Source organism: Chlorocebus sabaeus, chromosome 8 (genome assembly GCF_047675955.1).
Source record: "Chlorocebus sabaeus isolate Y175 chromosome 8, mChlSab1.0.hap1, whole genome shotgun sequence".
NCBI lineage: Eukaryota > Metazoa > Chordata > Mammalia > Primates > Cercopithecidae > Chlorocebus > Chlorocebus sabaeus.
Genome location: NC_132911.1, coordinates 15,569,195 through 15,713,373, shown reverse-complemented (window position 1 = coordinate 15,713,373; position 144,179 = coordinate 15,569,195). Strand labels below are relative to the sequence as shown.

Below are 144,179 nucleotides of genomic sequence, written 5' to 3'. Positions count from 1 at the left end.
ATTAATTACTAAGATCATACTTACTGGAAAACTGGTTCTCAATTGTCATTGAAAAGAAGTCCTTGTTATTTTAAATGCTTCTGTATCTTCTGTTGAATTTAGTGAGACTTATCTTCTCATTTCTTCTACATTAATATAACCTAAAATAGTCCCTGATCTTGATTTCGAGTCAGTTGAAATTCAGCATTCTATAGGCAGGAAATGTGGATTGATTGCCTGGCCTCATTTAATGTGGGAAACATATCGATTTGCTTAGATTTACTCATTTATTCTTAACATACACTATATTTTCTTAAAACTAAAAAAATTACTGAATACCAATTTTGACTCAATTGAGAAAATAACAGAGTAAATCATGCTGCAAAATTCCATTTTAATAAAAGTCTGAAGGAGAAAATCAGCATTCTTCTCCCCCCTCAGATGACTTCATTCTTTCAGATCAGTTCTTTCAATCACCAACTATTTGTTATTAATGATAATGGGAAGGGAATGCATATAAAATATACAATTCTATACAAGATTGTTGTTTTCTGTGAACATGAATTAATATTACATCATTTATTTTTATTTGATTCTTCATATTTAGACCATCACACTAATGGTTTTCATGCAGAATCAATCAAACAGGCAATAGGCACTCCAGTCTAATAACTACATTTAGGTGTACTTTGGTCTGAATAACATGTTTATGAAATTCTTAAGAGATTTCTCTAGATTCTTTTTTTAAAGAAATCTTTACAAAACTATAGAAGCACACACAAAATAGGGAAAGGTACTATTGTAAAAAGGTTGAGGGCAGGATTGTGCAATTCTAGAATAAGGATTTTTTTTTTTTTTTTTTTTTTTGAGACGGAGTCTTGTTCTGTTGCCCAGGCTGAAGTGCTATGGTGTTATCCCAGCTCACTTCAACCTCCACTTCCTGGGTTCAAGTGATTCTCCTGCCTCAGCCTCCCAAGTAGTTGGGATTACAGGTACATGCCACCACGCCCTGCTAATTTTTGTATTTTTAGTAGAGATGGGATTTCACCATGTTGGCCAGACTGGTCTCGAATTCCTGACCTCGAGTGATCTGCCCGCCTCGGCCTCCCGAATTGTTAGGATTATAGGCGTCAGCCCCCACAACCAGCCAGGACATTTTAAAAGAGGTGATTATTAGTGGGTAAAAGATCTGGTGTTAAACAGCAGTTCTCAGCCACAACATTTGAAAACAGAACAAAGAATATACAGCATTAACAACGGCCTTTCCTCCCCACCATATCCCAGTTTCTCCCACTATCTGCCGAGTTACTTGCGGGTTCCACGATACTCTCTGCTTTAACCACCCATGCTTCTCCCTGCACTTCAGGCTGAAAATTCTCTTAAGACAGTAAGTAGAGGCAAACCTGGGGCTCATCTTCTAGGTTCCCCTCTCTGAGGAATCACTGTCTTGTGCCGCCTTGTGTCAGATGTTTGAAAATCATTGTCATATATTTTACCAAGTTATATGGTTGTTTCAGGCAAGAGGGCAAATTCAGTCTCTATTACCCCATCATAACTATAAATCAAAGTTGTATTTGTTTTTATTAAAACTCTAATTTTAAAAACAGACAAAATTTAAATTTCTATTGATAGTTTATATGCAGATCAAAATTGGCCATCTCCATTGCTCCTTACATCCTACGCTGTGTCAGGAGTTATCTTGAGATAAAAGCCTAAGTTTCTTAATGCAAGAGATTTGGCAATGACATCATTTCCCTTTCAGTATATAAAGTTAACATAACTGGCCACGCACAGTGGCTTATGCTTGTAATCCCAGCACTGTGGGAGTCTGAGGTGGAGGAATCACCTGAGGTCAGGAGTTCGAGACCAGCCCGGCCAACATGGTGAAACTCTGTCTCTATTAAAAATACAAAATTAGCTTTGTGTGGTGGCAGTCGCCTGTAATCCCAGCTACTCAGAAGGCTGAGGCAGGAGAATGGCTTGAACCCAGGAGGCAGAGGTTGCAGTGAGTTGAGATCATGCCATTGTATTCCAGTCTGGGCAACAAGAGTGAAACTCTATCTCAAAAAAAAGAAAGAAAGAAAGAAAAAAAAGTAACAGGTAATGTAACATTTCTAAATAAGGAGATCTACAGTTTCTATTATCTAGAGTTAAGCACATTGAATGGTCAAATATTCAAAAAACATTTACCAAGATAAGTCACATGTTGAAGATAACTAAGAATAAGAGAATAATGAGTAAATTATTTAGCTGTCATGTGATAAAGACTGTGAATTCTTCATCAGCCACATTATCAGGCAATAATGATGATCTAATTGAATATGAGATGTTGCAAAAAAATTTAATGATTGAGTATCCTGAAATATACATTTACATTTATTATTATGAAAAATGAATTGCATTATAAATGGGTTCCTTGAGATATTAGAAATAGTACTTTGAAAAATCATAATTAGCATGACATTTTAACAAATACAACAGAAAGTCTGGTAAAACAGAACAAGAGCCCAGAGAAAGACCCATGTGTAGAGGGTCATTTGATTTTTTGACACAGATTACACTGCAATGCTGTTGAGATGGGAATGTCTTTTTAGTAAGTGGTGCAAGGTTAATTAGATATCTACATAGGAAAGACCAAAGCAAACCTCTGTGGTACAATACACAAAAGTCAGTTCTAGCAATGTTGTAGATCTAACATTAAAGTGAAAAATAAAGCTTTTGGAGGAAAACATAAAAGAATACCCTCAAGACCTTGGTGGAAGCAAAGATTTCTTCAAAAGGGATAAACTTAAAGAGAGTTGAGAGATAAAAGCCAACTACCATCTTAAAAGAAGATATTTACTATCTATTTTTGAGAAAGGATTCATACAGAATATAGAATCATCTCCTATAAATGCAAAAGATAAAGTGTCAACCCAGTAGAAAAATGGACAAAAAACCCAAACAGCATTTTATAAATTATGATATTCAAAAGCCAAAAAACATATAAAATGATTCTAAAATGTATTAGTCATCAGGGAAATGTGAATTAAAGCCTCATACGTAACATATTGACTAAAATGAAACAGACAGGAAACACCAAGTTAGTAAGAACGAGGAGTACCTAAAAAAAAAAAAAAAAAATTTCCCTGCTAGTGTGAGTATAACTTGGTATCAACATTTTGGAAGGGAGATTATTATCTAAAACCTGAAAATGTGCGTGCCTTATTATCTATTAATTCACTCTTTCATAATCACCTTAAAAATGTGAATATTAATATGCATCTGTACATAGTGGGAACACACTAAAACAAATATGCAAGAATGTTCATAGAAACATCTTTTAAATTAACCCAATGTGAAAAGCAACCTAGAAGTTAATTTACAGTGAAATGGACAAATTAACTTGTATTAATACAATGGAATACTACATAGCAATTGCTATTGTTGAATGAACTACAACAGAATGTCTCAGTAATTCAACTAACTCACCATAGGTTCTTCAAGAAAATTCAAAAAGTAAATGAATGAATGAATGAATAATTCATTCATAACTCATTCATAATTACTCAAATAGAATGAGTAGTCAGAATTGTGTTTTGTGGTACTTATTTTTATAGAGTATTTTTTTATTCTCGAACTTTGATATTAACGTGCTGCAAACAATGTTTTCTCATGCTTGCTCACTTTTCAAAAAATTACACCCTTTATAAAACATAGAATCTGTTGTGCACGTATGTGAACCTTGAAAACATCATCTTTATTAAGGAATTCTTCAAGCATTTTGAATGCATTCTTTTATGCAACAAGTTGATTGTTCCCTAAGGCCACATGATATGCCACATAAGTAGCATATAAGAATAATTCTCGGCTGGGCATGGTGGCTCACATCTATAATCCTAGCACTTTGGGAGGCTGAGGTGGGTGGATCACTTGAGGCCAGGAGTTCAATACCAGCCTGGCCAACATGGTGAAACCCCATCTTTACTACAAATGCAAAAATTAGCCAGGCATGGTAGTGCATGCCTGTAATCCCAGTTACTTGGGAGGCTGAGGCAGGAGAATCGCTTGAACCCAGGAGGCAGAGGTTTCAGTGAGCCATGATCGCGCCACTGCACTCTAGCCTGAGTGAGACTCCATCTCAAAAAATCATAATTCTTAGAAACTTTTATTTTTGTGATATGCATTCAGAAAGAAAATGCAATGACCCACTAGGGCTTTAGTCAAACATTTTCTAGAATGAAGAATTTTTTTTTTTCTTATGGACTTAACCAAAAATTCAACTAGAATTTCTCAAAAACTTACTTATACTTGTGTATGTAGACACAATTCAGGATGGTCCTAAAATCATCTAATTAAACACCTGCAAAGTGTATTTTCTATTAATATTTCCTGGTACTAAGGGATGATGTTGTATGACACATAAAGCCAAAGGTAAATATCTGGAGTCTTACATTCACTTCAGAAACACATGTAAATATATAGAATCTACACTGTATTCACCACTTTTGGGGGTATGAAAAGAGGAAGAAAAGAAGGAAGAAATGGAGACACTGTAGAGTCCACCGGTTTAAGGGGTTGTTTTAAGATCCTATTTTAAAGTACTGCATAAAAGGGAGATTAAAGTTCAGGATAGATTCATTTCCTACTAATATGGACAGGCCCACATAAAACTTCACAAATAGGTTAGGGCCTAGGAAAAATGTTATAATAAAATTTGCCTTTGCTATCTATATATGACCTTGTAAAATTACTTCTCCCTTCTTCCCTCAGGTACCTGACATCCTCTTGCTATCTAACTCATCTATCCCGTCCTCACAGAAGCCGTGTAGGGGAGAGTTAAGGTCTCTCTTGCCTAAGGTCCTGAATTTCTGCTGATGCCTCACATGGATGGCTGCTGCCTTATCCAGTCATCCTATAGCTTGCCCCAAACACCCTCCTGTGCCCCATACTGTTGGTGACGGAGAATCATTTACGATGCTTCTACCATTTAGCAATACTCTGCAGAATGTCTTCTGGGCTCTGATGTCAGTCTGGAATGGAGCTCCATCTGTTTTCCAGTATTCAAGGTATCCTCTCAGTTTTTCATGTTCCAAGTTCTTAGCTCTCTTACAGCGGTCATTGATTTTTTTTTCCCCACTTCTGTTTGCACTTATTTGTATCTGGTGTCAGAGGGGGAGACTTCAGCAGTGATCCGTCTGCTATCTTGAATTCAAAGTGTTGTCTGTGCTCCTTGAAAAAGACACAACTAAAACAGTGGCAAGGTGTAGTGGTTGTGAAAACACCCCTCTCAGATCTGTGACTACAAGAAGTGGAATGACTGAGGCCCAAATTCTCTGTCAGTCACATTCACCTGCATTCACGCAGCCTATGGGCTCCCAGCCAATGACAGTGACATGGAGGCTTGCTGCTCCAGAAAGATACAGGGCACCTCTGACCTGCAATTATTGCCTGATGTTTTCCACAATGGCTTTGCTGAACTTTATTTACAATATCACTAATATCTAAGATGCTCCCATACAGCCTTCCTTTTCTGTCTCCTTCTCTGGGATCCCTCCTCCAGCCTCTTCTGGCTCCCTTTCCACTTTTTCTCACTGGCATTTTCCTACTACATTTCTTGTGTAATTTATCCTGTTTCTGTATCTGCTTATCAAGAACTTGGAGAAACACACAAAGACATGAATACATATATACACATATGTTATGTATGAAAACTGAGAGGAATCTAACATGGAAGTTTGCTGTATTTTGAGCACAGGAACAGGCTGAGGAGTTGGGTAGGGAGTAGTGGGGACCAAAGGTTCACCTACATAGTGGACAGACAAGCCAGGCTTCTCTACGGCATAAAACTGAAGGCTGAGGAAGAACTCAACTTACGTGAAATCTAAAACACATGGGAACTACTGCCCAGCGTGTAGCTCCATAGAAATGCTTAGCTACAGTGGATGGGAGAGCAATCACAATACCTCAAACAGAAGCAAAGTCAAATCCCACCCTGGCTTGGTGGCGAATGAATCCATTGTCATTGCAGTTGGGATTCTGTGACTACCAGGATAGGATCTGAGTTTAGACTGTACTTCTTGATGACTTGGAGGGAACCACAAGATTTCTAGACAAAAGAAATCAGTAGAAAAAGACAGAGGAATAACATTTCTATTAAAATATGCTTTTAAGGTAAAGTTACAAATCATATTAGGAAAACTGACAGCAAGGAAGACACGATATCAAAAATAAGACGGTAAGTTTATTCAAAATGAATTTTTTTCTGAAAGCACAATGCCAAATAACTTTAAAATAAATATGCTTTGCATTTTTAGAAAGAAAAGAAAAACATCTGTAAAAATTTAAAAAATGAAAAAATTATACTAAATACAGGTGTTATATATTTACTCTATAATTTTTAAGGAGATAGGTAAATTTAAAAAGCATTAAGATTGTACAGAAGATAGACATAGCAGTTCCAATATACATCTAAGAATAGTTTCAGGAGTGGAGAACAGTATTTGAAGAGCTAATGTTAAAGATTTCCAGAATGATAGGAGTCTTGGAGGAACTCACCAAGGAATGAGAAGGATTAAAAAAAATCACGCTGAGACATATCATAGTCTATGAAACATCAAGAATAAAGAGAGACTGTTAAAAGCTCTCAAGGACAAGTGAGATTACCAAAAAAAAAAAAAAAAAAAAGCTCAATTATTAAAAGATATCTTATTACTATGACACAATCTTCTAGAATACAAGAGATTAGCTTATTCTATGAAGTAACAGAATATAAGTTAGAATGTTTCCATAAAAATTATAATTCAAGAGTCATTATGAGTAAAGCATTTATGAATATTTAAGAAAAACTAAAGTATTCGAACACTTAGAGAATGTGCTTTCAGCAATAAGAAAAGTAAGTCCGGAGGGAAGGAGTAAAATGCAAGAAGCAAGTATGAGGGATAATACCATATAAAATATAAATCAGATGGTACAAAATATAGAGTATGTAAAATTTCATATAAACTATATTTATATTTATTCTGCTTATTTTTATATTAAAAATGATATGACTTCAAATTTTATACAGCCATTACAAGAAGGGAATGGCAAATAGATAACTAAAGAAAATCCATGTATTTTCTTGTGTAGCAATATAGTAGTGATACCAAAAATAGAAAATTTTCTTTAAAAATACAGTATTAAGCATTATGAGTTACTGCTAGATGAAGAAAAATGCAATATAAAACTTCCAAATCAAGAAAGTGCAAAAAGGGACAATTTAGAAAAAACTGCTTACCTTCTTTCTTTTGTGATTTTTTCCTTTCCTTGAGTCAAACTCTTCACTTCCCATCACTTTAAAGGCTCCCAGAACTGGGGATGAGTGGAGAAGTGTTACGGTCTCAATGTTGGCATATCCCCTCGAAATTCATATGTTAAAACCCACTCTAAGGTTGTGGTATGAAGAGGTGGGGCTTTGGGAGGTGGTCAGGTTATGAGGCTAGAGCCCTCATGAATGGGATTAGCACCTTTAGATCTGAAAGAGATTGGCCGTCCCTTCTACCATGTTGAGGACGCAGCTAGAAGGCTCTGTCTCTGAAGCAGAGAGCTCTCACCAAACACTGAATCTTCGGGCACTTTAATCTTCCTAGCCTCCAGACCTGTGAACAATAAATTTCCACTGTTTACAAATTACCCAATCAAAGGTATTTTGTTATAACAACCTGAATGAACTAAGACCTAAGATGGGGAGGGTGGCAGAATCCATTCCTATCGTTGCAATTTTACTAATATTTGGGTTTTAAAACCAGAAATAAAAATAAAATAAATTTAAAAGATTTGATGTGAAATTCTAGAGTCCACTTTAAGTGTTTACCTAGCAAGGGGATTGATTTTATAAAGGAGTGGACACAATGTAAGACATCCTTAGAAAGGAAGGAAAAGTCTGTAGTAAACAGATAGCTGAGCAGAAATCAGAGCTTGACAATTGTATGACATCATGGTAGACTGGGGACAATGCAACTTCAGAAGCTAGGGAATTGAAACCTGACTTTTGTCTTTTAACCTATGTGCACACATCTGCAAAATGTTGAGCAAATGCTATAGTGGTACCATGGGAAACTGTCAATATTGATATAGCCTATGGATAAAGGGAACTCACAATTTAAAAACAGACTAAGCAAACCAACTTCACTATGTCAAAGAATTCCAATTACAATCATTTTTAAGAACTGCCCCATGTGAATATCTATTTGTCATGCCTCTCACTAAGATTATCATCAGATCTACATCTTTTAATTTAATTATAATTTGTTTGATTTTTTTAAAATCATGTGGTCTTTTTTAGTTTCTTGGTCATGCTATCTCAGATCATAACTTATAAAATGATACCATCTTGCTGGAGAGTTCAATCAGAGCAATGTGTTTAATTAAAGTTTTCTTTCTATTTTTCTGTCTTGCTTTAGAGGAAAATTGTCTATAGATGTTTTTTCTTCATGTAGATTTTCATTATTATACCTTAATTACTGCTATATTTTCAGAGCATGTACAGCCTGTTACCTGGATAAAAAAGCAATTCACTGTCTTCTAGACTCACCTACTTTAAATATAGACAGTCCTTGCTTTGCATGGTAGTATGGGACAATAAAATAATGGAAGTTAAACATGTGATAAGTAAACTTGATCATTAAAAAAATGGCGATTGTCTCATTAACTTTAAAATGTTTTTTACAAACATTAAAAATCCTTTTCCTCTCCACTATAAATGTATACAAAAGTTAAAAAATAGTAGTTTAATACACTGTAATTTAAAACATTAGAAACTGAGGACTTAAATGTTTTACTTGCTCGTAAAAAAAGTTAGGAGTAATTTGAAAGTGTTTTCATTGTATAATATATAGTATAGAGAAAGACTTTTATCATGTTTTAGCAATTTGTCATACTCTTTTCTAAGTCTACTTTAAACAGTGCATCTTTTTGCCTTCCAGTTGTGAAATATCCCTCAGTTTCTTTAATGTGAAGTTTTTGTCAGCATCAGTTCCTCTCGAATGTCTTAATTCTTTTTGTTACAACCACTTTGCTAATTTTTGTTATATTTGACTTCACTGTGGTCCTCTAGCCACATATCTATAGTCTCTTGAAATATGACAGTTTTTATGTTCCCATTGTCAGTTACTTCTCCTAGAACTTCGTTTGCATTTTGTCTGAACTTTGCTTCTAGCATTATCACTTTTTGTTTCCTTGCTACATTTTTATCTTTCTTGGGCAGGTTCCTCTCTCGGTATTCATTTTAGTAAAATGTCATGTGGGTTTTTCACTGGACAGCAAGGAGGAAATATAACTACATGATTTGCTGTCTGTACATGAAATTAACAACATATGTTCTGTGACCAATCAACAAAATACTTTGAGAGAAGTGAACATATGTTATTTAATATAGTGACTGTGGACTAAAGAGTTTCTATCAAAGTTGTGCCTTATGAAATTACTCACAGTTGAATACACCATGGTAACTGAAATTTGAACCATGCTGTTAAGGAAGTAATATTTAACTAAATGGTGATACATGAAAGTCATTCATACGAGAATCGTTCAAAGTGAAGATTACTGGCACAAGAACATTATTAGGTTACAAGTTTAAGGATAGAAAACAATTTTCCATATCAGGACACACACAAATGCACATTGGCTAATATCAAAAAAGATTTCACAAAATATTAAGAATAAGAGAGCTCTTTCACAATAATATGATAAATTCAGGACATAATAAATACATAAAAACCTAAAATGAGAGATACAAAGTACATGAAGCAAACCTGTTATAGTTGGAAGAAGAAATACTGAAATCCAATATTGATGGAGATTTCAATATCCTCTTTCAATGATTACAGAATGAAATAGATAGAAAATTGTTAGGAACACTCAAACTATGAAGCTAGACCTAGTTGATATCTATAGAGCACTTTCACCCAATGACAGCAGAATATACATTTTTTAAAAATTTGCGCACAACACATATCAAATGTGGGGCCATAAAAGAAGTCTCAATACCTTTAAATTTGAAAGTATTGAAATCATAAAAATATGTTTTCTAATAACAATAAGATTGAATTTAAAAACAAAAATGAAAGGTATCACTAAAATTCCCAAATATTTACAAATTAAATAGCATAACTTTGCATAATCCATAGGTTAAAGAGAATATTATGTCTAAAATTTGAAAATATATTGAATTTAATAAAAATAATAACACAAACATCAAAAAAATTGAAGAATGAAGCTAAATTACCCTTAGAAATAAATGTGTAGCATTAAACATCAGAAAGGAAGAAGAAACTTATTCCAAAATAATGTAGAAAAAAGTAATAATACAGATAGGACTAGAAATCAATGAAACTGGAAACAGAAAAAAATAGAGGTGCCTTTGTTTTGTGCTGCTATAATGGGATTCCTGACACTGGGTAATTTATAATGAACACAAATTTACTGGGTCACAGTTTTGAAGTCTGGGAAGTTCAAGATCAAGGGGCCAGAAGCCGGCACAGACTTCTTGTTGTATTATCCCATGATATCCCGTCCTATGTCTGTTTTGTGCTGCTAGAACAGAGTACCTGAGACTGAGTAATTTAGAAAGAACCGAATTTCATTCTTACAGTTTTGGAGGCTGGGAAACCCAAGGTCAAAAGCCACACCTAGTGGGGGCCTTCTTGCTGTGTCATCCTATGGTGGAAAGCAAAAGGGCAAAATACCATGTGCAAGAGGGAACAAGAGAGGGCTGAACTCGCTTTTATAACAAGCCCACTCTTGCAATGAACCCACTTGCACAGTAACAACATTAATCCATCCATGAGGGTAGAATCCTCATGACATGATAACCTCTTAAAGGTCCTACCTGTCAACACTATAGCATTAAGGATTAAGTTTTCAATACCGAAATCTTCCAGAACACATTCAAGCCATAGCAAGAGGAAATCAATAAAACCAAAAGCTTGTTTGAATACTCTAGCCAAATTAATCTGTATAAAAAGTGGAAACATAAAATATCAATGAGAGAGAAGACATCACTCAATATTCTAAAGGCTTTAAAAAATAATTAGAGAATATCATACCAATATATTTGAATGCTTAGAAAACAATAAATTTCATGGAAGACACAAACTAACAAGATTCATACCACTAAAACCATATAACCTGAAAGGCTCTATTTCTATCATAAATATTTAATTTCCAGTTAAAGCTTTTCCACAAAGTAAATTCATTACAGGTATCTACACCATTGAATTCTACCAAACATTTTAGGAGGAAATATACCAATAGATGTCAAACTATGTCCGAAAATACAAATGGAGAAGACAATTGCCACCTCATTCAATGAAGTCAACATTATTCTGATACCAGAACCAGACAAATACATTACAAAAAAAGGTAAACTACAGGTTAATAGTCATCATAAAACTTATTACAAAAATTCTCAACAAAACATTAGCAAATTTAATCTAGACATAAAAATAACATCATGACTCAATGGAATTTTTCTATGAGTGCATGCTTGATTTAAATTTCAAAATTAGACAATATGATTAACAGATTAAAGGTGAAAACCATATTTTCATTTCAATAAGTGTGAAAAAAAGCTAAACAGATTTATGATAAGAATTCTATGCAAAATTGGAATGCACAGGAAAAATTTCCTTGTTTATAAAAGGTAATTACAAAAAAGAAAGAAACCTATAGCTAAGGCCAGATTTAATAGTGGAACACTTAATTCTTTACCCCTAAGTTTGTTAGCAAAGCTAAATTTTTCATTCTCACAACTTCTATTAAATACCACACTATAGATCATATGTAACAAGTAGAAAAGTAAAGTGATAAAATGGATATTAGAAAGAAGAAGTATGATTATATATAGAATACATGACTTCTTATAGAAAAACTTAGGAAATCTGTGCAAAAATCAGTGAACTTTTATGTCAGTAAGGTTATAAGAGTCAAGGTCAATATACAAATATCAAATGTATTTCTATATACTAGCAATGAATGATGTGAAACTAATGAGAAAAAACACTTTTTACAGTACATCAAAAACAAAAAATTAAAGGAAAATGTTAAAACATTTAAAAGAGGAAAAATTAAACAAAGGCTGCACCAAACCTTTCAACTGAAAACTGTAAAGCATTGCTGAGAGAAACTTCAAAAGACCTATATAATGTGTGAGCTATACCATGCTCATCGAGCAGGACACTTAATATTGTTAAGATGCTATTTCCCCCAATAAGTCTATAGATTTTACAAAATCTAAATAAAAGTTCCAGTAAGCATTTTATAAAATTGGCAAGTTTATTCTAAAATGTATATGAAAAAGCAAAGTATTAATAACTAAAATATGCAATTCATGCTTAAAAACCAACAACAAATTTTACAGAAAACATAACTGTTATAATAAGATTTAAAAAATGAGTGTCATAGTCTGCTCAGGCCAACATAACAAATTACCATAGGTTCAATATCTTAACCAAGAGAAAGTTACACCTCACGTTTTTGGAGGCTAGAAATCCAAGACCAGGATACCAGCATGGTTAGGTTCTAATGACAACTTTCTTCCTGGCTTACACACAACTATATTCTCGCTGTATTCTCACATGGCAGAGAAAGAGAGATGAAGAGAGATCTCTGATCTCTCTTCTTATAAGGTTATCAGTCCCAACATGAGGGCCCCATCCCCTGACCCCATCTAAACCTATTACCTTGCAAAGTCTCCATCTCCAGATACTGTCATATTGAGGATGAGAGTTAGGGCTATAACACATAAACTTTGGGGGAGACATAATTTAGTCCATAGCAGTAAGCTAAAGTTAATCATAATTTGTATATTAGAAATGTGTACATTAGAAACTTCATTAGCAAAAGTGAATGGTGTCTATTGCATCATTGTTTTAAACAATATTTTCATGATCTATGAAAAGGATATTTTGCAGCCTAGTTATTTTGAGAGGCATATGTCTTAATATTCATTTGTTCATTTATTTATCTATTTAAACATGTATTCAACATCACTAAGAGATGCTATGGTGTTGATTTAAGGGCCCAGTCTCTGGAGGTGAGCACACAGGGCCTGAATCCCGTATCTGCCACCTAATAGCTGAGTGACCTTGAATAAGCTTTATTAATCTCTCTCTGCCTCAGTTTACTAATTTATACAATGAAAGTGATAATAGCACCTATCTCAAAACTGTTATGAGTATTACATCAATTGCCACAGAGTGTCAGATATGTATTAGATTAACTAAAAAAATTAATTCATATTATTAAGTAGCTATGAGCATATACTATAGGCCAGTAATACTATGTGACTGCACATAAACAAAAACACAACTTGAAGCAAAAAAAATTTTGATGACAATTCCTTATCCAAGTTTTTCTCTTCATCATTTTTTACCACTTGAGTTGCTCATTTATATCTAGATGTTTTTAATATCTTGTGACTGTCAAATATGGACCAGATTTTTAAAACTTTTATAATACGTGGCAGGATGTATTGCAAGTAGTTTCCAGAATTGGTAAGAGAAAACAAACATATCAAATTTCCTTATGTTTTAAATATGCATTTGAAAAACATGTAGCAGATATTTACTGACTTCATATATTTTGGTCCTAAAATTTTTATCGTAATGTCATTGAGTATTTTTCTTTTTCTTTTGAGGTTTCTTGATTGTATTTTTTTGTTGTGGAAAAAAAGGCACTGTGGTTCATGTCTGTAATCCCAGCACTTTGGGAGTCCGAGGCAGGCGGATCACTTGAGGCTAGGAGTTTGAGACCAGCCTTGTCAACATGGGAAAACTTCGTGTCTATTAAAAATACAAAAATTAGCTGGGCATGGTAGCAGGCACCTGTAATCCAACCTACTTGGGAGGCTGAGGCAGGAGAATTAGGAGAATTGCTTGAACCTGGGAGGCGGAGGTTGCAGTGAGCCAGATTGTGCCATTACACTTTAGCATGGGTGACAAGAGCAAAACTCTGTCTCACACACACACACACAAAAGCGTTCCGTGATGCATACATGCTGACATTTCCTTCCACCACATTTTGTTGACGTTTTTTACTTTACATTTTAATTCATCTAAAATTTGTTTTGATTTAAGTGGTGAGGTATGGTTTTGACTTTGCTATTTTCAATATATGGCTAGCTATTTGTTATCATGTTACTAAAACATCAATATTTCTTCTTTCTTTCTGAAATGGAAAGATGTTTCCAATGTTTAACTATAACAAATGGAGAAGAATGACAACATTTACTGAGATGGGAAAATGCAAAAGAATAAGAATATTTTGGAAGAAGGAGTAGAAATGATATATTTTGAAAATGTTGTATTAAATATACTATTAATCACACAAGTAAAGTTGTCCAGTTAAATGTTCTGGAGGTTACATTAAAATTTTAAAACTTTGTCAATGAGAAAAGATGAATTGGATTAAAAAGTGATTAATTAGACTGGGTGTGGTGGCTTACGTGTGTAATCCCAGCACTTTGGGAGGCTGAGGCGGGCAGATCATGAGGTAAGGAGATGGAGACTATTCTGGCTAACACGATGAAACTTTGTGAAACCCCGTCTCCACTAAAAATACCAAAAAAAAAAAAAAAAAAAAAAAATTAGCTGGGCATGGTGGCAGGCACCTGTAGTCCCAGCTACTTGGGAGGCTGAGGCAGGAGAATGGCGTGAACTCGGAACCCAGGAGGCAGAGCTTGTAGTGAGCCAAGATCGCGCCACTGTACTCCAGCCTGGGCAACAGAGCGAGGCTGTGTCTCAAAAAAAGAAAAAAAAAAAGTGATAATTAGTCACTGGACTTTGTTATAAGGGTAAGAGTAATTTCAGTGCAGTTTTAAGAACAAAAGTCTGTTTAGGAAACAACTCAATGCCCATAACTGGTAAATGGATAAGCAAGATTTAGTGCATTTGATGCAGGAGAGGCAAACCCGCACATTGGGCCTTAGCTTGAGAGGGTTCCTGGCTTCACCCAGGAAAGAATTAAAGGGCAGGTCAGTGTTAAACGGCAACTGTTATTGAAGTAGCAGTATACAGCATCAGCAGAGGCATTGCTCCTTGCAGAGTAGGGCTGCCCCATAGGCAATGTGCCCAGAGCAGAATCTTAGAGGCAATTCTGCAGTCATATTTATACCCACTTTTAATTATAAGCAAATTAAGGTGTAGATTATGCAGAGACTTCTAGAAAAAGTATGGTAACTTCCTAGTCATTGGGTTATTGATATGGAAAGGGACAGTAACTTTCAGGTGTTGCCATGGCAATTGCAAACTGACATGACACACTGGTAGGCATGTCTTATGGAAAGCTGTTCCTTCCCTGGCCCTGTTTCAGCTAGTACTCAATCTGGTCCAGTGTCCAAACCTCATCTCTGGAGTCAGGTCCCACCTCCTGAGTAGAGTTCTGCTTTCTCTCTCATTTTCATACACTGGAACACTATATAACCATAAAAAGGAGTGTATTACGGATATTTATTTCAACATGAATAATTTATTTTTAGTTTTGCTAAGTGAAAAAGAAAGATGAAAAAATATTACATAGTTTATAATTTGTTTATATAAAACACCCAGAGAGGGACTTCCTGATCGGAGCTTCCAGCCACTCCGGTCGATGCTCTGTGGCCAATAGAGATTTTAAAACTTCCTGGGACAGAGTTCCTAGAGGGAGGAGTGGGCCACCATCTTTGCTGTTTTGGCAATTTAGCCATACCAGCTTCTTGGCTTTGGAGAGCCCAATCTGACCAAAGCAGAGCAGTACACAGTACAACAGAGTTGCTCTATGAAATTATGGCTAGACTGCTGCTTTCAGCTGAACCCTAATCCCATTTCTTCTAACTAGGTGAGACCTCCCAACTGGGCTCTCCATCCACCTCCTACAGGTGTGTTTGGGCTGGCAACAGGTCCATTCCTTGGTGGGATGGAGTTCCCAAAGAAGGAGGCAGGCTGCCATCTTTGCTGTTTCACAGGCTTCATTGGTGATACCTGTAGGTACTGGAAAATCCAAGGCAAATTGTGTCTGGAGCTCACCACTAGCAAACCACAGTAGCCCTATGGTAAAGTGGCCTGACTGTTAAAAGAAATAAAAATGCTATCCAAAGGAAAGCAACCTCAAAGATTGAAGGTAGATAAGTTCACAAAGATGAGAAAGAATGAGCACAAAAATGCCAAAAACTCAAAAAGGCAGAGTGCCCTCTTTCCTCCAAATGACTGCAACACCTCCCCAGCAAGGGTTTGAAACTGGACTGAGGCTGAGATGGCTGTAATGACAGAAATAGACTTCAGAATGTGGATAAAAATGAACTTTGCTGAGCTAAAGGAGCACAATGATTTAAACCCAATGAAAGGAAGCTAAAAACTATGATAAAACAATGCAGAAGCTGACAGCCAAAATAGCCAATATAGAGAAGAACATAACTGACCTGATGGAACTTAAAAACACACTATAAGAACTTCATAATGCAATCACAAGTATCAACAACAGAATAGACCAAGCAGAGGAAAGAATCTCAGAACTTGAAGACTTTCTGAAATAAGACAGGCAGACAAGAATAGAGACAAGAATAGAGAAAAAAGAATGAAAAGAAATGAACAAAACCTCCAAGAAATATGAAATTATGTAAAGAGACTGACTCTACAACAGACTGGGATACCTGGAAGAAATGAGGAGAATGGAATCAATTTGGAAAACATATTTCAAGATATCATCAAGAACTTCCCTAACCTAGCTGTACAGGTCAACATTCAAATTCAGGAAATGTGGAGAACCCCAGTAAAATACTCCATGAGAAGATCATCCCCAAGACACATAATCATCAAATTCTTCAGGATCAAAATGAAAGAAAAAATGTTAAGGGCAGTCAGAGAGAAAGGCCAGGTCACCTATGAAAGGAAGCCCATAAGCAAAGGAAAAATAAGATCTTTTTCAGACAAGCAAATGCTGAGGGAATTTGTCACTACCAGACCTGCCTTACAAAAGCTCCTGAAGGAAGCACTAAATATGGAAGGGAAAAAGTATTACTAGCCACTACAAAAACACTCTGAAGTACACAGACCAGTGATACTATAGAGAAACCACATGAACAAGTCTACCAAATAGCCAACTAGCATCATGATGACAGGATCAAATCCACACATATCAATACTAACCTTAAATGTAAATGAGCTAAAAGTCCCAATTAAAATATAGTGTTGCAAGCTGGATAAAAAATCAAGACCCAGGCCAGGCATGGTGGCTCACGCCTGTAATCCCAGCACTTTGGGAGGCTGAGGTGGGCAGATTACAAGGTCAGGAGATCGAGACCATCCTGGCTAACACAGTGAAACCCCACCTCTATTAAAAATACAAAAAACTTAGTCGGGCCTGGTGGCGGGTGCCAGTAGTCCCAGCTACTCGGGAGGCTGAGGCAGGAGAATAGTGTGAACCCATAACCTAGGAGGCAGAGCTTACAGTGAGTCGCAATGGCGCCACTGCACTCCAGCCTGGGCAACAGAGCGAGACTCTGTCTCAAAAAAAAAAAAAAAAAGCATCAAGATCCATTGGTATTCTGTCTTCAGGAGACCCATCTCACATGCAGAGATACATATAGACTCAAAATAAAGGGATGGAGGAAAATTTACCAAGCAAATGGCAAACAGAAAAAAAAAGGATTGCAATCCTAATTTCTGACAAAACAGACATTAAGCCAACAAAGATTAAGAAAGACAAAGAAGGGCATTACAAAATGGTAAAGGGGTCAATTCAACAAGAAGACCTAACTATACTAAATATATATGCACTCAACACAGGGAGATCTTCAAAGAGACGTAGACTGCCACATAATAACGGTGGAGGACTTTAATATCCCACTGACAATATTAGACCAATCATCAAGATAGAAGATTTCCAATGATATTCAGGACCTGAATTCAGCTCTAGAGCATATGGACCTAATAAATATTAACATAATTCTCCACCCAAAACAACAAAATATACATTCTTCTCATTGCCACATGGACATACTCTGAAACTGATCACATAATTGGAGGTAGAATACTCCTCAGCAAATGCAAAAGAACTGAAATTATAACAGTCTCTCAGACCACAGCACAATCAAAATAGAACTGAAGAATAAGAAATTCACTCAAAACCATAAAACCACATGGAAATTGAACAACCCACTCCTAAATGACTTTTGGGTAAATAATGAAATTAAGGCAGAAATCAAGAAGTTATTTGAAACTAATGAGAGCAAAGAAACCTAGTTGCAGTGGATTTTTCAGTACCTAGAAGTATTACCAATGAAGCCTGTGAAACAGCAAACATGGCAGCCTGCCCTTTCCTCTGGGAACTCCATCTTAGCAGGGTATGGACCTGTTGCCAGCCTGAACATACCTGTAGGAGGTGGCTGGAGACCCAAATTGGAAGGTCACACACAGTCAGGAGGAACGGAATTGGGGGCCTGCTGAAACAAGCAGTCTAGCCACAATTTCATAGAGCAACCGTGCTGTGCTGGGTACCATTCTGCTCCTGGTCAGCTTGGGTGCTCTGATGCCTGGATGCTGGCATGTACCAGAATCTCTGGGACACAGCTAGGGCAGGGTGAAGATAAAAATTTACAGTACTAAATGCCGACATCAAAAAGCTAGAAAGATGTCAAGTTAACAATCTAACTTCACAACTAAAAGAACTAGAGAACCAAGAGCAAACAAAACCTAAAGCTTTCGGAAGACAACAAATAACCAAAATCAGAGCTGAAGTGAAGGAGATGGAGACATAAAACATGATTCCAAAGATCAACGAATTCAGGAGCTGATTTTTTTTAAGAAAATAATAACAAAATATATTGCTAGCTAGCCTAAGAAAAAGAGAGAAGATTAAAATAAACACAATCAGAAATGATAAAGGGGATATTACCACTCACCCTACAGAAATACAAACAACAATCAGAAAATACTTGAAACACTTCCTATGCACATAAACTAGAAAACCTAGAAGAAATGGATAAATTCCTGGACACATATATCCTCCCAAGGCAAAACCAGGAAGAAATGGAAACCCTGAACAGACCAATAATGAGTTCTGAAATTAAGGCAGTAATAAATAGGCTATCAGCCAATAAAAGTCCATGGCCAGATGGATTCCCAGCTGAATTCTACCATACATACAAAGAAGAACTGGTACTATTCCTACTGAAACTATTCCAAAAAGTTGAAAAGGAGGGATTCCTCCCTAACTCATTCTATGAGGCCTGCATCATCTTAAATGCCAAAACCTGGTAGAGATACAACAAAAAAGACAATTTCAGAGATACAGCAAGAAGAGTCAACTTCAGAGATCCAGCAAAAAAAGACAACCTCAGGCTAATATCCTTACTGAATATGAATGCAAAAATCCTCAACAAAGTACTGGCAACCCAAGCCAAAAGCACACTAAAAAGCTTATCCACCATGAACAAGTAGGCTTCATCTCTGGGATGCAAGGTTGGTTTGACATACAGAAATCAATAAAAGTGATCCATCACATAACAGAAGTAATGACAAAAAGCACTTGTCATCTCAATGGATGCAAAAAAAAAAGGGCTTTTGATAAAATTCATTGCTTCATGTTAAAAACTTTCAATAAACTAGGTATCAAAGGAACATACCTCAAAATAATAAGAGCCATATATGAAAAACCAACAGCCAATATCATACTGAATAGGCAAAAGCTGGAAGCATTCCCGTTGAAAACAGGCATGAGACAAAGATGCCGTTTCTCACCAGTTCTTTCAACACAGTATCAGAAGTTCTGACCAGGGCAATCAAGCAAGAGAAAGAAATAAAGGTATTCAAATAGGAAGAGAGGAAGTCAAACTATCCTTGTTTGCAGATGACATGATCCTATATCTAGAAAACCCTATCATCTCATCTCAGCCCCAAAGCTGCTTAAGCTGATAAGCAACTTCAGCAAAGTCTCAGAATACAAAATCAATATAAGAAACTCGCTAGCATTCCTATACATCAACAATAGTCAAACTCAGAACCAAATCATGAATTAACTCACATTTACAATTGCCACAAAAAGAATAAAATACCTAGGAACACAGCTAACAAGGGAAGTGAAGGACTTCTACAAGGAGAACTACAAATCACTACTCAAATAAATCATAGATGATACAAACAAATAGAAAAACATTCCATGCTCATGTATAGGAAAAATCAATATTGTGAAAATGGCCATATTACCCAAAGCAATTTATAGATTCAAGTTATTCCCTTTAAACTACCATTGACATTCTTCACAGAAGTAGAAAAAAATCATTTTAAAATTTATTTAAAATTTATTCAAGGTAATTCTAAGCAAAAAGAACAAAGCTAGAGACATCACAATACCTGACCTAAACTATTCAACAGGACTACAGTAACCAAAACAGCATGGTACTGGTATAAGAACAAACACATAAACCAATGGAACAGAATAGAGAACACAGAAATACAACTACACACCTACAACTATCTGGTTTTCAAGAAAACTGACAAAAATAAGCAATGGGAAAATAAATGGTGCTATGATAACTGGCAAGTCATGTGCAGAAAATTGAAACTGGACCCCTTTCTTACATTATGTACAAAAATTACATGAAGATGGATTAAAGACTTAAATGTAAAACTCAAAACTATAAAAAACCCTAGAAACAAACCTAGGCAATACCATTTAGGACATAGATATGGTCAAAGATTTCATGAGGAAGATTCCAAAACCAATTGCGAAAAAAGCAAAAATTGACAAATGGGATCTAATTAAACTAAGGAGCTTCTGCACAGCAAAATAAACTATCATCAGAGTGAACAGACAACCTACAGAATGGGAAAAAAATTTTGCAAACTATGCGTCTGACAAAGGTCTAATATCCAGCATCTATGGGGAACTTAAGAAAAAAAAAAAAAAAGCAAGAAAAAAACCAAACAACCCCATTAAGGAGTGCATAAAGGAAATGAACAGACACTTCTCAAAAGAAGACATGTGTGTAGCCAACATCATACAAAAAAACAGATCAACATCACTGATTATTTGAAATACAAATAAAAACCACAATGAGATACCATCTCACACCAGTCAGAATGACTACTACTAAAAAGTAAAAAAAATAACAGATGCTGGCAAGGTTTTAGAGAAAAAGGAACACTTTTACACTGTTGGTGGGAGTATAAATTAAACTATTGTAGAAGACACTGTGGCAATTCCTCAAAGACCTAGAGACAGAAATAGCATTCAACCCAAAGATTCCATTACTGAGTATATACTGAAAGGAATATAAATTGTTCAGTTATAAAGACATATGCACACGTATGTTCATTGCAACACTATTCCCAGAGGACATTATCCTTAACTAATGCAGGAACAGAAAACCAAATACTGCATGGTCTCACTTATAAGTGGGAGCTAAATGATGAGAACACGTGGACACATAGAGGGAAACAACACACACTGGGGCCCACTGGAGAGTGGAGGATAAGACGAGAGAGAGGATCAGGAAAGATAAATAGGAGGTATTAGGCTTACTACATGAATGATGAAATGATCTGTACAACTGACCACCAGGACACAAGTTTACCTATGTAACAAACTTGCACATGTATCCCTGAACTTAAAATAAAGCTTAAAAAAAAAAACCCAGAAAGGACAAATCTATAGAGACAGAAAATTGATTATCGGTTGCTGGGAATGAGTGGGAATGAGAATTAACTGTAAACCAGCAGTTAGAGTTACAGAGAGGTAACAGAAATGTTCTAAAATTAGATTGTGGTGATGGTTACACAATACAGTAAATTTATTAAAAATCAGATAAATATTTAAAATGGGAATTTTCTAGTATGTAATTTATATATAATAAGTATGGGTTTTTAAAAAGTATATGATTACAGAAACTGGAGTATGACTATAAAGACTGCTTTTAAAGAATTATTATGGTTGTAGGTTGGGTGTGGTGGCTCATACCTGTAATCCTAGCACTTTGGGAGGCAGAGGCGGGCAGATCACGAGGTCAGGAGACCGAGACCTTCTGGCTAACATAGTGAAACCCTGTCTCTACTGGAAATACAGAAATCTAGCCGGGCGTGGTGGCGGTGCCTGTAGTCCCAGCTACACGGGAAGCTGAGGCAGGAGAATGGCGGGAACCCGGGAGGCGGAGCTGGCAGTGAGCTGAGATCACGCCGCTGCACTCCAGCCTGGGCAACAGAGGGAGACTCCATTTCAAAATAAATAAATAAATAAAAGAATTATTATGGTTGTAAAGGCAAATAGAGAAATAAGGGATTTGTAGAATTTATGTTCTTAGTGGTATAGATTTTTGTTTTGTTTTAGTTATGAGAAGTTTTACAACTTTTACCTTATGTCCCCTTCAGTTAGGGCATTTTGTAGGGGCACAGGTATTTTTCTAATTATACATATCTCAGGGTTCTTGAATTTCTGCCTTTGTGAAAATATCTGGCCGGGTGCGGTGGCTCAAGCCTGTAATCCCAGCACTTTGGGAGGCCGAGGCGGGTGGATCACGAGGTCAGGAGATCGAGACCATCCTGGCTAACACAGTGAAACCCCGTCTCTACTAAAAATACAAAAAACTAGCCGGGCGAGGTGGCGGGCGCCTGTAGTCCCAGCTACTCGGAGGCTGAGGCAGGAGAATGGCGTAAAAAACCCGGGAGGCGGAGCTTGCAGTGAGCCGAGATCGCGCCACTGCACTCCAGCCTGGGTGACACCGCGAGACTCTGTCTCAAAAAAAAAAAAAAAAAAAAAAAAAAAAAAAAAAAAAAAAGAAAATATCTGTCTCCTTTACAACTAGTAACAACTAGGAAAAGTAAAAAAATCATTGAGTCACAGTAATTTCACTGGGGACTCTGAAGACATTACTGTTATTTTAGCGTTAAAGGGGAAGTGGAAAATTTGCTTTTTACCTCTTTAATACGTGACTTGATTTTTCAACTGGGTATCCTATAGGATTGCTACTTTTATAGTTAATTACCATTATCAGTAATTAACTATGTTGATCTTCATTGACATTCATTTTTTATTCAATACTTCCTCTGGAAATGAACATTACAAACTATAGATTTCTATTTTTAATTTCAAAAGACTGAAAGTTTTGGCCATTTGATTTGTTCTATTGTTTTACTTGTTAGGATACTAATTATGTGTATGTTGTATATAGTTTTAACTCCTTGCTCTTCACTCATTTATTTTGACCAAATTCTTCTTCCTGTGATTAACTGTGCTATTTGTGGAATGTGTTCATATTTCTCCTCTTTTCTAGAATAGCCTTGACTTTTAAATCATTTTCTCACTGATTTGTGGCAGATTACTATTTGTTGTTTAAAATAACTCTCCTCTTTGAGGTTTTGTGTCTCTTGTTTGAGCTTTTGTTTCAGCTAACAGGTTTTCTTTAATTTATTTGATTTGTTGGAGTAATGCTTATTCATAATATTCACCCATTTTCTCATGAATTTTTTACATATTCATTTGCCATTCGTTTCCATGGTTCTATCAGTGCTTTTTCTTGTAGTCCTCACGAGCATCCATGTTGAATGCCTTCCAGATATAAGTTATCATTGAATGGGGGATTTTTATATTAAATATTTATTAAAAGATGGAATGAAGCAGGGGTCAGGAGAGTGAAGTGCCCTTTATATCTCACATGCTTCATTCTGTGTTCTCTAAATTTAACAACAATCAGTTTAGGTATCACTTTGCAATAGTTTAGTTTTACTAAACCTCCCTGGCTTTAACTAAAGCTCTGTCTTTCCATGTGTCTTAGTACAATTATTATTATTATTTTTTTTTGGCTATAAGAGAATATCACAAATTGGGTAATTTATAAACAATAGGAGTTTATTTGTTCACAGTTCTGGAGCTGGGAAGTCCAAGACTATGGTACTGACATCTGGCAAGGGTCATTCCACAGCAGAATATCGCATGGCAAGAAAACATGTGAGAGACAAAGAGAAAAGTGGGGCTAAACTTCCATGGTACCAGCATTAATTCATTCATGGGGATAGAGCCTTCGTGACCTAATCACTTCTGAAAGGCTCCACCTGTTAACAGTGGTACACTGGCAATTAAATTCTAACATGAGATCTGAAGGAGACATTCAAATCATAGCACTATATTTATTCTTTTTATTTTGCAGGGTATCTTCCACAGACCCTGGTCGATGAATGACATGAGTACTCAGATATAGGTATGCAGTGTAAGAGCAACTAGGTGACTGCCGAGCTCCAGCGACCAGAGAGCAGCAGCCCCAATAGCAGCAACCAGGAGAGCTTGCTTTTTATTCAGTGCAGGCACAATGCGGAAAACCTGGAGCCCACACAACCTGTAGGTAATTAACATTCATCGTTCCCCTTTCAGGGAATGTCATGCCCTCGGGATGATCAAAGGTCAGTTCCTGGTCAACATAAGTTAAGAAGCCTGTTTAAGATAAATCCCCACAATACTCCCTTGTACCTACTCCTTGCCCTCTGCCTCAGGGTTATAGAACAGCTGCCTTCAATTATTCTTCCCCGGGGCTTTGCAGAACGTTCCCACCTTTAGCAGGTTTGCATCCTCTCTCTGTAGTTTTTCCCACCACTCTAACTGATCCCTCACATTATTTTTTATTTATTTTATTCTTTTAATTGAGAAAGTCTCTGTCACCTAGGCTGGAGTGCAGTGGCATGATCATGCCTCACTGCAGCCTTCCACTCCTGGGCTCAAGCAATCCTCCTGCCTCAGGCTCCCAAGTAGGTGGAACTGTAGGTGTACATCACCACACCTGGCAATTTTTTTTTTTTTCCAGTAGAAATCAGGACTTGCTTTGTTACTCAGGTTATTGTTTATTATTTTTATTCCTTGCAAGATCGAGGAGACTGTGTTGTTTGTATTATAGTTTTGGTCCCATAGTCTCCACTATCCTATTCCAGCAGCCTGCTTTACATAAAAATTATTCCTCTTTGTTTCTCACGTTTCAAGCTAGTAATACGAAATAACGATCTAACGTGTGGCAAGCAGCACAACTACTCAGTCAGATTCTTTTTTCCAAGTGAGGGAATTCTGATGGAGCTCACGATACGATGTCTATTTTGGGGTAACTTTCTGAGCTAATAATTGTGTGTGCCTTCTCTCCATCAAGGAAAAATTTTACTAAAATTCACAATTTTATCTTTAGAGATTGTAATTAGGAGCTATGATTGTTTTCTTATTTTGTCAAAGGTGCAGTCATCATTTTATGAAGTTGTTTTCCCTTCATTTTTGGAAGGAGAGAGATTACCTTTTCCACCATTTTATATTTGAATTACTTAAACTAAGTTTCATAAATGTTAAATTTAAAATACTTTCAGGAAATTGAAAGGTGAAAATATCCAGGAAAAATGTGTATGTGAATTTTGACTTATACGGTCGAAGGAGTGTGTGAACTCTGGACCCAGAGACATGAAGTGGGGCCTCTTTTATAGAAGTGCTTTTAAGAATCACAAAATCCCTGAACTTGCATAGGTAGAGAGCATTTTGTGAAAAGTAAAGCAAAAAATAAACCAAAAAATAGTTAATGAAATTGGCTGAGAAAGAAGATTCAGTGGTATGGGAGAGAAACAAGTTAAAGGAGGAGAAATTTTTAATAAGTGATTTTAGACTCAGTGGTGACTTTAGAACGTTTTCTCTGATGATGAGGATGAAGGCACATTGCAATTGATTGGGAAATCATGTGGTAGTAAGAATGAAAAAGAAAAGGAATGAAATAGATTGAGGAGAGTGTCAACTAAAGAAATTTTAATTTTAAAATATTTATTTGCTTTTATGAAGACATTTTCATAAACCAAGGAGAAGGTGCTGGAAGAAGTAGAAAACAGAAAAAAAAATCAAATGAAAGCACAGTTGATTGAAAAGACTTATGAGGCTACAGAAAGAGGTAGAATTCAGGTCAGAAGGGAATATGTTTTTATCTCTGAACAGCAGGGGTTGTAGGGATAAAGTCACCCTCTGGCATTAGTGGCAAGCCTGACGAAAGCATATCTAGGGAAGTGTGCATGTTTGAGTCCGTATCTGGAGGAAAGTCAAGTTTCTTCATCTCATTTTTCTCAGGAAGGCATGAAATTTGATATTTTGCTGAGTGTAAAGGAAAAGGGAAGTTCGATTGGAGCTTGAAAAGATTACCAAATAGCTTAGATTAGATACCGAAGGGATTAATAACAAGTAAAGATATTGGCCTGTTAAGGGGCCTTAATCACATTGGAAATAATAAATTTGTAGTGCAGACCCTGTAGCATCTCACATGTCCTTCACTGGCAGCTCTGGAGTAGAAACCAAAAGGTTACATCACAGGTTTGATGAAAATTGGAGATTTGAAGGACAGCACACTCAAAAGATAATGGAAAGTTTGGTGAACCGTGATCAAGTAGTTCTAAGTGTTAAACTTTGTCTCCTGGATTGTCAGGAAGAAGAGGAACCAACACTTGGAGAAAATTTAAAGACCAAGTGGTGGATTGCCTACAAGGTAAAATAATTTATAATTGGTCTTAGGTAAACTTCTGACAAATTCTTTCATTCTCAATTCCAACTACTGAATCTTAATCTGTGCCCCATGTTGTCTGTCAAACATTTTAAAATGAAGATACACCCTCTGAAATATTATAGGACCACATTTCAAAACTTTATGCATTTATGTCTAGAATGTGTACACCTGAGTGGTTGTTTTTTAAAATGACAGCATGACAATTATTTATGAATAGCATTCCGAAATCAGAGGAATTCATATGCAAATATAGTTAAGTTGCACATAGGTGTCCCAGATTTTTGAAAGGCATCAGTGAAATGTGAAAGAAGCAATTTAGCTCTTTCCAACCCTTTAAGACTTAAATGACTACTTGAAATGTGATATTGAAACAAGAGGACAGCTGGATTACTTAGGTTTAAGAGTATATGAGCCAGGTGCAGTGGCTCAAACTTCTAATCCCAGGACTTTGGGAGGCCAAGGTGGGTGGAAAGCTTGAGCCCCAGGGTTTGAGACCATGCTGGGCAATATACGGAGATCATATCTCTACAAATTACAAAAATTAGCTGGACTGAGTGGAACACGCCTGTGGTCCCAGCTATTTAGGAGGCTGAGGCAGGAGAATCACTTGAGCCCAGGAGGATGAGGCTGCAGCGAGCAGAAATAGCACTACTGCACTCCAGACTGAAATACAGTAAGATCATGTTTAAAAAATGCATATATAAAAGAATAGTTGAGGGTAAAGATAACTAATCATGAGAAGGACCATTTATTTTATGTCGAATAATGAAAAGTTTTCACTCTTTTCATTCCAAAGTTGAAATTTCTATATCTTAATGCTGATAATCATGCTACTGTATTTAAAATCATTGTTAAACAGTTCTTATTCCATCTGGAAAGACCATAAAATGTGTATGTTATAATGTCAGTATTATATATATTTTTTGTTTATGGATGCTACAATTGTGTTCTTCCCTTGTCTGTGACTCTGCTTAGATTGGTGTGCATGCCAAATCTGGTTACTTCTTACGCTCTGATTTAAGAAACTTTGTATTTATTTCTGAGAGTGACGCACATCATTATGTCAAATTTAGAATACACGGCTATTAACTTTATTGCTCCCTAGCTCAAAGTCAGCCGTTTTTCCGTTTGTTGGATTTACAACCCACCCTTGTAAGACTTGAGATGACTACATTCATCAGACAACAGAAGGAATCAATATTATTAAAAAATGGATGGCAGGAAAAGAAAATTCACCTCTAGAACAGAGGTTGGGTTAACCGTTAAAATACTTTCCTTAAATATCTTATTTCTCTCTTTTAAATTCTAACAAGAATACAAAGTATATTCTTATGCTTCTAAGCTACATTCATGGCTTATGATAGGAGTTAAAATTGGTTACAGTTTGATTCTATTTGTGCTCCACTCAGAAAAATTTTCAAAAATTATGTGTCTGATAGCTCAACAGAAACTTAAAATACTGAGAATATTCTATTTTTGGAAAGACTAAGAGTTATAACCACTTTGCTTACCTCATGATTTATTAACATTGACATTTTCTCAGTTTGGAGACTCTGTAGTTCTAGCTGAGCTTATTCTCAGCATCATCTAAAATTTTTGTGTCAAAAGATTATCAAATGATTATTTAGTCAGAATCTATTTCAAAATTGTGTAATTTTAAACAAGATAATTCACTTTTTTTGTTTAGAATGTATTTTTTCACATGTACTATAGATCCTATGGTGACAAACTATTAAATAATTTAGTGACTTTTTTATATATCCAGAAAGTATTGGGTTTTTTTTTTTGTTTTTTGTTTTTTTGAAGAAAATGTTTTGAGTGAATATCAGAGACCCACATTTACGTGGCTTACTCCAGAACCACAATATGTGACTTTTTCACAGCAAACGCTACATTTCTGAAAACTTTTATTTTCCTCCTAATATTTTAATGATTCCTTTCCTGAATCCTCATAGTAGCCTTCTCAGATTTAATTATTGCATTCTTTTCACAGCCTTATTTCTAAATCAAATGTTCTCCAACTCGCTGTCTTTATATGCTTACTTCCTGGCTTTCATTCTGTCCTTCTCAGCTACAGCAATTCTGCCTGTGATGTAAGCATCCATAACTAGCCATGTTTGCTCTGACCAAATTATCAGTCACCTCTTCATAGCATTTCCTGTGTCACCTAACCTGGCATTAACCATATAGGTATTAATTATGTAGAAATAGATATAATAATAGCATACATATTTGTGTACTATTTTAGTTTGCTAAGGGCCTTTATATGTTTTCTAATTTGATTGTCACAAATGAATGAACACAGTCAGGGCTGCATGCATGAACAAATTAACTAATGAATGTCATTAATATCTGGAAAGCAATAAATATATGATAATCATTTAGGAAACTTTTTTTTTAACATAAGCTCTAATCATGTATAGTTCAACCTAATACATTCTGAATCTATTACTGTTCAAAAGGAAAACAGTGTTAGGAAAATTACAAGGTCCAGTCTCTACCCTCAATTTCTAAATGAGAGGAAAAGTCGTGGTGTTAGACTTGGATTTAAACTTACCAAGTCACCTAGGAAGTCTCATAATTAGGGAAATAGATTGTTTTTCTTCTCTGAAATGAAATTTCCCTTTCTAGCAGTAATGCCCACATGGATTTTTACCAAAAATCATAAGGTTTAAAAATCTATACCAAAAACAGTCTGTACTATCTTTTTCCTTTTTTTAAGATTGAGTTTCAATCTTGTCGCCCAGGCTAGAATGCAGTGGCTCAATCTCGGCTCACTGCAACCTCCACAATTCTCCTGCCTCATCCTCCCATGTAACTGGGATTACAGGTACTCATCACCACGCCTGGCTAATTTTTGTATTTTAAGTAGAGATGGGGTTTCGCCATGTTGGCCAGGCTGGTCTCGAACTCCTGACCTCAGGTGATCTACCCACCTTCACCTCCCAAAGTGTGTACTACCTTTTATCTTTAATTAACACTTGTAATTTAACATTTGTTAAAATAATTTTTGTGCTATTATCTAAGTTTTTAATTGTATGTGTCCTGAGTCCCTTTTCCTTATCAGCTCCTGAGGATTACATTCTTTTCAGAGTTCCTGTTCAATAAAATGGAGAAAATATTTAGAAGTTTCTCTGTGTATGGCTGAATAATAGAGTCTCATTGATGATGGTGCAATGATGATGGTGTGTGGTCCGTTAGGTTCTCTCTAGCTAAGTGATGTTCCTATACACCAACTTCACAGCATGTGTCATCTAAATTTCTTTCTCAGCTAAATTGCAAATTAGTACATATTCTGAACTTTCAGGTCATTTTTTCAAGTAGTCAAGCCTCAAATACCAACAGTGTATAGTACCTTTTCTTGAACTGATGTGCCTTCTCATGATCTTTGGATTCTGTCACTAGAGAAGGGTTTAAAAGTAAGCTTCTTTCTCAGGCATGCAAATTACAGGGCAGATGGTTAAGGGCACCTCATTATGCTATCTTTGGAAAAGACAAGGAGAATGGTGACCCATAGAATTCATAATAGGTGAAACAAATTAAGCAATAACTTGCCAGGCAAAAAAAAAAAAAAAAAAAATCAAATAAAGTGAGTGTCATAAGTAGAAGCAATTTTATTCCACACACAGTGAGGGTTGAACATGGATATAGAAAAGAGAAGAGTTATAAAAAACATAAACATTGTCTTCTCATGTGTCTTTTCAAATCTCTAGGGAAAAAATAAAACATTTAATAAGGGATGGGGGAGAATCTGACTATCATTTGTGGAAGAAAAACTAGACCCTTCCTCTGCACTAACCAAGATAAGAAAAGAAATACAAATGCACTAGAATAAATGTTAATTAAATTTTGTTACCTAATTTTGACATGTAATATCAATACAGAAAGGTAAATGAAGTGGTATGTACAGTTTAAGAAATTATTGTGAAATAAACAACTGTGGAACCACTCAGATCCAGAAATAGGTCAGCAGAAATAGTTGTGCTCCCAGAAGCCCATCATCTACTCCTCCCCAGTTACAGAACCCTCCCTTCGCAGGAGGTAACCACTGGTATGACTTTTGTGATAAGCATGTACTTCAGTGTTTCTTTGGCTTTATCACATCTATGCATCCCTAAACAGTTCTATTTTCAACGGTATGTGTTTTGTAAGCATTGCTTCTTTTTTTTTTTTTTCAAAATTATAGCCAGGAGATTGAGTTACACTGTTTTTTACATCTTTATTTTGCACATTTTCATTGCTGAGTAATATCCCATTAAAACAGTACACTAAGGCCGGGCACGGTAGCTCAAGCCTGTAATCCCAGCACAGTGGGAGGCTGAGACGGGCGGATCACGAGGTCAGGAGATCAAGACCATCCTGGCTAACCTGGTGAAACCCCGCCTCTACTAAAAAAAATACAAAAAACTAGCCGGGCGAGGTGGCGGGCGCCTGTAGTCCCAGCTACTCGGGAGGCTGAGGCAGGAGAATGGCGTGAACCCGGGAGGCGGAGCTTGCAGTGAGCTGAGATCCGGCCACTGCGCTGCAGCCTGGGCGATAGAGACTCCGTCTCAAAAAAAAAAAAAAAAAAAGTTCACTAAAAAAGTAATCCTCAAAGTGTGGTCTGCTGATCTCTTGTGTTCTCAAATCTTTTTCAGGGGGTCCACAAGGTCAGAACTATTTTTATTATAATACTATAATGCTATTTGACTTTTTTGTTTCATTTGTATGGATGTTGCAAAGAAAGAAGCAGGTAACACTGCTTGTGACTTAACATGAATTGATGCAGTGGCAACGAACTGTCACAGTAGCCACTGTGCAATAGTTTAAATTGTGAACTAAACTCATGACTTTTTCATGAAACACTATTTTTACTAAAATAATTGCTCACAGTTGCCTGTAATCCCAACACTTTAGGAGGTCAAGGCAGTTGGATAACTTAAGCCCAGGAGTTCAAGACCAGTTTAGGTAACATGGCAAAACTCTGTCTCTACAAACAAAGAAAACAAAAATTAACCAGGCACGGTGGTGCATACCCATAGTTCCAGCTACTTGAGAGGCCGTGGCAGAAGGATCCCCTGAGTCCAGGGAGGTTGAGGCCACAGTGAGCCATGGTCATACCACTGCACTCCAGTCTGGGTGTTAGAGTAAGACCGCAACTCAAACAAAACAAAAACGATAGATAGATAGATAGATAGATAGATAGATAGATACACACATGCACACACACACATATGTTCTCAAGTCTAAACAACCATATATAGCATATATATATAATATATATAATTCCTAATGAGATCAATCATTGTATGAATCAGTGTACTACAATATATTTTAATTCTATTCTTAAGTGGTACTTGGGTTGTTTCCAATAGGGTTGTAATGAACATTTCTTTGAAGATTAGGGTACATGTTTCTTGGTGCATATGTGCAAAAATTTCTCTGAGGTACTTACCTAGAAGCAAAATTACTGAATTACTGTATCTTCTATTACTAGGTAATTATTTTTATAAATATTTTATATAGTCTGGATACTAGGCCTTTTCACATTAGGCATATTACAAGTATTTTCTGTCACTCTGTTTTTTTCTTTTATATTTTCTTACTAAAACATTGTTTATATGATACTGAGTTAGAAAAGATCCTTTCCAAAAAAGAAAAAAAAAAATGAAATAAAACCATAGAAGATTGATAGATCTGAGTTCAAGGATTTTTTTAAAAATCCTATTATTAAAATACCACAATAGACATAACCAAATGCAAAAAAAAAAAAAAAAAAAAAAAAAAAAAAAAAAAAAAAAAAAGGAAATAACAGTCAAAATCTTTGGTGTAAAAATGCTCATAAAATTAATGAGGAAAAAGAAAAATTAGCCTGATTGATGAGATTATACAATGGGAAAGCTATTCACAAAATAAACATAGATGACAAATACACTAAGAAAATAAGATTAACTGTACTTACAATCAGATGAATGTGTAAAACATATCAAAAAGAAAAGAAAATTAACCGCCCTGATGACTCACACCTGTAATCCCAGCACTTTGGGAGGCCAAGGCAGGAGGGTTTCTTGAGGCTAGGAGTTTGAGACTAGCCTAGGCAAAATAGCAAGATCCTATCACTACAAAAAATTTTTTAAAAAAATTAGTTAGGTGTGGTGGCATTTGCCTGTAGTACCAGCCACCCACGTGGCTGAGGCAGGAGGATTGCTTGAGGCCAGGAGTTTGAGGCTGCAGTGAGCCAAGATCTTGCCACAGCACTCCATCCAAGACAACAGAGTGAGACCCTGTCTCAAAAAAAAAAAAAAAAAAAAAAAAAAAAAAATTTAAAACTTTTAAAGAAACAAAAGAAAAATGAAGAAAGAAATCTCATTAATTTGACAATGTTAAAAATAACAGACCAGACTTGAGAACAATAAAGGTTTAAGGAACCAGCTATTTACTTCTATGAATTGCTGATGAAAGGGCAAATTGGCATAATTTTTCTAGAATGGTTCTTATCACCATTTGATTCAGGTGTTTTGAGAAGCTTAAATGTATTTTTAGAATAAAATTATTTTATTCAGTCCTATGATAGATGCACCAATAACATTTCCACAACTTTGTTTTACTAAATAACAAAAAAAGTGACTTGAGTTCCTGTGATTTATGAACAAAAGGGTATTCTTTTTCACAAAGTCTATGAATCTCATAAAGTTGATTTCATTTTAAAGACATTTCAAAAACATTTCTGAGAGTTCCTTAAAACTCATTTATTTTTTAACACTACTGAAGAGAAGTAAATGTTGGTGTTATAATTTCAAATTTCAATACCTTAATTTACTGTTTACAATTTTACAATACATTTAGGGAATACTAAAGGTCAAGCATGATTTATATATATATATTTTAATGAACTGAATTCTAAGAGGTTCTTTTCCAATCCTGATTTTACTTTTCAGATGTCACACAATTAGTAAATTCCAGGGGCAAGATTCTTCATTGTTATTCATGTAAAAACTTTGTGTATAAAAATGAATGAATTATAAAATATAAAAATGTTTGGTTCCTGGAAAATACTGAAATGCTGCAATGCGTTTCTTATGTAAATAACACTGTTTCTTTATTGAAATACTTTTTTACTAGCTGATTGTAGAGGCCCTACCTTGCTCATGTTTCATGTTATATGAATATAACAAGGGATTTGGATGCAAGGAGTTTCTTTACAGATGTAAATATAATCATGTCAGTAACCAGTTTTCTAACAATTCTCCTTAATCTGCCTTAGCTAGTAGTTATTTTACAAATTTAAGAAATGCAGTGTTTTTGTTATAGATTTTAAAGTCAGCCTGGAATATTTGATACACTAGTCTCCACTACTGTAAAACAAAATAAAATGAACAAATAAACAAAAATCTCTTCCATATGCTGTAAAAACAGCCAGAGAAGACTCTTAGATCGTTTCATGTGAAGTGCTGTGTAAATTCGCTGTAAGCATTATGACAGACAGGAAAGAACTAATTTACATTTTGAGAACGCTTCTGCCTTGCAAAGGAATTTTCTTAAGATAATTTGTATTCATATCTAAATCATAAAAGGCTCAAGATTAAGCACTTTAATTGCCGTTTATAGTGCAAAGAAAAATGCAATCGAGCCATTTATGTTCCATTTTCTTTTATTTTTCTGAGTCATCATCTTCTTTGAACAATTATTCCAAAGGTAGTGTTTTCTTTCTGTCCTTTGTGGGGGTATCCTGCACTTTGGCTGATGATTAAAAACTTGCCATTTCCCTTCATCCTCATTACCATACTCATTGTTCTCTTTAGTTGGGTGCTTTTTGGATGTCATCCTTGTCCTGCAGAGAGCTGCAGGATTCCATCAGAGCTGTTCGGGCACCTGAGCCTAATTAAGGAAGTTCTAGCTTCTCTTTTTATCATAGCTTTGGTAAATGAGAATGTTTACAGCTAAGTGTCTTAGGATTGAGTGAATACTTTAAAATGGATCAGTGCTAAAGATCTTAAAGCATATCACGTATCCACATTACATATCTGATAAAGAGAAACAGAGCATGACACATTTTCATGTAAGAATCTGTTTCTTCGTAGCGCCCATGATGTGGTAGAGATTGCATGCCATTTATAAGGTTACCGTTGGAATAGTGTAAACTGCTATGTTGTGAACTATAACAACTGAATTGAAAAAGGAAACAAAGACAGACAGAAACAGTGCTGGACAATGGAAATTAATGAAGAGTGATTGGTATTCTTTTGATCCTCTGGTTTCTCTATGTCGGCTTCTCTTTGGTGACATTAAGTATGATTAGTATTATAGTTGTAAGAACTCTGGCTAATGTAAGCAGCAAAGAAATGTGCTGGAAGAATATCTGATCCCTTAGAGAATCGCTTGGGAGGCTGAAGAGCCCAGCGAGAGAAAAGGGCATGCAGGAAGCAAAGGATGAGCCTCCTCCAGTTAAGGAGGCTGCTAATAGCACGAGTAACACAGGATGTGTGATAATCAATCTTCTGCTGGACTCTCATTCTGGTCTTTGCTATAAGTTGTTATTATTATTTTAACATCTTCGTATTATTTTTTTCAAGACTCAAAATCCAAGCAGGATTATGTAATTGACTTGACCTAGGTCACAGCCTACACTGCAGTTATGGAGGAACAGAGAGAGAGTCCCTGGTGCTGTCAGCCTTGTGATGGAGAAATGGACCCTGTTCTCCAAAAGGCATTTGCAAGGAGGGATTAAAACTAGAAGGATCTCAAATGGATTTTGTTTGTTGATTTGTCTGTTTTGTTTGCTTGTTTTTTTTTTTTTTTTGAGACGGAGTCTCGCTCTGTCGCCCAGGCTGGAGTGCAGTGGTGCGATCTCAGCTCACTACAAGCTCTACTTCCCGGGTTCCCGCCATTCTCCTGCCTCAGCCTCCCGAGTAGCTGGGATTACAGGTGCCCGCCACTGTGCTTGGCTAATTTCTTTTTTGTTTGTTTGTTTTATTAGAGACTGGGGGGTGGGGGGTCTCACCATGTTAGCCAGGATGGTCTCGATCTCCTGACCTCGTGATCTGCCCGCCTCAGCTTCCCAAAGTGCTGGGATTACAGATGTGAGCCACCGCGCCTGGCCAAACGTTGTTTAGTCGAAAGACCATGGCCCACATCAGTCATCACTGTCATATCCACAGATAATAGAATGCTGGAAAGAAGCTAACTGAAAAACAACCTGGGTTCTATTGAAATTCAGTTCTTAGCGTTGTGTGACTTTCTCTAAGCCTGGGTGTCCTCAGTTTTAAACAGGGATGATATTATTTTGCCCAGAATATCTCATTGCATTGTAAAGAGTGAAATGAGATAATTTATGCAAAGTTTCTTTCCATTTCTTTTCATTCAAAAAATGTGGTAATAGTCTACCTGTGTGAGCAAAATACAAAAAAAAAAAAAAAAAAAGGAAGAAAGAAGTTAATAGTAACTATTTATTTGCTAAGAAATATATAAATGTGAGGTATGAGTTATTAGCAACATTTTTATTTACAAATATATTGAAAATATACATATTTATTTTTCATTGTTTGAAAATTAAGACAAATGGATAAAAAAAACAGTGCTATGATAAATATGAAACAATTAGGAGAGCAGCAAATTAATGTTGAGGTACTCCCCTGCATTGGGGATCTTTCTCCCAATCCAGCCATCCATTTGTGTGTGTGAGGGAGTTGACATTCTTATAAAACCCCAACTGTAGAAAGAAGTGACTGGTCTAACGATGGATCTTTCATGGAATGTGACCCATCAGAAGTAATTCCTAAAACTTTTAAACTTGGAACCATCTATAAAATGTGTTCCTGGTCAGAAGCAATACTGCGTGATATGCATCATTGTTGAATATACATTCAGTGTGTCTGCTCATTGTGGTGCTGGGGGCATCACTGAAGCAGGAAAGGAAAGTCCACCTCTTTAGCCAGTGCTTTTTCCATAGAGGATTAAACATGCCTCCCTGGAAAAGATCAGGTGTAATCAATGTGCTGCCAGATGACTGGCTGGGCCATCTCAGGAGTTTTCAGTATTTGTCTCTGCTATTTGCATATTAGAAACTCAGGAGTACCAGTATCCAGACTAGCTTACTGAGTTTTCAGCCTCTGCTCTTTGCATATTGGAAACTCAGGAGCACCAGTATCCAGATTGGCTTGTTGAGAAAAGCTTACGTCATTCAGCCCATGAACCACTTCAGTCTTCTCTGCGTGGCCATTTCCCATATGCGATGGCTACGGCAAAAGCTGACTGACTTTACCAGATAGGTCACCTTGTCAACTACATTATTGACTCTACATAGTGGATGCTCTCTCATGGACATTGGCACAGAAAATGGATGTTTTCACATTGTTGCCCATTTTAAGAGTTTCAACCACATATCATTCCCCCAGAAACACAATTTTGCATCATTAACATTTGATGGTGACCCTGATGTCACCAGTTCTCCCGGAGATGCAATATTGTTTTTGGATTACCATCCTGGTGGGGAGGGGTCATTTCAGTGGCTTCCATTTGGCCCTTCTACCATAAGAGTTTTCACTCCATAGATCAGGAAATGAATATGGATGCTGCCAATAATTAAATATATATCTTCTTAGTTCGCAGTTTGTGTCTGTAGAAATAACCGCCAGTTGGGTCTACAGTTCTGTTGAACTTCCTAGGAGATGCAGTTGGGTCAAGACTTTCCATAGTGCTCAGGATGATCAGAGTTCTGAGCCTCTATTAGTAAGCCCCAGTATGTAGCTTTGTTTTATCCCCAAGGGGCCCTCTAGACATGGCTTCAAGGAAGGTTTTATAATATAGGCCTTGTTATGAACTGAAACATGGCCCCCAAATCCTAGCCCTGAACAGCTCAGGATGTGACTGACTGTATTTAGAGATGATACCTTTAATGAATTAATTAAGGTAAAATGAGGCCATTGTTGCGGAGGGGGGGATCATAATCCAATCTGACTAGTGTCCTTATAAGAAGAGGAAATTTGAACACATTAAAAAAACACACCGGGGACACTCATGAAGCACAGAGTGACAACCACATGAAGAAACAGAAAGAATGCAGAAATTTGCAAGCCAAGGAGAGGGGTCTCAGGAGAAGCCAGAGCTGCTGACATCTTGCTCTCGGTCTTTGAGACTCCAGAATTGTGAGATATAGATTTCTGATTTTTAAGCCACTCAGCCTGAGGTATTTTGTTGTGGCACCCAAGCAAATTAATACAATTCTGCTGCTATAACAAAGCAGCACTGACTTGGTGGCTTAAAATCACACAAATGAATTATGTTATATTTCTACAGGTTAGGTGTCCAAATGTGTCACCCTGGGCTAAAATCAAGTTGTCAGTGTGGCTGCATTCCTTTCTGGGTACTCTAGGAGAAAATCTATTCCTCTGCCTTTTCCTGCTTCTAGAGGCCACCCACATCCTTTGGTCTGTGGTCTTCTTTCTTCCATCATCAAAGTCCACAAACCTTGCATCTTTCTGGTCATTCTTCCATCATCACATTATTTTCTCTGAATCTCCTCTGCCTCCCTCTGCTGCTCTTAAAGATCCTTGTGGCTGAATTGGACTCACTTATATAATCCAGAATAACATCCTTATTTTGATGTCATCTGAATGAGCCCATTGTAACCATAATTCCACGTGTAATCTTAATTTTCCTTTGCCCTATAATATAATATTATTCTGGGAGTTCAGATATGGACACCTTTGTGAGGAGGGCATTAGTCTCTGTACCCCAGTCCTAATAGCCAAATTGCTGGGCTGCTTCTCTAGGGGCCGATCATTGAAGAAGTAGTGGATTTTTGAACTGATATAGTTTTCAAAATAAGATGTTATGAATCTCCACAATAATGACAATTGGGTTTCTACTCAGCAGACTTGAAAATTTTTGGATTACATAAGCTAAGTAACTCATTAAGAGGTCACCCAACATTCCTAGACCATAAATATTTATTTCATGTTTAGATAATTAATATGGAGGATTCACTCTCCTCCGCCTCACAAATCTCCCGCTAGCCTGCCAGTCTGCCAAACCTAATCAAGAACCAGAGGTCAGGAGAGTCATTTGATTCTGTCCAAAAAGATCATCCTTTTGGAGGAAACAGGAGGGTGAAGAGTGGATCTGGAGTGATAAATGAGAAAGGTTCTATCCCTCAACAGAGACCAGGAGACAGAAATCTTATCCTTCCTAATGACTACTTTTCAAAGGAATGGCTTTCAGGTCCTTACAAAAAAATACTCCCAAGTCATTGAAGAAGACACTTCTAGGTGATAGGAAACATATATACATCTGAAAAGGACAGAGAAACAATTCAACATTGTAAGCCCTTTTTTAGAAAATGTTCTATTAAAGGAGACCAGGGACTTATTGTCAGGTATTGGGTAGAACAAACAGTAAAATCAGTGACAGTCCTGAGCTATCCTAGGCAGGAACTCAAAAGGGAGTTGGGTGGTCCCAGAGATATGACCTTGAGCTGCTGGAAGCCATGTTCAAGTTTGATGATTGCTTTTTGAAGAGTAGATAATAGAAAACAAAACAAGTTTGGTGACACCTCTCAGTGCAGGCATTTGAGTGGAGTGTCCCTATCAATAATTCTTACGGTTCTCATCACCAGGTTAGAATTTGCCAATGAGTAGTGCTCCCAAGTGATTTGGGGAGCAAAAGAGAAAAACATATGTATTCTCTGATCGCAGGAAGATCAAACAGCAAATGACAGGTTTGAGCTTTGGAGGTGCAAACCAAAAAGTATCAGAGACTGGTCTCAATTAATTTAGATGTTTATTTTGCCAAGGTTAAGGACATTCCTGGAAAAAAATAACACAGAGTCACAGAAACCATCTCTAGTCTGTGACTTTCCCCATAGATGATTTTGAGGGCTTCCATATTTAAAGGGGAAAAGCTGGCTGGAGGAGAAAGAGGGAGGGTATGGCAATCCACATCTTGCAAGAGAAATGGAGCAGGTAGGGGAATAATCAATCATATATATTTCTCTCTTGCTCAGTAAATCTATAGTTTGCATAAGATAAGGTGAACATAAAATAGCTACCTGTGGAGGTATTTAACCTTTTATCTCTAGCTATCTGCTTAGGAACAAAATGAATGGCAGTTTCTTGCATGATTCAGCTTTCAACTTAATTGCTTTTTTCTTTTGCCAAAATTAATTGGGTTCCTGAGTTCCTATTTCCCTTTCACAAAGGCCATCCTGGAGCTTTAAGCAGTAGTTTATGGAGATATTTTGAGGGGAACTGAAGATGTGTAGAATAAGCAATTATGTATGTTTATGAAGGCAACGTGAGCCATGTGGCTTAGAACATCACAGAACATACATTCTAGTTCATGCTCTGTCGCTAGCCAGGTAACCCTAGATAGTTTATTGAAGAGTCTTTAAATTTTCTCATTGCAAAATGAAGCGGATTTGCTATGAGAATAAAAGACAATGGAGCATGTGAAATTGCTATAAAGTCAATGGTATCCACCTTGCAATAATCCTTTTGGCTGCAGCATAAATTCTGTTCTCTCATTTGGGCCCCTAGGCTGACATTCCATCATGATTTCACAGACTTCTGGGTAAGAATTTGCTTAATGCATTTTGCTCTGGTTTAAATTAATTGACACTTTTACAACTTTGAAACTCATTTAAACGACATGGATCTTTCCTAAAATTCTGAAGCCATACTTCCCTAAACACAGTGCAGTGTGCATTACTGTTCTTAAAATAGCACATAAAAGTGATCTCATATTCACTTTTGTTTCCTCGCATTTTTGTGTCTTCTGAGTTAAGACATCATCACGAGGAAAGGGTGAATTGTCAAATGTTGCTTGCAGGAGACAGCTGATCTTGCAAGGAAATTAGTCATTCGTATTTTGGGCATATGTTATCCATTCTACTTCCCTAACTCTCTAAGGACAGTGTGACTTTTAGGGTCTTAGATATGCTTACTTGCCTTTTAGTGTGAGGTTGTATATTAATCTAGCTAGGAACTAGGTTGCATCTAACATTTCCTGTAGATGCCGCTGTCAGAAGCTGAAATTACCTGTAGGGTCTCTTTGTTGCCTCTACTGTATTTAGGTTCCCCTACAAACTTCTCTTTCAAAAAACTCCTTGCATCTCTTTCAGCTGTCATCCACTGTTATCACACTGGAGCTCTGTTGACGGAAGGGTGAGATGTGGGGGCGGGGGGAAGCGTTCTACAGTCTTATGATTAAATCTCAGTCTTTTAGTGGGCCCTTGTCCCTGGACTATGACCTTCATGAGCATTTCTAAACCTTTTTTTTTTTCCTTTTTCTCCATCAAGTTGAACTGGAACTGGAAGACTAGAGGGAGTGAGAGCTGAATGGTTGCCCTTCAGCTGCCTAGCTAAGATAACGCTCTGATAAACTCTTTTCGCTGGGGAGTAGGCGGCCTTTGTTACAGGAAATGCTCTATGTATATTTTAAAATCATTAGATTTCCCCTCTCTCTGCCAGGGACGTCAGGTGATGTTTTTTGGTATGTACTGTGAGAACCAGGTGGTATTCCTGGAAGTAAAGCCTGTAAGTGTTTAGGGGCTCCTCGAAGACTGCAGCCTCCGGGAGGCTCCGGTGCTCACACTGGTCCATACTCGGCCTCTTGCCAAATTTCTGCTTAGGTGTTCCTGCCAGTTTGTGGTTCCACTGGCATCTGCTGCAGGTGATCTGATCTCTGCTGTGATGCTCTGTAATCTCCTCTCTCTCCCGGTTTCAGGCCAGTGGTTTCCTTGAGACCTCAGTTCTCTGATGGGTCCAAGACATCATTGATTTTTAGTTTCTTCACCCGTTTTCGTGGTGTTGAGATATGAGTGACTTCCAAGCTCTTTAGATGTTGAAGCTGGAACTAGAGGTCTTCCATGCACTTTCTTTAAAAAATAGACAGTATGGGATTGTGCAATGTTTCTCAAAAGAAAATAAATATATTGATCTCTACGCCTTATTAAGTGTTAATATATTATTTTATTATAATTTTATGTTAAAATAGAGAAATACAAATTTAGACCTAAACACCATGAGCCTACAGTTCTTAACCAAGTTTTTGAAATATAATGCTTATGTTAAATTTTAAAATCTCACCAAAATATTGAAATTTTAACTAACACCACCAATTTAAGATTGTGTGGGTGAGCCAAAATATTATTATATGTTTAATAGAAGGAAGATACTATTTAATTCTGATATTATCCTTTGTCTGTTTCTGTTTTTTGACTTCAATAATTCTCATATAGGAAAGTTTTGCTTAATAAGGCTATATAAAATGTTACTGGTAACTTCACAGTTTTCCACTTATGATTATCAAACAAAAAGCTCTGCCAATATGCAATTTTTCAATGTCAATTTTAATAAAGTATGTTTTGATAATTCAGTAAATGCTTTATAATCCCAAAGCAATATGTGTCCATTGCAACATTATTAAAATCTTTATTTAAATCACTATTTACTTATTGCTTTGAATTAAGAACATGAAAAATTTTATCTCTGAAACTTTATCATATGTATATCATACAATAAATAAGTCATAATATATTAACTATATATTATGATTAACAACCTGTTGTAACTTTAGACATACAAAAATACCTCTTAGCCAGGTGCGGTGGCTCACGCCTATAATCCCAGCACTTTGGGAGGCCGAGTCGGGCGGATCACGAGGTCAAGAGATCGAGACCATCCTAGCAAACATGGTGAAACTCCATCTCTAGTAAAAATGCAAGAATTAGCTGGGTTTGGTGGCACGCACTTGTAGTCCCAGCTACTTGGGAGGCAGAGGCAGGAGAATCACTTGAACCCTGGAGGCGGAGGTTGCAGTGAGCCGAGATCCACCATTGCACTACAATTTGGTGACAAAGCAAGACTCCATCTCAAAAAAAAAAAAAAAAAAAAAACTCTCAATGAGTATAGAATGTTAAATCTTCTTTTGCGTTCAGTATACCTCTACCACGATGAGCCCTAGGACATCTGAATCAATTCTTTCGAGCCATTTGTCTATTTGATTATGAATCTCTATTTGGTCACTGGACATAATCTTACATATACCTCATTCTAGACACATATATCCATAAGCAACAAAAATGCAGTAATTGGGATCCATCACAATAATTATTAATAAAGTAACTATCTGCATGATCTGGAATTTGCCCATATTTGGGTTTGTTTTCTGTATACCAGTTTTTATGGAGATATTATAGTCCCCTAATAATACATATACTACTTCAGATTAAGAAAAAACTATATTTTGCCAAATTTTGTAATCAGACTGGGTTTAAATACCAGCTCTAATGACTCATAAGTCTATGATCTCAAGAAACTTAACATCTCTAAATGTTAACTTCTCAATTAGGGAAGTGATATGACAAAGTTGCTGTGAAGTCAAATGAAAGAACGAATGCAAAGTCCCAACCCCTTACACATTACCTCTGTTCTCAATCAATCATTGGCTTGAACTGAACATTTCTTACATGGTTCCCTGCTAAAGGTGTTTTTACATAGAGTAAGACCTAATAGATAATATTGTGTTATGTAATCTATAATTGTTATATGTAAAACTATATAAAAATATATAGTACCTATTTAGACATATGGAAAGGGAAAATTTTTAATGAAAAATTAGATTGGCTGAAGAGTGTGGAAATCATCACGTAGGGAAGTGATTAGCATTGTGGATATATACCAAACAATATTACAGAGATATATTAGAAATAAAGCACACTGACAGAAAGAAACCTCATTAGGATAGAATTCTGGAAAGTTGGTGTCTTCGCTTGCTATTCCCTGAGTCTGACTTTTCTAATCATGTAGTATTGTCAGGGATGTCTACATTTTAAACTTCAGATTTTGTCAAAAAAATAAAAACCCAAAAGGACTATATTTTAAGATAAGAAGCATATACAAATAATTATAAAGGAAAGAGTGTGAGTTTTGTAGTCTCCAGTTTCGTGTCAGTAACAATTTGATGAGGAATAGCCAATAGCATTTACGCTGCTCCAGGCTGGATCAAATTGTGATCCCACTTCTTGTCTTAAAGCTGCCTGGTTAGAAATTATGCAGCTTGCTTTGATGCCTGTCTTACTACTACTATTAGCCTTTTAGTGGTTACCTTAAGAATGACTGAAGAATACCGTTACTTTGCATCTCTCAAAGGCCATGCCCTGTTCCTGCATGCTTTCTTTCAGACATATTGTCTTCTGAAGGATGGTGCCCATGGGCACGGCAATTTGGGACATCTTTTGGTAGGAAGCATGATTTCTCCTGTTTGGAAACAAAGAAGTGGCTATGGAATATAAACTAAACACCTTCTCCCAGAAGTTATCAGTTGTAAAAGTTAACTCATTAATATAGTGTTGGACGTTTTTACCTGAGTCATACTTGAACTTCTTGAATGTGAGTCAATAACTGAGTTGAATTGTATAAAACCCTGATGGGTGGCAGAAGGGAAAGAACATCCCTTTCATCTGATCCCATGCCTGAGATTCCTTCCCTCTGCTATACTACTGGAAATTAACAACTTGTCTGCTGCTTTAAAAATTAATGCTGTTATCATTATAGAGAGAACAGAAGTGAGTGTTTTTAGGTTATTACTTGTACTTAGAAAGACATCATATTCTTTCTTCATGTGTTTGTGTTTGAGGCTAGGGATAAAGGTACAGGAAAAAGGATTTAAGAAAAAAACCCGAATCACTAGACATGGACTCTTCTTTTTGTTTCTTTTTTTTTTGAGATGGAGTCTCACTGACTCTGTTGCCCAGGCTGGCGTGCAGTGGTGTGATCTCTGTTCACTGCAACCTCCACCTCCTGGGTTCAAGCAATTCTTCGGCCTCAGCCTCCTGAGTAGCTAGGATTACAGGCGCATGCCACCATGCCTGGCTAATTTTTGTATTTTTAGTAGAGATGGGTTTCACCGTGTTGGCCAGGCTGGTCTAGAACTCCTAACCTCAAGTGATCCAGCCATGTCGGCCATCCAAAGTGCTGGGATTACAGGCGTGAGCCACCACACCCGGCCAAACATGGAGTCTTTACTCAACATTATAGTGGCATGAAAGGGGAGATCATGAGAATTAATGAATGTTTTAGAAGGCATGGATTACTTATAAAAAAGGAAAGATCAGGCCGGGCGCAGTGACTCACGCCTGTAATCCTAGCACTTTGGGAGGCTGAGGCGGGTAGATCACGAGGTAAGAGGATCAAGACCATCCTGACCAACATGGCTAAACCCCATCTCTACTAAAATACGAAAAATTAGCTGTGCGTGGTGGCACACGCCTGTAGAACCTGGGAGGCGGAGGTTGCATTGAGCCGAGATCGAGCCACTGCACTCCAGCCTGGCGACAGAGCAAGATTCCGTCTCCAAAAAAAAAAAAAAAAAAAAAAAGAAAGAAAACTCAATCTGCCATAAATTATGTGCTTGTTTCAACAACCCTTGTTTCTTTTTCTTTTCACTTCTCTTTTTTTTTTTTTTTTTTTTAAAGCGGCCTAAATGGGGTGAAGAGTGAGTTATCTGACAAATTTAGATTTTGCAAACCTGTGCATTGATGAGAGTGCTATTGAAACACATTAACAAAGATTTTCAACACACGAATGTGTCATTTCCTTTCTTCATGTACCAGATGCTGAAATACTACGAGATAAAGATTTTAGGTTTCAGTTGTAAAGAGAGAAAAGTGGATAAATCAGTGCTGCTTTCTTTAGGACCAAAGGTAAAAAAAGGCTTATTTTAATGTTTTATTCCAGAATTGTTTTTATTGATTGTTATGTGTCTACTCTATGTGTGTATGCATGCGTGTGTGTGATATATGATATATTTCTGTGTGTGTGTGTATATATATATATGATGAATGATTTGTAGTAGAATGCTTTATTCTATCAGCAGTAATTTGGTTTTTTTTTTTTGAGATAATCAAAAAATAGAGATTTCTGCTAAATTTTCGGTGAGTGAAAAACATATGTGTTCACAAATACACATGAAATATACTAAATGCTTTGTAGTTTGAACAGGCAAGGTGGGTTTTTTTTCATATAATTAAGCATATTTTGTTTAAAATATTGACTTTATTCAAAGTATAATTTGATATATTTCAGGTATTCTCCTTTCATAACTTTTCATGGAACATTTTTTGCTTTAATCTAATGCCTTTTATTATCTTTCCTTGATTATATAGCAAATATTGGCTGGGTATCTACTTTATGCACTTCATTGAACTAGATGTGGGGAAAGGATACAAAAAATAAAATATAGTTATTTTTGTGTTCAGGAATCTTATGATTTAAAACATCCTCAACTAGGCATAATGTAATTTGAGCACCTTAAGTAATATGAAAGAGCTATAGATAATTACTATGAAAATATAGGCGAGGCCAAAATTACTTCTATGGGAAAAAAGTCTATCAGAAATAAATCTTCATGGAGATGCTAGAAATCCTATTAATCTTGAAGAATAAGTAAGATTCACACAGCATACAATGGGAGGTTGGCGTTTGCATTGACCAGGTAAATATAGTTATAGGAAAACCATAGAACTGAGATTATGAATGTTTTATGCAGTGATTAGCAGTTTTCTGCAGTGGGTAAGAGCTGATCTTCTGGGAGTAGACTGCCTGTGTTTAAATGCCAGCTCCCCCGCTCACTAGCCGCGTAACATTGACTAGTTACTTACACATTTCAGGTCTTAGTTCCCTATGCTGTAAAATGGAGAAAATACTACTGTGTACCTCATGAACACACTGTGAGAACAAAATAAGAAAAGCTCATTTTTTTTTAAAACGGCATTTTAAAATAACAGTGATTCATATATTGATGGTTTTTTGTGTATCAGGCAATTTACAAAAATTATTTTTAATGCTCACAATAATTCTTTAAACTTATATTGTGATCATATTTTACATATCTAAAGAAACTTCAGTTCAAATAAGTTAAAATATTTGCCTAAGGTCACACAGCTAAATGATGTCACAGTCAATACTCAAATCTAGATTTCAGATTCAAAAGTTGGTGCTCTTTCTTCTTTGCTACCAAGGATGAATATCAGTGACCTCAGGCGCAATATAAATATTTCCATTTCTTACTAAAATCCTTCTTACAGACAGGTTCCTTAAGCTGTTCCTTAAGCATAAAACTGTTAGTTTCACAAATAATCTTAACTTAATTTCCATGTTATATACACATTCAACTACTGTTACAAAACTCAAAGTTTTTATTTTATGTAATAAAGAGGATCACAAGGTTATTATTTATTCCAAATCTTGAAGATAAAGTTGACCTTAAGAATATGATGAAAAAACTAAATAGGGAAAAATCTTGGAAAAATGAATACATGTCAAGTATGAAAAGACAGATGGTAAATATGTATTAAATATAAAGAACTTATTCACATGCATAGCTAAAAGCAACCTGTGGGGATGTGTAAGCAGTGAATATGAATAGATAATAACCCAAGAAGAAAAATATATGACAAACAATTACAGTGAAGTCTCTCTCTTAACATTAATAATAAAAAATAAAAATGAAAACCACTTTTAGTATTATTTAACGCTTATCAAAATCTAAATGATTCTAAAATAAGCTTTATTATTCAATGGTAGTGAATTTTGCTTGAAACTGCCATATTCATATATAAGTCTGGAATATTTATAAATTTATGCAATCTTTTTAAAGATCACTAAGACAGTAGAGCCCAAGAAGTTCAAAATAGTTTTCCTTTCACCTTTGAGTTTCACATATGGTGAATTATCCTAAAGAAATGTTTTAAAAGAAGAAAGCTAAATTATGAAAATAATGACCAGGTGTGGTGGCTCACGCCTGTAATCCCAGCACTTTTGGAGGCCGAGGCGGGTGGATCACCTGATGAACATGGTGAAAAATATAAAAATCAGCTGGGCATGGTGGCAAATGCCTATAATCCCAGCTACTCGGGAGGCTGAGGCAGGACAATCGCTTGAACCCAGGAGACAGGGGTTTCAGTGAGCTGAGATCGCACCATTAAACTCTAGTCTGGGTGACAAAGCGAGAATCCATCTGAAAAAAAAAAAAGGAAATATTTATAACATCATTATTTGTATCAGTGAAGCATTGCCGCCTGACAAAAGGAAAAAAAAGTTTAAAAGAAAAAAACTATATTTTAGAAAAATGACTATATCAATAAGATTATATATATACACATACATATACACACACACACACACACATATATATATGTTGAATTACTATGTAGCAAAGACTTGGAACCAGCCCAAATGTCCCTCAGTGATAGACTGAATAAAGAAAATGTGGCACATATACATCATGGAATACTATGCAGCCATAAAAAAGGATGAGCTCATGTTCTTTGCAGGGACATGGATGAAGCCGGAAACCATCATTCTCAGCAAACTAACACAGGAACAGAAAAACAAACACTGCATGTTCTCACTCATAAGTGAGAGTTGAACAATGAGAACACATGGACACAGGGAGGGGAGCATCACACACCGGGGCCTGTCATTGGGTGGGAGGTGAGGGGAGAGATAGCATTAGGACAAATACCGAATGCATGCAGGGCTTAAAACCTGGATGATGGGCTGATGGGTGCAGCAAACCACCATGGCACATGTATACCAGTGTAGCAAACCTGCACAATCTGCACGTGTATCCCAGAACGTAAAGAATAATAAAAAAAAATTTCAAGTTTGAAAAATTCATTTGAAATATTAAAATAATGTGATGATTTTAAGGAAAATGCATAATACCAAATGATATTTGCATGACAACATGAACTATGTTACATGTGTACATATATCCAAAGACTTCAGTTTCATTTAAAAAATTAAGGGTTTTTTTTTCCTTTATTAGGGTGATGAGGTGACAGAAATTGTATCCTAACATATCTATAATATTATGATAATGTTTTATAAGAAAAACAAGAAAAAGTAAGTGTATGGTTCCAAACAAATTAACCTTGAAATTCTTTCATTATGAATTTCCTGTAAACTTTTCATCCACTTGATAAAAAGCTGATATTACAGAAACGTGTTTCACTTCTCGTGAGCACGTGCTTTTAATAGATTACACAAACGCAAAGGATTTCACAATCCTTTATCAGTACATTGACATTTAATAGGAAAAGTCACTTTATGTGAAGCTACTGTTTTTCCTAACTTTGGAACTGATATTAAAAGGCACACTTGAACAGTGTGAGTCGTTCACTGCCTGCTAATGAAGGCTCATGCATGTATGTATGTTCACGTTACTAAAAAATTACAATGATTATAGCCAGAGTAAGGAGCTGAAATAATCTGGTAATTTTAATAATAAATGCTTTTGAAGCAAAGTGGCTTCACTGAGGGTAATATTTTTTGTTTCAGTTTGCTAGTTACATGCAGTGCAGAGAGAAATATTTTATTTTCCAATGTGTAACAGAAGAATTTTTAAAATTCCCACTTTAGTGAACCACAGAGTTTTCTTGAGGCATAACCCAAGATATAAAATCCAGTCATCTTGAAAAAGATCCTGCCTTTCATTTCATTTATTAATGTAATTTTAAATACTGCATTATGTATGTAATGAGCACCTTCAGGAACTCTCTGATTCCTCAACCAAAGAGATCAAAACTCCATATCACGGATCTGGCTTGGATGAGAGAAGACACATGATAGATAAGACAAATAAGGAAAATATGTTTTGGGGGAAAGAAAATGAAGCCAGGATGGGGAAGACAAGGCCCCAAGGGGTTGTAGGTTGAAACTGGATGTTCAGGAACAGTCTGCTTCCTTACTTGCTTTTTCTTTCTTCTTTCTTTTTTTTTTTTTTTTTTTTTTGAGACAGAGTTTTATTCTTGTTGCCCAGGCTGGAATGCAGTGGCCTGATGTTGGCTCACTGCTACCTCTGCCTCCAAGGTTCAAGCGATTCTTCTGTCTCAGCCTCCTGGGTGGCTGGTATTACAGGTGCCCACCACCACACTCAGCTAATTTTTTGTATTTTTAGTAGAGATGGGGTTTCATCATGTTGGCCAGGATGGTCTCAAACTCCTGACTTCAGGTGATCCACCCACCTCGGCCTCCCAAAGTGCAGGGATTACAGATGGTCTGTTTTACTGAGTCAGACTTTAGTGAAGGCCTGAGTGAGACAAGAAGGGATTCATGGGCTTTGAGCATGGGAGTGTCTCAACCTGCCTTACTTTTTAAGAGGATTCTTTTGGAAACTGTGTGGAGAATTAATTCAAAAGTGTAAGAATGAAAGTGAGGGTGCTATTAACATCAACGCTCAATAGCTCATGCCTGTAATCCCAGAAATTTGGGAGGCTGAGGTGGGAAGACTGCTTGAGGCTAGAGTTTGAGATCAGCCTAGGCAACATAGCAAGACTGCGTCTCTAGAAAAAAAAATAAACAGGTAACTGAGCATGGTGTCATGCACCTGTAGACCCAGCTACTCAGGAGGCTGAGGCGGAAGAATCGCTTGAACCCAGAAGGTCAAGGTTGCAGTGATGTGATCACGTGGCTGCACTGCAGCCTGGGCACGAGAGCAAGACCTTATCTCAAACCAAAAAAAATTGTCAAGGTGAAAAGAATGATGGGGCTTGGACAGGATGCTAGCAAGGAAGTGACAAGAAGCCCTCAGTTTCTGCACAGTATTTGAAAACAAAGCAACAGGATCGGATGAGAGATTGGAAGTAGTGGATGAGAAAAGGCGAGAACAAGGAAGACCTCTAGGTTTGGACCATGTTAGAATTCTAAGCAGAAATGTTGTTAGGCAGTGGCATATATGGGTCTGGAATTGAGAGGCGAGGTATGGGCAAGAGATAAAGATCTAAGAGTCATCAGTCTTCCAGATTATATTTAAAGCAGTGAGGCCAGTGAGATCACCAAGGGAGTGAAAATAGAAAGAGAGAAAACAGAACAGAAACTGGGCCCTCGCTCACTCTGCTATTGAGATACTGGAGAGAAGAAGAGGAATATCCAGAAATAAATAAAACTGCCCTGGATGTGCTATCTCAGTGCAATGATCAGTATCTCTCTTCTCCACAGAAAACCATGAGCATGAACAACTTTCATTTATGCATTCAGGGACTTTCATTTTTATACATTTACCGCTGCCAATCTCGCAAGGTTTTATTTCTGCTTCTACCACACAGGAGAAAACAACTTAAATTCTATGTGACAGGTTATGGATTTCTTGCAGGACACGCACTTCTTTGTTCTTTTCCATGACCCTGACTGCTTCTTGTTTTTCTCCTGCAGTGTCAAAAAGTTCTTCCTTGTCTTTTGTACTGAGTCTTCTTCCTCTACTCACCCATTGAATATCATGTTTTTCAAGTTTATGTCTCTGGTGTTTTTTTCCTGAAAAAAAGGTATCTTCTACTGTTTGATTTTTTCCTCCTATTCTTTGTTAAAGTGCTATGGTTTAGATGCTATTAATTTGTCCTCTCTTTTAATGCCCTGGGATTTTCCTCCTAATTGTCTGCACCATTGCTGCTACCCAAGAGGCCTGACTGGGCTAGATAAAAATAAGCTGAAGTCCAAAAATTGGAATAGAATGGAAGGAATGGATCCGAGGAAATCAGGAGTTTTTGTGCAATCTGATATGGGTCTTATACATGAGAGTGGTCTAGAAAAGAAGCTCTGGCTTCAGATTTGAGTGACTGTGCTTTGCTGGCATATGCCTAACTGTATCATGTATTCTCCACTCCATAGTAAGTAGATAATAATAATAAGTGGGTATGATAATAAATAGATGATGTAAATGGATGATATACCCACAATGAAAATCCTAGAAAAATAAAAGGTAGGCTGCTATAGAAAATCCACCTTGTAGCTAGTTGTATTATGTAAAACAAAAGCTGATTCTGAGACTGAGATCTATGTTGGCTATATTCGCTCGATCAGCACACAGGCAGTAGTTCAAGCCATGGAAGCAGATGAGATTCTTGGAGAGACTGTGCAGACTAAGAAAAAAGGCAGTAACATCAGAAAATGCCACAAATCCTATGACTGCATTATCTCTGATGAACATGATCTTTTTTTTTTCTGGAAAACATATATACCAACATTTCATGCAGTTCATGATAAACCAATCGCTTTTGAACACTGGCCCCAGAAAGCAAACAGACTTCCCATGGTGCACAAATGTAGCCATAGGGAATATTGTTCATTCCTCATTCCGCTGAGTATGCTTTAGTGCGCACCTCCCTTCTGGTCCACTACACTTGTCAGGGACATTTTATAGACCAAATATTGTCAGTTAGTCTAAACCACTCATAGACATGTACTAGAGAGTTTTCCTTTTTCAGAGTTTAAATAAATCTTCCCAGGTTAACCGCAGTTTAAAATACAGTAAGTCCACGAAATGTTTATTATCACCTCTATATGCTAAAAAAAGATAAACCAAAGGTTAGAGACTTAAAGAAAAACAAAATCAAGCTTCATCTCTAGTTCAAAGTGAAAGGGAGAAAAGCAAAATGTTTAATAAACAATATATATTGTGTCACTAATAATATTAATCCAGGTCACTACTGCCAAAGCAAAGAATACTTTTTTTTTAACTTCATTTGTATAGATAGTGATTCAGTGTTATATTTTGGGTAGGTCGTGAAAGCCAGATCAATTTATGTGATCAGAAAAATAAAGGAAGAAATTGATGAGTCAGATGCTACCAGGTACTTGCCTCTCCAGCCTCTTCTTTTTGAACCTCCTTTGTACCTGTTTGGAGAAAAAGAATAAAGAGTGTACTACCAACCTAACCAGGGTTATTATAGTCTGATTGTTTAAAATACCATTTTTTTCTCCTTTTGTCTTTTTCCTACTTTCCAAGGTACTCAAGAAAATTGAACAGATGTAATAGATCAAATTAAAACACTTTATTTCCTGAAAGCCTTTTTTGACTATTGTGATGTGCACTACCCTTCTCCTTTCATGGGAGAGACAGGAAGTTACCCGAATCTAGGCTGAAAATGTTATGTGAAAAGAAAGTATAACAAAAGGGACACTTGGCTTTTTAAATCTTTGTTTTCTCTTAACCTAGGTAAGGCATATTAAAAATAAATATGTAAAGGAGAAAAATAAATGATGTCTTTATGAAAAAATTAAAACTGCTTGCAGTTCCATGTTGTTCATACCTTAATGCTTTTTAACATGATATTTTCCATCCTGGAATGACCTTACCCCAGATTCTGCTCATTTTCAAAACCCTGATTCATTGTCATCTTATCTGTATTCCTACCTTGATTACCCACTTCCCCAAAAGAAGTAATCACTCCCTTTTGTACTATGCCTGTGCCTTTTATATATATATATAATATATATATATGTTATATTAAATATATTATGTAATAATATAAATATATTTATTATATGATATGCTGCCAATTATGCTATATAAAATATATAATATATAATATATTTGCCAATTATATAATATATACTATATTAACATAATATAAATTACATATAATTATACATATTATATATTTATATTATATAATATATAATTGGCAAATATATAGTATTATATATAATATAATTTGCAAATATATATGTTATATTAATATAATAATATATTTACTATAGCATATATTTTATGACATTTATGTATTATATATTTGTCAATTATATAATATATTGTATATTAGCATATAATATAAATTATATATTGTAAAATTTATATATAAATATGTATTATATATTATAAATGTAATTATATATAATGAATATTTATATAGTTATTCATATATTTATATATTCTATTTATTCAATATGTTGTATTTATTCAGTATATTCAATATTCAGTATATTCTATGTTCCGGGTTGCTTTAGGCTCTAGTGGCATAATGTGTACAAAATCAGACATGGTCCCTACTCATTCAGAGTTCACAGTGTAAAGATATTTATCAGATCCTAAGGCTTCAGCTTTTTTCACAAACGTTATTACCTGGTAGATAGAATAATCTGAGACGTTTCTTTTGCATTTCAGTAAAAATGGAGCCAGAATATCTCAAATGCGAGGATCAAAGCCATAATCAAACATATGGAGAAGGGGCCAGTAGGTAGCCTAAAAGGAAACCATTTCTGGTTATAGACACGCACTAAGTATTAATGTTTCAGTCAACACAGGACCATATATATGATGGTGGCCCCATAAGATTATAATGGAGCTGAAAAATTGTATCACCTATTGACCTCACAGCTGTTCTAAGGGAATAACACATTGCATTACTCACATATTTGTGGTGATGCTGATGTAAACAAACCTACTGCTCTGCCAGTCATTTAAAAGTATAGCACCTACAGTTACGTAGGTATGTAATACTTGATAATAAATGTTAATGGTTTATGTATTTACCACATTATACTTTTTAATCATTATTTTAGTGTGCATTCTTCCTACTTATAAAAAAAGATTCAACCGTAAAACAGCCTCAGGCAGGTCCTTTAGGAGGTCTTCTGGAAGAACACATTGATACCATAGGAAATGACAGCTCCATGCCTGTTATTGTTTCAGAAGATCTTTCAGTGGGAGAAGATATGGAGGGAAAGACAGTGCCATTGATGAGCCTGACCCTGTGTAAGCCTAGGCTAATGTGTGTGTTTGTGTCTTCGTTATCAACAAAAAAGTTAACGAAGTAGAAACATTAAAAAAATAAAGGTTAAAATAGCTTATAGGATAAAGCAGTTTAGAAAGAAAATATTTGTGTACAGCTATACAATTTATGGTTTAAGCTAAGTGTTATTACAAAAGAGTCAAAAAGTTGTTTTTAAAAAGTTTATAAAGTATAAATGGTACTGTAAACTAGGGCTAATTTATTATTGAGGAAATAAAATTGTTCATACATTTAGTGTAGCTTAAGTGTGCAATGTTTATAAAGTCTACAGTGTTTCACATTCACTCACCACTCACTCACTCACTCACCCAGAGCAACTTCCAGTCCTGCAAGTTTCATGTATCCTAATTGCCCTGTACAGGTGCACAACTTTGTATCTTTTATACCATATTTTTTACTGCATTTCTCTACGTGTAGATATGTTAGAAACACACATACTTCCCATCGTGTTCCAACCTGCTTACAGGATTCAGCACAGTATAACATGCTGTATAGGTGTGTAACCTAGAAGCAATAGGCCAGACCATCTAGGTTTGTGGAAGTGCACTCTATGATGCTCATACAGCAATGAAATTGACTAGCAATGCATTTCTCAGAATGTATCTTTGTCCTTAAGTGGCACATGTCTGTACATACCAGGTATACATGAACACAAGTTTTGCGAATCCATCTCTTACAAACTGAGTTCGAAGTTAAAAAGCATTAGTACATAGTTCCAATTGCCTTAAACTATAGGGTTTTCTTTCTTCAACTTTTTTAAAATTATATTTTAAGTTCTGGGATACATGTGCAGAATGTGCAGGTTTGTACACATGCCATGGTGGTTTGCTGCACCCATCAACCCGTCATTTACATTAGGTGTTTCTCTTAATCCCATCCATCCCTTTGCCTCCCACCCGCTGACAGGCCCTAGTGTGTGATGTTCCCCTCCCGGGGTCCATGTTTTCTCACTGTTCAGCTCCTACTTAGGAGTGAGAACATGCGATGTTTTGTTTTCTGTTCCTGTGTTAGTTTGCTGAGAATTATGGTTTCCGGCTTCATCCATGTCCCTGCAAAGGACATGAACTCCTTCATTTTTATGGCTGCATAGTATTCCATGGTGTATATGTGCCACATTTTCTTTACCCAGTCTATCATTGATGGGCATTTGGATTGGTTCCAAGAATGGCGATCATTAAAAAGTCAGGAAACAACAGATGCTGGAGAGGATATGGAGAAATAGGAACACTTTTACACTGTCGGTGGGAGTGTAAATTAGTTCAACCATTGTGGAAGACAGTGTGGCGGTTCCTCAAGGATTTAGAACCAGAAATACCATTTGACCCAGCAATCGCATTACTGGGTATATACCCAAAGGATTATAAATCATTCAACTATAGTTTTAAAGTGAATTTTGCTAAGTTTTATTGTCATCTCAGTTTTTAAAAATTATTTGTTTTTTTTTGTTCATTTGTTTTGCTTGGTGAGTAAAACTGCTATTTAAATCTAATACGGTAAATTTAAAGGGAGGAAATAGAGAGGAGTGTGAATCTAAATAATCCAGTTTGGCTTCTTACAATAGTTCATTTTCACAGATAATTGTTTATTTATTTTGCTTTGCCTCTCCCTGAGAAAGGAGATTTGGGTTCTGTGCCTACCTCCCTTCATTCCCTTCCGCCACAGTGGTCATATTCATTAAAGAACACAGTCCTTGGTCAGATCAACATAGGATTCATGAAAACCAACTCTCAGAAAGGAGGAATATGCAAAGATTGTCATTGCAAACTGCCAAATAAAGAATATCCTTAGTGATGTTTTCAAAATATATTGACAGGAGTTGAGTCATATCCTTACATGTCACTGCCTCTCCCCACAGTGGGATGAACACTTGCATCTGAATGATTGCCTTTCATTTCCTGGGCTGGATTTGAGTTTGCTGTCCTGATGCTGCCGGTGCACTCAGTTAGAACTGTGCTGTGCTAAGTCCATTACTCAGCATTCAACAAAATAAGAAACGATCAGAAGATGTTGGCTTTAGGCTAAATCTATCAATCACATGAACTAAACTGTGTCCAACAAAAGAAGTCATATAATGTCTTTTTATGGAATAGATTCTTAAAATGTGGTCCGCAGACCAATTGCATCACCTCTTGAGAATTTGTTGGAATTGTAAATTCTTGAGCCCTCACCCCAAATATCAGAAACTCTGGGGATGAGGCCCATCAGTCTCTTGTTATCAAACCTTTCCAATGTTTCTGATACATGTTAAAGAGACACAGGAACATTTTTGTTGTTGCTGTTAAGCTACAAATTTATGTATGCACATAAAATTTAGATTATGCTGAAAAAGGTACAAGGACTTATTTGTATGGCTGCCAATGTAAAATGAGAAAAGTCCTGGAAAGTGAAAGAGAGAGAGAGAGAGGAGAGAGAGAGAGAGAGAGAAGAGAGAGAGAGAGGAGAGAGAGAGAGAAGAGAGAGAGAAAGGAGAGCGGAGAGGGAGAGGGAGAAAGGGAGAGAGACAGAGAGGAAGAGAGAGACCGGGTGCTATGGCTCACACCTGTAATCTCAGCACTTTGGGAGGTTGACTTGAGGTCAGGAGTTCAAGATCAGCCTGGCCAACATGGTAGCAGAGAGCTGAAATTGCACCACTGCACTCCAGCCTGGGCAACAGAGTGAGACGCCATCTCAAAACAAACAAATAAATAAATAATTTTTTTTGAGACAGGGTTTCTCTCTTCTTGCCCAGGCTGGAGTACAATGGCACAATCTCGGCTCACTGGAAGCTCTGCCTCCCGAGTACAAGCGATTTTCCTGCCTCAGCCTCCTAAGTAGCTGGGATTACAGGTGCCTGCCACCACACCTGGCTAATTTTTTTGTATTTTTAGTGGAGATGGGGTTTCACCACATTGGCCAGGCTGGTCTTGAACTCCTGACCTCAGGAGATTCACCCGCTTCAGCCTCCCAAAGTGCTGTGATTACAGGCGTGAACTGCTGTGCCCGGCCAATAAATAATTTTTTTTAAACAGCCAGGAAATACGTATTTTTTCCAAATATGCAAAACTATTTGTTCTAAGGGAAATTGTTTTTTCAGTGAATAGAGTAATTAAAATAATACTAAGGGAATTCCTTATTTGGCAGTTTGCAATGACAATTTGTGTGTACATCATTTCTGAGAATTAGTTTTCCTGAATCTTTTTTTTTTTTTTTTTTAGGTTATATGCGCACAACGTACAAGTCTGTTACATATGTATACATGTGCCATGTTGGTGTGCTGTACCCATTAACTCGTCATTTACATTAGGTATATCTCCTAATGCTATTCCTCCCCTCTCCTCCCACCCTATGACAGGCCACAGTATGTGATGTTCCCTATCCTGTGTCCAAGTGTTCTCATTGTTCAGTTCCGACCTGTGAGTGAGAACATGCAGTGTTTGGTTTTCTGTCCTTGCGATAGTTTGCTCAGAATGATGGTTTCCAGCTTCATCCATGTCTCTACAAAGGACATGAACTCATCCTTTTTTATGGCTGCATAGTATTCCATGGTGTATATGTGCCACATTTTCTTAATCCAGTCTATCACTGATGGACATTTGGGTTGGTTCCAAGTCTTTGCTATTGTGAATAGTTCCACAATAAACATACGTGTGCATGTGTCTTTATAGCAGCATGATTTATAATCCTTTGGGTATATACCCAGTAATGAGATGTTTGGGTCAAATGGTATTTCTAGTTCTAGATCCTTGAGGAATCACCACACTGTCTTCCACAATGGTTGAACTAGTTTATAGTCCCACCAACAGTGTAAAAGCATTCCTATTTCTCCACATCCTCTCCAGCACCTGTTGCTTCCTGAATTTTTAACGATCTCCATTCTAACTGGAGTGAGATGGTATCTCATTGTGGTTTTGATTTGCATTTCTCTGATGACCAGTGATGATGTGCCCATCTGACAAAGGGCTAATATCCAGAATCTACAAAGAACTTAAACAAATTGACAAGAAAAAAAATCAAACAACCCCATCAAAAAGTGGGTGAAGGATATGAACAGATACTTCTCAAAAGAAGACATTTATGCAGCCAACAGACACATGAAAAAATGCTCACCGTCTCTGGTTTTCCTGAATCCTATGTTGATATGGACAAGGACTATGATCTCTAATGGATTTAAACACTGTGGAGGAAGAGGATGGAGGAAGGCAGGCATAGGGCTCAAATCCTCCCTTTTCTCAGGTAGAGGCAAATTAAAATAATTACCTGGGAAAATTGACTTTTGTGAGAAGTCAAATCAGGTTATTCAGATCCAAACGTTTCTTTTATTTCCTTCCTTTTACTCTATTAAATTACTGATTAAATCGTTTTACAAGTTATTTTCTGTCACTTGTAAAAAAATTTTCAGCTAAGAAAGAAGAACTACCTCTTTTCCCACACTCAAAAAACACACCCCTAAAAATAGAGATACACATTTGCACACAGAAAGATACAAGAGAGGGTTCCATATACATCTGTCTTTTTACATGCAAGTTAAAACTTATGGGTAAGTTTAATACATTGCTGTATATGACAGATATACAAATTTAACAAAATATGGTTTTTTGCTAAAATTAAATGTTATTTATTATAGATTGTGTCACAGAATGTAGATTCCATTTCAAACTGAAATTTTAGTTTAAAACACTATGTAAAAGAGCCTTAGACATTTCACGTGGAATTAATATATTTTTCCATTTTGTTTCACAGAAGTATGGAGCAGTGGGATTGCTTTCGTGATCAACAGGAGGACGTTGATAGCTGCTCCGAATCTGTGAAATTTGACGCTCGCTCAATGACAGCTCTGCTTCCTCCGAGTAAGTGGAGGGGGATGGGCTGCCCATGGAGGTCATTCTTAGAGTTTTTGACAATATATAAAATTATAGTCTTGAAACTTACGTTAAATGTATATGGATGTTAAAAATAACACTTATTTGACAAATAGGGGTATTCTTGAGACAGAATAAAAATAAGCTTAAATAAAAGTAAGGCAGTATTATATGAAATTAAAGTAATCTACAACACTGATTGAGCCCTCACTTCCCAGCTACAATTAGGTCCTAGAGATAAATAGGATCCTAGCACCGTGAACTAATATTTGAAAATCATGGGTAGTAGGTGCCTGTATTCGTTTTCTAGAGTTGTTGTAACAAATAGCTGCAAATTGGGAGGCTTAAAACAACAGAAATTTATTCACTCACAGTTCTGAGACCCAGAAGTCTAAAATGCAGGTGTCAGACCATGTGCCATTTTGAAGGCTCTAGGGAAGAATCTTCCTGTGCCTCCTCCCAGCTTCTAGGGGCTCCTGGCAGTTCTTAGTGTTCCTTGCCTTTGTAGCTGCACCACTCTTATCTCTCCCTCCTTCTTCGTATGGTCTTCTCTGTGTAGCCATTTGTTATTTTCTTACAAAGACATCAGTCTTTAGATTAGGGTTCACCCTAATCCAGTATCACTTCATTTTAACTTGATTAACATCTCCAAAGACCCTATTTCCAAATAAACTCACTTTCACAGGTACCTGTGGTTAAAACTTCAACATATCTTTTGCGGGCGCACAATTCAACCCCATATAGCAGTGGTGAAACACGTTTGCACAGGTTATGACAACAGCTCAAAAGTAGCAATACTCAGCTGTATCTCAACAGGATCATTTAAGGTGTCAGGAGGAGTTACTTATAATTCTGCTAAGCCTAAAAGTATAAATACATATTGCTAAGGGTATAGGTGGAGGCGGAAAAGACAGAGAAGACATTTCAGTGTGAAGAAGCAGCATATACAAAGTTAAAGGCTCATATATGAGTTCTTGCATAGCAAACCTGAAATACAGGCCTCAACTCCAGGGTGACAGGGGATCTTGTGTTCTGTGTAAAGGGTGGATGGGAGGATGTGGTACAAGCGAGACACATACAAGTAAAGATAATAGTGAGGGCTGTTACGCACAGAAATAATGAGTGTTTGAAGAAGGAGGAAAGAGTCATTGGGAGCAGAGAATAAGCAATCGAAATGTTTGAGAGCTATTTAAAAGGTAGAATTTACATTTGTGATGCTAATTTAGAGATGAAGAAAATGACTCCTACTTTTCAGGCTTAATCAACCTGGCAGGTGGACCATATCTCAACTTGCTTCTTTTACTGGTTCTTTTTCTTTTTTTCCTTCAATCTTTTCTTTCCTTTCCTTTTCTGTCTTTTCTTTTTCTTTTTCTTTTTTTCTTTTTGAGAAAGGATCTCACTTTTTCGCCTAGACTGGAGTGCAGTGGTGTGATCACAGCCTGTTGCAGCCTCAACTTCTTAGGCTCAAGCAATTCTCCCACCTCAGCCTCCTAAGTAGCTTGGATTACAGGGATATGCTACCACGACTGGCTACTTTTTATATTTCTTGTAGAGACAGGGTTTCTCCACGCGACCCAGGCTGGTGGTCTCAAACTCCTAGGCTCAAGCCATCCTCCCGCCTCGGCCTCCCAAAGTGCTGGGATTACAGGCTTGAGCCACTGCATCCAGCTCTTTTCTTTTCCTTACTTTTTAAAAACTTTCTCAGCCGAGCGCCATGGCTCAGGCCTGTAATCCCAACACTTTGGGAGGCCTAGGTGGGCAGATCACGAGATCTGGAGATCGAGACCATCCTGGCTAACACGGTGAAACCCCGACTCCACTAAAACTACAAAAAATTAGCCGGGGGAGGTGGCGGGCGCCTGTAGTCCCAGCTACTCGGGAGGCTGAGGCAGGAGAATGGCGTGAACCCGGGAGGCGGAGCTTGTAGTGAGCCGAGATCCGGCCACCGCACTCCAGCCTGGGCGACAAAGCGAGACTCTGTCTCAAAAAAAAAAAAAAAAATTCTTTTCTTTTCAATACCTTAACCTTGTTTGTTGCAACCTGAAGGTAAAATTTACTTTTTTAAATTGATCAATGAAAGCAATGACCACAGAAAATAAATTTTTAATGATCATTGTATTCACCTAATCAGAGAAAGGACTTCCTCATCTATTATTTCCAGGTTATATTGATTTCTCTCTACTACAATTAATATCCCATTATATAAATCATAGTGCCATATAAATGCATGCAAATAAAAGATTGCTGTTATTAATAAGGTGGGCTTCACTGATCCATTCTAAAGATTAATCAAAATGTGAATCACTTGGTTTATTTCATTTTTCTTAAATATTATTTACATTGTATTCAAATCATAAGAGTTATCCAAATACAAAACTATTGAGAAGGAATTGGACAATAAAATTATTTTAACATTGTAGTCATTGAAAATAAATATTTGCCCTGATTTTAAAATACTAAAAATTACATAGTTAGTTTAGAAAATTTTGTCATCCAGAATATCTTCCCATGTGAATGCTGAATAAAATTTGTGTTTGTATATGTAAGTGTCGATATTAAAATTTACCAACTGATTCCAAAAAATCAGACAAGCACAACTTGTAGAGCACGGTAACTTTCTTGTGGATGTTTAGTGAGTGGATAAGTCAATCAAGTGTCTATAATGATACCTGGATTGGCTTTTCCTGTGACTGCCCCATTTCTTTCTACTGTGTAAATCTGGACAATTGTTTTTCTTTTTTATTCGAGTAGGCTTGGTAGTAACAATGTAATTGGAGATTAAAACAATTTTAATTATGGAAGAAGATAACACTTTCTAACAGTAGGCTGGGCTCTTTTGTTTTATTAGATCCTAAAAACAGCCCTCCCCTTCAAGAGAAACTGAAGTCCTTCAAAGCTGCACTGATTGCCCTTTACCTCCTTGTGTTTGCAGTTCTCATCCCTCTCATTGGAATAGTGGCAGGTAATGTAATCCAGAGTTTTGAAATTTAGTAACTCATCCGTGAATTATTCATTGCCAAAGCGAAAAAGAAGCATTCAGTGTTTTATATAGAGTACATTCATAAAGAAAATACTATATTACAAAGAGTCCTTCAAATTTATTAAATTAAAAAACAGATTCTGCAAAGTTAAGTAGAAAGAATAGTTTTTAAATTAGAAAAAAAAAAACAAAATAGAATGGAAATAAGAAGTGCAAGATAAAAATACAGATTTGTAAAAGTAAAATGAAAAGGACTAAAGTCTTTCAAAAATATATTATCCTCTAGAGTCCTCTCTTTCTAATGTGGGTGACAAATTTCAAAAGTATTCGTTTTACCAATGTGAAGAAATAACGTGATCATTTTCATTAACAATGGCTGTAACATAACAAACAAACCTGTTGTCCAGGAGAAGCTCTTCTATTCTTAGTACTGAGAGCGGAAAAAATATTTCTGTCAGTTTTTAAAGAGAGGAGACCTTGTAGAATAATGGCATACAACTTAGTGAAATCCAGTTTATATGACCATACTTTTCACAGGGATCTTATTTAAAATATCTCTAAAAATAATCTGATAGCATCCTCTCAAAGAAAAAATATAAAACGTGTTACTTGGGCTCAAAATGATGTTCTTGAGGTACATATTTCTTTGGAGAGGCTGACTTGAACTGGAGATAGATTTGACTGTTTCTACAAGGGTGGATAGCTTGTATACACCTTAAGCACATATGTAAATATTATTCCCCTTGTAGCATTTTAGATGGATTTTGTGTGTTTTGATTGGCATTTGAATTTATATGCCTTATAGCTCTCCTCTTCTCTATATGACTGATAAAATGTCTGCCCATATGCTCTAATAAGAGATATGTGGGGAGTAAGATACATTTTTATGTGCATACTAAGCAGCTTAACAACAACAACAAAGTTTCTAAAGACCAGGCCAAACTTCCTCTGCTACAGGGCAGTCTAAGGAAGAATTCCAAGACAGAGCAAAAATTTCACTAAGAAAGAAATGATAAAAACAATAATATACCCTTACAATTAACCTCTATATAGACACTGTAATTATTCTCATTATCTACATAAGAAAATTCAGACAGCTCACTATTGGAGCTGGAGTTCCCATCCAGACTTCTGAACCCTAACCTCTGGTCTATTGTCTCCCAGTTTAATTAAGTTTTTATAAAACAATATGATTGGCCAATAAAAAACAAAAAAGTCACCTCAAGAAAATATTTTCCACAGGTAACAATTAACTTCTTTTTGACCGTTAAAAATGAACTAAAACCAAAATCCAACCATAACAACCAAACCAACCACCAAACTATTTTTGTCTGAGTAAAAGGACAAGTTAATGTTTGGCATTAAACAGTCAATTTCCTCATAATCAAGGTTATCTGTATGTTTGTTTGTGTCTATGCTTATCTGTAATTTGAAATGCTTAACTAAAGGATGCTTCATTGTTGGGATTATTGCCTATAAGCCAATTAGAATTTAAGTACATTTCATCACTTTTATGCAAATCACTGCCTGCAGAGCCAAGACCAGGGACTGCAGCTTCTGATAGGCTCATGCAGAATGCAGACAGGAGTCGGAAAATAATTCAAGGTTCTAACCAAGTTCAAAGTCCCTGAGCTATTAGAAAATACTACCAAGTCAACAGATTTGTTCTGGAGTTTATAATGATTGAACTAGTCTGTTTACTAAAACTACAATAGGTACCTACTAAAATTGACTAGATGCTAAGAATGTTCAAATTTTATAAGTTCACATCAGTACCAGATTCGCCAGAATTTGGAAAAGGCTTCACTATGTTTATTATGTATTAATAAGAAATAATTGACAATCCACTTACAACTTCAATTAAGTTGTAGATCAGTACATTTTTCAAAAAGAAACTGAAAAGCAATATATATATCTCTATTTGGCATAAAAAATTACAAATGTAGACAAAATAGATCCCTAAAATGGTAGAAGTTTGGCAACTATGAATTGATGGGTGAAATAGAATATTATATATAAAACTCTAAATATGAAGTAAATTATATATTGAAGGTTATTTTCTTAATTATAAGGTTTATTCCATTTACAGCCTTTTCTTAAAGAAGCTGCTGAAACACAGAGTGTGACAACATAACACTGTGTCAGAACAATAAGAAAAAAAATCAAGAATTTATGTTTATATATGTATAAATTGTTACTGAAATACTAAAAATTCTTTAGCTGGAAACAATATCCATTTGGGGTAGGAAAAGATAATTCCAATATGAAAGAGTAGATATGATCTGTAGAATCAAATATAACCCTGTCCTTAGGTTTTTGCACAGACCATAAAATTCTGTCTCCTTTCATATGTGAAACAGAAAAGTCACAAAATGCCATCTCTCCAATAAAAATAAGTGAACTTTTGAAATGTAAACCCTGGCATTCTTTACCTAGATATATGACAAAAAGTTAACATTTTAATGAAAAATTAGTTTTCACTCAGGGTTTGATGAAACAGGCAATTTGTGGTTTTAGATCTGTTAAAATGTAGCATTTACTGTCAACTCATGTTTAACTTGTTGTCAAATTAAAAATAGTTGGTCATGTGACCTTAGTCAAATTGGGTCTTCTCTTTCCATATTGTGAAAAATATTAGTTTTACTGATACAAAATAAATCTTATTTCCAAAGAAAGTAAAACTATATGGCTGAGCAATAAGGGCAATGTACATAGTAAAATAAAGCATAGAGATAACTGTGTTCATGGGAACATCCAACTCCAGAAAAATATTTTTATCACACAGTGCTAATTCCCCATAGTCAATCAATATTGGGCATATAGGTACTTGAATCACACATCTGGAATCCAAATATTAATAATAGCAAAAATCTGAAACTTATCGAATGCTTTTTACATGCCAGGAAGTCGTCTAAGTATTTTACATATAGTTCATTTAATTATTTGGACACTGACTGTTAGTACCCCATTTACACAGATGGTGAAATAGAGGCAATGACAGATTAAGTAACTTGTCTAATGCCATAGTTTATAAAGTGCAGAGCCAGAATTGCTAATCTAGGCAGTTCTGTTCTAGAATCTAAATTCTTAACTGCTACTTCAAAAGAAATAGTAATCAAAAAAGGACAATGCTAGAGGAAAATTTTGAAGTAATTTTGAAAAAAATGTTTATTTGTGCTTCTGATTGTTACAGTCAAATTCCATTACCGATTGTTCTTTTATTCCCAGAGTTACTCAAGCAGTGTTTTCCGCATAGTATATAATAATTAAATCATAGAATTAATGAATACATGGATGAGGCTGTCAACCCAAAACTTGCTCCCCACAATGAATTTAGTAAATGTGATGAAATACAGTTAAGAAATACACTTTTATTTCCAAGCTATTGATACGTTAAGAAATACAGAATAACATACTCAATACAAATTCTATTGTAGATCACATCAAAATATTGTCACACACATTTTGTTATTTCAAATAAGCTAATATTAAATTAATAAAACCAGGAAAAATATGGTATCATATATTTTTTGAAATTAGAATTTAATTACATATTTAGGATGACACTCTTAATCTAATAATAGCTACAATAGTAATGCTCATCAAACAGCTTCTTCTGTTTTTTTTTTTGGTTTTTTTTTTTGAGACGGAGTCTTGCTCTGTCAGCCAGGCTGGAGTGCAGTCGCAGGATCTCAGCTCACTGCAACCTCCACCTCCCAGGCTCAAGCAATTCTCCTGCCTCAGCATCTAGAGTAGATGGGATTATAGGTGTGTGCCACCACGCCCAGCTAATTTTTACATTCTTAGTAGAGACGGGATTTCACCATGTTCGCCAGACTAGTCTCGAACTCCTGACCTCAGGTGATCCAACCACAGCCTCTTTAAGCAAAGGTAGTAAATTCGGTGGATATAACTGATAGATAGTATCTCTCATTTATAAGGCACTTTAGAGAAATAGATATGCCTGTTTCATTTGTGCTCAGCACCATTGTCGAGGTAATTGTTACTTTTACAAATTGAGAAAACCAAAGCAAGGAGAGGGATAAGTAACTTGTTCAGAGTAGCCTAGTTGGTAACGGAGTAGTGTAGGAAGATTCTAGAATCAGGGAACTAGATTCTATGTAAAAACTAAGCTCTCATTTATGGAACAAAACCCTTGAGTTAGGGGTAGAACTAAATGTTTTTATTGTGTTGTTTAATTCTCAAAAATCTATAAAAATTGTACTGTCATCATATCACTTTTATTAAGAAAATTGATAGACTCAGGTGGAGCTGCATATATTTTTTAGCAATATGAAATTATTCTTTTTATTGTTCCATAATTGTCAAATGTGGAAAATCTTATACATCCAATCTAATATGAATATGAGTAACATACATGTCAGTAAAAGGTATAAACAGATACATATATAGAAATACAGGAAAACAGAAAACCTCAACCATCACTGAATAGTGATAAGATTGTGTTTAACATTTTCCTCATTGTCTTCAATTAAGGATTTGTTTTGTTTTGAGATGGAATCTCGCTCTGTTGCCCAGGCTGGAGTACAGTGGCATGATCTCAGCTCACTGCAACCTCTGCCTCTCAGGTTCAAACGATTCTCCTGTCTCAGCCTCCTGAGTACATGGGACTGTAGGTGCCCGCCACCACGCTCAGCTAATTTTTGTATTTTTAGTAGAGACAGGGTTTCATCATGTTGGCCAGGATGGTCTTGATTTCCTGACCTTGTGATCCACCTGCTTCAGTCTCCCAAAGTGCTGGGATTATAGGCATAAGCCAATGCACCCCGCCTATTTTTGTATAAAAAGTTAATGTTTATGCCTTTTATTTTTTGAAACTATAAAACATATTGCTTTAGATTATTTCAGAATGATAATTAGCTTGTTTAGAGAACACATGCCCATTTGGGGATATGTATCAGCAACTCGCTATGTTCCTAAAATACTGTTTTGGAATACAATTTTTTTAATTTGGTAAATAATTAATCACAAGATTGTTCATCAAAACATTGACTATATTACTGAAAACAGAGGCAAACTAAATACAGCTGTTTTCTAAAATAAATCTGGCAGATCCATGCATATAATACAATGGAGTTTCTTAAATTATTTTTGTAGAACAATATTAAATATTAATAATATGAAAAAGTACTTACGATAGAGCATTACATTAAAAAGTGGTGTCCAGATTATTTAAAAATGTCACATTTTAAGATTAATAATATGATAAGGTTTGAGACATATACACCAAAATCCTAGAGTTTAAGCTAGGATGAGAGATTCATGGTAAATTGTTTTTTCATATTATCTGTATTTTCTAAATTTTCTGCTGTGAATATATATTTTATAATAGTTAAAAAGGAGTGTTATGAGAATAGTACCTTTATAAAGAGAAAAAAAGTATTTGCCCAACTTCCTGCTCTACCAACTGTGAATTAGGTCTGTGTTAACTGAAAATGACACTTTTCTGGCAGCTGAAGTGAAAGAATGAAGATAAACCAACAATTTATCGATACTGTTCATGATACCAGTATTTTACCACATGTTGCTTTTGTCATCCTCATGATCATCATTATCATTGTTAACTTATTCAACATGCTTACTTCAGAAACTGGATTAAGCACTAGTTCCCTTTATTCTAACAACAATTCTGTAGATACATTGCCTTTCGTAATCTATAGAATTGTTTTGAATTGGCAAAACCAAAATCAGTGGCCAAGAAGATTCCTATAAGCAGCAATTCAGAAAGCATGATATAATCCTGGAATCATCTTAACATAAAATGGGAAAGGGAGAATGTGTGCTTCTCAGCAATATACTTAGTGTAGTTCACACATTGTAGATGAAAAGGAAATACTTAATTTAGCCTAGCATTCAAAATGTTGGAATGGAATGGAATAAAACGAACGGAAAGGAATGATATGGGATGGGATAGTGTATGCATTTCAGGATTAGGCCATGACTGGTTTATTTTGACTTAAATATACAGCTCAGCTTCTGAAGTGGGAAACGAAGAATTGCTCAGTTGGTTCTACTAATGCAGACGATATGACTCAAAGTCTCACAGGAAAAGGAAATGACAGTGAAGAGGAAACGAGATTTCAAGAAGTCTTTATGGAACACATGAGCAACATGGAGAAGAGAATCCAGCACATTTCAGACATGGAAGCCAATCTCATAGATGCAGAGCATTTCCAAAACTTCAGCGTGACAACTGATCAAAGATTTAATGACATTCTTCTCCAGCTAAGTACCTTGTTTTCCTCAGTCCAGGGACATGGGAATACAATAGATGAAATCTCCAAGTCCTTAATAAGTTTGAATACCACATTGCTTGATTTGCAGCTCAACATAGAAAAGCTGAATGGCAAAATCCAAGAGAAAACCTTCAAACAACAAGAGGTAAGAGTTTGTGGACGGCAAGGTCACGTGCTGGAACTGAATCTATCCAAGTCTCTTCTCCTTAGGCAGTACAGGAAAGCAAAAGTTGCAAACCCTGTTTCATTATCCTGTTTACCCTGATTTCTGTGGTGAACTTATCAAAAGACTTTAAATGAACTTTAAGGGATTTAAAATGGATTAGCTGTCTCCAAACTCTTAGAAAAAGGGGGAAATTTTCCCATTGAATATAGACTCCCTTTACATATTTTATAAATACTGTTAAAATGTCTTTTTAGACTGCCTAAACCGATCATAATTTTTAGAGTGTCTTAACAGATCTTGAGACGTGAACACTCTGTATGTGTGAATTTTGCAACAGACCCATTTGATGTGCTTAGATTTTTTTGACTTGTAAGTTTCACTCACAACTTTTGAACTTGTACATGGTCCTCAACTTAAGGTGTCAGAAGACAATGGTATTACAGTTTGTGTATGGGGAGTCTGTTGGTGAACCTCATCCCAATGCCTTGATATTCCGTTTATATTCCATGTCACTTCTAAAATCTATCAGTGTTTCCTACATTGTTAATAAGTAAGCATATCAAAGGGTATTGGGATATTAAAGTTTTGGGCTATCAAAAGATTAGAGAAAGTGTACAAAGAAGAAACTGTCCATAGTTTTGATGATACAAAAAAGAGAGGAAGCTAAAATGTTAGTTATCGGGATAGACATTGATTAAGTTGGGGGGAAAGAAGAGTAGAAAAGAAATACTATTTATGTAACAATAGGGTCAGAAGAGCACTGAGATGAGGTAAGGAGAGAGGGAAGCTGGATGAGATGGAAGAAGAAGGATACGTTCGATTCTGGCAGTGCGTTAAATCCTGGAGGACCATAGAGTGCTTTTGTTTCTTTGTTTTTGAGATGGAGTCTCACTCTGTTGCCCAGGCTGGAGTACAACGGCATGATCTTGGCTCACTGCAACCTCTGCCTCCCAGGTTCAAGTGATTCTCGTGCCTCAGCATCCCATGTAGCTGGGATCAAAGGCATGTGCCGCCCCACCTGGCTAATTTTTGTATTTTTAGTAGAGATGGGGTTTGTACCATGTTGGCCAGGCTGGTCTCAAACTCCTAGCCTCAGGTGATCTACCCATCTTGGCTTCCCAAAGTGCTGGGATTACAGGCATGAGCCACTGTGTCTGGCTGACTGTGGTGTGCTTTTGAACCCACATATGTGAGAAATTGAAAGCAAATTGGAAACCATTTGGAAGTTGGTAGAAATTTTGAACCTGTTTGAAGTGATAGTTAATAGAAACAATCAAAATCTGGTGATCAGTGAGCTGTTCAAGTTTGCATAGACACGTTTTGGAGGGAATTCCAGCATTAGAAAAGGAAATACAAGGGAATGGTGAAACTTTGAAACCTATATACATCTTTAGAAACAGTAGTCACTCACAGGAACTTAGGAACTAGGTCAGTGCCAATGTGTGTGTGTGTGTTTGTGTGTGTGTGTGTGTGTACTCCTGTGTATACTGAAAAACAATGTTGGGACGCTCATCCCCATTGCTTGAATAATTTTATTGATCTTTGAATCTTTAGCTCAATGTAGGAATAAATTAAATGAATGCCTGAATTTGTAAATGTCGTTTGAGGAAATAGCTTATAAGTGACACCAGCATAACACTTATTAAGGACACACCAAACATTTATTTGAAAGAAAAAGGAAGAACATTGGCAACAAATGAAAAACAGGGGTGGCATCTATCATCTCCTTCGATCGAGGTCAAAAGGACTGTATGACTACAAAATTAAATGCCTGTTTCTAGGAGGGTCACTGGTGGTAGCGTCTGGAGGGAGTGCATGGATGCTGTATAGGATTTTTTGAAATTAAACACACTTTTCCTCCTCCCAGGAAAAATAATTTCCAGTGAAATTTGACAAATGTAAGCACCATATGCAGTTTTCAAAGAAGGGAATAAGAAGGTAGCCTCATCGGCCGGCCACAGTGCTTCACGCCTATAATCTCAGCAGTTTGGGAGGCTGAGGTGGGCAGACCACTAGGTCAGGAGTTCAAGGCCAGTCTGGCCAACATAGTGAAACCCCATCTCTACAAAAAAAAAAAAAAAAAAAAAAAAAATTAACCCAGTGTGGTGGTATGCCCCTGTAATCCCAGCTACTTGGGAGAACCACTTGAACCCAGGAGGCGGAGGTTGCAGTGAGCCGAGATCATGCCACTGCACTATAGCCTGGGTGACAGTGTGAGACTCCATCTCAAAAAGATAAAAATAAAAAGTAGCCTCAGCTTTTCGGTATGATGAAAAAGCTGAGTGATTCCTGGTTTCTAGGAAGCAAAATCACTTTCTAGTTCCTTAACACTTTATGCTGAATGTCTAGAACTACCCAACATACTTGCAGCAATTTTTAGCCACCTAAATTAAGTCAAGTGTATTTATCATGGTGGTGTGCTCTACAAACATCCATGCTCACCATTTCACCTTTATTGCGATGATGGTATGTACAGAAAATGTCAAATGGTCAGGGAAGGAGGAGGTGCAGGACAGAGAAATTCTAATCTAGAATAAGGTTTCGTTTGGAAGAAGGCACAGTTAGAGCAATGAAAGCTGATAAGCCTCTCTGCTTAAGTATAGTGTCATTGAAGAGGCAAATCTAGATGCACATTCATTTTCAAAGGTCTTACTTCCTGACCATCTTGATCCTCTCACCTCAGCTTGTCTAGTCCAGTCCAGCTCAAGAGAGTGTAATTTTCTCTTTACATCTGGATTAAAGAAAAATATACCACGGGCTTATTTCCATGTGCAAATGGGAAATGAGTATTTACCAACTTTAGAACATAGGAGTACTTAACACAATGATAAAGCATACAATGAAGACAGAAAATGGGATACAAGTGGAACAGAGAGACAAAAATTATTACCAGAATAGATGAGAAGATTTGGTTCGTCAAAAAGAGAAAGCCCAACACCAAAAGAGAAAACCAAGCAAAGGGTCTAAAAGAAAAATTAATAAATATTAATTGTCAGAAATTGAATGACTGGATGCTTTAACCTCATTATAATTTGAAAAACAAGTTAAATAATAATTATTTGCTATGTACCTACTCTTATTATGCAAATTTAAATATATTAATGGTACCCAGTATTTAGCTGCAAAAAGTAGACACTGACACGCAGTAAGAGGAAGAAAAATGGTCGCATATATTTGGAGAGCAGTACAGCAATGGTTGAACAAAAATACTGTTTAATGTTTAGTCCTTTTGGTCAAATCCGCTTCCAGGAAGATGTTCCATAGAAGTACTTACATCAGTACATAAATACATTTAAAATGACGTTCATGGCAGCATTGTTTACAGTTGTAGAAAAGTGCACAGCTGAAAACACTATGAATAGGAATCCTAAGTAAATTTTGAGAAATAGATTCAATTCCACTAAATTACTGAAAATGTCAGTCTCTAAAGTATTTTAATAGATAAATATCCTTAATATATTATTGAGTAAAATATAAAAGCATATTCCAGGATATAGGAAGATCCTCTCTCTTTTTCACACTCTAAGTCTATGAATGCATATGTATAAATAAACACAAAATAAATATATATTTGAAGACACAAAATCATAATGCCTCAAATACAGAGGCAATGCAAATTGAAGGGAAAGCACTGTTAATATGCGAGTTTGAGGTTTTATTGGGTATGAAAATCTATTGTCAATGTTCATCACCACTGAGGCTTATGACATTAAACTTTGCTTATTACTATAAAACAATTTCCCGTATAAATCTATCAAATGGATGGAATTTGAATATGTTGCCACTCTAAGTACAGTATGAAGACATTTTACTTCAGATAAATTAAAACCTTATGATGTTTATTTAATTTTGTTAGCATTTTGACATCTCTATATATGGGAATAGAAACATCTCATAGATATATTAAATTGATTTTTTGAAAGGGGTTGTGATTATAAACATTCAGCCATTCAGTCAAAAGAGGAAATGTTTCTTGATTAAAGAATTACTACTTTCAAAACAGTTTTCTAATCTCCATATTTTTATTCCATAAAATTCCTGTCATATGTTTTTAAAAACCTGAACTCTGAGGGTTTCTTGAACTTTCATATTTGATAATTATGTATGTAAAAGGTTGTGAATGCCTACTTGTGTCTTACAGGAAATCAGTAAATTAGAGGAGCGTGTTTACAATGTATCAGCAGAAATTATGGCTATGAAAGAAGAACAAGTGCATTTGGAACAGGAAATAAAAGGAGAAGTGAAAGTACTGAATAACATCACCAATGATCTCAGACTGAAAGACTGGGAACATTCTCAGACCTTGAGAAATATCACTTTAATTCAAGGTAAAATGTCTCGTCATTCCTCCAGAAAATGACATATATTAAAATATACTGATACATGCAGAGATTTCATATTTGAAATCCTGTGGTTTGAAATAAATAGTTTTTGAGCATATATGTACTGCAGATACCCAGAGGAAAGAATATTAAAATCAGATCAAGACAGGGTACGATAACCAGTGGCCGGGTGTCATTTAAATAGAAAAGGATAAGCCAAATATATCTTAAGGTCTAATGATTTTCTCATTGCTAAAAACTACCTCATAAGTACTGTATGCAAGTTTTCTGTAATTACAAGTTTCTTCACATGTTCACAAACCAAGCTTGTTAATATTGTTTTTTTAAAACTTTCAGTCTTTTTAACTTCTTACCTGACTGTATTATTAATTAAAAGGATCCTTTGAACTCTCCAAAATAATGATGGATTTATCCATTTCTTCTGCAGCACCTCTTAGTGAAAAAAGGTGAACTAAATCTTGCCTATATATGTATATAGAATATATAATAATTTTTCTCTCTATCAATATTACCAAAGATATATATATATATGCTTTCAGTTTTGGCTTTACATTTTAGATATTTTGGTTTTAGCTTTACATTAGAGATTTTTTTCTATATTTTGATTTCAACAATTTGCAGGTATTTTTCTATATTTTCACCGCAACCTTTTGCCTTTTGTTATCCTTTATTTTAGGTTTGTCTCTTGTAATGAACACTTACCTTTTCTTTCTAAAAAATATATAATCTGACCATCTCTTTTGACTGTATTTATTTCCACTCTCTTATTTTGTGCTCTGGTTTTCTCCAGTTTATTTTATGTTTCTTTTGCTTTCCTTTATTGCCACTTTTGGCAACAAAGATTTTTCTCTTGGTGAATTTTTCTCTCTACCAAAGTTACCAAAAAGGTTTTAGAAACTTTGTAGTATATTTCTATTTTTTATTGATTGTTGACCTTAACATTTATCTTGAAGTCTGTAGTTGATCAGTATCTTAACGTTCATCCTAAAATACACAAGGAACTGAAAATGCTTTGATTATTCTTTTCCCTAGTTTCCTGCTAATATTTTTGTATAGCTCATTCTACTTAATTTTTTTAATTGAGAACTTAGTCAATATTATTTTTCTTTTTTTATACAGACAATATTGTGGAGCCCTAATTAGGGAAAAGTAGTCAGGCTGGTAGGACCAGGGAAAGCAAAAAGAGAAAGAAGATAAGCTATAAATCTGCCTTTCTTCGTGGTCCAGAATGTGTAGGTCCTTCCTGCATGAAACTTATCACCAGATACCTGCAAGTTAACCCACTGTAACCTCGGCTTATCAGTACTGCACAAGCTCTCTTCAGCATATGGTATAAACACTATTCTATAAAATCTTCAGCAAACCTTTGTTTCCTGGCAATCAGTTTCTCTTCTGCTGGCCTGCTCATTGCCTCCTTGCAACGTATTTTCCTGCTTTGGCTAATAAATCTGTCTTTCTTTATCTATAACCATCTTGGTTAATTATTTAACTCTGCACCACTGGCTCAGATGGTCATCACTCACCCACAACAAATATTTATTTAAATTTGCCCATGAATTTACCAATTGTTCTCCCTTCTACATGCACCTCAGTCATTTCTTCTGGGATTATTTTGCTTCTGCATGAAATATATCTTTTGGAAGTTCATTTAGTGAAAGTAAATTGATAGTGAAACATTCTGATTTCATTTTCTCTATTTGGTTTTGATCTTTGAAATTGTTGTACTACATACACACTTCTTAGGTTGACTGTTATTTTGATTACTTCCATCAGTGTGCTGAAAATATTAGTCCCCTGGCTTCAAGCTTTTCTTATGGTTCTTAAAATGACTGCCACCGATCAGTTTGTCATTCTCTGTGTCTTTCATATCTGCAGTTCTACTTATCTGTGTTTTTGTATTGATGATTTATCCATTTAACATTTGTTGTACTTCTTATATTAGTAGATTTATGTCTATCAGTTTGTGAATATAACCAGCTTCATTCACTTTGACTGTTGCTTCTTCACAATTCTTTCTCTCTTTTCCTCTGTAACTCACATAAAATTCATATTGGATGTTCTCATTCCAGCTTCCATGTCTGTTAAGCTCTATTTCATGATTTTAATATTTTGTCTCATTTTATATCATTAGCAACTTGAAAAACAGAACTAAGAACTTCATGTGATTTCATTTCAAATACATTAGTTTGAGAAAATTAAGAAGCCTAATAATCAAGTGATGACAATGAAAAAATAAAAATAAAAACAAGTCTGAGAAAACGATATATAGATAATTTTTACTTCTAATGCTTATAGTTAGTAAAATTAAATAATGTAAATTTACAGACACATAAATATGTAATAGAATGGTTGTTTTAAAATTTAAGAAAATAATAAACACAAAATTCAGGATAATGTTTATCTGTGAAAAGGAAATAGATGAATGAGAAGGGGGAACATCTAGGTAGATATCATTTTATATATTATATCATTTTATATCATTAGCAACTTGAAAAACAGAACTAAGAACTTCATGTGATTTCATTTCAAATACATTAGTTTGAGAAAATTAAGAAGCCTAATAATCAAGTGATGACAATGAAAAAATAAAAATAAAAACAAGTCTGAGAAAACGATATATAGATAATTTTTACTTCTAATGCTTATAGTTAGTAAAATTAAATAATGTAAATTTACAGACACATAAATATGTAATAGAATGGTTGTTTTAAAATTTAAGAAAATAATAAACACAAAATTCAGGATAATGTTTATCTGTGAAAAGGAAATAGATGAATGAGAAGGGGGAACATCTAGGTAGATACCGAATTCTTGGATTGTGATGTTGCAAGGATATTCTCATTATTGTTGTATTTTATAGCTTGCTTATACAGAATAAATATCACATATAGTATTTATCATAGTGAAACAGATGATAAAGAAAAATTTGAATTAATCAGATTTTTCTCTAACAACTGGATACCTCCACTTTGGATTTCAAATAAATGTCCAAAGCTTTACAAATTCAAAATGAAATCCTCGCTTCTTAACTAGCCACCCCCATCCACCTCCCCAAATCTGTTGCATTTTCAGTCTTTTTGATGGTTTTGTCATTTTCCAACCACCTGCTCACTCCATGATCTTGGAAGCTGTCTTTGACTTCCCTGCTCTCATTCTCTATGTAATCCATTTGTAAATCCTACTAATTCTTATTTCATACAATATCTCAAATCAAGCTTCTTCTTATTCTCTATTACTACTCTCATTCAAGCAACCATATCCCAGTCTGGTATCCCTTTCTCAGTTGCTTTCCCCTGCCTCTGCTCTTAGTCCATTCTAAATAGAGCAAACAAACAAACAAACAAACAACAATGCTATTTAAGAAAACCCACACAAATTACTAGATATGTGTGGTTGTGTGGTTTCTCTCTTTACACTAGATGTGTCTTTTCTCTCTCGTGCTTAAATCCTCTAATATCTTCTCATTAGACTTGGGATAAAATTTAAACTTCTACTTGTTCTGTCACCTGTCTACTTCTCTGCCCTAATTTTCTAAATCTTCCCTCTGTCATCCTTCAGACTTGCTTGGAAATGTGGAAGAATTAAGTGCCATGAACAAGTAAAAGTTAATAAAGAGAAAGTGCTTGTTTCATTTCATGCTGTCCACAATGAACATTAGACATTTTCTCTTTCTCTTGAAATGTTCTTCTCTATATCCCTACTCCTTCCTGGCTCCACTTGAAGTTACCTCCTCTACCTTCCACCATTCTCACTCTAACCTCCCCCATCTCTCTCTACCATGATTTCCTTTAATCTCCCCATAGTGTTTACCACTATATGAAATTATGTCATCTGTACATTTGCTTACTTGTTTATCTTGTATCTTCTCCGGTAGAACGTGAGCTCTGTGAGGTTAAGTCTTCTCCTTCTTGTCTACCTCTGCATTCCCAATGCCTGTCAGAGTGCCTGGAAAATAGTGGGAGAGCAATTATATATGTGTTGAGTGAATAAGTGAAACTCACACTTTCTTCTTAGCAAGTTACACTCTGTTATAGCAGTGTCATTCTTCCTGGTTTGCAAGCTATCAATTTTAATTATTTTATATCTCCCAAGACCACTATTAGTTCTCACCATTCTGTATTCTCTATTCCCTTGTCATTTCTTTATATCTTCATATAAATTATTCTTATCACTTCTTTGCCAGAGTTGCAGTTGTTTCCTGCCCAGACTGTAATACTTTTTGCACCCTTGTAGATTACAGCCTTCCTAAAACAAGTCTTAGATTGCATAAAGACTTTCTGTTGCCGCCTCATTAGACATACTATTTTGCCTGTAGTACTCAAGGTCTTCTTCAGTGTGTCTCTTAACTAATCTTGAATCCTTCATTCCCTCCCTTGTCTTTTTTGTATATCAAATATTTCAACTAATTTGACTGTGATTCGAATGCACCCAGTACTTTGTGCATGCTGCCTCATGTATTTTCCTTTATTTGAAATATTTTCTCTTCGATTTGTATTCGAAAATATCTTATTTATCATTCAAAGTCCATCTAAGATGCTACCTCTCACATGAAACCTTTGCTGGTTCTACCAATAGTAAGGCCCAGCTGACATTTATTTCTGTCTTAATACAGAACATTAAGTATTCTCTCACAAGAGAATTCTTAATGTGATAGTTAAGTTTAAAAGTGTCTCATATTCTCTTCCAGAACAGTGTTAACTCTTCCTGGACACAAGTTACTTCAATTAGAAACTATTCTTTATATCTCTTATAGCACCTAGCCGAAAAATATATATTAATTAAATTATAACTTAAGAAGCATATTTTAGAAATTAATGAGTGCTTTATCCTTTATCATGTGTTGATTGTAGGATGAGTGTAATTACTTTGTGTTCTCTCTTCCCTTGTATTAATAATCACTAAATAATTATACAGTTAAAAGAGACAAAGATTTTTAATACATTTCTCAAGTCGTTATAATAATTAGACTCTTAAAGCACTACATACAATTTCATTGTGGAAATGGTGAAGTAGAGTTTGGTGGAGAGTTGGGGATAACATGATTTAAAGAAGCAAAAATGAACTCTAGAGAAAGTTATTTAAGAGAAATGAAATATAATATGGCTCTGTGGTGAGAATAGCTAACATTTTGTTTACTTGGAAAGATTTTAGATATATTGGCTTCCTAGGATATAAGAGCACCAAAAAAGAAATATTGATTTTTATAGTAGAGAAAATGAAAAAGCAACTGAGGACATTTGAATTTGGAGTTTTGTACAATTAATTACCGAGATTTTAACAGCTGGACTGTAGGCTCATGCCTGTAATCCCAGCACTTAGGGAGGCTGAGACAATGTAATCCCAGCACTTTGGGAGGCTGAGACAGTGTAATCCCAGCACTTTGGGAGACTGAGACAAGAGGGCCATTTGAGCCCAGGAGTTCAAGACCAGCCTAGGCAAAGTAGCAAGACTCCATCTCTGAAAACAACAACAACAACAACAACAAAAACCGAACACTTAACAAAAGGAAAAAACCTGAATTGTGAGTTTATCTAACCACTGTGTAAAGAAAAAACTCAGCTCAGGAATAATGGAAGAAAAGATACGGAAAACGAAGTCCATTAAATTTAGAACGTGGTAGCATAGGATGTTGGGAAAGAAATGAAACGTTCTAGTTCTGATTTTACCCGACTAGCTTTAAGACCCTGAGCAAGTCACTCTCTGACCCTCTATAAATATGTTTAGTTAAACAATATTTAAAGTGTCTTCCAGATTAAACATATCTAAATCAATGAGAATGAAAACTAGAGAAAAAAGATGCAGGTTTAGGCAGCAATAGACTAGAAGATGTGGCGGATTTTTATGATGATCTGAATATGAGACAAGATTGAAAACGAAGAAAATTAATGCTTGTAATGAATAAAAACTAGAGAAGCATAGCTCTGGAAACTTAGTCAGATATCATTAGTGCTATGTTTTCTGAGGATTTTAAATGATATGATATGCCTGGGTTTGCTTTTCTAGTAAACTGGGTAATTTTGATCTATGATATTGATGAGTATCACAGTATTCATATTATATATCAGTACTTTTTTGTGGTTATATAGAAATCTTAATTTTCCTTTTTAAGAAATGATCATGGAGGAAGCTAAATAGTAGATTTTGTGCATGTGTTTTATAAAGGTAATTCTTTATGGCAGATTATTGTGATAGTATTTGTGAATTATTCCTATAACTATAATTGAAAATATTAAAGATGAAAAATAATGTAAATTCTATGGCTTATTGAACTCGAGTAAATCATATATTTTGGCCAATATTAACCCAGTTTTTATGACATATATCAGCAAGGGAGCTGACAGGTAGCATTTTTGTCCATTTATTGATGCCACGAGGCAGTTATTATGTCGATATGGAACAAAATTTTGAAAAGACTGAATGGAAACTACGAACAAAGAAGGTGACTACAAGAGACTCTGAGTCTTTATTCCTTTTTCCATAATATGGCAGAATAGATTACTGCATTTCCTTAATTTGATGGAGACATTGCAAAACAGATTCTTATCAAAAAGAAGAAGAAAGCCAACACTGAGGGAAATAGAGATGAAATAGACAAAACGCATTCAGACCAGATAAAAAAGCTCCAGCAATAATCCAGCCGTGTGACGGTGAAGACGTGAGCTACAATGGGAATGGAGAGGAGGTTAGTTTTGGAAGGTGGCAAGGTAGTGGATATTGTTCTGAAAAGTTCTGCATCAGAAACTAAGAGTAAAGTGGTATCTAATTTGTTATTTCATTCCCTCAATGTATCTAAAAGACACCTAAAACATTTATTGAGATCCTTCCAACATTTTGTTAGAAACAGTAAAAGAGCTATAACAACATACAAAAATGAAACATAATAAGTAAGATTAATGTTACGTGAAGAATAGAATAACAATAAAAATGTACATTCAACACGCCTAGTTAGAACTCTAACAAAAAGCTTTACCTGTTTTTCTTATTCTAGAATTCGAATACCGGGTATCAGTATTTTTATATAAAAATACAGAGAGGGATCTTTAACTCCAAATTTTGTAAAATAACACAGATGTATTTGCTGTGATTGAACTAATACTCCAAAATTAAAGCTGTATGCAGTTCTCATAATTACATGTAGTATAATTGAAAGGATAGTTAGTAATTAGGAGAGTTCCTTCCATCTCTTGTTTACCAAAGAAATGGTGAGAAGTCCATCTCAGAGGCTAAGAGTCTAGATCTATTCTCTGTGTCCCTTGTTTCTTCTTGTTTCATGTTCTAGTTTTTCCTGGAATGTCTGAGTCTTGCTTTGGATCCTTAGTTACTAAACTGAAATCTTTGCTTGTGCACTTTTTTCCAAACACCGTCCTTGAATACTATCACTGTGCTTCCCTTCAATTAGTTCAACAAAATTTAGGTTGCAAATTGAATGTCTGTCCTGCTTGCCCCCCTCCCCTCTGATTCATCACTATGTAGTGATGAATGGATGCAGCTGTGTTCATGGTTATGCAGGTTAAACCCCTTTTCTTGGGAAGTACTACATTCTTCTGCAGAGAATAGGGAGCACATACAAATTCCCTTTGATATAGAAACCCGGCATTTCTTGTGCAGCACTTGAATATATGTCTCACAACAATTAAGCTGTACCTTAAATTATAATACCCTGGTTAATTTCTAAAAGCCCGGTAGTATGTTGTTTGCATGACGATTATGTGGAAAAAAATACACATACACACTTAGGAAAGAAGTGTTAAAGATCTTTAGTTAAAATAATACAACTACGAATTATATTTTTCCTCATGGCTTTTCTAGGCTTTTATGTTTCCTGTAAGTAGAGTTGCTTTTTTTGTAAAAATACAATTAAATGTGCGTCCATTGCTGCATATGAAGAGAAAGGGGCATTCTATTGAGAAGAGTAATGATGTCTTGAGCCTCTAAAACCCAAATTGTACCTTGAAAATGGGACATACCAGAGGAATAGACAGAAGTAGAGTCAATGATGTCAAAATAAGCAACAAGAAAATGGACAAAATATACTTATTCATGAGATAATCTTTATTTATTTATGTGGCCCCCTCTTAGATTTCTTCAGGTATTATACCTCCCACCTGATTAAAATTTGTAAACAAGTGCATTCTAACCAGGGATGCTGTATATAATTGTATGTTTTCCTTGGACCATGTATGTGACCAGACAGTAACAAATGAAAATGTTTCCTTTAAAATATCACTATTTCCTTATTCTGTGGTGAATCTATGGAATAATGTTTCTTTCTGTTTCTTTCTTTTGGTGTTGAAAAGGAAACTAAGTGTTCTTCTTTAAATAAAGAAGAGAGTATTTGTCCTCTGTACTCCATATGGAACATGGTATGTAGGTAGGATTACCTCTGAGTTCTAAAGACATGCTAAGTATAATCATTTTAAAGACGTGATGACCAGGTATCTGTTTTGCTGGACACAGAAAATACAAATGACTAAATCGGTGTTGTTTAATCACAGCTCTCAGGAGAGCCACCTGACAAAAATGATGAGAGCGAAGTTTTCCTAGCAGTGTCTCCATATTGTTTATAGCATCTATACCAATCTAGGAATTCGACTTAGGATTGTACTTGAAAAAAGAATTCCTCTACTCATTTTCATCTTCCTGCATTTCCTCATACCTTTCCCACTCCCTAAGAATTGTCTTCCTTCCCCTTCTCTTCGTTCTTGAAAATACCCCTCATTATCCTACTTTCTCAATGAAGACTTCAACCATCACCATGCACGCCGATCTCCAGCTCACTGACAAATATCTGAGTTTATGGTCAGTTCCAACGAAGTGCTTCTGGTTGTCTACTGTGTGTGAATTTTCCTTTCCCTTGAGGGTATCACAAATGTCTTTTCAGTTCTTACTTATAGACTTTCCATATAGTAGTTAACTGCATATTATATCTAACTCAACGTCTAACTGTCTAGGATGTGTACAACGCTAATGCGACTGTGCCAGCCTGCTGTCTTTTCTCTGCCCCCAGGTTCTCAGAACATAGAAGAGTGTTAGGCACACTCACATTTAATATATTGTTAGGTTGTTTGCTTTGAGGCAATGTCATCCTTATTAGCACAAGGCATTATATTCCCGAATAGCAGAATACTCCTCCATTCATGAAGTTTGGTCTTATACATTTTCTATATTATTGCACAACAAATAAAAGACTTTGGATTTCCTTATATAAGTATATTGACAGATGACTAACCCACTTTTCCTATGTTTTATGACTGTGACCAATAACTGTAATTTTTTAAAGGTCCTCCCGGACCCCCAGGTGAAAAAGGAGATCGAGGTCCCACTGGAGAAAGTGGTCCACGAGGATTTCCAGGTCCAGTAGGTATGGCAATTATAGCTAATCGTATACCGTGAAGATAGATGATGTACATCCAGGTACATGTGTAGGGGAGGATCGCTATTTTATTTATATCCTGCAGAGGGTGTGTGTGTGTGTGTGTGTGTGTGTGTGTGTGTGTGTGTGTGAATGTTGGTGGGGGGTGGTAACTGTTGTAGTAGCCTCATCATATCATATATTGAATGATAAGCATTACTCATGATTTTTGAAGAAAATAAATGCTTTAACCAGAACAACCAAATGGAATTGTTCATAAGTCTCGAGAGTGACATGTATATAATAGACAGCAAACAGTATAAAGCAGACCCAACCTTAGATCATATGTGAAGGAGAGTACAAAAATTATCTTTGCACTGAATATATCATCTTCACATTTGCAAGCTATCTCATTTTTAAGACATAAAAACTCATACTAGTAGTGAGTTATGAATCACAAGCAAATTGGACTGTATTTCTTATGTAGTATTTCGAATATATCTGTTTAAACTAATGAAATCTGAATGTAAATATTGGCTAAAATATGGATGACATTTACCTTTGCTGACAGTCATTCTCTGTGCTTTACTAAGAGCAAAACTGTTTCAAATTGTTTTCCTCTAAGTTATAACATTGAAAGAAATATTTTGGAAAAAGACAATAGAAGACACAGAAGAGAGAACATGAACTTTCGTTGCTTGAAAAAATAAAAAAGATAATAACATGATTGTCATGTTAGCCTTGGCTAGAAATCAAATATCTTGCTTGCTGTTTGATGATTGGAAGTACGTTGCAAGCTCTAATTATAACTAGAATGGTTTCTGTTACCAAAAAATGTCTAAATACCATGTACTTCATCTTACTTTTCTGTCTTTTGATTATATAAAAGCTTCTTCTTTCTGATCAATGTATTGACTAGCCCTGGTCACATCAGAAAAGTAATTTTTGACAATGAAAAGCATGAACTTGATACCTACCTAAGCAGATATATGTATATGTATGTACATATATAGTGTGTGTTGTGTATGTGGCATATTATATGGGAAGATAGATGATACATCCAGGTACATGTGTTTTATATTATGTATATAAAATAGCAATCCTCCCCATATATATAATAGGCCAAGTCAGATGGTATTGGCATTGGTGTGCTTTTGAATGCCTTACCAGGAAAGAACTTTTATTCAGGAAAGCGTTTCTACTTGACTAATGCGAAGCAGATACTAACAATGTTGCATTAATGTCATAAGCAGGGGAAATGATCAGTATTAAATCTGCTGCCAGACTACTGTTGCCAAGGGTCTGTTAGCTCCTCCATGCAAATTGCAATTGTCAGAGCTCTATAACTCAACCATAGAAGTTCAGTCTGGGCTACAGCTTGCCATACAATGCTTCATCTTGGGAAAATCTTCTGCAGCTGTTTCTGAACTATGAATATATGAAATAGAAGGATGTGTACATTTCAGCTTGTGTCTTTGATTTTGTTTTTTTTATTGTAAATTTACAATTTGTCATGGTTTAAATTTACAGGGTAAAAAGTGATGTCATAATTTGTTGCTTTTGGTACTGCTCATTTACACAAATAGGCATTACCCAGTTCCTCATAAAAGACAGGTCGAGTTCCTGGGGTAATCAAATGACTCTTTTAGGGTATCAGGTTACCATTTAGTTTGGTGCCCTGCAAGAAAAGTATTCAAAATATCAGGCATCTTTCCTAATGAATTATTCCCTGATTACTTGCTACATTCTGTTCATTTCTCCACCAGATTGTCTAACTGCCTCATATTTGATACTGAAATCAGGAAGCAAAGAGTATATGATGGACAATCATAGTAATTCTACTTTCTAAATTGAGCAGGTTTATCACGTCCCCATCTGTCCATCCATTTGAGTCTACTAAACTCAGCTTGACCAAATCAAACTCATCTAGACTTACAATCATGATGCAAATATCTGCAAAAACCTAAATGGCTGTCCTAGTAGCCTCAAATAACTAATACATTAAATATCATAGAATTATGACTGACATACTGCGGTGGATATTATGTTTACATATGCTTTATTCCCCAAATAAGAACAAATTTATTTTAGAGGACTATTTCCTTGAAAGCATGCTAGGGAGAATGGCCTATCACCTTTCACTCAAAAAATATGTGGTGAGCACTTTCTCCAGGCCTGGTGTTCTACACTACCCTGTAGAGCATGTGTAAACAGATACAGAATCTCTGAATTCACAGAGCTTCCAGGATGATAAGTAATAATATAAGTGAGGCAAATATCATGATCAAGGATTTTTGATCTCACGTGCATTCCTTTTAAGGGGCCGATTTTAGAGTTGTTTTCCCATGACAACAATGTTTTGAAGGAGAAACAACTTTCTTTTCTAAAGGAATCTCTGGGTGGGCCATCTAAGGAGCTGTTTATGTCCATGTGATCAATAACAAGGTAGTTTGACCTGTAGGCATGAAAGGGGCTATCTACATGAGATGCCCTGGGAGAGAACTGAAGGCTCCTCTGGCTGCAGACTTTTCATCATCAACCAATACTATTTACTTTCCTTACATAGTCTGAATTTTCCACCATAGGAATCGTGCCTCCGGAAGAGAATATAAAGCTCATCTTAACCATGGATATTGGAAGAGAGGAACCATATTTTATTAATGTTTATATCCATATATATCTTTACCCTGGCCCACCCCTTCTCATAGGCTCTGGCCCAAGAAGGCCTCTCCCTCAGGCTTCAACAAGGACAGGATCCCTAAATATACACCTGAGTAAGGAACGTTGCCTGGCTCCAGGCTGTCGCTCTATGCCTGAGTGTTGAAAGCGGGTTTCTTCTGAAGGTAACAAATGGTGCCAATGAATCAAACAGTGTCACTGCTAACTGTGTACATATCATTAAATAAAACTAAATTTAGAAGCCTTTACAACAGGCTGGTGAAAATAATGAGGATGAGGAGGAGGGAGAGGAGAACAAGAAAAGCTAACATTTACAAAGTATTCATTACATGTCAGGCACTTTTCTAAGTGGTCTACATGTATGAGCTCTTTTAATTATCATATCAGCCTGATGATGCGGAAACAAATAATACACCCATTTTACAGGTGCAATGCGCAGGGAGGTTAAATGAGTTGCTCGAGGTCAGTCAGCAACTGGTAAGTGGCAAAGCTGGTATTTGAACCCCAATGGGCATGAGTGCAGAATCCATGCCCTTAACCAGTCTGCTACATTGCAAAAAGGAGCCAGAACAGAGCAGGACACCTAGGATGTGTGAATAATTATCAGACCAGCTTTATGTAAGTGATTTGATCAGTGGGATCTTATGGAACTATCTCTGTAAAATGATGGATTCTGATTGGATGATGTCTAATGTCTCTTGGAACATCCCATGGCTGAGATTCTGTGTAATTGTTCTTACATTGTCCATGAGTTAGAAGTAGGTGCCAGACCCTTTCCCATTGCCACAGATTATTGTAGAAAATTAGTTAATTGCCTCCTGAAAGCCTCAGGGAATCTGATCGTATGCAGTAAAGCTCAACAGCGGTGCTTATATTTTGGGGACAACATTTTCAAACATCATTAAACAAACAAGTCACATAACTCCATAGGCCATATAGAGTCTGCTTAACCATCTCCCAGAACAGAGCTAGCTCTATGACTGCCTGATTTCTATGAAAGTATCTCATATGCTTCATTTACAGACTTATTTGCTCACCCATTGAAAATGTACTTGATTTGTAGTTGAACAACCTTGAGTTTTAGTTGAACAGCTGTGTTCTGAGCATCACTGTAAGGTACTTGAGAAGTCAGCATTGGAGGGGCTTCTCTGATGCTCCTGTCTAAAGCACGCACCATGGCATTCTCTATTCCATTACCCAGTTTTTCTAAAATTATAACCCCCAAATTACCGTCTTTCTTTGCTACCTTTCTCACTATCTGTCTCTCATTGTTTCTCTACTCTGGAAGATCTGTTTGGATAAGAATATTTTTAACTCCAGGAATGTACTGAGACTGGTACAATATATATTTCTTGAATTAATGAAGGAAATAGTAAAAGTGGAGGTTACTTGTGAATGGCACTCTACAAAGAGTAGGGGAATGTTTTCGAATTTTTTAAATTGGCAGAATTTACTCTCAGTGTTTTTATTTGTAAATTTGAATGACAGGTCTCAGTAACCACAGGTGCAGAAGTCTCACTACCTTGCTTACATAGTGAAGGAAGGTATAAATATTAATCAGCGTGTACTGAGAACAGATGTTAGGTCTTTGTTCGGCTGTGTACTATGAAGTCCAGCCAATATATACTACTTTGTAATTAAATTGAGTTGAAATGTCCTGACTTTACTAATATTTCTATACATAGTTTATCACTTTATTGCTTTGGGAGCAATCGTTCTAAACATAGTTTATCACTTTATTGCTTTGGAAGTTTGCTTAATTTCTGTTGGAATCAAAGTTTTATACTGGGTTAAATAATATTTCTTACTATTAAGAATAATATACTTCTTAAACTGAGCACTTCTTAGAGGGAAGTTAGCCCAGTTTTAGGTGTCTCTATTAATAAACCTCAAGAAAAGATTTTTAAAATATATTTAATATATATAAGCCCTGTCTTCTGGAACTTATGAACTAAAAGTAATATTCCAAAATGCTGGTATTGGGAAAAGATGTGTAATCAATTTCTTACAATGTGCCTCCCCAAGGGATCAAGTGAAACTGGGTGAATGAGATCTCTCTGAATTGATAATGACACAAAATAAGATGCCGAAACTGTTACAATAGTTTATCAAGAACCACTGAACTCTAGGACAAAATATTTTATTTCATAGGAATATAACATTTTCTTTTGTATGTAGTTGTTATGATCACCATAGTAATATTGGGTAAAAAAATAGCCATTTTCAGTTTTAATTTAAGCATATAAAACCCTAGATTTGTTTCAGTATATAGTACATACTCGTAAGTAAATCTGTGTATCGTGTGTGTGTGTGTGTGTGTTTATGTTTATTTACAATGGGATTACAATGAAATATGTAAGAAGAGGTCCATGATAGATAAAGTAATATATTTCAGAGCCAAGACACCAATTTATTTTATAAACACTCACTGATACTTTACATTGCTTGAGTTGTATTTTTTTCTAAGGCGAATCTTAAGAATTCAATTTTTAGCTTATACATTTTAAAGTTGTCATTTCAGCTACAGCAAAATCCTGCCATTTGATGATTACTGGTTGACTACATAAGTCTTCTGGTTAAAACTCCAAGATCTATTTTTTTCTAATGTGCTTTTATTTCTACTAACAATATGTTATTTTTTGAATAGCTACAATGTGCTGAATGTACTAAAGTTTATATTTATGGCTTATATTATCTTTCAATGTCAAACAATACATTTTAGGAAAGATACTATTCCTTCATTTGGAGATTCTCTAATTTCATATTCACTTATAGAACTAGATGTTTTCATTATACTCTCAAGTCTGTATGAAAATGAATTATTACCTCCTTTTTTTCTTCATTAATAATGTAGGTCCTCCAGGTCTTAAAGGTGATCGGGGAGCAATTGGCTTTCCTGGAAGTCGAGGACTCCCAGGATATGCTGGAAGGCCAGGTATTATGATAATGTGTATTTTCTTTATAGAATATGTAGAAGAAACACCAAATAATTTACATATATACATAATGTTATATATGTAGTATATATATTTTTAAATTCTTGGATGATAAAAAGTGGTCATTGTGTGAGTACTAGTATTCACATTTTGTGGTCTAAAAATGATTTCTGAAATCACATTTTTGAAACTGACTTCTGTTCACCTGAGGAAAGTTTCTATATCCCAAAGGAAAATCATTTAAAAAAACACACAGGATTTATAAACTTTTCACAATAATAAATCATCACGAACAATGATATCCATCTTTGAACAAAGATAGTTGAAAGACTGGCAAAGAAAAAAAAAGGAGCAAAGTATAAATACTCATTTAACCACAACCGGCCAGACTTTGTGAAGTTACAGTTAGCAAAATACAGAGAAGTCTGAAATCCTATCCTCTGCAAAATAAATTGTCTGCTATTATCTACTAGTGCTTAATCATCAGGGTTGTTCAGCATTTTGAAATGTACACACATGATGATATTATTTCCATCAGTTCTGCCAGTAGCCTAAGCTTGAATTGCAGACTTTGAACAGCAATTTTAGAAAGAGCTAGGCTTACTGTCTCCTAATTTCAAAGTGAATAATCATCAAGAGAATAGAGTCGGACCAAGTGCAGAGGTGAGCACCTGTAGCCCCAGCTATCTGAGACGCTGAGGTGGGAGGATTGCTTAGCTCAGGAGTTTGAGACGAGCATGAGCAACATAGTGAGGCTCTGTCTCTAAAAAATAAGAAAAAGAAATAAAAGGAATAGAGTCCCTATCACTGAGGTATTTTAAAAATACATTTTATTTTTAGAACAGTTTTACATTTATAGAAAAACTGCACAGAAAGCATAGCGAGTTCCCATAAACCACCCATGCACACATGGTTTCCTCTATAATGAACATCTTGCATTAGTGTGGTACATATGTAACTGTTAATAAACCAATATTGATATATCATTATTAACCAAAATCTATAATGTACATTAGTGGCCACTCTTTGTGTTGTACATTTAATGTGTTTCAGCAGAGGTATAATGTCATTACAGTATTAGACAGAAGAGTTTCGCTGCCTGAAAGGTCCCCTGTGCTCCACCAACTCTATTCCCCCCTGCCACCATCTCTTGGCAGCCACTCATCTTTTGACTGACTGTAGTTTTGCCTTTTCCAGAATGTCATATAGTTGGAATCATATAGTATGTAGCTTTGTCAGACAGGCTTCTTTCACTTAGCAATATGAATGTAAGGTTTCTCTATATCTTTTCATGGTCTGATTGCTCATTTCTTTCTTTCTTTCTTTTTTTTTTTTTTTTTTAAGATGAAGTCTTGCTCTGCCACCCAGGCTGGAGTGGAGTGGCATCATCTCGGCTCACTGCAAGCTCCGCCTCCCGGGTTCATGCCATTCTCCTGCCTCAGCCTCCCAAGTAGCTGGGACTACAGGCTCCCACCACCATGCGTGGCTAATTTTTTGTATTTTTAGTAGAGACAGGGTTTCACCCTATTAGCCAGGACGGTCTGGATCTCCTGACCTTGTGATCCGCCCGCCTCAGCCTCCCAAAGTGTTGGGATTACAGGCATGAGCCACTGTGCCTGGTCGCTCATTTCTTTGTATTACTGAATAGTTTTCCATTGTATGGATTTACCACAATTTGTTTATCCATTCATCTATTAAAGGACATTTTGGTTGCTTCGAAGTTTTAGGCTGGGCGTGGTGGCTCACACCTGTAATCCTAGAACTTTTGGAGGCCAAGGCAGGCAGATTACTGAGGTGGATGGATCATTTGAGATCAGCAGTTTGAGACCAGCCTGGCCAACATAGTGAAACCCTGTCTCTACCAAAAAATACAAAAATTAGCCAGGCATGGTGGAACATGCCTGTAATGCTAGCTATCCAGGAGGCTGAGGTGTGAGGATCACTTGAACCCGGGAGGCAGAGGTTACAGTGAGCCGAGATCATGCCACTGCACTCCAGTCTGAGTGACAGAGTGAGACTGTGACTCAAAAAAAAAAAAAAAAGTTTTAGAAATTATGCATAAAACAGCTATAAACATTAATGTGCTGGCTTTTGTGTGGACACAAGTTTACCTAGGAGCGTGATTGCTGGATCAAATGGTAAACATATGTTTAGCTTTGGAGAGGATTATTTCATTCATTCACCCAGTCCACACAACTTGATGAGGGGTCACTGTGTGCTGGAGATAAATACAGCACAGCTGCTGTTCTGAAGGAGCTGGAGACAGAAAAAAATGCATAAGCAATTAGCTATAATGCCATGTGGTAAGTAAACAGCCTTGGTGAGGTTGGGCAAAATGCTGCATGGAAGTAGAGAGTACGGAGTGATTAATTCCATACCGTAAGAAAATGTGTTACATAGAAAGTGGTGTTTGTTAGTGTCAGACTAAAAGAGGTCTAGAATTTCTATAGGTTTGTGTTTCTCAAACTATAGGAGGCATTGGAATCACCACGAGGATGTGTTAAAACAGCTTACAGGACTCCACCCCAGAGTTTCTGATGTGGTAGGTCTGGGATTGGGCTTGCATCCTCACCAATTTCCAGGTGAAGGTGATGCTATTGGTCCAGGGACTATATTTTGAAAGCCATTATGTTTAGGTGGGAAAAAACAGCGGAGAAAAAGTAATCAAGCACAAAGAAAAACAAGGGCAGAGGTAATAAGTCCCTTGACAAAACATATCCTTAGGACATCACTTCTTATTAAAAGACACCAATCTGGTAGAGATGTGAGCAGCAGTGCCGGGTGCTGCTCTGGTTGTACTGCAGACTAAAAGAAGGAACAATATAGTCTGTCCTGAGGCCGAGGCGGGCGGATCACAAGGTCAGGAGATCGAGACCATCCTGGCTAACACAATGAAACCCCGTCTCTACTAAAAAATACAAAAAACTAGCCGGGCGTGGTGGCGGGCGCCTGTAGTCCCAGCTACTCGGGAGGCTGAGGCAGGAGAATGGCGTGAACCCCGGGGGGGCGGAGCTTGCAGTGAGCCAATATCGCGCCACTGTACTCCAGCCTGGGGCACAGAGCAAGACTCCGTCTCAAAAAAAAAAAAAAAAAAAAAAAAAAAAAAAAAAAAAAAAGAGTCTGAAGAAGGTGGTAAAATTAGAAATAAGTTCAATAATTGTCAAAAATGAAATATGTAAAAACAGGTCCATGATAGATAAAGTAATGTATTTCAGAGCTAAGACACCAATTTATGTTATAAACACTCTTTGATACTTCACATTGCTTGAGTTGTAGTTTTTTAACAGCCTGGACTACGCGAATGACATCAAAAACGTTATCAGGTTCTGAAACAAAAAGTTCAAAAAGAACATCCTCCATCTATTTTCTTCTATTCTCCCTGCTACACTCCTTTTCTTCCCACCTTGCCCTTTCCTTCTACATGGATTAAGTACACACTGCTCATAAGGTTACAGTGCTAGAAACAGGGAAATGGAAAGTAAATAAGACAGTCTACAACTGAAAAGATACACAAACATGAGAAGAGAAAGAGAAGACTTCATACTTTCTCCATGCATAGCTGATCTATAGAGTAGTGCATTTATAAGACCTGACATATTTACTTCAGAAAGTTTGGAGGATTTAATTGAAGTCAAACCTTGCATATCTTCAAAATCCATAGAAGGCTCTGTTCTACCTTGTACAACAAAGTAGAACTTTCAGCATGCAAATAACGTGCTTCTGTCCATTTTGCCTCTTGAAGTTCATTCAAAGCCTGATTGTTTCCCTCAGGGTAAGTTATGGTCATTTTCAGGATTATCTAAAATATTAGACCATACATAGTTCATTTATTAATTCAACACATTTACTGAACATTTTCTCTGTGTGATTCATGGAGCTATCTACAGATGGTTGAACACATGAGTCTGAAGTTTTGAGGAGAGGCCAGAGATTAAAAGACAAAGTTTAGCTATGATCATATAAATATTCTTCAGAACCCCTGATTTTAATAATATTTTATGGGTAGAGAGTGGGAAGGTACAAAGAGAAGAGGCTTAGCATAAAGCTTTAAGTAGTTCCAGAAGTACAGGCTGAGATGAACAAAGTAGCAAATGGAAGAGAAGTAGCCCAACTGAAGAAGAAAACCCAGAGAATAGAGCATGAAGAAAGGCAAAGACAGAGAGTTTCAAAGGTGGTCAAGTAAGGTGAAGTCTACAAAAAGCTCTTTGCAACTGCTGCTTCGGGGATGTTGCCATTGTTCAGAGCAGATTCTGTGGGGTGGAGTGATAACCAGATTAGGGTATGTGGAGGAGGGAATGGTTGATAAGGGTTGGAGATGGGGTACAGCCAACTCTTGAGCTGCCTTGCTATGCAGAGGAGGAGGAAGAGATGCACTTTTAGTTAGTTTTGTTTGTTTCATTGTTTTTTCTTTGTAGGAGGGATCTGAGTACCATTTACATGCTTATGGAAAGATAAAATAGAGGAGGAGTGGCTGAAGACAGAGGAAAGCAAAGCAAAAAGATAGTGTAGGGTTAATGAGAGGGTATAAGGTGAGGAATTCAGGGACCAGGAAGAAGCAGTAGGCTTAGGAGAGAGGATGATCACATTTCAAAATAACTTTAAAAAACGAGGGGTGGAGAGGTGGGTTACAGCTGCAGAAAATTTGGTTACTATAATTAAGGCATGTATGCAAAAACGTCTAGCCTAGTATCTGGTTCATAGAAGAGGCACTTAAAAATGTTTGACATCATGATGATGTTATTGAAGACACCTCCTCTTACATTCTTTCAAGTTAGACTATCCTCTTACATATGACCTGGTTCTTATTTTTAAATGGCTTTTAGAAATATAAGTTACCTTTTTTAAAAGAGTAATACATAGGACAGGAGATAGTTAACTCTAGGTTTGGACCAAGCCCTTGCATTCATTTTTTGCCAAAGGTATCATTCTGAGGGGCCAGTACATTCCTCTCCTTTAGAAAGGATATTTTTGATGTTTTCAAGTGTGAAAAAAAATTTCCAAGTATCATCGGTAAGCAAATCTCTGAATCATGTTAAAATGATAGAAAACATTTGTTTATTTATAAGGAGATAAGGCATTTCCTTTTACCATCTTTAAGAGGAAAAGTCACAGTGGTGTAAGGACAAAAGCAAAATAAAAACATGAAACTAATTTTTTATTTATCATAGAATCTGAGAGCTACAAGGGCCTTTCGTGGGTCAGTGCTCCGGCTTAAGCATATCTGTTCTGAAATATCTAAGGCAAGTTGCTGTGTGAAAAGACTTCTAAGAACAATACATAGTTTCTTTCTCTTTTCTCATTGTGAAGATAATGTTGAAATAATGAAATTAAGCTTGCTTATTATGTTCTCTTTTATGAAAAGAACTAGAACTGATCAGTTACACTTTGTTTTAACTCCTCCCTTCCCAAGTTTTTAACAGTTTCTTAGACCTTTTTCCTCTTGGACAATCTGAAAATTTGGTACTATATTTTATTAAAGCATGCTCTCAAAAAATAGGAAAGGTTTTGGGTGCTTTGTGGTAACAACGATTTGTGCCAATTTAACAGTACCTGAAACAACTCAGTTACAATTAAGAAATGAATGTAATGATACGAAGTATAATCACATTATGCAAAGCAATTAGAGAATTAGAAATTTGGTATTATGACCCTGATATAAAATGGTTGGCATTTCATTATACATTATCTTCAAAATACAGTTTCAATTGGGAATAATTTTTACTCTTTAAGTGCCTCAAGTCTCATGCTACTAATTATATACATTATATTATATATATGTATTTTTTTAAGTTGGTAAATTAGGATCCAAAAATCTTCTCTAAGAAATACATAATGACACGTGTTCAAAATAAAGCACAGATGAAGATAATGTAAACTAGAGAAATCAGAAATACATATAAACACTAAAATTATATATAATTGTACCATAAAAAATGAACTGAGATGAAAAAGGTTTTCTCTCATTCCCTGAGAATAAAATCACAGAGAGAAGATTCCAGCTAAGCTTTAGGAGGTAAAGAATAGAAATAAGAAGAACTAGATCTTTAATGTGTATCTTTTATGGGCAAAGTGCGTAATGAACAGGCAACTCTACAATGGAAAGCATTATTTTTTTATTTCCTAGAAGAATATACTTTAGCTCAGAAAGATTTAAAGACTTGTCCCAAGTCACATACCCAGTAGGTGGCAGAGCAAAATAACTCAACACAAGGGTTTCTAAATTATTACTATTATTCTCTCAAAGTCTGTGATTGTTAAACTACATCCTCTGAGCTCTAGGATGAAAAGGTTGAAGGTTCTCGATTTTGCTGGAGGGAATCAAAAACATTAACAAAGATTTTGACTTAGAGACAGAGAGCACTCGGATCAGTTCTACATTTGTGTCAAGACAATAATTAGCAAGATCTGATTGTATCTGATGGCTGTTGGAAGAAAACTCACTAAGCAGGAACAGCACCAATCTTATGAGATGAAATATCTTCTTGGTACTAAAGAAAGATCTGCAGACCCCTTTAAAAATCAACAGTGGGTGAAGTGGCAACCCCTTGGCAAAGACCAAGATCTAGCAATGTTTCCGCATCCATTTGAAGCCCTGACCCTCGTATAAAATATTGGTACCACACCCCTGTATAAATGGATGAGATTTCTCTAAACCAAAGTTGATCATCCTAGAGATGAGAATGCTCCAAGGATCTTCCTACCTTCTCCATGACTAAGAATCTCAACACTCCCAGAAATTCCTTGGCAGCCCAGTTTTGGGGGATGGTACACTCTAAAGAAATGAAAACCATAAATTGTAATGTGAATAGAAGAATGGGATGTGGGAGCTGATGGAAGGCACTAGACTTCCTGGGGGTGTGAGTAAGACCACAAAGGAAGAGGAGAAAAGGACGATGAATAAATACAAAACAAACTCCTTATTCTTCAGGTTTGCTTGATTTAGGAAAATGGGGCATTTAGGGCCTTGTAAATAATTTGAAATATCACAATACTGGGTTCATAATGGAGCTTCCTAAGTAATAACTATTATTATTATTAATGTCAATGCTATTATACATTTCAATATCTGTCAGTTCTTACACATTTATATTTTAATTACCTTGTGATGATCTGTCTATAGTTAAAGCAAACATTGTGGATTGCCCTGATTAAAAACAAATTTTTTTTTTTTTTTCTCAAGGAAATTCTGGACCAAAAGGCCAGAAAGGGGAAAAGGGGAGTGGAAACACACTAAGTAAGTATATAGTATTTTGTTTTCTGTGTGAATTCTCGTAATAAGTAAGTCTATGATATACTAGAGATCTGGGTTTGAGGCAAATGTTGGGAACTTCAGCACAGATCCAGAGAGACTGTATGGAAGCCAAACATAATTTTCTACAAATAAGCATGCTAATTGGAGTAAAACACATGCATTCTATTATACAACTCTTTCAATCTCATTATCCGTTTGTCTTTTGTTTTTCTGATGAACACTATTTTCTAAATATTCCACATAGAAAATTGTTCAATTTTCAAGTCAATTTCTATCCACTGACGGTAAATCAAGCTTATGAGTGGAAACAATTACAACCTCCTTCCTTACTAAATGAACCCTTAAATATAAGAATTTGGACAGTTTTAAGAACACTGAAAAATTAACACTCGATAGCTGGGGCTTTTTGTTTTGTTTATTTTACTAAAAACTTGAAATGTGGTATTCCATGTTCTAAACCTTTAAACCTGCAACAGAATAGATTTCACAAGAATATTTGTCAATCTAATGCTGACCTCATGTTACAATATAAGCAACCTGCTAATTGGACCTTAAAAACTGAGTATTAGATGAGATGTCTTCTATTTGCCATGCTGTAAGTCAATTGTTGTGTCTAGGCTCAATGTATACTGATATGATGAAAGGATTATGAAGAGGAATGTGGAACGCCCACTTAACTTCTCAGAATCAAAAGGCTCCCTGTTTTGTATTCCCAGTAGGAACTACATGTGATGAGTGTGTGTCTATGTGTCCGTGGGATAGCTGATACAAACAGGGTGATCATAGTTAATCATCAGGGGTCTGTTTTAGACAGATAATGGCAAATCCTTTTATGTACCAAAATCTAGCAGTTTTTAATTGTAATCATTATCTAGAAATATACAGTACCAATTTCTCTGCCTTACAAAACCTAATTATTTTAACCTAGTACTGTGTAGGTATGCCATATTTAGGCAAAGTAGGGCGTGGTGGTGAGTACCAGCCATTAGAATAGTCATTAGTGTAATCATGATGCTTTCAAAGTACAACAGAGTATTGTGTTTCTTCTGAGTACTTTAGTGTTACTTAATGAGTATTACTGTTATTATTATATTAAAACAAAGAAACATTAGTCTGTCTTTTCTCCATTGTATCCATTTGTTCTTTAAAGTGGTCACTTTTGCCTGCTGTATACTTTTTTTGTTTGGTGTTTTTTGTTTGTTTGTTTGTTTGTTTTGAGATGGAGTCTCACTCTGTCACCAGGTGGGAGTGCAGTGGCGCCATCTTGGCTCACTGCAACCTCCACCTCCTGGGTTCAAATGATTCTTCTCCTGCTTCAGCCTCCTGAGTAGCTGGGACTACAGGTGCACACCACCAGGCCCAGCTAATTTTTGTTATTTAGTAGAGACAGGGTTTCACCATGTTGGCCAGGCTAGTCTCGATCTCCTGACCTTGTGATCTGCCCACCTCGGCCTCCCACAGTGCTGGGATTACAGGCGTGAGCCACTGTGCCCGGCCCACCTTCTGTATATGTTTTACTCGACTTACTTCTTTCTTTCTCCTTTTCATTCCATTTACTTTCAGCTAAGCTCCTCTTGAAAAGTTCTCCTTCTTATCCTTATGTTTATCTTTATCTCTGCCTTTATTTTATCTTTTGTTTTCTTTATCTCCTTTTCCTGAGGCTTTCGCTGAGCTTCTTAACATTGACTCTAGTCAAACTTTGCAAATAAGAAGCTATTTTTTAATTTTTAGTCTGCAAATAGCACCCCGCTCTCTTCCATCACCTAAGGTTATCAAATGCTTTGAACATTTTCTTCAGATATGTTCAGAAATGTTTTCAGTTACAGATATTTTAATGGCTATTTTGGATTTTATGTACCTACTTTCTTTGAGGAAGCAGTAAGAGCAATGTTTGTATACAGCCTCTGAATTCTCCACCAGGCCCTCCCTCCTCATATAGAGTATATAACAACTGCATAATGCTTAAAAAAGAATGATACACATAAACATCTAATGTGGTACATTCTGCTTTTTGCTGATGTTAATATGTCAGTCATCTGTCCATATCATTAAATATGGCTCTACCTCTTTTCTCTCAATGGCTACACGTTATTCTATTACTCAGCTATACCGTAATTACCATAATATAGCCATTCACTCCTCTCATCCTGAACACTAAATGATTTTTGTTTGCTTTGGTCAGACTTTAATAAACAATGCTATATTCAACACTCCAACATATAATCTTGTGGGAATACTTTTTAATAGGGAATTTGCTAGAAGTAGAATCAATGGTTCAAAGGTTATATACATTTTACCATTTGATGAATTCTTGTAAATGGCTGCTAAAAGCTTGTACCAACTTATTCTGTATGAAAGTACCTGATTCCCCACATCTGTAGATAATTCTGGCAGGTGAAAATGTATATTGAGTTTTTTAATATGCATTTTAAAAATTTTTTCAGGCTTTCTTTAAATATGATTAAAATAATAATTAATTTCCTCTTTTATGCATGTGTCAGGACCAGTACAACTCACTGATCACATGAGGGCGGGGCCCTTTTAAGATCAGGTGGGTTGGGCGGGACATCCTCTGCTACCATCTCATTAAAAGGCCCTTCACCTCTGGACAAGTCATCTGCACAACTGACTTCCAAGATCCTTTTGTGACTCCTCCAAATGACCTTGGTTCCCGTGTTGTACCTGACTTCCACGTGGCCTCCTCTCCTGCTCCCTGGTGCTGTTTGGGTGTCTGCTCCCACGCTCATACCTCTACTTACTCCAGTTACGCCACCATCACTCCTCTCCCCTATCACCCCCAACCTAGACACCTCTCATGCATGGACTGGAGGGCTGCTCTAACCAGTCCTCAGTTCTCTGTCAGCCGTTCACCTTGAGTCCTGAACTGAATTTAGTTTATTGAGTTCTAGGAGAACTGCTGTGTTCTCACCCTAACGTGGAAGAGTGATGTTTCAGTCAAGCAAAATGATTCCTACCATACCGTATAACACTTGTGTGAGGCTCTGTCCTAAATATCTCAATTACCAATTTGTGGTTTGGTAGTATTTCTCATCATGCTTTGCTCTTGTGCAGTGAGACTACAACTAGGGTGTGAATTTTAAGTATCCTATCTAAAACTCATACAATGATAGGAAAAATCCATTGGTTTTTCATTTGATTTTTACTGAGGACTCAGCTCAATCTGAAATGAATACTGGTCTTTTTCCAACGCATTTTTGATCCAAGTAAAACCTGTGAGTCAAGGGCTTTTTTTTTTCTTCTTTTTCTTTTCTGAAGAGACAGAGTCTTGCTCTGTTGCACAGTCTGGACTACGCCCGTTCACCTGAAGTCTAGAACCCAATTTAATTTATTGGGTTCTAGGAGAACTGTCACAGGTACTGATAATATCCAAGTTCTTTCTATTCAAACATTATTCTTAACCAGAGATAGGGATGTCAGAAGAAAATCCATTCATTCACTCATTAATTCATTAATTCACATGTCCATTGTGTACCTCCATGAGCTGGACATAACAGCTAATAAGAGAGATACTGTCTCTGGTTTTACAGAGCTAACTGTCCCTGAGAGATGTAGACAAATGAACACGCAATTACAATACATCTAAGCTATATTGGGGGAAGAATAGGGCTGGATAGGTATGCAGAGGAGATAAAGAGTTTTTAGTTCCTTAGAATATTTTTTAAAAATTGATTCTGAGTTTACCTTCTCATCTTCTTATTTTCCAAATTACAGTGTGTGTGTGTATATACATATATATTATATATATGTATATTTATATATATATATATTAAAGTTTTTAAGTGAAGTCGAGCTTGGGCAATTTATCCAACCCATTTAAACCAAAAATAAAACTTTTCTTATATTACCTGGTCATTTCAAACAAAAACATTTTGATCATGAAAAAGAATACCAATATTCTTTTGTTGTAAAAAGCTCTTATGGGATTCCATGTTATATTTTTGGTTTCTCTCTACTGATCAACAGATCACATTTTCACAACTCTTCTTTCCTTTAAGACCCAAGATTCATACAATTCAGATGCTAGTAGAACTCTAGATAGTATGCCTATGTGTATCTCAGCATTTTGATTTCCACCTTTGTGTAATGAACATGTTAACACCTACCTCACAGGGTTGTTGTGAGGATCAAGTAAGATACTGTGTGTGTGAAGATGCTCTATGAAATCATAAAGTGCTTTAAAGATGTAAGGTATGCTTCGCAGTGATCTCTCTGAACTGGAATAGCTTTTCCTCACTGGTATAATGCAGACATTTTTAATTTGTAGTCAGAGTAGGAGTGAAAGCAAAATGAAAATGCAAGAAGCTGAATGTCATGGTAAAAAGAGAGATGCTAGAGAAAAAGAGAAGATTTTATATTAGACAGAGCAACGCAAGTGTGACCAGATCACAAATCAATGAGTTTGTCTGAGTTGAGCAGAAGAACATTAGTTATAAATAAGCGACTAAACAGAGTACACTCCAGAGGCCAGAAGCTGTCACCAGAGGTCAGAACAAAATGTCAGGCTAATAAAACAAGAGTCCAGGCTCTGAAGGACAAAGCATGGGCCCAAGACACTGCTGATGAGAAAATTCCGAGAAAGGTTGAAACAAGTTAGAGTTGTCAATGGTACTCTGGTTTCATGCCTACATGACATTAAAATCTCCAGAAATAAAAGGGAGAGAAGAATTAGCCGCTTGTTCAGATACTCCCGAATATTAGCAGGCTAGCAACATTGAATAGCCAGTTTACACAAACATCTAGAGATAAGTTGTATCTCTTTTTCCTTGGTTTAATTTGATGAGACTTCCTGTCCCATTCTGCACTGGAAGTCAGGTAGAGTATGAGCAGGTTTCTTCAGCAGACCTTGGTCCACATCAGGCACAGGACGGCCTCAGTCCCAGAGATGCTGGGAGACCATTCCAGGGATTCAGTTAAAAAGTCATCTGACATCCTAGACTAAATATAGATTTTTCAGTGTGAAAAACGAATGCACACTTTTCAAATTAGGGAAGAAAGGCTTCTCTTCTCTCTTTAGACAAAAAAAAATGGATGCTAAATGCTCTGTTCAAATTATTGGCACAAATGGCACAAATTTTATCAACTTTAAAGATGTATAATGAAGAGAAAAGAAGCCTGCAATAAGCTCTAATGCTAGTCATAGTGAATTGTCTGCTGTGTTCTCACCTTAACTTGGAAGAGTGATGTTTTAGTCAAGCAAAATGATTCCTACCGTAAAACATAACACTTGTGTGAGGCTCTGTCCTAAGTATCTCAATTACTGAGGACTCAGCTCAATCTTAAATGAACACTAGTCTTTTTACAAAGCATTTTTGATCAAAGTAAAGCCTGTGAGGCAAGGGCTTTTTTTTTTTTTTTTTCCTTTATCTTTTTTTTTTTTTTAAGAGACAGAGTCTTGCTCTGTTGCACAGGCTGGACTACAGTGGCACCTCCATAGCTCACTGCAGCTTTGAGCTCCTGGGCTTAAATGATCCTCCCACCTCTACCTCCTGAGTAGCTAGGACTTCAGGCACACACCACTATGCTTGGCTATTTAAAAAAGAAAAAAAAAAAGAGATGGGATCTCACTGTATTGCCAAGGCTGATCTCAAACTATTGGCCTCAAGCAATCCTCCTGCCTCATCCTCCCCAAATCTTGGGATTACAGGTGTGAGCCACCACACCCAACCCAACAGGGTTTTTGGTGCATTATACATTAATCCTCAGAAGAGCATCTGGGTGAAGGACTATTATCCCAGTTTCTAGAATTATAAGCTGAGGCTTACTGCTAATTAGTGGAAGAGCAGAAACTCAAAGCCAGGTCTTTACATCTCCAAAGTCCTGATGACTCCATTCAGTATTCCCACACTAGTGTTATGTATTTTCACATATAAACATCACAGATATGTCATATGGAGAGTGTGCAAAGAGAAAGAGATAGGTAGAGAGAAAGGCAGAAAAGGAAGAAATTTGTAATGAGCGGTTTGGTTTTCTAGAATGGGCCTAGTAATTTGAGGAGCTAAAGAGATAAAAATTCTTACAGCAGATCAAATTCCAAATAAGCATTCTCAATTATTCTTTGTTTATGTTTCTACCTTCATAACTACTCCAGCTATTGCCTCTAGTCTCCCTCCTAAGGATATTACTCAGAAACATAGTCTTCCCGGAATGCTCACAAAGCTTCCATTATCACTAATGAGAGCTACTTATGTGCGCCTGGGGAAGCGCTACCTGTTAATATTCTATCTTTATTTTGGTAACGGGCTCAGCCTTAACATTTTTCACTATTATTCGGCCGCTACAATGTCTCTCTTTTCTATTGTGTCTCTTTTTTAACTCCATAATGTACTTTCTTAGTAGCACTAGTTATGAGTTAGCAGAACTGAGTGTACCTGAGTAGGGATGGTTCCAGGTTTCTTAGGTAAATGCTGCTCATCCTTGACAGTTACATGGTGTTTCTGTGGATTCACAAATTAGCGTTGGCTCACACCTGTAATCCCAGTACTTTGGGAGGCCAAGGTGGGCAGATCACAAGGTCAAGAGATTGAGACCATCCTGGCCAACATGGTGAAACCCTGTCTCTGCTAAAAATACAAAAATTAGCTGGGTGTGGTGGTGCATGCCTGTAGTCCCAAATACTTGGGAGGCTGTGGCAGGAGAATCGCTTGAACCTGGGAGGCAGAGGTTGTGGGGACCCGAGATCATGCCACTGTACTCCAGCCTGGAGACAGAGCAAGACTCCTTCTCAAAAGAAAAAAAAAAAAATGCAGCATTCCATTAACATAATAGATGTGTTCCTTAATAGAGTGTATAGCTAATATAGGCATACTGTGGAGATATTTTGGGTTTAGTTCCAGACCATGGCAAAAAAAAAAGAAAAACAATTATCACAATGTAACATGCCAGACAATTTTTTTGGTTTCCCAGTGCATACAATAGTTATATTTACACTACACTGGAGTCTATTAAGTGTGGCATAGCATCATGTCTTTACAATAATGTACATTCTTTAATTTTAAAATACTTTGTTGCTAAAAAATGCTAACAATCATTTGAACCTTCCGGAAGTCGTAATCTTTTTCTGGTAGAGGCTCTTGCCTCAGTGTTGGTGGCTGCTGACTGATCAGCGTGATGGTGGCTGAAGATTGGGGTGACTGTGGCAATTTCTTAAGATAGCAATGAAATATGCCACATTGATTGAGTCTTCTGTTCATGAGAGATTTCTCTGCTGCATGCAATGGATGCTATTTGATAGCGTTTACCCACTTTAGAATTTCTTTCAAAATTAAAATCAGTCCTCTCATACTCTGCTGCTGCTTTAGCAACTAAATTTATGGAATATTCTAAATCCTTTGTTGTCATCTCAACAATGTTCCCAGCATCTTCCCCTCAGGAATAGGTTTTATCTCAAGAAACCACTTTCTTTGCTCATCCATAAGAAGCAACCCCTAATCGGTTCAAGTTTTATCGATTGCAGCAATTCAGCCACATCCTTAGGCTCCACTTCTAATTCTAGTTCTCTGCTTCTCTTATTATTTATACCACATTTGTAGTGACTTTCTCCATTAAAGTCTTGAACCCCTCTCAGTCATTCATGAGGATTGGAATCAACTTCTTCCAAATTCCAGTTAACCTCAATACTTTGACCTTCTCCCGTGAATTATAAATTCTTTTAATGCCATATAGGATTGTGAAACCTTTCCAAAAAGTTTTCAATTTACTTTGCTCAGACACATCAGAGGAATCACTCTGTAAGGCAGTTATAGCCTTACAAGATGTATTTCTTAAATAATAAGACTTGAAAGTAAAAATTAATCCTTGATCCATGGTCTACACAATGGATACTGTGTTAGCAGGCATGAAAACAACACCAGTCTTTTAGTCCATCTCCATCAGAGCTCTTGGATGAGCAGGTGCACTGTCAATGAGCAGTAATATTTTAAAAGGATTTTTTTTGTTTCTGAGCAATAAGTCTCAACAGTGAGATTAAAATATGCTGTCAACAGACGTGCTGTCACCCAGGCCTCGTTGTCCTATTTCTACAGCACAGGGAGAGGACATTTAGCTTACCTCTTAAGAGCCCTAAACTTTTCAGAGTAGTAAATGAGCATTTCCTTCAACTTAAAGTCACCAGCTGCATTAGCTCCTAGCAAGGGAATTAGCCTATACTTTAAAGCTTTGAAGTCCAGCATGAACTTCTCCTCTCTAAGTATGAAAGTTATAGATGGCATCTTTTTCAACACAAGCTGTTTCATCTACATTGAAAATCTGTTGTTCAGTGTAGTCACTTTTACCAATTTTCCTAACTAGATCTTCTGGACAATTTTCTGAAGCTTCTATATCCACATTTGCTAATTCACTTTGTACTTTTATGTTACGGAGATGACTTCTTTCCTTAAATCTTATGAACCAACCTTTGCTAGCTTCCAACGTTTCTCCTGAAGTTTCATTACCTTTCTCAGCCTCCACAGAGTTGAAGAGAGGTAGAGCCTTGCTCTGGACTTGGATTTGTCTTAAGTGAATGTCATGGTTGTTTTGATCATATATGACGGCCACTAACTAACTAAAACTTTATATCGGCAATAAGGTGGTTTGTTTTCTTATTATTTTTGTGTTCACTGGAGTGGCACTTTTATTTGCTTTCAAGAACTTTTTCTCACATTTACAACTTAGATATCTTTCATCCTTTCAGCCTATCTTGACTTTCAACATGCCTTTCTCGCTAAGCTTAATCGTACATAGCTTTTGGTTTAAATGAGAGATATGCAACTCTTCCTTTCACTGGAACATTTAGAGGCCATTGTTAGGTTACTATTTGTCTACTTTCAATATTGTTGTGTCTCAGGGAATAGGGATGCCTGAGGAGAGGAAGAGAGACAGAAGAGGGAACAGCCAGTTGGTGGAGCAGTCAGAATACCCACAACATATATCGACTAAGTTTGCCATCTTTTATGGGCATGGTTTGTGGTTCCCCAAACTAATCACAATAGTAATCTCCAAGATCACTGATTGCCATAACAAATTCAAGGGGTCTTCAAAAGAATCATGGAAAATATGTACTATGAAAACACTATACTTGGAATTCAAAAATTTTGCACTAAAACAAGCTAGCTTATTATAACATGTCTGAATAGAATCTAATTTGATGCACAAAGAACAATGAGGTATCTGTTTAAAAAGAACCCCTATCAGAGCCACATAAATATTGCTAAAATGGAACCAAGAACACACATAACATTTGTGATGAAACTTGTTTGGAAGAATGGTGAAATCACTGATACTTTATGAAAAGTTTATAGGCACAGTGTTCCAAAGGAATCAGCAGTTTAACAAAAAACAGAACTCAATTTTACCAAGGGATAAGGAAATGTTGAAGATGAAGCCTGCAGTTGCTGACTAGCCACATCAATTTGTGAGGAAAAAAAATTCATCTTGTTTGTGCCTTAATTGTAAAGAACTGAGACAGCAGAACAACAGCCAACACCTCAGACATCCTAACTGGTTTGGCTTGTACAACTGTGACTTAGAAATGAAGGTTGAGTAAAGTTTTTTCTAGATGGGTGCCAAAACTGTTGTGTCGAGATCAGCTGTAGACAAGAGCAGAGCTTTCAATGGAAATTTTAAATAAGTGGGGTCACGATCCTGAGGCATTTATTTGAAGAATTACAGGAGAAGGTAAAACATGGATTTACCAGTATAATCCTGAAGACAATGCATAATCAAAGCAATGACTACCAAGAGGTGGAAGTGTTACAGTCAAAGCAAAAGTGGACCAGTCAAGAACAAAGGTTCTCATAACAGTTTTTGAGGATGCTCAAGTGGTTTTTCTTGTTGACTTCCTGGAGGGCCAAAGAATGATAACCTAGGCTTACTGTGAGAGTATTTTGAGAAAGTTGTCCAAAGTTTTAACAGCAAACTCACAGGAAAGCTTCTCCAGAGAGTCTCCATCATGACAGTGTTCTTGCTCATTGCTCTCATCAAACTAGGACAATTTTTGGGAGAGTTTCAATGGAAAATCATTGGATATCTATCTTACAAAAAAATACAAAACACTAGCCGGGCGTGGTGGCGGGCGCCTGTAGTCCCGGCTACTCAGGAGGCTGAGGCAGGACAATGGCGTTAACCCAGGAGGTGGAGCTTGCAGTGAGCCGAGATCCGGCCACTGCACCCCAGCCTGGGGGACAGAGCGAGACTCTATCTCAAAAAAGAAAAACAAAAACAAACAAAAAAACCAACAAAACAACAACAACAAAAAACAATGAAAATAAAAGAAATATACGGCATCCAAATAGGAAGAGAAAAAGTCAGACTCTGTTTGCAGACAACATGATTCTATATCCCCATAGTCTTGACCCAAAAGCTCTTTCAGCTGATAAACAACTTCAACAAAGTTTCAGGATAAAAAATCAGCGTACAAAAATCACTAGCGTTTCTGTATACCAATAACAGTCAAGCTGAGAGCCAAATCAGGAATGCAGTCCCATTCACAATTGCCACAAAAAGAATAAAATTCCTAGGAATACAGCTAAAAAGGGAAGTGAAGGACTTCTACAAGGAGAACTACAAACCACTGCTCAAAGAAATCCTAGATGACACAAACAAATAGAAAAACATTCCATACTCATGGATAGGAAGAATCAGTATCATTAAAATGGCCACACTGCCCAAAGCAATGTATACATTCAATGCTAGTCCTCTTAAACTACCAATGACATTCTTCACATAATTAGAAAACAAAAACAAAAACAAACACCTATTTTAAACTGTATATGGAACCAAACAAGAGCCAAATAGCCAAGCCAATTTTAGGAAAAAGAACAAAGCTGGGGATATCATGGTACCTGACTTCGAACTATACTACAAGGGTACAGACCAAAAACAGCATGGTACTAGTACAAAAACAGACACATACACCAATGGAATAGAATAGAGAACCCAGAAACGTTGCCAACCACCTACAACCATCTGATCTTTTACAAAGCCATTAAAACAAGCAATAGGAAAAGGACTCCCTTTTTAATAAATGGTGCTGGGATCTCTGATTAGCTATATGCGGAAGATTGAAACGGAACTCGTTCCTTACACAATATACAAAAATCAACTCAAGATAGATTAAAGACTTTAAAGCCTAAAACTATAAAAACTCTGGAAGATAACCTATGAAATACCGTTCTAAGCATAGGACCTGGTAAAGATTTCATGATGAAGATGCCAAAAGCAATTGAATCAAAAATAAAAATTGACATACGGGCCCTAATTAGACAGCTTCTGCGCCACAAAAAAAAAAAAAAAAAAAAAAAAAAATTACAGAGTAAACAGATACATAGAATGGGAGGAAATAATTGCAAACTATGTATCAAAAAATGTCAAATATCCAGAATCCATACGGAACTTAAATTAACAAGCAAAAAATAAACACAATAAAAAATGGACAAAGGACAAGAACAGACAATTTTCAAAGGAAGACATACACATGGCCAACGAGTATATGCAAAAATGTTTGACATTACTAATCATTAGAGAAATGCAAACCAAAAGCACAATGAAATACCATCTCACACCGGTCAGAATGGCTGTTTATTAAAAAGTCAAAAAATTACAGATGCTGTGCTGACGAGTTTGTAGAGAAAATAGAATGCTTATCGTCTGCTCATGGAAATATAAATTAGTTCAGTCATTGTGGAAAAGCACTTTGGTGATGTTTCAAAGAACTTAAAACAGAATTACCATTTGACCCAGCAATCCCATTACTGAGTATATACCTGAAGAATATAAATCGTTCTACCATAAAAACACATACTCACATATGTTCATCACAGTACTATTCACAAGAGCAAAGACATGGAATCAACCTAAACGCCCATCATTCATAGACTGGATAAAGAAAATGTGGTACATATACACCGTGGAATACCATGCAGCCATACAAAAAATGAGTTACATTCTTTGAAGGAATATGGATGGAGCTGGAGGCCATTATCCTTTGCAAACACACAGAGAAGCAGAAAACCAAATACCTCATGTTCTCACCTACAAGTGGAAACTAAACTTTGAGTAGATACTGACACAAAGAAGGGAACAACAGACTGTGGGGTCTATTTGAGGGTGGAGGGTGGGAGGAAGGTGAGGACTGAAAAGCTATCAGCTGCTGTGCTTATTACCTCGATGACAAAATAATCTGTGTACACCAAATTGCCATGACGTGCAATTGACCTGTATAACCAACCTGCACAGGTATGCCTGAATCTAATAGAAAAGTTAAAAAAAAAATAAATATACTTAAGGATAAAAAACAGTGATCATCTAGGTGCAGGAAAAAAAGCATTTGAAACAAAGAGAAAAGTTTGAAATACTGTGAGAATTTGCAAAATGTGACATAGAGACACAAAGTGAGCACAGGCTGTTGGAAAAATGAGACTGACAGATTTGCAGGACACAGAATTGCCACAAACTTTCAATGTGTAAAACATGCAGTATCTGCAAAGTGCAATAAAGTGAAGACCGATAAAACCGGATATGCCTGTATGTTTTGTCGTTTGAAATAGAGATTTAAATCAATGATGGATCCAGCAGTTAGCACTTGTCCTGCTTAGTCCCTATGCCGACTAACTCTCACAGCCTCACTCTCACCAGAACCAATTCGAAGGAAAAACATCAGCCCCGTTTTTCACAGCAGCAAAAGTGGAAATTCATGCAATTATGTGCAGGAATGCAGATGAAGCAGAGACCCTACACACCACTTCCCTTTCCTGTATAACCTGGGTACCAAGTAGCTTTCCTGCCCTTTGAAGACATGACTCTGGGATTCCTATTGTGCAGTAGAAATTTAGCCTGATACTCGCACAAGATTATTTATGTTGCTCAAATTAAAGCACTTTCCTTGCATAAGCTCACAGCCTATTATTTGCCCCCCTCAGCCTAGTGTCTCTGGAAATGTGCTGCCCTTAAAATGTAAATCTATTTTAGGGGGTGTTGGGGGATAGTCTCTTTCTGTTTCCCAGACTGGAGTGCAGTGGCATGATCTTGGCTCACTGCAATCTCCGCCTCCTGGGCTCAAGTGATCCTCCCGCCTCAGTCTCCCAAGTAGCTGGAGCTACAGGCACACGTCACCACACTCAGCTATTTTCTTTAAATTTTTGTAGGGAACAGGGTTTTGCTGTCTTGCCCAGGCTGGTCTCTAACTGCTAAACTCAAATGATCTGCCTGTCTTGACCTCCCAAAGTGCTGGGGTTACAGACGTGAACCACGGCACCCAATCTGAGGTGAATCTTAAGACCAAATTTCCTAGAACGACTCGGTTGGCTTGCTTCACATGGAGTCTCCCAGAAATCCCGCCATTACGGCTTAGCCTACAGACTCCTAATCCTTTCCTGGATGCTGTAGTTATTTTCGTGTTCTACTTCTTACTCACATCCTGCTTAATCCATGCCAAAGTAAAATATTTGACCCTCAGGTATTTTAGGGACCTACATAAAGGAATTCTAATGTGAATTATTTAGCAAAATGACCCATTTCCTAATGATGTTTTGTATAATTCTGCATTTTTATTTCCTAGAAAGCCCAAAAGACAAGTAAACCTCTTTGCATACAAATATTCAGTTTCTATGTACAATATTTTCCCAAAAACTTCATGATTTACAACAAAATGTATTTGTCCCCTGTAAAATGATTATCTGTTCTATTATAAAACATCTTCCACCTCAAACTCTCTCCTGTTACATTCTTACTTAATCCTGTTATCCAGTACATTACCTGCACCTAGAAATACTATTTCTGCATCAAAAGGATATGTACTTCATCAATCACAGAGCGTAAACTAACAAACTATTATTATTAATGTATTAAAACATCTAATAGGCCCTTTGTAAATACCTGTGTCATTTTTAAATAAAAATCTAAGCCTTTCAAGTAGGTGTTCTAGGGACAAAGTGATTTTCAGAAAAGGGATTTTTCAGTGTGTTCAAATCACAGCATAGCAAGTATGGCAGCTTAACTCCACCTATAAATTAAAGAAGAAGCTTGTATTTTTAAGTTTATATGCCCTGAAGTATGCTATTTCTCCTTTGCAAATAAAAACACACAACGTAAGTGAAAAAAGAAAACGTATTAGTCTGCTTGGGCTGTCAGAACAGAATACCGCAGATAACATAGCTTAAATTATAGATATTTATTTCCTCACAGTTCTGGACATTAAAAGTCCATGATCAAGCCTGGGGCAGGATTGGTTTCCCTGAGGCTTCTCTTTGGCTTGCAGATGGCCACCTCCTCATGGTGACTTCGTGAGGCAGTTTCTGTGTGAGCACTGAGCTCCTAGTGTCTTTATCTCTTCCTATAGGGCACCAGTCCTACCAAGTTAGGATTCTGCCCTTGTGACCTAATTTAACCTGAATTACCTCCATACAGCCTCTCTCTTTAAATACAGTCACGTTGGGGTTTAGGACTTCAACATGCAAATATTGGAGTGACACAATTCAGTACATAATAGGAAGGCATCAAGAACTGATCCTGTGTCTGTGGGCAGGATCTCTGCAGCACACGGCTGGAACTGCTTCAGAATGAATTCGGTTTTCTTTGTCTATCTTTCTGTAACTTTGTTCTTAAAGAGGGCCTAGATCGCACCATAAATAAATTTGATGCATTCTGATGTTTTTATAGTTATGAGAACAATTTCACTTTTCTTTATGGCTAGTATTGTGTATTTACATTCTAGTGATGTTCTTTTACATTATGTCTCATGAAATAATAAAAATTACCAGAATAATGCAGTTTAAATAGACAATAACCAATGGTGATGGGATCAATGACAAACAAGATGACCTGGGCAATCACTTCTAATATTCTTTGACAAATAATCACCATCGAAGTATTTGTAAGAAGTGTTAAGTAGAAAGTAAGAGAAACATTATGAATCACAAAATAGAGTCTATTGGTTTATATATTTAAGAATTACAATTCCAACAGATGGCTTCAGGCATAGCAGGATCCAGGTGTTCAAAGTAAATCATTTGGACTCAGTCTCGCTCTTTCTCTCTTTCTCGTTAGATATGTTATATTTGTTGTAAAGTCAGCTCTTGCTGTGTGGCATTATCTTAACATCTGGCCATGGCTGAGAAAGAATGCCACATTTTTTCCTTCAAAATAACTTTTTCCATCTCTACTTTTGAACCTGAGCTTTCCCCTTGACAAGCTGTTGTGTGTAGAGATAAGATATACTCATTGCCTAACTCGAAGAGATAAATATCAAATGGTGGATAAGGCAAGATTTCCTTTAAGAATCTCAGAATGCAGGGTCCAGTGCACTAAAAAGTGGATCAAACTCACTAACTTGTTCAGTCGTATTTAGAAATAGTCTTGCTGATTGCTTATTTGGCAGTGATGTATGAGTTTAATTATTCCATAATGCAAATGATTTGTAGCTCTTTAAGTGATCATATGTATTCTAGTATTGTTCTACAAGTTGGGCTCAGGATATGGTGAACATTAGAATGACCGTGAGTCTTTTATTATATAAAGATACCTGGATACGACATACAGATACTCTGATTTCAGGGAGTTTGTGCTGTGGCCTCGATACATGTGATTCCCAAAAATTCTCCTTGGGATTCTGAAGCACAAAGTCATTGAGAAACTGTTATTTAATATATGAAACTTTTGTCCTCCCATCACCTATTTCCCATCTTTAGGCCAGAAATCTGAATTTCTAAGAAATAATAGTATCACTAATACCTATAATATGTAGAATGAACCAGACACTCTGAAAAGCACTTTCTATACCTCCTTTACTTAATCCCCACAAGGAATCTGTCACTCTGATGTCTTCCCCTTGAGGATTTAGAACCATTAAGTAAACTGTGCAAAATTACACCTATGGCCAGGTGCAGTGGTTTATGTCTGTAATCCCAGTACTTTGGGAGGCCAAAGTAAGCAAATCGCTTGAGCTCAGGAGTTGGAGACCAGCCTAGACTACATGGTGAAATCCTGTGTCTTCAAAAAATACAAAAATATCTCCTCTTGACTCTGTCCCAGGATCTCCAAAATACTTGTCTCTCTGACTTTAGGAGTAACACAATCTGTCATGTTATTTTTCTAGAGAAGTTTTCAAAAGAAATTTAACTCAGTTTCTGCAGGTATCTGATATTTGGGTTGTACATTTCATTGCTAAGTATCTCAGTAAGGTAATTATCTTAAATAAAGAATCAGTTATTTTCTTAAAGGAATTTTGCCATGTTGTGAGAACTTCCAGGTCAAACTGCAACCTGATTTTTTTTTAATTTCTGTGTTACATTTGCATCTCAAATACCATAACTTCCATTGTTATGGAATTTAACCTAATCCATAATAGACTCTATTTTGTGATTCATAGCCTAATCCATAGGTTAGGATTTAACCAAAATCCTAATTCCAATAAACGATACAAAAAAGAAATCATAACTATGAGTAAAAAATAGGATAATATCTGTTATGCTCCTCAAAAGTCATTTCTAACTTCAGTTATTTCTTTCCAATGAGTAGCGGTAATTGACACATGCAGAGAAGACCTTACATATTCCCTGACTTTTCAAGTTTAAATGTTGTCTTTCTAACAGTGATTAATAGATTCGTAGTATCTTTTCTCTAACTTTTAAGGGTAGACTTGTATATGGAACACTTTAAATAATTTGTTCAGGGTTCCGGTGTGGCTCTGTCAACATTGCTGTGAATGTGTTGTTTTCTTCTTTAAATAAAACATATTTCAAAAATACGGAAAAGAAATAACACTTATCATAAATAGCTAATACATAGGCATGTGTACACCACTTGGACCTTTGAAATGTTCACATTTACCATCTTGACTACAAGTATTTGTTTTTTAAGAAATATAATTTCGGCTGGATGCAGGGGCTTCTATCTGTAATGGCATCACCTTGGGGGGCCAAGGCAAGAGGATCACTTGAGCTTAGGAGTTTGAGACTAGTCTGTGCAACATAGTAAGACCCCTTCTCTACAAAAAATGTTTAAATTAGTTGGGTGTGGTGGCATATGCCTGTAATCCCAGCTACTTGGGAGGCTGAGGCAGGAGGATCACTTGAGCCCAGGAGTTTGAGGCTGCAGTGAACTGTCATTGCACCACAGACTTCAATCTGGGAGGCACAGGGACACCTTGTCTCTAAAGAAAAAATTTTAAAAATGTTTAAGAGAAATATAATGTTATGAACAGAGTTGAAGTCCCAGTATGTCTACTATCTTCCTTTCCAGGGTAAACCTTCATCCTGGAGTTTGTTTCCTTCCATTCATGCTTTTGTGCATTTGCTATATATGTATGTACTATTCTTATGTCCCAGTTCTTTCCTAAAGAAAGGATTGGAACTTCTCTGAAACTAGATAACTCACTGTCATAGAGATGTAAAGAACTGGGACATAAGAATAGTGAGATTGCCTTTAAAAAATTAAACTATAGAATGAACATTCAATGAATCAGCAGAGATATGTCACATCATTTAACCTGACTGAATGTATTAACATATATAAGAAAAATGTGGTAACCAAAGATCACTGGCCAGTCCCAGAAGCAAAATCTCACTGCTAGGTCTCATTGTAAATTAATAAATTAATTAAACTAAGAGTTCACTGCCTGTGATTTGGCTTCCCATGCAGATTGCCCAAGGGGAGAAAATGGCCTTGTCAAGCAGATTCAAATATTCCAGTTTTTGAGGCAATTACATTTCTCATTGTAAATTGAATTGACATTTAGTCCCAAGATTCTGTTTAACATTAGTCTGCCTCTAAGAGATAGATCTGCTCACTGAGCTGACAAAATCACATTTTCTAATGTCTCAGGCTTCTCTGTTCAGAGCCTCCCACCAAACCCTCGTATTTGGAGAGGCCCCGGTAGGCAGCCATATGCATTTTTTCCATAAAAACACTCATGTTTATGCCAGTTAAATCAGTCTTTCCGTCATGATTTTTCTGTTTCTACACATAGGAACTATATTCTGTTCCCTCTAAAGATTTATGAAATACTAAATTCTGTTTCTTCTATGATTTGATATTTTAAGCATTTGCCAATTTAATCTCACTGGGTAATGCAATTCATGTATCAAGAGAAGCTCACCATTCATCCATTTACTCATTCATGCCATAACTCTTCATCAAGTGACTACTAAGTGACAACTTGCGTTTTGTTGGATGCTGAAAAGATGACCACAAGGGGTTTCTTTCAGTCTAAGGGGGGAAACAAACAAGTTTCCTGTGGTTTGGTACAGCATCTGTAATAGTGCTATAAAGTAACCAATCCAAATTTGGAGATTGAGAGTGTAGAAATGAGAGGGGAAGTGGGAAGAGAAGAAGGAACATTCCAGACAGGAACCAAAGCCCCAGGAATAAAGGAGAATGAGACTTATTTGAAAAATGTGAGTAGTTATATAACTAAAGTAAAAAGACAAAACAATGCAGGTAAGGAGAATTTCTCAAGGGTTAGATTGCAAAGGTGAACAGAGATTAATCATGACCTTATTTATTCCACAAGTCACTTGGCAAGAGTATTCTCATGAAGTCCTCTATCATTCTAGTCTACTATGTTTGTAGGGATTCCCAAACTTGTTCTGTAAAGAAACAGCAAATATTTGCATAAAAGCAGCAAGGTTATTAAAATATCTTTTATGGAATGGACTTAATATATTTTGTCTGCTCAAAACTCTTTCAACAAGGAAATGCCTCCCCATTCTCACTCTGGGAATGCCATGTTCATGCAAGTGACACTGCCTGTTTGTCCAGTCCACAGATGGGCATTTGGCCAAAACTAGGCCATTGAAGAACTTCCCTGGATATTTTAGAATCTATCACTAAGAAATGGGCTGTAAAATATCAGGTTAGGTGAGTGTTAGAACTGTCAGTCTGCCACTGAGAAAGAGACAGTAACTGTCATCGAGAAAGAAACTGTAAAACATAAACTTAGGAGCTGTTAACAGACATGTTCTACCAAGTGAACAGGAGAGCAAAGATATCTAGCTTGCAACAACAAAAAGAAGAAAGCAACCTACAGAAAGAAGCCTGGGTACAAGTTGGAGCCTCCTAAGCAGATTCGGGTCTTGGGTCGGCTATTCCAGATTCCTAACTATAATCTTATCCTTGGGTTCTATGAAACATGCAATGATCCTTAAAATACAGTATTATTTTGGTTTTGGTGTAAGTTACTTTAGTTTCTGTTTCTGTTTTTTCACCAATTAAAAAGTAATAATACAGAGATTCGTTGTTTAGGCACATAGTCAATGCTTATCTGTGTTTATTTGATTTGGATCTAGAAAATGTCTACACAAAGTTAAGAGGAAACAGCTATCCAGAAACACACACACACACACACACACACACACACACGTGTGTCTTCTGAAATCTTTATATACAAGAAAAAAATACCCAAATGGAAAAAAAAAAAGCCCTATCTGACTAAATATATTAGCTTAATGCCAAAGAACCCATAGACATGTTTTACATATCTATGACAATGAGTTAGCTAGTTTCAGAGAAGTTTCGATCCTTCAGTCTTACAGAGGAAATGCTATGATCAAGGTTCATGACAAAACAAACTTTTCTACATCACCAACACAGAGCAGTTGAATGGCAGGTGAAGCCAACTCTCAAATAAGTCTACTGACATATTCAGACACTCTTCCTCTGTATTACTTCAGAGATGATCAAGGATCCGCAATGTGTGGTCACCTATTAATAGTTGATTTATAATTGAACAATATTTCAGGTGACAGATATGGATCAGCATACCCAAACATATTTGGCCCTGAAGAATTTGAATACACATACCTACTCCCCCTCAGGATCCTTTGAGCATAGGGAATTTGGTAGAAATTTACAGTCAGCCATTCTCTTTGCAATAAATGAGATCAAAGGATTGTATCAGCAGCACCATCTGTTTCTGATATAATATGTCTCCTCTTCTAAATATATACTGCAATCATCTAGGTTAGTAGTTCTCAAAGTGTGGTCCCTGGACCATCAGCATTAGCTATTGGGAGCTTGTTCTGCTACATATTATTGTTTGAGAACCACTGCTCCGGGACAAGCATGGCTCATTCATGACATTTTGGAAGGAGTAAGAGGTAAACAATGGGCAGTGAGAATGCTTACATACACTTGTTTGGACAACAGGACAATGATGCTTATATAATCAAATGTTTGAATATGCCTGAAATTTCATAGCAGGCATGCATGATAAATATATTATGTTTAGATGTATTTGACTTGTATAAAAATAAACATTTGGATATCACACTAGTTAATAAAACATGACTCTAATATGTAAAGACTTCTCACAATCCGTTCTTGGATTTTTCTTTCTCATTTTCTTTAGGCAATTACAGGAAATGATCGGGCCACTCAGGAATTGTACTAGTAAATGAAAGCTGAGATACCATAATAACAAATTATTTTCATTTTTAAAAATGTTTTTAACTTATGCTTATTAAATGAAGAAGGGCTTATCCACTCAGGCATGCTTACACTATTTCAGTATTTAGCACTGAATTATATTTTGGAAGAATCAAGAGAATAAATATAATTACATATATAGTAACATGCCACCTTTTATGTTTCTGCATGGCTCAGGTCACTCAGTTTCATTACAGGAAATTGTCAGTAATCTAATAATTTCAAATGTTATTAAATTACTGTTAAAACAGTAATAAGCAGAAGTTAAAAACATTTGTTGGAATGATAATCCAATAACTTTAAATGTTATTAGATTACCGTTCTAACAAAATGAATTCAAATTGGAGAAAAAAAGTTACTGAATATTTCTTCAATTTATTAAGCTCCAAAAAGCCATACCCTAAAACTCTGTTTTCATATTAGATATTTTTGTTGTGAACATTACATCTTGTTTTTTTGTAATATAACGTTCCTCAAACTTATATTTGAAAAGATATGTTTTGTTTAAATAGACTTACATTAATTTGTTTTATGATTATTAGAAAATATTGTTATTTTTATTTGGTATTAACTAAATTTTAAAAAACATTTTTTGTCTCTGCCTTTCATTCTGTTCTTTAACCAAATAATTTTCTAAACAAATACTTAGCGGAATAATACAGGCTGTTTAAAAGAATTTTCATACACCAAGAGAATTGTTCTTATAATATTTGTTGTACTATTTTATTTAATCTGTCCCTAGGTCAAAGTGCATATATATTGGTTTTTAAAAATAGAAAAGAGCCATTTCATATTTATATAAATCTTTCTGTAGCAGGATCAAGAGTTTACATAAGTTTGCTGTACACATGGTCATTTTGATTAGACATTATAGAACAAAATTACTTTCATAATTGTAAACAAAGTTGACTTCTTTGTTTTTACTATTTGAATTATTTCTCAAAATACACAAAATTGTCTGATTTTTCATCTCGTTAATATTTTTTTCTAAAAAAGAAAAACACAAAAAACTTTGGTACAGAATCCAGGAACCTCACTACAAGGAAAGTCTTTGCTATTTCTAAATGAATGTTGTCACTGTAGTTCCCTTGTTTCCCTTGGTAAAAGATATGAAGTTTGGTCACCTATTTTTGTGTTTGTGATATTCTAAAATATCTGCTCCCCGACCTCCTGTACCATTGAAAATCTCTGCATTATATGTTCATAAGTTTGTATGTTTTCATGTCAAGAAAATAATGAACCATTTATTATAATTTTTCAATGGTATGAAAGATCCATATGACAGTAAACTTGTATCTGTTAAAAGTGAAAGTCGTTGGAATATAATGTTTGAAGTGTCCTCATATGTATATAACTTACATGTAAGACAGATTGGATTTTGCTCTTCAACTGTTAAAACTGCAATATTTGCAGTTAAACTCTTTACCAATAGGTGGTGCTAGAAAGTTTAATATTTATTGCAATAGTTTAACTTACTGGAAAAATGTGCTAAAATGTTTTTCTGTGTGTTGTAAAAAGGTGCTATAAAGCAGTGTGTACATAATTAGTCCTTGCTTGTCTGAATTTTTTTTTTTTTTTAACAGCCTCATTTAAGAAAGTTCGACTGGTCGGTGGGAGCGGCCCTCACGAGGGGAGAGTGGAGATACTCCACAGCGGCCAGTGGGGTACAATTTGTGACGATCGCTGGGAAGTGCGCGTTGGACAGGTCGTCTGTAGGAGTTTGGGATACCCAGGTGTTCAAGCCGTGCACAAGGCAGCTCATTTTGGACAAGGTAATTTAAAGAAAATCTTGTGGGGTTTGTTGTTGTTGTTGCTGCTGTTTGAGACGCAGTCTCATTCTGTCGCCCAGGCTGGAGTGCGGTGGCGCTATCTCGGCTCACTGCAATCTCTGCCTCCCGGGTTCAAGCGATTCTCCTCCCTCAGGTCCCTAGTAGCTGGGACTACAGGTGCCCGCCACCACGCCCGGCTCATTTTTTGTATTTTTAGTAGAGACGGGGTTTCACCACGTTAGCCAGGATGGTCTCGATCTCCTGACCTCGTAATCTGTGTGCCTCGGCCTCCTAAAGTGCGGGATTACAGGCGTGAACCACCGATGCTTGGTCAGAAAGTTTTGTTTAAAAAAAAAATGAAATGCAGGCATTCTCTAATGACACAGAACAAAGTAGTGACAGGAACATAGTCTAGGCTGGGTACAGTGACTTACGCTTTTAGTCCCAGCACTTTGGGAGGCTGAAGCGGGAAGACCATTAGAATAAAGGAGTTCAAGACCAGCGTGGACAACATAGTAAGATCCTATCTCTACCAATTAAAAAAGAAAAAAAGAAAAAAAAGCCAGGCATGATAGCATGCACCTGCAGTCCAAGCTACTACAGAGGCTGAGGTGGGAGGGTCGCAAAAAGGTAAGATGAACTTCTCAAATGCCTAGAAGATATTACCAAGTGCTAATATACTATGATTTATTGAGTAATGACTATGTGCCAGGCATTGTGTTAAATACCTGCATAGTATTAATAATAGGTCACAATTATATCCTTTACTATTTTACCTAAAATGATTTTCATATTAGGCTGGGCATGGTGGCTGATACCTGTAATCCCAGCACTTTGGGGTGCTGAGGTGGGTGGATCACTTGAGGTCAGGAATTTGAGACCAGCCTGGCCAACATGGTGAAACCCCATCTCTACTAAAAATACAAAAGTTAGCCAGGCATGGTGGTGCATGCCTGTAATCCCAGCTACTCGGGAGGCTGAGGCAGGAGAATCGCTTGAACCCAGGAGGTGGAGGTTGCAGTGAGCCAAGCTGTACTCCACCATGGGTGACAGAGTGATATTCTGTCTCAAAAAAATATATTATTATTATCATATTAGGTTTAAGAGATGGATTTAAGCAGAAGTCTCAGGTTCTAGAGTCTTCAGATCCCAGAAGGATAATTTAATGTTATGAAGAGAGGAGATGTCAGAAAACAGAGTGGTAATGTGCAGAACTTCTGTAGCCAGGTTCAGCCCCGGGCCCCAGTTTTTAACTTGCACCCTAAAGGTTTACCTAGAAGAAACATAGGAAGTAAACAGCTTCAAATAGATCTCTGGAGTTTCCAAATTTTCCATCCCTGTCCCATATTTAGAACATTTTTCCCAGGTTGAAAAGTGTGGGTTTGAAATCATTCTTGCACCTATAAAATTTATCTCCAAAAGTAAAACAGTAAGATATTTTCAAGGTCAACAGCTAGATATTTGCTTTTGTTTTGTTTTTCTTTTTTGTTGTTTTAGAGAAGAGGAAAAAGAAAAAAAAAGTCCTCAACTCTTCATCCCTAGAGAATTGAATGATGCCCTCAGTTATTTAACAAGACTGGGCTCCCAATCTGAGTTTCCACATTGGTCTTTTGTTTTGTTTTTGTTTTTGTTTTCTCGGTTTTGGAGACAGGTCTCCCTCTATCACCCAGGCTGGAGTGCAGGGCGCAGTCTCGGCTCACTGCAACCTCTGCCTCCTGGGTTCAAGTGATTCTCCCTCCTCAGGCCCCTGAGAAGCTGTGACTGCCAGCAAGCACCACCATGCCTGGCTAGTTTTTATATTTTTGGTAGCTATGGGGTTTCATCATGTTGCCCAGACTGGTCTCAAACTCCTTGGCTCAAGCTATCTACCCACCTTGGCTTCCCAAAGTGCTGGGATTACAGGTGTGAGCCACCACACCCACCCCACGTTTCCAAATTGTTTTGTGGGAACAGAATCCATTTCTATGATAACCAACATCCACAGAATGAAAGACCATTTATTTTAAATGCATAATCACATAAAACATTTCAAGTGACTATTACCATCTATGAAGGGGATACCCAGAGTTCTAATAGAGGACATAACGATTATTATCCATGTTTTTAGTCACCTGGTAAATGACTAAAGATTCTTCAGCTTTAGAAATAAAAGCATGTGGATGTTTTGGATTCTCAAGATGTGCTTTTGTTGACAAATGAAGTATAAAAATTGCCAGTTAGTTAGATAATACAATAAATGCAGACAAGCTCAGTATAAAAAAAGAAAAGTACCCTAAAATACCACTAGTCTGGATGAATTATTTTGATGCTTACATTATGCAGGATTTGACAACTCTGCCTTTAGCATTGTTTCTTTAAGACAGTGGTTCCTAACCTTTTTGGCACCATGGACCAGATTTATGGAAGACAATTTTTCTCTACCAGGGATGGGAGAAGGTTTGGGGATGATTCAAGCACATGACATTTATTGTGCACATTATTTCTGTGATTATTATACTGTAATATATAATGAAATGATTATACAAGTCATGATGATGTAGATTATACCACTCACTATGTGGAATCAGTGGGAGCTCTGAGCTTGCTTTCCTGCAACTAGATGGTCCCATCTGGGGCTGATGGGAGACAGTGACACCCGAAGTGTGTTGCTTATGTCCGGTCTACTCCATAATCTCATTTTGGTCGCTGTCACTGCAGAAAACCCTGCTTCACTAAGATAGGATGTTGGAAATGGAAGCAGCCTTTTCAGTGCTTTTGTGGCAGTTTCAGGATATTCTGCTTTGAAACTTTAATCCAGAAGGTATGGAGATTTGAAGTTGTCTCAAACATACTTTTAAAGGCACCCAATGCAGCTGTACAACGGAAATACATCAACTCACTTTCCACTCTAAAGCCTGCCCTCACATGCAGCTTGTCACTTGCCACTCACTGACAGGGTTTTGATATGAGTCTGCAAGCAATTGATTTATGATTGCCTCTGTGCCGTCACACTTCTCTGCTAATGTTAATCTTCATTTGCCGCCACTCCCCAGCTCTAGTATCACGGCTGCAGCCCCACCTCAGATCATCAGACATTAGATTCTCATAAGGAGCATGCAACCTACATCCCTCATATGTGTAATTAACAATACGGTTTGTGTTCCTATGAGAAGCTAATGCTGCCACTCATCTGACAGGAGGCGGCACTCAGGCAGTAATGTGAGTGATAGGGGGCGGCTGTAAATACAGTTGAAGCTTTGTTCGCTCGCCTGCTGCTCACTTCCTGCTGTGCAGCCCTGTTTCTAACAGGCCATGGACCACTACTGGTCCATGGTCTGTGGGGCTGGGGACCCTTGCTTTAAGAAACTAGCCCAGTAGTACAGTGGTTGAGGTGAGTCTTTTTTGTGGAATCTAATGGAGAGCAACAGTAGTAGTATACGTACTTTAATTCAAGGAAAACTAGTAAGTGCTGGCAAAATACAACCTGTGGTATGAAAGTGAATAAGACATCATCTGTAGCTTTATTTTTTCTCTGAGCATGAAGCTTTGCCATGGACTTCAAAGATATTTTTCCACCGGAGTTACAAACATAGGTGAGAAACACATAGAGGAAGACTATTGCCCTAAAATTGCCTTAACTTTAAGGCTTAGTCTCACGAGTAAAATAGTATTTTCCTCAAAGCTTTTATTCATTCCTACTTATATCTCCATAAGATAGGGATTTCTGGTCTAAAGAACTGGTAGGAAAGGAAGACAATAGGTATATTGAGATACTAAGAAGATAATTTTTTTTTTTAAGTTTAAATAAGAATAAAATGACAGAGTTTAGTCTCATGTGAAATTATTTACTTGGCTATGTGAAGATAAGTCAAGTTTTCTTGACATAATTTTGTCTAAATTTTCAGGAGGCTGTTTGTTTATGGTAGTTGGTGATTCTGTACATTGTCCCAGAGTTTTATTATCATCAAACAATCCTTTTACAATTTTCAGCATCTAGGGAAGCAAACTGGAAAGATTAGGAGTTTTCTAACTTAAAACATTGCAAGTTTAAACTTTAGCTGTGGTTATTGTGTTTCAGAATTTCAATTTCCTTTCCAATAAAGTGAGAATAACACCGATCTGGTGGATTTGTCTTGAAGTCTAAGTTAACTAGCATATGGAAAGCACCCACTACAAAATCTGACTCACAATGTTGTGTTGCGCAATACTGAAGGAGATCGCTCCTAGCAGCAATACAAACTGTATAATCACACATTTATTTGCTATTATCTTTGAAAGAGTCAGATCACTATTACATTGTATATTGACATCAGTGATATTCCAAGGATAACTCAAAGTAGATATCCCACTAATATGACTTAGATTTTGCTTGTTTGTTTGTTTTATAGACAGGGTCTTGCTCTGTCACCTAGGCTGGAGTACAATGGTACAATCACAGCTTAATGCAGCCTCAAACTCCTGCACACTCACATGATCCTCCCACCTTCGCCTCCAGAGTTTCTTGGGACCACAGGCATGCACCACATACCTGGCTAATTTTTTTTTTTTTAATCTTAATTTCTTATCGAGACAGGGCCTTGCTATGTTGCTCAGGTTCATTTAAAACTCCTAGCCTCAAGCAATCCTTCTGCCTCAGCCTCCCAAAGTACTGGAATGACAGGTGTGAGCCACTGCACCTGGTTTGACTTAGCTCTTATTTCCACTCCCTGCCTAAAGTTCAGTACCAAACAACTAAAGAATAATTATGCGAATTTTAAAATAATAAAGCAAAATGAGCTGTGAGAAAAAAATAGAACCAACATTATCTGTTCTGAAGAAAATGATTTGAAAAGTAAGTTTTACGATCTACTTCACTGGACATTGTATTTCAAGAGACAGGCTTACATTATTAACTGATTGGGGATTTGACTTGGCTAATGAGGTTTTTATGCAAATCTGTTTAAAACATTCCTCATTTTTTCACTCTTCCACCTTAAATTTACAGTTTCACTGTAAGAGAAAAAGAAAAAGCAATTTTGAATGCAGAGCAGAGACAAGAAAAGAAACTTAGAAAAATGAGTGGATGAGTAAAGAAGTGAAAGAGAAACATGCATTAATGTTTTAATTATTTTTCATTCTCTTAGGAAAGTGAGAAGAATCAGGTTCATATCATATTGTACATAATTACCAAAATTGAAACAAAAAGGAAAACAAGTTTTATTTATTTATTTTGAGATGGAGTTTCGCTCTTTTTGCCCAGGCCGGAGTGCAATGGCGCAATCTCGGCTCACTGCAACCTCTGCCTCCCAGGTTCAAGCGATTCTCCTACCTCAGCCTCCCGAGGAGCTGGGATTACAGGCATGCTCCACCACACCCAGTTAATTTTTTGTGTATTTAGTAGAGACGGGGGTTTCTCCATGGTGGTCAGGCTGGTCTCGAACTCCTGACCTCACGAGATCTGCCCACCTCGGCCTCCCAGAGTGCTGGGATTACAGGCATGAGCCACCGTGCCCAGCCAGAAAACAATTTAAATGAATCCTCTTTATATAATCCCTCATTGCAGAAAGAATATAATTTTTGGGCAGTCTCCACATATTTTTTTTCTAGTTTTAAATAGCAAACCTGGCTTCACAGATAGAATCCTTGTTAGTTTTAAGAACAATTAGTTTTGCAGTTGCCAGTAAAATGACTTACAGTAATAAAGTTTCAAGCATGCTCCTTTAAATAGGTTCTTTCATTTGGATGCACCTTTTTTCTGACCAGCCAAAACAAGTTTAATTAAGTAGGCACTGAGGGGCATCTACTGTTCATCAATGCACAGGGCAGCGAAAGGAGAGTGAGTACTTTTGGCCCTGTATCCAGGCTTTCCAAGCTCTTGTGCCTGTGGTCTCCCGGCAGCAAACTTGGATGAGCTTTATCAGACAACAGTGGTACCTCCAAGAATTTGCTCCAGGTATATCTGAGCCTGTGTGGATGCTGGTGAAGGAAGTAAGATCTCGAGTAACTATTGCATCTTCTCCTGAGTTTAGAGTGCTGAAATTCCAAACCTGAAAACAGAAACAGAAGTAACATCTAAACATAAATGCCATTTAGAAGTTATTCTTAGCTAACTTTTCTTTGCTTTTTTATTACCACTTTCATATACCATAATCAATTTTCTACGTGAAATTTTCAAAAAAAAAAAATAAGCGTAAACAGAAGGCAATCAAAAAATACAACTCTCTACCTCTGAACTATCCTTTAATGAATGGGAGTAAAACTAATCTCAAAGATAAATATATCAAAGGGTCACAAGTCAAATTTTTACATACTGCTCTTTGTGCGTTGAATGTTTTAAAATGTAAATGTTTGAATGTCAAATATTATGGAAAGTAATATAGGGCCGGTCCATAGAGCTGGGTAATCATAGAAAAATAGCTTTTTTTTTTTTTCCATAGAGAAAATAAGTAGGGCTAGCAGAGGTCACCAAACTTGTACACATTTACGTAGTCATTATGTTGGTTGTGGGTGCATGGGGGTGGGAAGAAGGGTCAAGATTCATGCCTTAACCTGGCTCTCATACCATGCTTTCTCTGCCAGATGGAACATCCTTCCAAGTCCTTTGTACTTAAGAACTTCATTTCTAAAGAGCTTGCTTCTTCAGAATCTTAGAATCATGAAATATTAAAGGTAGACAAAGTCTTAAAGCTATGTTGCCCTTACCCCTGTATTCTGCATATCATAAAATTAAGGAAAAATAAGTGGTTTCTCTATAAGCACAAAACTAGAATCCAAACTATATGCACTATTTACCCATTCATCTCTACTTTGATTCCCAGTGTTTTCAACTTTAATTCACAATGTTTTTCTCAAAGCAGACACTGTTCACAAAACACTTCCCAACTAGGCTTAAAAGTGATAGAAATTTATGTCACTCAACCATGACTAGATATAATGAAAATACACATTCAGACACTTTTAACTATTAATGATATTTGCACCCCCATTTATCTATTCAGCAGCTGATCTCAAATCTCATCATTTTATAATATATCTGGGTGATGTATGAAACTGATTATCTTTTATTTTTCATAGAAATGCTGGTAAGATTAAAGATACCCAAATACCCCAAAGAAATATCAGTGTCTTTCATTTTTTATAAAGAGGTTAAGAGGAGGCCAGGCACAGTGGCTCACCCGTGTAATCCCAGCACGTTGGGGGGCTGAGGTGGGTGGATTACAAGGTCAAGAGATCAAGACCATCCTGGCCAACATGGTGAAACCCCGTCTCTACTAAAAATACAAGAATTAGGTGGGCGTGGTGGTGCACACCTGTAATCCCAGCTACTCAGGAGATTGAGGCAGGAGAATCATTTGAACCCAGGAGGCGGAGGTTGCATTGAGCCAAGATCACACCATTGCTCTACAGCCTGAGCGACAGAGGGAGGCTCTGTCTCAAAAAAAAAAAAAAAAAAAAAAAAAAAAAGATATATATATATATAAAATATATATATCTTTTATATATATATAATCAATATCATATATCGTATATATAAAATCAATATCAATCCCTACAACCCTCAAATTATAAAAGAAATCATAGATGTATATATGGCTAGGTATACAGGTGGAAAGATGAGAGAGAGAGAAAGAGAGGAAGAGGATTAGAGACTAAAAGCATATCTAAGAAACACACATACTTTTTGTACAGCTTTCCACTGACTAGAAATAATAGTTCAGAGGCACAAAGAAAATAATAACAATGACAGCCCCAACACCGAAAATCCTTGAGAAACAGTTATTATCTAAAGAAATAAAAACAAATTTGTTTTTTATCTCATTGGCTTATACAAGGATAAAATTTTATGAATTTTATACTATCTCTGCATTAATTTTTTAATGCAGAAAACAATTTGGAATGAGATGGAAAATATGTATTAAATAAAATTTTCCCCTAGGCTCAATAGTCTTGAATATATTAATGTAAAAATAAAACAACAAATCTTTGGAAATTACTTCTATAATTCTCTCTAGACATCTGTGTAACCAATACATATCACTAAGCTTTAAGTGTCATGATGTTCTGTTGCCTGGATCTATTCTTTGTAATTTTGAAGAAGTCATACACCCTTTCTGAGTCTCAGTTTATGTATCTATGAAATGGAGTTAATTACCATTATTTAACAAGGTTATTATAAAAAGTAAATTTAGAAATGTATGTGAAAAGACCTAGCACATTACCTTATACACAAGCACTTAAAAAAATTTCACTGTGTCTGAAACTTTTCCACATAGCAAAAGACAGAGATACCAAATTCCACAATACACTTGTCACATCCACGTGTCCTCAGAGGAAAAATAACCGCAATAAGAATCAGAGGCTCTAAATACGGTATTTGCTCTGGCATGATTGCATATGTGATCTCAGTTGCTTCATCTACCTAGAAGATAAGCCCTCCCAGGAAGTCAGTCCACAAGAGTGTGGAATTTGGTCTTGTTCACTCATGTAGGCACTCAAAGCAGATTTGCTAAATAAGTAAGTCTAACAATGAAGGAGGTTGCAGTAAGTCATTGATCAAAGGCAGTGGCTCAGGGTAGACACGGGGTGGGAATGCTATGTGACTTTGAGCACACATAGTTCCTTATCCTCGCTGATTTTCAGTTTCCTAAACAGTAAAATGACACAATAATGGCATTCAGTTTTTGAAATTTATTTGAGGATTCCATGGAATAATACATCAAATATGTAAGTGTTTCCTGCCACATAAAATTCTTAAAAGAGTGGACTTAAATTTTCATTATTATGACCACAACCTTGGTATTCTAACATTCATGAATTCCCTTACCACAGTTTCTAAAAACATGTGCTTACATGTCAGCACATTAATCAACTAAATAATGTTTTTCCTTTGCTGTTCATGTTGGGATGACCTTGCTGGTGCTGTAGACATTTGGAGAATTCCCACTCTCAATTTCCTTTTCCTGGATTGTACAAATTCTGCACTGCTGAAATCTAAATTCGCTGACTAGACCTACAAAATATAATGCCAAAGCATCACAGTAGCCCAGCTTCAGAATTCATGGAGCCATTCTCACACTCTCCAAATTATAACAGAGCCATGGCTTTCATCAAAAGTTTAATTTCTGTTTTTTTATACAATTTATAAATGACAATAAATATAATAGACACAATTTACAAATGTCTCAGTACTTTGGCTTCCTCCTGTATTAACATGGGAATAGTCTTACTATTTGTGCAATTGTTTGTATTTGCATGTATTTTTAAGTAGCCCTTTGAGGCTTTCAAAAAGTTTTTATAGACTTTATATACTTAAAAGGAAACACAGATATACAAACACATATACACATAAAAATATGCTCGCACATACAATCACAAACACAAAAGGGAACATGCCATGCCTAGTAAGATTAATTTGGGAACTAAAAAGTGTCCCTGGCAAGGTTTCTGATATTGAGATCATATTCCTTTACTCTTTTCCTTCTTCTGCCTTAAAAGTTCAAGTCAAAAAGGCTCAATACTGTTATAAACACCTCACAAAATACTTGGGCTCTCCAACTTACTATTACCACTCTCTTAATTGATCAGCTCATGAAAACCTTTGCTCTGTCATTTTCTTGCTGTTTGTTTGTGCTTGCAATTAGTAACATTCTTAATCCATGGTTTCCTTACAGGATGGTTTGTAGGCCCGTGGCTGATTAGATTAGTTCTACTTTAATTAAAAATAGATAATGTATTTGATAAACCAGGCACACATAAATTGAAATACATGGGAAGATAAGAAAGGGAGGAAGATGCTTCGATTAAGTTTTCCTTTTTCCAGTTTATCTTACATACAAATATACCCCTAAGATCTTTTGATATACATATACACTTGGATCATCAGGTTATTACATACACCCATGATTATTAAGGCTGAAACTTTCTTCTTTATTTTTAGATTAATAATAAAACTAATTTGTCAAATCCTTTAAAAAAATTCTTAATCTCTACTTTCATAGAACTGTGTAGGTACCTTTGTTATAGCTCTTGTTACTTTGCATTTTAGTAGTTTACAGGTTAACAGTATAAGTGTTCTGAAGCAGGAGATTAATGTTTGATTCCTACTAGAGAGCACAGAACTTGCATACAGAAAATAATAGACACTTTTTTTGTTTAATTAGTGAAGGAATTAATGGCTTTGCCCCACACAAACAGAAACACTGAACTCTAAATTTACTAATGCAGTTGCACCTCATTATTGCAGGTACTGGTCCAATATGGCTGAATGAAGTGTATTGTTTTGGGAGAGAATCATCTATTGAAGAATGTAAAATTCGACAATGGGGGACAAGAGCCTGTTCACATTCTGAAGATGCTGGAGTCACTTGCACTTTATAATGCATCATATTTTCATTCACAACTATGAAATCGCTGCTCAAAAATGATTTTATTACCTTCTTCCTGTAAAATCCATTTAATGAATATTTAAGAGATTAAGAATATTGCCCAAATAATATTTTTAAATTACAGGATTAACATATTGAAAACCTTCATACTTACCATTTATATCTATATTTAAACCATTTTAACTTCTATAGGTTTTTAAATGGAATTTTCTAATATAATGACTTATATGTTGAATTGAACGTATTGAAGTTTATAGCTTCCAGATTACAAAGGCCAAGTGTAATAGAAATGCATAACAATAATTGACTCCAATTCATAATATGTTCATCAGGAGATTACAATTTCTTGCTCTTTTTGTCTCTGTAATCTATTTAGTTGATTTTAATTACTTTCTGAATAATAGAAGGATTCAGAAGATATCTTTTGTGCCTAGACTGCAAAACCTTCAATCCACACATATTATTTTAAAAGAAGGATGTTATCCAACTATTAAGATATCTCAGTGTGCAATAACTTGTGTAGTAGATATCAATGTTAATGATATGTCTTGGCCATGATGGACTAGGGAGCTTATTTTTCTTATCATGTATTGACAACTGCTTAATTGAATCATGAAGTAAATTGAAAGCAGAACATATGAGAAAACTGACCATCATAATATTTGTCCAGATAATTGGTGGATCAAAAATGCCACTTGTTAACAGGAAGCTTAGTTTGTTACGTGTTTTAAATTGAATAATTAGCTTGTTACAATTCTAGGACATGGTGGTTAAAATGCAAAGCTCATTACTCCATTTTAACAAACAGAATGCAAACATTTTGAGTGCAGAAGAAAGAGAAATTTCAGTTTTTTGGAGTCTTTTATGAAGTCAGTCAACATTTACAACCGGGGGTTGGGGGAGGGCCTCTTTAGTCCTAAAGGGACAATAACTCGGAGCATGCCCCAAAAAGTAGCTTAGCAAGTTTTTGTTGGTAGTCAACCCATCCCCAGGGCCACAGTGTAGAGTGTGAAAAGCTACCCTGAAAACAGTAATTCTACCCTGAAAGTGACTGTCTGCAGAAAGACCAATAGTTGATATTAAAGCCCAAATGAATTCAACCTCAGCCCTGAAAATAACAGAATTCTTCAAGTTTCCTATGACCAATTCACAAAAAAAATGTAATTGTAAACTAGTACTATTATGGAATTACTCTACTGTTCTTTCTTTAATAGTGGCAAATGAAAGCATAAGCTTAAACACTCTTTCATATTCTGAAGTCTCATCACACACAATAACCAAGTGGTAGATTCACAACCCTCCAACTTAAAAAGGCAAAAACTTACCTTGGAATTGGAATTATTGTAAACAGCCTACTGAAAATGCACTTTATCATGTAACATTCTTCTACTTGTTTAACATTGCTGATTTTCTCTGGCAGCATAATTTTGTGGTTAAGAGAATGAATTCTGAATGTACACTTTCTGTCTCAAACCCTGGCTGTACTTTCAGCTAGTTATTAATTCTTTGTGTTCAGTTCCACTATCTAGGTATTTTCTTCAAAAGGTAAATACAATGGTTTTTGAAAGAGTGATTTGCATTATTAGCCTGCTTGGGATGTCTGAGATCAGTGCCTATGGGTTGTTAATACTTTATTGCTGTCTGGTATATGTGTGCTGATTTATCACTTATGCATAGTTATATCTTTAATAAGTAATCTAAAAATCCTTTTTGTATTTGAGAGAATCTATGAAGTTCAGTCCAGTCTAGAAAAGAACCTAATAGCACCAATACAAATTGAGGACTTAATTTACTTTGGAATGTTGAATTGCATTCACTCCATTAAAAAAACAGAAATTTGTAATTTGGTTTTTTCGAAAAAATAGCTCAGCTGACCAGAATGAATGTATTCTACTTGTTGAGCCATCTAGCATCACATTAAATGCAAAATGTATATTTAAATAAAAGAAGAAGAAAAAAGAAAGAGCAAAGGGATGTAGAAAATGAAGAATAACCATTGATATCTAAGGGCCAAACATATTCCACCTAAATTATCTAAATAGCTTCAAATCAAAACTTTCCATTTTTTCAAAATGTATAGACCATCGTAATTTGTACTCAAGTAAAGTATTACATTAAAGCATGTGCCTATTACAAATTATATACAGTTGACCCTTGAACCACACAGAGGTTGGGAGCACTGACCCCCTGCACAGTGAAAAATCCACATATAACTTTTGACTCCCCAAAAAGTTAGCCACTAAGAGCCCGCAGGTGACCAGAATCCTTACCAATAACATAAATAGTCAATTAACACATTTTGTATTACTAATAATGTAGTCAATTAACACATTTTGTATTACTAATAATGTAGTCAATTAACACATTTTATATGCATGATGTACTGTATTATTACAATAAAATAGAGAAAAGAAAATATTAAGAAAATCATGAGGAAGAGAAATGTATTTACTATTAATCAAGTGGAAGTGAACCATCATAAATGTCTTCATCCTTTATTGTTGCTTTCATATTGAATAGGCTGAGAAGGAGAAAGATGGGATTTGGATTTGCTTTCTCAGGGGTCGCAGAGGTGGAGGACCCATATATAACTGGAACAGTGCACAGTTCAAACTCAAATTGTTTAAGGGTCAACTGTAATAATATTTGCTATTAAGGGTAAAATGAAATATTCCTACCCTCAGTAATTTGTTTGATCAGGATGCCCAAAGCAATCACAGTCAAGACATAACTATCCTTGGGTTACAGTGATAAGCATTATTTACCCTCCAGAGTTGGAGAAGCTCAAGGCTGGTGAAGCTCAAGATCCCATGTTAACTAAATAAAATCGAGATTCTGGCAGAGAGGAGGAAAAAGTAAATGTTTATCAGGTAGACAATTAATAATGTTCCCTCAGAAAAGCAAAATTAGCAGACAATTATGTTGAGTTTTTTTTAAATTCATTGAGACAGTATATAGGAATTTTAGGAACATCTGCTTGGCACTAGATGTGGCTTTGGCTTTCAATCACCCATATAACCATAATATAGCCTGATTTTTTTTCAACTATGCATTTTCTTTGCACTTTTTCTTTATTGAATGTTAGGTAATAGATTTTTAAATGTTTTTTCTTTAACCACACCAATCTTCTGATCACATAACATAGTGAAATATGTATTCCTTTCTGATATTTATCAGCTATTTTCCTTTGCAGAGTAATTTATATTTAAAACTCTTAGAATTTATATTTTTAAAATGTTAATATCTTAACAAGAACTGATTTTATGTAGATGTTATTATTGAGTACATTTACTTAAACAGAAACAAAGAGCAATATTAACAAAATGGTGGAGTTGGCAGGTTCATGAACTCATTCCTTTAGAGAAATATCAAAAAATAAATAGAAACTGTTAGAATCAACTTTGTCAGGACTCTGAAAAAAAGTCAAAATTTTAGAGCAACTAAGCAAATGTTGAGTCAAGAAAAAGGCAACTTTGAAACAACAATGAAGTTTGTGATGGTTTTACCTACCTTCCCCCTACCTCCTCCTGGATGCAGCAATGTTTTTTTGTCTTGAGGCAGTGGTAGGCAGTCTACATTCGTAGCTTGGGCCCTTGGTCCCTAGTTCCAGAGGAAGCAGAGACGACCTTCTTCACAAATGGTTATGTATGTCTGTTTTAATCTGTCTAAGACATTCCTTGAAGGACTGATGGAAAGCATTCATCTCTGTTTCAGTTAATTTTGAATTCAGTTTGCTAAAGTAGTGACCATTGTTCAAAAACACTGTAAGCTGAAGTCACAACCCTCAAATGCATGGGTCACAACATTATAGTTGAAAAATGAAATAGAGAGCATAAGGCCTGGTAGCAAAAGCTGAAGAGAGTTTCTTTGGGAAATTAGGTTGTTTAAAAAGAAAATGAATGCAGGGAAATTTAGAAAGTCCCCTGCATGCCCAGAGCAAAACACATGCCTTGAAAAGAACCTAAGGTTTCACTTTGGGCTGATCTCCAGGCTTAGTGCAAATCTGGCTAAATGTTGAAGACGTGCCCAGGTTCAGAAACAATCTGCAATACTGAGGGAGATGGATTGTTGCTGGTTGTGTTTGTTTGTTGCAGATTTTGTATTTTATTTTTGTTTTTAGTGCTTGGCATTCAAAAACACTAGTTTAACACAAAGTAAGGAACACAGAGTTCAATGATCCTCAACAATAAAGAACACAGTCTTGGTAAAAATCATTCAGGATAGTCACAAAACAAAAATAAGCAAAAGAAATTAAAAGAATGGTCACTAAGGAAGTACAGATGTTGTACCTACTTGACAAAGACATTAAAACAATTGTCTTAAATATTCTTTAAAAAGTAATGGACAATTAAAGGAAATAAGAAAAACAATGTAGTAGCCATATTAGAATATCAATAAAGAGACACAAATTACAAAATATAGAGCCAAACAGAAACAGCATCTGAAAGTACAATTACCAAAATGAAAATGTTATTAGAGGGCTTTAACAGCAGATTTCAACAAGCAAGAGAATCAGTTCATCTGAAAATAGGACAATTAAATTGAGTCTGAGAAACAGATAGAAAAAAATAATGAAGAAAAGTAAAATGAGCTTAAGGGACATGTGGAACACCATCAAGTGGGCCAAAATATGCATTATGAGAGTCCCAGAGATAGAGAGAAAGTAGAAGAAAGAATATGTAAATAAATACCAAACAAAACTTCCCAAATTTGATGGTGGGCATAAATCTACAAATCCAAGAATCTCAAAAACTCCAACACCAAGAGACCCACATAAAGACAAACTGGTCAAACTGCCGAAAGAAAAAGACAAAGAGAATCTTGAAAGTAGCAAGGGAGAAGCAACTTGTCATATACAATGGACCTTCAAAAAGATTAATAGCTGATTTCTCATCAACAGAAACCATAAGGCCAGAAGACATTTGGATGACATATTTAAAGTACCGAAAGAAAAAGAAGAAGAAAAAATCCCCCCAAATCTGTTAGCCAAGAATACCATGTCTGGTGAAACTGTCCTTCAAAAATGAGAGAGAAATTAAGAGTTTCCCAGATAAACAAAAGCTGAGGAAGTTTATTGCCACTATGTCCTGCCCTCTGAGATATGCTAAAAGGACTCCTTCACGTTGAAATGGAAGAACACTCGACATTAAATTAAAGTCATATGAAGAAATAAAGATCCTCAGTAATGGTAAGTACCTGAGAAAATATAAAAGCTAGTATTGTTGTATTTTATGTTTATAATGTCATTTTATAATTTCCTGCATTATTTAAAAGATGGAAGTGTTAAAAATAACTATATGTTTATGGTATTATACACATATAAACATGTAATTTGGGACAACAACATGAAGTGTGAGAAATATGGAGTACTTAGAAGCAGAGATTTTAAATGCTATTGAAGTCAAGTTGGTATCAATTTAAGATAGAGGTTATAAATTTAGGATGTTAATCACCATGGTAGTCACTAACAAAACATCTAAAAATATATTCACAAAAGGGAATAAGAAGAAAATCAAAATGGTTCACTACAAAAAAGTCAACTAAATACAAAAGAAGGTATTAATGGAAGATATGAGAACCATAAAGGTATGAAGCATATACAAAAATGTCAAAATGTCAATTAGTTCTTCTCAGAATTACCTTAAAGTCAAATGGATTAGGTTCTCTAAGGCAGCAATTGGCAGAATGAATTTTTTTAAAAAATGATAACTATATGTTGTCTGCATGAGACTCACTTTAGATTCAAAGACACAAACACATTCAAAGTGAAGTGATGATAAAAGGTATTTCATGCCAATAGTAACCAGAAGAGAAATGAAGTTGTTCTTTTAATATCAGACAAAATATAATTTAAGTCAAAAACTGTTAAAAAATGAAAAGACCATTATATATCAATTAAAGGACATTATATATTGATAAAAGAGATAAGACACAAATTCATCAAAAAGATGTAACAATTATAAACAGATATGCACCAAAACTCTGAGCCCCAAAATATATGAAGCAAACTGACAGAACAAAGGGAGAAATAAACAGTTCAATAGTAGTTGAAGACTTCAATACAATACTTTCAATGATGCTTAACACTTCTACAAAGGAGATCAATAAGGAGATAGAGGACTTGAACCACCCCATACAACAACTAGACCTAACAAGCATACACACACACACACACACACAGAACATTTTACCCAACAGCAGTAAAATGCACATTCTTCTCAAATGCACATGAAATGTTATCTGGCTTACAACCTATTTGTTATTGAATGGCCACCATAAAAGCTCAATAAATCTTAAAAGACTGAAATTGTACAAGTGTCTTTTCTAGGCACAGTAGAATAAAGCTAGAAATTATCATAAGTATTGCATTATTATACAAGGAAAACTGGAAAAGTATAAATTTGTGGAAATTAACACACTCTTAACCAATGGGTCAAAAAAAAACTCACATGGGAAATTAAAAATACTTGGAGGAGGTGAATGAAAATTAAAACATAATACACCAACACTTAGGGAATGCAGTATAAGCTGTATTCAAAGGAAAATTTATAGCTGTAAATATGTACATTAAGAAGAAGAATGATCTTTTGGTGTTGTGATATACATGTTGATTTTCACCCAAGTCTCCTGGCTTATAACTTCCCTAGGCCTTGTTACAGTCTTTTGTTATAATGTTGGGTATATTAGGACACAGTGGGAGGCTGCTGACCTTTTGCTACCTTCTTTTCACGTGCCCCAAGGCAGGACTCTAGTCTTCCCTCACCTATCTGATTGTGAGTCTTAAGGCCTTCCAACAGAAAGAGTCCTGACCTATACTTTGGGGGAAGGAATGCTGACATCATGAAGCTTTAATAAAAACCCAAAAGGGCTGAATTTGAAGAGCTTCCACATAGCTGAACATGCAGAGGTTCCTGAAGGGTGGCATGCCCAGGGAGAACATGGATGCTCCACACCCCTTCCCCCATACTTAATCCTACGCATCTTTTTATCTGTATCCTTCACAGTATTATTTATACTAAACTGGTAAATGTAAGTATTTCTCTGAGTTCTGTGAGCTACTCCAGAAAATTAAATGAACCCAATTTTAAGAAGGAGATGTGGGAACCCCAACGTGAAGCCATTTGTTCAGAAACTTGCAACTAGTGTTTGAGGGTATGGGGGACAGTCTTAGTGACTAAGCCTCCAACCTGGTAGATAGTGTCAGAACTTAATTAGAAGGCACTCAGCTGGTGTCTGCTGCTTTATGCATAGGGAACCCCCCCCCCCAACATATTTGCTCACATAATTTTTCTTCTGTATCGGTGATCATTGTTTTGGAGTGACAGTAGAAGTGAAATGCAGTTAAAGAGAGTCTTCCCTACAGAGATCTCAAATTGAAAACCTAACTTTACACACGAAGAACTAGTAAAAGAAGAGCAAGGTAAACCTAAAGCTAGTGGAAGGAAGGAAATAATAGCAATTAGAGCACATATGATAAAAATAGAGAATAAAAATACAATAAAGAGAATCAACAAAACCAAAAGCTGGCTATTTGAAAAGATGAATAAAATTAACAGAAGTTTAGTAGATTGACAAATAAAATAGGAAAGAAGGCAAAATAATCAGAAATGACAGTGGGGGCATTACTACTACCCTGCAAAAATAACACGGACTTTAAAAAATTTTGACGAACAAATTAGATAACATTAATTAAATGGACAAATTCCTAGAAAGACACATTACCTAAATTAACTCAACATAAAATAGAAAATCTCAGCAGACCTATAACAACTAAAGAGGTTGAATTACTAATCAGTAGCTTTCCAGCAAGGCCCAGAGCCAGATGGCTTCACTGGTGAATTCTATGAAACATTTAAAGAATTTGCACCAGTCTCAAAGTCTTTCAAAACACACACAACATAACTGAAGAGGAGAAACATTTCCTAAGTGAAAATATGGGGCCAAAATTACCCTGATGGCAAAACCAGATAAAGACATTGCAAGAAAAAAAAATTACAGAACAGTAACAATATCCCTTATGAATATAAATGTAAACAAATTATTAACAAAATACTAGAAAACTGAATCCAACAGACTATTAAAAAGATTATACACCATTACCAATAATGCAAAGCTGGTGCAACATAAGAAAATCAATATAATATATCACATTAATAAAACCGAGGCAAAAAAAGACACATGATCATTTCAATTAATACAGGAAAGGCATTTGAGAGAATCCGACAAAATAGAAAACTAGAAATCAAAGTGAGCTTTCTTAACGTGTTAATAGGCATTTATGGAAACAAAATAACCAATATCATATTCCATTATGAAAGACTAAATGACTCCCACAAAGATCAGGAACAGGACAAGGCTTTCACCATGATAATTCAGCATTGTGTGGAAAGTTCTAGCTAGAACCATTATACAAGAAAAGGAAATAATACACATCCAAATAAGGAAGGAAGAAATAAAACTGTTTCTATTTACAGATGACATTACACTATATGTAGAAAATCCCAAAGAATTCACAAGAATGCTTATTAGAGATAATAAGTTCAACAAAACTGCAGGGTACAAAATTATGCAAAAGTTAGTTCTGTTTCTATACACCTACATTAAATCATCAGAAAAAGAAATCAGTAAATTAATGTATATAACTATCACTATCAGATGATTAGTATACAGCATACATAAAGAATTTCTATAAACTAATTTCTAAAAATAGTTTTCTTAGAAGGAGAAACTTAAGTATCCAAAGACAAATAATAAATTGCTTAGTCTCACGAATAATTAGGAAAATACTAATTAAAATGAGATACTGTCCTACATTTTTATATTCATTAGATGAACAAAAATAGATCTATTGATACTGCACATTTATGCAAGGAAATGAAACAAACAAAAACTATGTGTTTGTATGGAGCTCTTGCATATTGCTTGTGAAAATAATAGACTGGCATCATGTCTTTTGAGAACAATTTTGGTATTTAGTGACATTACACAATATGCTTAACCTGTAACCCAGCAAATCTATTTTCTGAAATCTACTATGTTTTTGAGACAGGGTCTCACTCTGTGGTCCAGACTGGAGTGCAGTGGTGCAATCATGGCTCACTGCAAACTCTTGCCTCTCAAGCTCAAGCAATCCTCCCACTTCAGCCTCCTGAATAGCTGGGACCACAGATGCACACCACCACACCAGCTAATTTTTGTATTTTTTGTAGAGACAGGGTTTCACAATGTTGCTCAAGTAGGTCTCAAACTCTTGGGCTCAAGCAATCCACCCAACATGGCCACTCAAAATGCTCATATTACAGCCAGGAGTGACCGTGCTTGGCTGAAATCTACTTTTTTAAAAAAATCCCCCTTATGTACATAAGGCATCCTGTCAAGCATGATTGCATTGGCACTGTCATTTTTTTATTATAAGATATCCTAATTATCCTACAGTGACAAATGGATAAATACAACTTGTTTCATTTTTACTATGGAATACTATGTAAAAATGCAATGAATAAATTAGATCTTCATATAAAAATTTCACAAAATACGCACTGACTACAGCAAATTCCAAAATGGTACATACAATATAATTCCTTATATCTATGTTAATATTCAAATATTTAAAACAATGTTGTTTATGGACTCAAATATGTGTTAATATCCATAATCATGTATTAAAACTTAACCCCAGCATAGTGGGAACCTTTCAAAGGACTACAAAAAATTCCCTGTTTCCTGAATGCTGCTTTTTGAGGCAGTTTGAATGGTGCACTTCACCCAATAAAGAAGACTGGCGCTTCCAGAAAACAAGTAGGCAAATGGTGGGTAAGGAGAGAGCTGGCAGTGGTGCAATGCATCCTGGGAAGCATACAGCCCATGAGTCTAATCCTGCCAAAAGAAAAGGTGATGTCTGATACCCAAAGAACGTGCTCTGAAAACTTTAGTTTATCATGTGCTCCATCTGTTAAGAACATCAGCAAGCCTGGTAGTAGGGCCTGAAAAGTGGCTTTTATTTTTTTTACCAGAAGAAGGTCTACTAAGAGGTAAGAAATGTTGGAAATAAGAACTTGGAGTCGCAAAGAAAACAAACACTCAAATAAAGGATTTCTCAGCAAGGCAAATTTACTTCTATAGAAGGGTGGACCTCATGGAGGGAGCAATGGCAAGAGCACACAGAACAAAGGGAAGGATTTTTGTCTCTAACATAGTCAGTCCCTGCTAACTGTGTCCAGTCTCCATAGGCTGGGGTCAGACGATGCAACCTAAGGTGTTCCTGATTGAGTACTTCAAATTGAACAGGGGTGGGGGCTCCAGAGCAGGTTCAGAACTAAGGGTGCCAAATAAGGAACAGATGTGAGTTGTTACAGATTGTGAATGGATGTGGGTTACAGATTGGGAATGGGTGTGGGTTACAGATTGGGAACAGATGTGGTTTAATGGATGTGGGTTACAGACTGGGAATGGGTGTGGGTTACAGATTGGGAATGGGTGTGGGTTACAAATTGGGAACAGATGTGGTTTAATGGATGTGGGTTACAGATTGGGAATGGGTGTGGGTTACAGATTGGGAACAGATGTGTTTTAATGGGTGTGGGTTACAGATTGGGAACAGATGTGGTTTAATGGATGTGGGTTACAGATTGGGAATGGGTGTGGGTTAAAGATTGGGAACAGATGTGGTTTAATGGATGTGGGTTACAGATTGGGAATGGCTGGAAGGTTGTTTATTCTAACTAGGGACAAGGAGGCAAGGAAGTTAGGCCTTGAAAACAGGACAAGTGTAACCTTTGAAGAGGAACTCATTGTTTCCAACAACTTCTCCCTCTTGATTTTCATAATTTTTCCTCTTCAAACTTTTTAGAATCTACCTACAAGAATAAGTACATCTATAACAACTGCAAGAGGTAAGGCCTTGTGAATACCTTTGTAATTGTTCCATTGGGGGCTGTGTTTTTAGGGATGGAATAAAGACAGGCTGGTTGGTAAGCTCTTGGAAGGGCTTAAGCTCACAGCATCCCATTAGGTCTCCAAGGAATGCTAAATGTTCCCTGTCATGAGAGGCACGAGGTAAAACTGGCATCAGGAGACAGAGGCTGGATGGCCCTCAGGGGCTGACCCACAGGGTGTCAGACTTCAGGGAACAGCAGAGAGAGAGAGAGGGAGAGCTTGGCAGAATTCATTACCCCAGGCTGTGGGGTCTTAGAAGAGAGTTACCATACAGCTCATGTCCTCTCAGTTGGAAGAGATAAAGGAGGTATCTTAGTTTTAGTCTGGTAGGACTTTCCCCAGAAACAATGGCCCTTGACTCTGGAGGTGGCGATGCCTTCTTGATTCGAGTATGATGACTTCATCCTCTTTCTGCTGTTCGGACTGCGGTCTCGGTGGTTAGAAACACTAGGTAAGGTCCTTCCCAAGCTGGTTCAAGTTTTCTTTCTTTCCAACTTTTGATGAGGATGTAATCCCCAGGCTGATGCTGGTGTGCTAGGAACTCCAGGGGTGGCGCCTGTGCTAAAAGACCTTTAGTTCTGAGGGAAGAGAAAGTGGAAGATCTGATCTTTTGGTTTCAAACACAGGAATGTGAGCAGTGGAGTGTCAACAGGGCAACCCATTTGCATCTCACAAGGAGATAAACCAACATCATTCTGAGGGGCAGTTTGGATTCTTAACAAGGCAATGGGAAGGCATTTAGTCCATGGCAACCGAGTCTCTAAGACTAATTTGGTTCAGTGACTCTTCAAAATTTGGTTCATTTTCTCCAGCCTTCCTGATGAAGGTGGGTGCCAGGGAGTATGGTATTCCCATGTCATGTGTAGTGCTTGGGTTAATTTCTTAATGACATGTGCAGTGAAATGAGTCTCATTATCTGCCATACCTGGGTATAATATTTTCAATCAATGCTTTAACTACATCATTAGCAGTTGCACTTGAAAAGGGAATCGCTTCCACCTAGTGAGTGAGGCGATCTACTATCACTAATAAGTAATCAGTATAAACAGTCCCCTCCTAGTTTTGCAAGTGATTCAAAGCCTCATTTAATGTAAACAATTCACAAGTTTTGGCGGACTAATTATTAGGCAATCTTCCTGACTATTCCTGCCAGGGCTTCCCCATCAACTACTGAATACCCATTGTGTCTTTTTCTTTCAATTACCCAGGAAAAGCCATCTATAAATAAGTGCTACCCTATTTTGAAAGGGATCTCTCTTAAATCGGGCCTGACTTTTGTGTGATAATCAATGAAATATAAACACTAATGGTTAAGTCCTTTTAGATTTGGATTGCCTGTTAGGAAACCTGCTGGGTTAAGTGAATTATCAGTGGTGAGTGTTAAATCATCTCTTCCTAATACGATAGCCTCATACTTTCAAATCCTTGAGTCAGTGAGCCATCTTCCTGCTTTCTGGTTTAAAATAGTTCTAACTTGATGGAGTGTGCTGCCTTACATATTTTAGGTTTGGGCTAGAGGTTTCTCTGTACATAGTGAACTATAACTTAATCAGATGTGTACACAGACTGTAACTTACTCTTGTACCAGTCATGAGTTGTGGCCAGCTGTTCAAACGGTGTTCCAATAAGGCAAACACTGTAACCAATTTGACTGTTGCAGTACCTCAGTTCCATTTTCTGTATGTCACTTTCCTTTTTCTGTCCATCAATCCTCTGCAGCCATGAGGTAGCATAGAGTCTCTCTGAACCTATTCCAGTTCATTGGGCTGCCTATTCGTGAATTATTCTTTGCTCAATTAAACACTGTTAAATCTAATTTTTCTAAAGTTTTTCTTTTAACAAGATATACATAAAGTTGTAACTGCATTTATAATATTTTAACTCTCAAGATAGATGGTGGCCTCATAGGTGTTGATTCTATTATTATTCAAACTTTTGTGTAATTTTAATTATTTCATTACAATGTTTAAAGGAAAAGGTATTGTAGTGGTGTTACTGGAAAGGGGTCCCGATCTGGACTCCAGGAGCGGGTTTTTGGATCTCGTGCAAGAAAGAATTTGGGGTAAGTCCATAGAGCCAAGTGAAAGCAAGTTTATTAAGAAAGTAAAGAAATAAAAGAAAGGCTACTCGATAGGCGGAGCAGCTGCATGGGCTGCTCAGCTACTTATACTTATTGTTACTTTTTAATTATATGTTAAATAAGGGGTGGATTATTTATGAGTTTTCTGCAATGGTGGACCATTCCCAGAACTGAGAGTTCCTCCCCTTTTAGATCATATAGGGTAACTTCCTGACATTGTTATGGAATTTGTAAACTGTCATGGCACTGGTGGGAGTGTCTTCTAGCATGCTAATGCCTTATAATTAGCATACAATGAGGTCACTCTTTTCGCCATCTTGGTTGTCATAGGATTTTGTCTGGCTTCTTTACTGCAACGTGTTTTATCAGTAAGGTCTTTGTGACCTGTATCTTGTGCCAACCTTCTATCTCATCCTGTGACTAAGAATGTCTTAACCTCCTGGGAATGTAGCCTAGTAGGTCCCAGCCTTATTTTGCCCAGCCCCTATTCAAGATGGAGCCACTTTGGTTCAAACGCTTCTGACAGGGGTATATTTGAAGGTGATTGTTTGCAGAGAGAGGGAATGGTGGCAGTGTATCAAATGCTGCAGAGAGTTCAAATGCGAGAAGTAACAAGTGTCCTTTGGATTGAAGGACCTAGTATATTCTTGTTGACTTGGAAGTTGTTTGAGTGGTGTAGTATGAATGGAGGTTGAGAAGCAGTAGGAAATTGTTAGATAAAGACAAGGAATAGCAACAACATATGGGAAAGGTATATTCATTCCAATAGAATTCTGTTGTAAGATGGCCTGGATGTAGTTCAAAAATAGACCTAGCTTGAAGAGGTTTATCACATGTTTTTCTCTGTGTGTATTCTCATTGCACTTTAAACCAATACACATTGTAAGCAGTTTCTCTGCTGAGAAGCAGTAAAGATGCAGCAAGAACTTGTAGTCATGCAATATGCATTTTTAGAGACCTTGACTGCTTTAACTTCAGGCCACTATACATAAATGACAAGCAGCCAATAAAAGTTCAACAGGATGGGTACATTTGGGGCAGATTTACCTTAAGTAGGAATGAACTAGAGGTGGAAGGGGAGTTCCCAATTATTGACTCCATTTAAGGGGTTAGGAGGAAAGTGAAAGATGGAGAGGAATAGATCCAAGAATCAGGAAGAGACAAATGAGACTAGGAGAAATAAAATAGTATGAGAAATGAGGATTAGGAAAAGCCTTCCTCAGTTTGCAATTCCTGACCCATGAGAGTACATTTAATACTTCCTTTGCCTTCAGTAAATTAATTCACAGTTAAAAATGAATTATCTGTGTATAACACATTGTAAAACTATGTGCTCTCTTCTTGAAGCAGCCAAGCTGAGGTAGTTAACTAAATGCTTACAAAAATGTTAATCCTGTGGCAACAACTACCAGAGGATTTTGTATACCAAGTAAAGTCAGAAATAAATGATCACAAATGAAGGTTAAGTCAGAACACCATCCTAAAATGTAAAAATGGAAGATAAGAATTTAATAGTGGTAATCAAAATAAAAGATAGTCAATGATCTGTTCTTAATAGGGTTGCCAGATTTAGCGACAATGACAGGATGATCAGTTAAATTTGAATTTAAAATAAAAGACAAATAATTTTTACGGTATCATTATGTTCCATGCAATATGTAAAACAGACTTTATTGAAAACCTTAATTTGCTGTTTATATGAACTTGAGTTTTAACTGAGGGCTCTATATTTTACCTGACAGTTCCCTTTCGCAAGTGCTCTCACTCATCTTCAGAGTTAAACAGTTACCTTCTTTCTGTTTCTTGCTCAATTTCATTTTCAATTTTTCTGTCATATTCTCTTTTTTTTTTTTAATATTGTATATCTTTCAGAGTAGTAACAAATATAATGAAGTTTCAGTTATCTGAGATCTTATGTTTTAGACTAATTGCTTTACTTAGAACCTTTTCTCAATTATCTAGTCACACTTTGACATATTTCTGGTAAGAGGTCATTAGTATTCTACTTGGCCTTAAAATTAATTTTGTTCGGAAGACCTAGTTCTAAATTTTATGTTTCTGAATTTTGGCTTTTCAGTAAACTTAGTTGAAAAACGCTTTGGTTATACTACCATACATTTGGTTACAGATGCAAGAAATGTTAGCTTCATGTTGACAAATGACAAAGATTCTCTCCTTGACTAAACTCTAGCCAGGCTCCTCCTAAATCTCTTCTCAATTAGGCCCTGACATTTGAACTTTCGTGTTTGTCTGTACATTGTCCAATTTTAGCAGGAAATCTAAGTCAATTTAGCAATAATCCCCCATCCTCAGTATCTGATCACTGTTGATATCTAATCAGGTTTCTCCTCCTCCACCATCCCAGAGGTTAGGTCTAATCATCCTGGCTAGCCTTCAGCAAGAATTCTGGTAGGTCAGCTTAGCCAGAAGCTACCCATACTCCTGCATTTTCCCCCACTGGCTCCCCACCTTTACCCTGATCCTGCTACTTGGCTATAAATTTTCACATTTCCTTATAATGGAGCCCCATCTCTCTCCTCTATTACAAAACCTTCTTATAGTAGCCTCCCTCAAATGAAGTCTTCCTTACTGTTTTTAATGAGTGTCATGAATAGTTTTCCTTCCAACACAGAAACAAGCAATTTTTTAAAACATTGAAAGAATTACTCTGAAAGCGACTCTGGGAAATAGACATGGCTATGTTAATAAGGATTACTTTTGCAAATGTGGCTCATGTGGAACTCTATACCAATCTCCATCAACTCCCTTCTTTGTGCAGTAAAAGACAGTCAAGATATTCATTTAGGGAAATCAGTCCTCCAAACCTAAGGTAGATTTCATTGCTTGATACTCTCTCCAAATACAAATATAAAAATGGATTAAAATGATTTATTCCAAGAGCAACGCATTTCTCTCAGTAAATTTTAAATGCATTAAGTTTTACTTTGTTATATGAAAAGGCTGTTAAAGTACAAGGGATTTTACAAAAACTTTACATGCTTTGCAGTTGTATTCAAATCTGTGTCTTCGTTTCCCTTAAAATTATCCATGTGAAATAAACATTTATAATTTGATTCTCACTAAATGTAACCTATTAACATTTTAAAGTATTCTTCTTAAGGTAAATAGCTTTCTCAAGATAAATAACATTTTATTCTTTTCCAAATAAAGTATACATCCATATTATTGATTATATTGCTGTATATTCCCAATATCACCAAAGAAGTACAATGCTTTGTAGTAAAACTAACGTGGGACTTAGCCCTAGCTCCACTCATTTCTGCTGTATGATATTATATAAGCCACTTTAACTCTGTGGCTCAATTTTTATTTTTGTAAAACTGATCTAATTAGAACTGCTTTCTAAGGCTACTGTGAAAGTTAAAAATACTAAAGCAAGCAAAACATTGTTAATGCCCGAATGATTCTGAGTGCTCATGGTACCATTTATCAGTGGGGAATCTTACATCTGAGTCTTTTTTCCATTTAGAAAACATTAACATTTATTATATGGACATTCACAATCGTTTAGGATTCCTCACACCTTCCCTATAGAAAGGTGAATACATAGCAAAGTAGAAAGAATGTTGTCAGGAAACCTTCCAATGACTTTTTCCAGTCATATTTTTCATCTTTTCATCCTCTTCCTCTGTCTCAGCTACTTGATATCTGTATGTTGGTTCTCATAAGATGTATAAGAGGAGGATGGAGAAAGAAATTTTCTTAGTGACATGTCACCTCCCTGGATCTATAAAACTTAGATCTTCAGAACTACTCTCTTGCAAACTCCTCCCTCTGTTAGCATTTGATGCATTAT

The 144,179-nt window shown here is 36.2% G+C and overlaps 1 protein-coding gene across 3 annotated transcripts; it reads left to right on the top strand.

Moving 5' to 3' along the window:
* Positions 1–44,941: 44,941 nt before the first annotated feature.
* On the top strand, positions 44,942–128,643 carry MSR1 (macrophage scavenger receptor 1). 3 transcript variants are annotated; one of them, XM_073017955.1, is made up of 11 exons: positions 44,942–45,149; positions 57,212–57,300; positions 58,737–58,843; positions 61,704–61,817; positions 67,825–68,237; positions 72,400–72,586; positions 81,882–81,962; positions 87,487–87,567; positions 94,749–94,802; positions 116,819–117,007; positions 127,206–128,643. In XM_073017955.1, exons 3-11 carry the CDS (start codon positions 58,741–58,743, stop codon positions 127,337–127,339), a joined length of 1,356 nt encoding a protein of 451 aa, XP_072874056.1. In that variant the 5' UTR covers positions 44,942–45,149; positions 57,212–57,300; positions 58,737–58,740; the 3' UTR covers positions 127,340–128,643. The 3 variants fall into 3 exon arrangements, with proteins under 3 accessions (XP_072874056.1, XP_007959909.1, XP_007959912.1); XM_007961718.3 differs by lacking the exon at positions 57,212–57,300 and having other exon boundaries at positions 44,943–45,149; XM_007961721.3 differs by lacking the exons at positions 57,212–57,300; positions 116,819–117,007; positions 127,206–128,643 and adding an exon at positions 97,322–99,028 and having other exon boundaries at positions 44,945–45,149.
* The last annotated feature ends 15,536 nt before the right edge of the window (positions 128,644–144,179 follow it).

What these genes read in the sequence shown, in the direction of transcription:
- MSR1 (XM_073017955.1), top strand. Translation starts at nt 58,741, where the DNA reads ATGGAGCAGTGGGATTGCTTTCGTGATCAACAGGAGGACGTTGATAGC. An exon ending in TCTCATTGGAATAGTGGCAG is followed by an intron (nt 61,818 to 67,824) that starts GTAATGTAATCC and finishes TTAAATATACAG; the next exon opens with CTCAGCTTCTGAAGTGGGAA. An exon ending in AAATATCACTTTAATTCAAG is followed by an intron (nt 72,587 to 81,881) that starts GTAAAATGTCTC and finishes AATTTTTTAAAG; the next exon opens with GTCCTCCCGGACCCCCAGGT.